This window comes from Tympanuchus pallidicinctus, unplaced genomic scaffold, assembly GCF_026119805.1.
Source record: "Tympanuchus pallidicinctus isolate F22 unplaced genomic scaffold, pur_lepc_1.0 scaffold20, whole genome shotgun sequence".
Classification (NCBI taxonomy): domain Eukaryota; kingdom Metazoa; phylum Chordata; class Aves; order Galliformes; family Phasianidae; genus Tympanuchus; species Tympanuchus pallidicinctus.
Window position 1 is genome coordinate 5999701 of NW_026294722.1, and position 140424 is coordinate 6140124.

The 140424-nt window shown below is 48.3% G+C and overlaps 4 protein-coding genes across 10 annotated transcripts in view; 2 read left to right on the forward strand and 2 right to left on the reverse strand.

Annotated features, from left to right (window-relative positions):
- The first annotated feature begins 4947 nt into the window (after positions 1-4947).
- On the forward strand, positions 4948-83998 carry LAMA5 (laminin subunit alpha 5). 3 transcript variants are annotated; one of them, XM_052683538.1, is made up of 80 exons: positions 4948-5300; positions 10509-10661; positions 36530-36647; positions 38661-38779; positions 39626-39796; positions 39942-40039; positions 44422-44537; positions 45369-45487; positions 46010-46100; positions 46520-46654; positions 46995-47057; positions 48219-48359; positions 48718-48855; positions 49255-49389; positions 50370-50504; positions 52013-52150; positions 52328-52380; positions 52602-52701; positions 53234-53286; positions 53683-53788; positions 54446-54545; positions 54785-54941; positions 56614-56752; positions 59560-59702; positions 59804-59910; positions 60572-60725; positions 61419-61579; positions 62127-62235; positions 62700-62797; positions 63316-63517; positions 63853-63979; positions 64185-64324; positions 64979-65094; positions 65348-65559; positions 65770-65974; positions 66186-66330; positions 66856-66996; positions 67366-67527; positions 67648-67749; positions 67833-67916; positions 68238-68468; positions 69004-69117; positions 69388-69515; positions 69697-69777; positions 70219-70433; positions 71011-71111; positions 71291-71471; positions 71744-71887; positions 71969-72120; positions 72199-72309; positions 72639-72750; positions 73493-73663; positions 74025-74221; positions 74315-74431; positions 74506-74660; positions 74866-75007; positions 75289-75391; positions 75483-75596; positions 75707-75886; positions 76236-76378; positions 76592-76768; positions 76897-77033; positions 77287-77440; positions 77553-77686; positions 77802-77964; positions 78405-78530; positions 78725-78876; positions 79199-79331; positions 79571-79711; positions 79927-80057; positions 80140-80310; positions 80407-80539; positions 80633-80784; positions 80893-81079; positions 81193-81345; positions 81454-81613; positions 81720-81850; positions 81949-82039; positions 82349-82468; positions 82603-83998. In XM_052683538.1, exons 1-80 carry the CDS (start codon positions 5013-5015, stop codon positions 82755-82757), a joined length of 11067 nt encoding a protein of 3688 aa, XP_052539498.1. In that variant the 5' UTR covers positions 4948-5012; the 3' UTR covers positions 82758-83998. The 3 variants fall into 3 exon arrangements, with proteins under 3 accessions (XP_052539498.1, XP_052539499.1, XP_052539500.1); XM_052683539.1 differs by having other exon boundaries at positions 63319-63517; XM_052683540.1 differs by lacking the exon at positions 56614-56752 and adding an exon at positions 57040-57169.
- A 175-nt stretch (positions 83999-84173) lies between these two features.
- Positions 84174-91098, reverse strand: ADRM1 (ADRM1 26S proteasome ubiquitin receptor). 2 transcript variants are annotated; one of them, XM_052683541.1, is made up of 10 exons: positions 91017-91098; positions 90313-90523; positions 89951-90067; positions 89748-89871; positions 89252-89338; positions 86970-87051; positions 86509-86738; positions 86048-86205; positions 85083-85185; positions 84174-84398 (listed from the first exon to the last, which is right to left on the reverse strand). In XM_052683541.1, exons 2-10 carry the CDS (start codon positions 90520-90522, stop codon positions 84292-84294), a joined length of 1218 nt encoding a protein of 405 aa, XP_052539501.1. In that variant the 5' UTR covers position 90523; positions 91017-91098; the 3' UTR covers positions 84174-84291. The 2 variants fall into 2 exon arrangements, with proteins under 2 accessions (XP_052539501.1, XP_052539502.1); XM_052683542.1 differs by lacking the exon at positions 89252-89338.
- A 564-nt stretch (positions 91099-91662) lies between these two features.
- On the reverse strand, positions 91663-121021 carry OSBPL2 (oxysterol binding protein like 2). 4 transcript variants are annotated; one of them, XM_052683846.1, is made up of 17 exons: positions 120902-121021; positions 120308-120408; positions 113612-113785; positions 113057-113171; positions 111576-111740; positions 106016-106163; positions 105675-105750; positions 104307-104441; positions 103494-103591; positions 102620-102802; positions 100740-100847; positions 99730-99819; positions 98967-99090; positions 97022-97150; positions 96172-96295; positions 95498-95588; positions 91663-94748 (listed from the first exon to the last, which is right to left on the reverse strand). In XM_052683846.1, exons 5-17 carry the CDS (start codon positions 111610-111612, stop codon positions 94646-94648), a joined length of 1446 nt encoding a protein of 481 aa, XP_052539806.1. In that variant the 5' UTR covers positions 111613-111740; positions 113057-113171; positions 113612-113785; positions 120308-120408; positions 120902-121021; the 3' UTR covers positions 91663-94645. The 4 variants fall into 4 exon arrangements, with proteins under 4 accessions (XP_052539806.1, XP_052539804.1, XP_052539805.1 ...); XM_052683844.1 differs by having other exon boundaries at positions 113057-113186; XM_052683845.1 differs by lacking the exon at positions 113057-113171.
- A 17934-nt stretch (positions 121022-138955) lies between these two features.
- Positions 138956-140424, forward strand: part of HRH3 (histamine receptor H3) — a 5542-nt gene continuing 4073 nt past the window's right edge. The window contains exons 1-3 of the mRNA XM_052684015.1: positions 138956-139133; positions 139771-139929; positions 140178-140344. Coding sequence (XP_052539975.1) covers positions 139031-139133; positions 139771-139929; positions 140178-140344 — 429 coding nt within the window. The 5' untranslated portion in view covers positions 138956-139030. The remainder of the gene's footprint in view (positions 139134-139770; positions 139930-140177; positions 140345-140424) is intronic.

Sequence of the window (140424 nt, forward strand, 5' to 3'; positions counted from 1 at the left end):
ACCAAACTCATCACACTGGTGCCGCTCACTGGGATGGCCATTCCAAGTCTTGGGATCAGGGAATGATGTTATTTCCCACGTTCAAAAACTGCTTTGTGAGGAATGAGGGCAGAAATCCTTCATTTTTATTTTTTATTTTTTATTTATTTTTTTCAGACTTTGCATCTAACTTCTTTAACAGCTGGCACTGTTTATAAGACCCACTGCTCTCATTTCGTCTAGGAAAACACATGAAACATATGCAGCACAATTAGAAAAGCTGTTGGGGAGGAGAAAATAGCAGAGCCTTATAGTCAGAATGTGGCTTCTCTGCTTCCTTCAGTTCCTTCCCATGGGGTGAGCTTGGTGCTTGTAATGCTGCTGGGATCTGTTGCTTGTTCCTAACTTTCATTAACCACCTATTATTTCTCATTAAGGAAATGGGACTTAATAGGAAAATGACAATACTGTGATCCAGTATGGCAGAGAAAGTCTCTTCATCAAGTCTATGTACTGGAACTTGATGTTGGTAGGGCTTTAAGGTATAATACAGGTCTCTCCCTGGTGTAGCTATGTTTGCATGAGCACTTCATTCCCTGCAGTGTGCTGGTTTGGGAGCACTATGGAGTCAGGGCATCCTTGGAGCTGAGCACACCTGCAGCTTTCAGGCTGGATGGACACACAGCTCAGGGCAGAGGCAGTGCAGCAATCACTGCTGTCTTGCCTTGCAGATCCAGATTAGTTCTGCAGTGTTAGCTGCTGACTTTGGGGCCTGTTGTTTTCAGAGTTATTTGTGACACCAGCAGCTCTCTTGGAGGGAAATACAGTGGATTGCAGTCAAGCAATTCTTGTAGCTGTTGAGCTGAACAAGCACAGGAGAGTGAACGTCCAGGCATTCCAAGAAGCTGGAGTGGCACAGTAGGACAAATCCTATTCTCTGAGTCAGGCTGGAGCCAGTCTCCAGTTAGCAGTGCTGGATGTGTCCCACCTCTGGATGTGCTGTCTGCCTGCACCCTGCTGCCCTCTCACACATGAATGCACGCATCAGCACTGCCCTCATTTCCATCCTGAGTGCATTTGCTCATCCCCCACTCTCTCCGTGTCTGTTGTGTGACACAGCTCCATGTCTTCCTGCAAGGATCTGCTCATGCTGCTGCCTGAGCTGCTGGCTGCTGACACCACGGGTTCCTCTGCAGCCTTCGAGCTGCAAGGAGAGCTGTGGTGTACATCTGAGCACTATGTGGCCCTGGGGCCACATTTGGGGCCCTGGGCAGCTTGATCTGGTATTAAATATGGAGGTTGGTGGCCCTGTATGTGACAGGAGAGTTGGAGATTCATGATCCTTGAGATCCCTTCCATTCTGTGATTCTGTGGCCATTAACATTAAAGCAGCTATGTTCTCATTTGATCTGTGCAAAGAAAAACATGTTGCTGATGGCGACTGAGCCTGGAGCATGGGGACAGCATGTGTGTGTTCAGTGCTCTCCGGAGCAACATGGAGCTCAGGCTGTTAAAGAAAAAGCCTTTGGGTCCCTGCCAGCTAGACAGGCAGCATGAATGGAACACCTGTTCTGGCTTTGGGGGGTTTGAAACCATCTGATGGCAGGGAAGGTACAGACTGACCTGAACGTGGGTTGAATTCTCTGGTGTAGAGTAACTCGTCCTGCTGGGCCATGGGACTGTGTGATCTCTTGTGGAAGTGTCCCTGCAGACAGAAGGCAGATGTGCTGTTGGAGTTTAAAAAGTGCTGCCTGGGCACAGCAAAACCAGCAGCCATGGGCCAGAGCAAACTATTCCAAATCTGAGAAGATGTGACACTGTAAAGGAAGTACAGACAAGATACATAGAAGCAATTCTACAAAGGGAAAAAAATAACAATACTAGATGTCTCCTAATCCTATTCTTGCTAATGCTTACTTGGAGCTGGTAGGCTTTGGGATTTTGCATTTTGCCTGATGTAGTTTAGTTCTGAGAAGACCCTTTCCTGGAGCTGCTCCGTGCTGCTGCACCCCATCACTCTGCTTTGGTCTGAACCACTTTTATCTTTATGTCTTTTAAAACACTGCAAAAACTGAAAGCAGAGCTGTGCTTGAAGCTGGCAGCTGAGCACTGAAGGTGACGGCTGTAGTGGTGTGACCAACCCTCCCCTCTGTGCACTCCAAGGAACAAAGCTGAGCAAGCAAAGCAGACCCTGGGTAAACCCCGTGCTTTCCAGAGAACTCTTCAGTCGTTTCTCACTGCAGATGCAAACAGAGCCCTGTCCCCATATACAGGAGAGTTCACTGCTCTGATTGAGCCGTCAGTGTGAAGCACAAACAGGCAGATGCACTCTGAGTCTCGGTGCTGTTTGCAGAGCTGACTGTGTGTGGATGGGATGTGCAAGCACACACACTCCTGTCTAGGAGACGGGAGACCTAAAACCTGCTTGTGGTTTTGTTTTGCTTTGTATTATTTTGCAGTTCTCAGGTACAGCCTGCAAAGTGTGTACAATTATAAAGCTGGAGATGAAGGCTGCTGCTTGTTCCTGCAGCTTGTGTTGGTTCCATTCCAGCTCAGGTGGGATCAATTCTGAGCACCCAGTAGCTGCTCTCGTGTCCTGCCCTGTGTCAGGAAGTGTACATGGAAATGGTGATCTCCGGGCAGTGCTCTTAGGTCAGCACAGAGGAAACACATTCCTTCACACTGCTTGCAGCAGAGCAGCAGAAAAGTAATTAAATCTTCCTTAAGATAACGAGTCCCTGACCCCACATAATGCGTGGTACAGAAACCATATGCTCTGCTGTTTCTCTAGTCTCAGACACTGACAGCTCTGAATGCAGAGGTACCTTGCTGGGAAACACCACAAGTAAGGCACAGCTCCTCTTCCATTGGACATGCATTGTTTTTCCCAGAGCGAAGAGCATCTGATTTCATTTCTCTATGTAATAAGCAATATAAAGCCGGGTAATTCCTTGGTATTACTGCTGAATTACTCAGCAGGCTTCCACTTTGTGGCACAGGTTAAGAGGGGATGTGGGTATGGGAAATGTTTTGCTTGTAATTTGCTGAATCTTTGCTCAGGTTTAAATGTTGGGTTCCCTAATTGAGGTAAGATTTAGGAGAAAGAGCCTGCTGTGTTTCCAATGGGGGCTTCTGGCAAGCTCCTTGTGGCCCTGCAACCTGTATGGAGGCAAAAATAACGACTTCAGTAAAGCTTGGATGCTGCAGCGGCTGCAACAGCATGCTCAGTATCTGAGCAGCATCACCAGAAGCTGAACTGTTCCTGTTCTGCCTACATTTGATGGTAGTGGGCCGGATTGGAATGGAAAAGTCTTTTCTGCTTCAGCACCTCCAGTGTGAGTGTGGGACTGTGGGCAGCAGCTCTGTGGAGCCCAGTGCAGGAGCGCTGACGCCACCCCTGCAGCCCCAATGTGCTCTCAGCCCTCTGCTCCCAGCGGCTGCGCGGTGCCCAGGGCTGTGGGGCGGCCTTTGATTCTGCTCCTGTGGCTGAATCCGTGCCACAAAGCCCACGTGCTCGCAGTGATCTCACTCTGGTTCACTTTCCTTAATTGCATTTTGGAAGGGTGATTAATTATGTGCCACAGCGTTACCACTAGAGGGATTACGGATATTAGAGCGGCCCCGGTGTTTTGCTTTGAAACTCTCTCGTGGGGGTGGGAGAAAATGATTTCCCTAATCTGTGCCCTGCTTTCCTGGTTAACTCTTCTGGTGTTTTCACAGATGCCACGGGGGATAAGCAGCTAATTAATATGGTGTTTGATAAAGTTGAAGGAAGTTTAACCCCAGCTCACTGAAGTGCTGGTTTCCTGTTCATAACCATGTTGGTTAACGATTACTGCACTCAGAGGCGGCTGTTCCACTCTCCCCAGAGCAAGCTGTCCATTGCAACATGCACTTTAAAGGGCAGAGACCGCCCATACTTTCTAAAAGAATTTATTTTCAAGGGTTCTGTTTAGCCTTTTAATTGTGTACTCATCTGCTGCATATTAAGACCTAGCAGGAAGGGGGTAAATGGGAAAAATCTCCCAAGAGACAGACAGCAGGAAGGGGTTAAAAGAGCCTGGATGCCGGTGGGGAGCCTTCCTGCCCCAATGGCTTTGGCAGCTGTGCTCAGTGCCTCACACCATGCTGTGTGCACTGGTATGACACCAGGGCCACCACGTGCCATGGCAGCACAGCTGGCACAGCTGGATGCGAGCTGCAGCCCTGCACCTCCCGCACTGCTGCTGGCATTTGGGTTCCTGCAATCTGACATTATATCACTGAGTCTTCATCCATGAGCTGCCTTCCCCCAGCAGTACAGGAGCACAGTGCTGACGGTGCTCCTTATGAGCCTTGGGGACACGAGGGATATTGGAAGCAGAGCGATGGGAAGGGTGGGTCAGTAGTGCTCCTTTCCTCTTAGCTAAGGAGGCAGAGCCAGTCCCCAAGGGGCCGGCCTGCCTCCCTGCCTGCCTCCCTGCCTGCCTTTGGGGTAAAGAAGGGCGATTTTTCACTGTCCACATTAAACAAACAGCAAACCTTGAGGAGAGTGAATGGGACTTGGGGGCCTTTTAACGTTCTGTTAATTAGTAATAGAGCTTTTCCCGGAGATAAACCAATCCATTGGTTAATGGAGTTTATTAATGCACTACAACACCGGCGAGCAGGAGGAGGGCAGCGCAGCCCCGCGGCTACAATAGACACATTGTTTCCGTGAAGATCCCGTCCCTTTCATATTTTTTTTTTCTTTCTTTCTTTTCTTAGGGAAAAAAAAAAAAAAAGGGAAAAAAAAATCCCTTCACCCCATTTAGCCTCTCCTCCCCACATCTCGGGGCGGTTCGCAGGGCGAGGCCGGTTTCGGGTTTGGGGAGGGGGGGGATGGACGGGACCGGGGCCCCCGGAGGCGGTGCGGGGCGGGCGGCTCCTCCCCGCCGCTGGGGCTGAAGTAGCGCGGGCGCGACGACGCGGAGCGCAGTGCGGGACGGGAGCGGGGAGAGACGCCGCTGCCTTCCCCCCCCCCAACCCCCCGCTACGAGGGCGGCTCGGGGAAGATGGCGAGGGCTGCGGAGCGGGGGCTGCGGCTCCTGGTGCTGCTGCTGGGACTCGGAGCGGGGCTGCCCACCGCCGCTCGCCCGCCCGCCTCCTTCCCCGGCGACGTGAACGGGCACAGCCTCCACCCGCCCTACTTCAACCTGGCCGAAGGCACCCGCATCTCCGCCTCCGCCACCTGCGGCGAGGAAGCGGCGGGGGCTGCCGGCAGCCGCCGTGCCGTGGAGGATCTGTACTGCAAGCTGGTGGGGGGGCCGCTGGCGGGGGGGGACCCCAACCAGACCATCCAGGTAGGGGGCCGAGGCCGGGGATGGTGGCGGGGGCTGAGGGCCGGGTCCCTTAGGTATCCTGTCCGGGTCGGTTTTGTGCTCCGTGCCCTCCGAGCCGTTCACGTGCTCCCCGCTGCCGGGCTGTGCACGTGAACGGGGCTCGCCGAGTTCCCATGGCGTGATTTATAAAGGACTCGGAGCTTCGCGTCGGTGCGATGCCGGGCGAGGCTCCCCGGCCCTCTGCCTGCACGAGGATCGCTGGGGCGCGCGTGGGGGACGGGTGGCCTCGTGGGTCCGAGTTCTGTTCCTTGGGGTCGGTGTGGGATTGCGATGAGCAGAAGGTGAAGAAGGCGCGTTTATCAGGTGACTGATCTCAGGGATCCCATTTTAAGCAGAGCAGAGGGGGCTCGCAGCCAGGAAAGGGGAGGGCAAAAGGTGCTGTACAGCTCTGGTCCTCTTCTAAGGAAAGTAGAACTGTAAACCAGTTGTAGACCACGAGCAGGGACTCCAGACCTGCTGCTGCCTCTTCCCTTGGAAAAGCTGCTGAGTTCCCACGTGCAGCCTGCAGCCTGACCACCAGCCCTGCCGTGTTGCTGTGAGACTCCGGGTGCCTGGCACCTGTTGCAGTGCAGCAGCGCAGTGTGATGGTGATGAAAAGCAAAGGAGATCTGCCGGCTTCTTAAGCAGAGCCTCTCCTGGTCCTTTTGTTAGGGCTGCCTTTGTTGTGGGATGAGCTCTTGAAGCATTTTTGTCATTCTGACTGCATTCTCCTGAGTCAGTGCTCTGCTAGGAATTTTCCTGCTGTTGTGTTTACGCCGTGGGATTTTGTCCTTTTTGTCATAGAAATTGTTGAAGTTGTTACTGGAAGGCAAACGCTGGCATAGTCTCCTCTGAGCCTTGCTGCTTTTTAAACTGATCTGTTTCATTCTGCTGTACTGTAAATTAGTGCAGCTTGAGCTCTGTTGGGAGACAGTAGGGACCTGAAATAATCCCCAGGAAAGTGAAATAGTTGTGCATATACATCATGCACGTGAGTTTTCATACTGGAAGGCAGTAAGGAAAAGTAAAGGATAACTGCTTCTATGTGCAGTTGAAAGAAAAAAAAAGTGAATAATGTGCCAATCAAAACTAGGAGGGTAAGATAAAGCTGGTAGATGTGAGCCTGCATTTATTGCTGTGCTGCAGCAACTTTAGCTGTCCAGCATGGCACTGGGGATGGATGCTGATGCTGGGATGCAGCACATGGGTTGCTCCACCCAGGAGCTGCAGCTCCTCCTGAGCACAGCCCATCCCTTGGTACCGTGGAGGTCACGTCCTCCTGCCTTCTGCCACCCAATGGGGCTCCTTGGCCACAGATCTGTTCCAGCCGCCTCTTCTGTCCCTGATGCAGCTCTGCACAAGTCCCTTTGATCCAGTGCTGCTTCTCAGGCTGTGGCTCTGGTTGGGCTGAGGGCTTTAGAAATATCCCTTTGTGGCAGCTTTCCGTGAGCACAGACAGACCTAGCTGGGAGGAGAGGAAGCAGGTGGCTGAAGCAGAGGTCAGAGCTCCTCATTCAACAACCTTAGGGAGCTCAGCACTCCTTGGTGACCAAAGCAACGGGGGTGTGGGAGGGAAGTGTTCTATTCAGGCAGGCTGAGGTGACAGTAAAGAGCTCTGTGTGTATGTCCTTGGTGCTTGCTTGTCCCACCGATCCCTTCCCTTACCCACCTGCCTGCTCTGCTGTCTGGGCATGGTGTGATTGTGATAAAAATGGACTCTCCATCAAGAAGAATGCCTCGTGGGACACCCCAGGGTCTGCCTGTTACTGTGGAGAAGGGGCATTTGCTTGAGTGAGGACCCAGTGTAGCATTATTGCAACCATCGGTTCAGTCCATCCTGTGTTCTGCTTGTTGTCACTTGACACTGCAGTAGACTTCCAGGAAAGAGTTTTCATTGACTTGAAAGCCTAATATTCTAAAAATGTCGATAATCAAACTTTCTAAAGTAATACTGCCCTAAAGGCACTTGCAGTGTTTTTGGCACAGCTTGTGGGAAGGCTCTGAACCTTTTCAGGGAGTTTCCTTTGCTTTATTCAGGGCTTTCTGGCAGAAGACAGCAGCTCTAGCTGCAGGAGGCTTTTCAGGCTGTGAGGGTGTGATGAAGAACGCTGCTGAGGTGTGCTGAGAGGAACTGCGTGGAGCTTTGCTGCCCTCATCCCAGTCACTGATCAGCATGGGCAATCCCACCTTAATGCAGAGTGAAGATGAGACAAAGAGGAGATATTATAGGCTCGTTATCCCCAGGGAGCTTCGCTGAGGGTGCCTGTAAGCTGTCTGTTCCAGGGTAGAGACAGTTCTGCTGCTTCCAGCAAATCAGGCTTATGGATGGTGGCTTGGTTTCAGCTTAATACAACAATAAGGCAGTTATTAACATTAATTGAGGCAATTACATACCTTAAAACTTAAAAACCTTGCTCATTTAAATCAATACTTCTGCCTTCCTTTGCAACTCATCTTCCCTCAAGCCCTGCTGCTGCAAAGGACTCCTTTGCTTCTTAAGTCATACAACAGAGCTGCACCTGCCTGAGCAACACATTGCTTACAGGAGGTCCTATCCAGGTGTTACAGCAGTTGAGATCTGGATCTCCTCAGTACCAACCTGCTCAGTACTCGGGTGGCTTCTGGTGGCAGCGCTCCTGGCCATGCTGTGCTCATCCACAGGCAGTGTCTGTCTAGCCCCATCTTTCTGCATCCCATGCACAGCAGAGGGAGATGGCTCAGCCCGGGGGTCTCTGCAGGTTGGAGGGCTGGCTGCTGTGGAGCCTCTGAGAGTCTCTTCTGTGCTTGTGTTTGAAAGGACTGGAGCTTTTTGGTCTAACTGCAGCTGGGTAATTGCCCGTGAAAGAGACAGCAGATGAGACAGCACCTGCTTGGCTGTGTGAGCTGTGTTGCTTGTCAGTAAAGATAGCCCTGGGAGCAGCTTGTGAACATACACTTTTATCTGGAATAGCACCTTCTGCTTCCCATTTCCTGCCCCATGTCTTTGCCCCAGCAGCCCTGTGATCACATCCCCGTGGTTTGGGGATGAGGCTGGGGCAGGGCTGTACCCCAGCACAAAGCTCTCCTGGGGGCAAGCATGCCTGCAGAGCACCAGGCAGCCTTTGTGTGTAAGGGAAATAGCTCCTATTGATGTGAGTGGAATGGGATCAGGCTTTGCAGGGCCCTGGAAGCTGCCCTTTATTCAGATGTTCCTCCTTATCTCCCTCCAGTTACAGTTTGCTTTGATAGTGGAGTGTTTGTGCCCTCTGAGCTGCCTTGCAGCCTCCTGGCATTGCTGGAGCTCTTCCCTCACGTACCTTGGTGATGTCTATGTCCCTGCTGCTCCATGAGCCTGCTGTCCCCCCTGAGCCTGCAGCTCACAATTTCTTTTTAATTAAAATCCTCTGCTGATGTCAGACACTCTCATCTCCCCGTAGAGACCTGGCATGCTGTGCAGGAGCGTGAGCTGCTTAAAAGTACAAATAGCTAGGAATGATTCACATGAGGATTAGGTCTGGGTCTAACAAAATAGCTAATGAGCAAGTGGTGCAGCAGAGGGGCCAGTGATGCTTTTATCAGCAAACCTGGCTCAGCTGCTGACACGTTACCCATGGGCAGCTAACCCTGCAGGCTGCCCAGCATGGGGAGGGATAACATCAGCATTACAAATGCATAACAGCTGATCCTAATTTTTAGTCCCCTCTTTGCTAAACTCGAGTTGGCTGTCACCTGTCCATGTGAACTTTGTGTTCAAAATGGCTTTCACATCTGTGGCAAGAATTTAAAGTATGAAAACACTTTATTTTTTGTTATTTATCCTCATTTTGTAACCTTGCCTTGCTTCTCCCCCCACCTTACTGTGCAGTAGAAATTTCCACACAACCTGTTGCACCGGTTCCCCTTGAAGGTTTGTGCTTCACAGTGGGTCAGTTTTATCTGGTCTGCATTCCCTCCTCCTTCCCTGCGTCCTGCAGCAGAGCTCCCCTCTGTACATCATGGCCACCCGGTGCTTCCATCTGCCCCATTCTTTGCCCTGGCACTTCTCCATTGGCTATTTTCATGTTTCCAGAAGAATTAATTAAAAGGCATGTTTATTTGACACAATTTGCATTGCATAATTGCCCGCAAATAGCATGGCTGTGGGGAAGAATGTGGGGAATTCTCCGTTTCTTGTGCAGTGCAATTCCTGCAGAGGTTGGGGCAGCTGGAGGATCACAGCCCCATGGCTCTGCCTTGGCAGGGGGCAGGCAGGAAGGAGCCTAACTGCCTTGAGAACTTGTACTGGATGTAACATTAAAGCAGGCAGCAGCTGGGAGAGGCAGCTTGCATGCCTGGGAATAGCTGCACCTTTTAAAGGAAGACTGCCTGGAACAGTTCCCTTCCGGGCTGTCTGTGGCAGCAATTCAAGCAACAGAAGTGATGCTCCATGAACCAAGTAACTCCCTGATGTACAGGGCTTCTTGCAGGGTTCCTTAAGAGTGAGTCAGATTCAGCTGCCTGTTCAAGGGGAAAGAAAGACTTGCCCTGAGCAGCTCAGGGCTTTATTTGATGCAGCTCAGCAGGGGCTGCTCAGGTTGTGGAGCTGTTTTCTCTGGCAGTGTGTCCAGGGGGCTGACAGCCACCACGCTGCCAAAGCAAGACAAGAGGGTCTGTGAGTGCAATGGCAGTCAGGTCCCTGGCTGGGTGACAGCATGGGCTGTCCCTTCCTGGCCTTGCATTGTGGCATCACCAGCATGAGGGTCTTGGCTGCAGCACTATTAAGCTTGAAAGTGGAGCTGAAAGACTATACTTGTGAAATGAATAGGTTGACAAGCAGCAGATTGCAGGGAGCTGGGCAGAAGAACTGGCAGCCTGGGTTCATAGTGACTGAATGGTGTGGGTTGGGATCTCTGGGTATTGCCAAGGCTGTGAGTGGCAGTTCAGCAGAGCAGCCCCTGTGTCACTGGAGCTCAGAATGGCAATGCACAGTGCTTATGTGAAATACAGAAAGGGTGCTTATTAGGGCAGTCAGAACTGTACACTGAGTTATTGTGGGTTTTCAGAGCTTTCTTACGTTCATTTTTCAGTCCCTGCTCTAAATTGGTGCATACCAAAAGTTTATATATTGATTCATACTGTATTCTGAACTGTTCTGGTACCTGCCTGCTTTGTGCCATGCTTTCCTGGCCACGGTTAAATGTTTGTTGTTTTATTTTTTGTGCTTTCCCTCAGGGCCAGTACTGTGACATTTGCTCCTCAGCAAACAGCAACAAGGCACATCCCATAACCAACGCCATCGATGGGACGGAGCGCTGGTGGCAGAGTCCCCCACTCTCCCGTGGGCTGGAGTTCAACCAGGTCAACGTCACTCTGGACCTTGGACAGGTAACCCAAGTCCTTCTCAGTCATGTTGTAGGTTGTGCTTTGCTGGCAAGGACCTGTCCTCCGTTCTTCTCAGGTTCATCAGCGGATGGGTGGAAGCTGGAAGGGTGAGATGTAACCTTATCTAATCCAGGGCAGGAGGCTTTGTTAAAACTGTGAAGTTATTTGAAAACATTAAGTCCAGGCTGAAAATCTTTCCCTAAAAGACAAAGAATGGCAGTGGATGCTTGGTCTCTAATTCTGGCAAGTCAGAGGGAATTAACATTGTAATGGCGATGGCTGCCAGCCCACAGCCCTCCTTTGCTGCTTCCATTCAGTCACAGAAGCATTCCTCTGGAAATGGGTTATTCTCTCAGACCTTCCTTGGCTTAGGAAAGATGTCAGCATCTGATGCTGCAGGAACTGGAGGGGTGACAGACTGGGGGCGCAAAGGTCTGAGGGATGAGGGCTGCTTGCTGCTATGTGGCATTACTACAGAGGGGGTGTTCTGTTCCCCAAGCATCTCTGAGGGGGCTGTCCTGTTTGAAGGGCAGTTTGGAGGGAGACAGCAGTAGGGAAGAGGGGAGGAATGGGCTGTGTCATATGCAGACCTGTGCTTTGAATAACAACCTTGTTTCAAATCACAAATCACCCTACAGTCAGGAGTTGAACTCAATGATCCTTATGTGTCCTTTCCAACTTGGGACATTCTGTATTAAATGGACCTAACAGTTGTGCTGCTTGGGATGGTTCATCTCTGGGGTGGGTAATGTGGCTGCTGTGATTGCTCAGGGGCTGAGTGCCCCTTAGTATAGGAACTTGCACTGATTGTGGTAATTTCAAGTCTTGTCAGGCACTGAAGCTTTGCACTGACTTTGCAGACAGCTTTTGACCACTTGAATGGAGTGAAAGCTCGTTTGTCATCATTCTCTGTCAGAGGTCTGACTCCAGCTCTGCAGCTGTCTGGAGCTGAGCTATACATGGCACCACCAAATGTCCTCTGGTGCCTGGGGCACTGTGTGTCACACAAGAGCTGGGTGGGCACAGCTTTCCCAGGCAGCACACAGCATGCCAATCCTCTTAGCCAATGTAGTATCTTGGCAGCATCTCAGGTGGCTTCCAGCAGGCAGGGAGTGCTGAGGGTGTGCTTGCAGTCTCTGCACGCTGTACCCTGGGATGGAGTTGCATGATTACTCCTATGAGGATGGTAGCACAGCTTGCATCTGGTGGGGAGTTCCTCTGGGGCTACAGCTCACTCAGTGACACTTCTGCCATTGCAAAATGAGCACTTGTTGCAGCAGGAGTATGAACCTAAAGGATCTGTGTTCAGTGGCTTTCTCTTAATGTATGCCCATGTTGCACATAATTGCTGTAATAGCCTGTTTGTACTCCTAGGGAGAATCAGTTCTTTGCTTTTCCCTCCTTTGTTTTGGTGGGACAGGCAACAGAAATGAAATGCTAGTAAATCACTAATTTCCTCTTCTTGAAGTTGAGACTGATGAAAAGAGAGCAAAAGAGGAATTCTTGGGACCAGCAAGGTCTGCAGGGCGAGAGCTGGAGCAGACTGCCTGGCAGCCAGGTTAGCAAATTCCTCAGATACCTGTGAAACAGTGCAGGTAACACCCTCACAGGCACGTCTGAATGCAGGCTTTTTTTTTTTTTTTTTTTTGGCTGGCAAACAAGTCCTCCCCTTGCTCCATATAACCCTCTGGGGAGCTCTTGCACCAATTAAGATTTAATTTAAGGAACTGATGGCTATGGAAACTTTTTTGTCCCTCTGGGGAATTGCTAGTGCCCAGAGTGCACACAGCATAGAGCTTCAATGGAGCATGGTGGGAGATGATGGTGTCAGCCCCCTCCCTTCCCTGTGTCCCTGCTCTTTGTCCCTCCTGTGCCATAAGTGCTTAATTACCGGTTGGAATCGAGTTTCTGCAGTGTTTGGCAAGGCTGTGGCAAGTAGGAGAGGGGCTGTTAATTAAGCAGCCTGTTGGGCTCTGCTTTTGCTGGCTGGGAACTTGTTCTCCTCACGGGGATGTTAAAATCAGATCAGAGCTCCTGCTACAACAAGGGGAGGTTGTGCCTGGTTATCTGTTGAGGGGCTGGGGTCTGATTTGCTTCTGCTGGTGCTGTTCTGGGGAGGGGTGATTTATCCTTGTAGGGTGAAAAACTGAAAGAGAAGTCAGTGATGGTTCCTACGTCAGGCCTGACTGGGAATCAGAAATAACACAGACTGCTCCAAGGAGCAAAGTGAAATGGGTTTTAGGAGCTACTGGGGGTAGAAGCTTGAATAGGGAATACTTGTTTTATTTTCCTGCTTTTAATCATGAGCTCATGCTTTGCTCTTTAATATGGTTAGGATGAATGGTCGGGTGACTGCATGGGTTTGTACGCAGCCAAATTCAGCACTGCAGCACCATGGTGGAGCACGGTTCTGGTTTCACGGGCTGGAACAATTGGAGGATGCCATGCTCAGGGAGAACACCATTGTACATTGTGGTACTGCTGTGCTCACAGAGGGACAAGAGACGGTGACTCACGGTCACTGTGGAGATGGTCCCCTGTGATCCTGCAGTGGGTGGAGGGGAGGAAAGGGTGTGATGGAAACTTATTATTTTTTTCTTCCCCCCAAGTAGGTCGCTTGAGTCAGAGCTGACAGAAATCAGGAGGCTCGCAGAGCCATGAATGGCTGGCGTCCTGCCAGGGCTGACATCTTCCTTGCGTGAAGGTGAACCCAGGCCAGCCCTTCCCTGAGATGTTTATGGATAGCCGGTGCTTTATGGTAAACTCCGGGGAGAGGAATGCTTGCGGTCGTGCAAGAGCAGGAGCTTCGTGCCAGTGCTTGCTGGAGGTTAATTACTGCTGTGAGACGGTGATGGGATTGCATCCCCCACCCCCAGAGCCTGGTGACACTGGGGAACAGCAGAGCCTCCGACTGAAGCTTTGCAGGGAGTTTTGATTTACACGCCTCAAGCTATTTAACGCTTGTTGTAGTCAGGAATGAGATTTATGTCTGAAAGCCTCGATGTCAGGGGTAAGCTTCTGGCAGGGCCCTGCTCCCCGGCAAGGAGCATCTGAAATGAAGGAAGGAAATGGCCCGGTGTCTCATTAATGAATATTAAGTTCTGGACTGGGTGAAAATGTCAATTGGCCTAATGCTGGAGGAACACTGCTGAATGAGAGCACAGCACCTGGCGTGTCACAGCGCTATAAAATCTTCTCTTTAGTTTCTGTCTTCATGTGGCTGTTCCATTCAGATGAAAATAAAGCAGGGCTACTCCAGGCTGCCTCTGGGATGGCAGCTGGAGGAAAGGGCTGAGCTGCCCTACCTGTCCCCAGTGAAAGCCTTCAGCACAGAGATGAATCTGTTTATTACTTGGCTTAGTTAATTCGGAACTTCTTGATGAATAAACGTGTTAAATCTCAGGAGAGAGCTTGTGGTTATTATAGCATGGAGCATTCCCTAGGTCTGGGGTGGGATGGGATGATGGCCATCAGAGAAGGTATTTCAGCTTAAAAACCTCTCTGTTCTCTCACTTTCTTCCATTTGCACCCTTATTTCAGTTGCTGTGAGATTTCTTATTGCAGCTGGGTGATATCACTAATGCCTGCTGCCCTCCATGGTATCCTGTTCTTTCTTGCTAGAAGCAGAGGGAAACTTAAAATGAATCTCTCCCTTTCCTTCCCCTTAGTGGGGATGTCTTCTGCATTCCTGTTGTCAGCACACACCTCCAGCAAATGCACAACTTCCTCTTGTCCCAGGACCATGCACTGCTGTATCTGCCTGGCATGTATTTCTCAAAAAGTGTTGCAAAAATGGATTGAGGATTTTTGTATGTAGTTCTCACTTAATTGTCATTGAATATTTTTTTTAACTGTAAGGACTCCTAGTTCATCATTGTGTTGGGGCACTGCTGTGGGAAAGGGGTAGGAGGGCTTAGCAGCATTTATGGTGGGGTTTTGCACCTTAAGTAAGGGGCTGGGGCGTAAAATCTCAAACAAAGGCCTTTTTTTTCTCCAAACAGTTCTTTGTGTCTTGGAGCAAAAGCAGTATTAAAAATAAAGCATGTTAAGCAGGCTGAGCAGAAATCCTTCTTGCTTTCAACAGCTGAAGCAACAGCCTCTTCTCCTGTGTGGAGTCCTCTGCAGTTGCCTGATCTCCAAAAGGAGACTGAAATCTCTATTCTCTTAGCAGCTTCTAAACTGCAGCTCCCCACCTGGAAGAGCTTGTGGCTCCCTTAGGAGCCTGCTGAGCACTGCTGTTCCCACATGTGCCCCGCTTGATGCTCGTGTTAGTGCTGCTTCCCTGGGGAAAGCTGGGAAGGTGTGAGTGTGAGAGCAGCCCTGGGGCTGGCGCTGAGCCCGCCTGCCTTGTTCTTCTCCCACTGTATTTCCTCCTTTATTGTTTTAAATACTTGCTTGTGAAGGCTGTTTTTCCAAAGTTCCAGTTCCCCTGACCCAGACCCAGCAGCTTCCCCCCCTCATCCCCCCCCCCCCCCCCGAGTGAGGGAGATTTTTGCCTTTTCTCAGCCCTTCCTGTGCTTGCTGCCAGCTCCCACAGGATTCCTGGCTCCAGTGGCTGTGCGAGAGCCACTCAGGTGAGCAGGGAGTGCCTGGCTGTTAGCCAAGCAGGGTGCTCTGCTCCAGCAGCAAGAGCAAACCCATCCTCGTCCCATTCATCACCCTTGCCAAGTCAGATGCCAAGTTCCCATTTCCAGGATCCAGAGCAGCCAAGACTGAGATCAGGTTTTTGTTTTTTTTTTTTTTTTCCTTTTCTTCTTTGTTACTGCTGTTGCTGTAGGGGAACAGATGTGCAGAATATCACTTTGAGGTAAATCATGGGTGGTATGAGTTAAAATTCTGTGTTATGCTTATTTCAGTTGTGAAGCAGTACTGCTTAAAATCACTTCTCCACATCTGAGTAATTGGTATTTCATTTGGACTATTTCACTTCCCCAAAAACTGCTGTGCCTGGCACATCTGCCATGCTGCTGGCACTGAGAATAGGGCAGCTGGTGGGGCAGGAGGCTCCTGAGCACATCACTCAGCGTTGTGGCACCTTTTGTGCTCTACAAGGAGGCTATTTCTGCCTGTCCTTTTTACATCTTGCACAAACGACCCTTGTACTTCTACTGCTTAATCTTCCCAAGGCTCTGCCCAGACCTGAACCAGCTATGGGAAACTCACGTGTTAAAATCCAGCCTCAGCCTACCCCTCCTACCCCCCCCACAGCTCCAGGTAGCAACTGATGAGAAGATAATTACTGTTTCTAAAGAAAAGAAACTCGTGCAATTCTTCCAGTGTAATTTCTTCCTAGGTATTGTTGCTTATTTTTAATTTCTTTGTGATGAGAAGCAAGGTGGCTCGTGCTCCCCTCCTGGCTGGGCTGCCTGTTCCTGCCCCGCTCCCTGGGATTCCTCAAAGATTAGGAGAAAGCCTCCAGGCGAGCTGGGGAGAGGTCAGGCAAGCTGTGAGCTGGCATATGGGAGGCTTTGCTTTGTAATGAATAGCTGGAAGGCAAGCCTTGTAATTTCTTGCTGTTCTCCTGGAAAGTGCCTGCTTGGCTGGCCTGGTAAACAAGCGTGTGCCTTGGGTCGGATGTGAGTGTGCTCTGAGGTTGGCTTTGCCCTGTTTGTGATTGCACCTGGCAAGTTAAAACCAACCAGAGCCATCTAGGTCAGCCTCTGATTACTGGAGAGCTGTGTTTTTCTGCTTCAGACAGAGCTGATTTGTAAAGGTCAGGGTACACTGTGGAAGCAGAGTTTCACCGCTTTGACACGGAGTGCAATGATGTCCAAGCACTTGGCTTTGTGTTTTCTGTAATTTTGCTTGTCCTATCTCCAAAAACAGGAATTATCTCTGCCACTCTGTGTGCAGCCTGTTGCCAACCTGGAGGCTGCAAAGCTCCAGACTGATGGGTACAAAGCTATTTGCCGAACACCCTCTTGGGTCTGTGCTGTGGCTGAGGCCTATGGATGCAGCCCAGACGTGTGCTGGGAAATGCACTCACCCTGTGGCATCACACACTTGATACCACTTGATCCAGACCACAATGAGAAGTCTCTCAAGTGAGCAGTTGCTGCTTCCTAGGAAAGCTTTCTGGGAGCTGTTTCTGCCCTCCGTAGCTCCATCATAGTCTTGATCTCTCTCAGACCCCACTGGCTAGTGTGGAAGCTGCTAAGTATGCATCTGCCCAGCCAACTCCTGCTCTTCCAAAGCTGTTTTGTTTACCTTGCCCCACACCTCTCTTTCCATGCTCCATCATGCCTGGCTCAGCCCTGCTTTCATCTCTGCCTCATCCTTTTATTACAGTCATAAACATGGGCCCCCAGGCTATGCCCAGCCTTGATCCTTCGTTTCCTGTTTTCTGGATTCAGTACTCCTCAAATTCCAGATCTCCCTTCCCCTGCGTGGTGCCAAGCAGTGCAATAAATAGTGCATTGTTGATGGGTGACAAAAGAGAGACCAGCAGGAAGGCACCAGGTGAGAGGCAGTGCCTGGCTGATGGGGCAGGAGAGTCTTTCTGAAGGCTTCTGAGCGGGCTGAGGACAAGCAGTAGCTAACTGGGGAGTTGTGGTCTAATCACAGAGAGCTGGTAATTGAGTAGGTGCTTCTGAGGAATGCTGAGGGGATGGATAGAGAGAAGAGGTAGGAAGAGGGATGTGTGATATGGGGAGATCTAGAGAGGAGGACAGGACCTGGCACATGGGTGACTGCACAAGGCAAGGGCAGTTTGGTGGCTTGAAGCTCCCTTGGATGAGATCACCAGAGACTTAACAAAGCCAGCAGGAATTACTTTGTTTTGAGCTCCATAGAAGGGGTTGCCAAGTGTGACTATAAAAAGGCTTTTGTTACTATGAGGTCTCTGGTAATGGAAGGTGGGTCTGCGTGATGCCAGCTTCTGTTGTGCAGCACAGGAAGCTAGGAAGCTTCCTCTGAGAGCTCTGGTCTTGCTTCACCAAGCCTGAAAGACAGCCATCCATGGATAGGGAAAGCAGTGAGGGGCTGTCAGTGTCATTTAGGGATTCTGCATCCCCTTCTCTTCTCTGTCCTCTTCGAGACCTCAGAGATGTGAGGATAGTAATTTGATTGTCCTGTCCTTCCATCCATTGACTAGCAGAGTGAAAGAGATGTTTGGCTTGGGGTGAACATTGGTTGTGGGAAAGGTGAGTGGCTCGTGGATGTGGCAGGAAGCATCGTGCCTCTTGTTCCAGCTGTGTCTACCTCAAGAAACTGCAGCTGTGCCAGCTGGGTTAAGTTAGCCAAGCTCTGGTTGCAGAGATGCATTTGTCTGCGTTGAGTGGTGTGCAGTTGGAATAGTTTGTCAAAACAAGGTGCCTTTATCCTGGAAGAGTTGCATACATTGATGGCTTTTACATTGTGCCTGTGTATGCTGAGAACAGTATTTCTGACGGAGCAGGTTTACTGGCAGAGCTTTTATGTAAGAACTGAGCTCTACTTGGTGTCCTCTGCATGAGGATAAATTTTGTATCTTCTGCTTGGCATGCTGACTCTTTTTAGCAATTGTTTGCCTGACTCATGCAGTGACAAGCAAACAGCCAAACCCTGGGAGCTGCCACATTTTTCACACATGTTTTTAGCTGCTTTCTCTCTCGTTTCTTTCTTTTCCTGCTTGGATAAAGAGCGCTGCTGAGCTCTCACACACGCAAATGCTCAGCTGAGCTCTATTTATGGGTTCCTATGAGTTTTCATCATTGTGGATTGAAGCGTGTCCTGTGACCAAAAAACTGTTAGCATGATGCTGCAGGCATCTCTTGGATCCAGTTAAATGCATATGATGCCAAGCCCTGATAGGAAGGAAAAAGAGTGGCTTTCCGGTATTTGCACACAGTTGTATGTCTGTGTTTATGGTTTGCAACTGCAAACAAATCTGTACCGCTGTCTTCATTGTGGCTTTGCTGTTGTTGTCCTGCCTGTTTGCTAAAGCTGCTGCTTAATCCTTTTTCAGCCTGTTGCAAAGTCTGCATCCACCCAGATACAGAGTGGGCATGAAGATTGTGGCTGAACTCCAGGACAGGGTTTTTTTTTGTTCTTTATTTAACAGTAATTGCTTTCTGCCTTGACATTAGCTTACTTCAACTTTCAGTAAATGATGCTGCAAATACAAGGAGGTTCTTGGGGCATGTGTGAGCACAAAGCCCACATTCTGATGAGCTTCGTATGTCCAAACAGCAGCAAGAACCGCTGTGCAAACGCTGTAGCTGCAGATCTCTGCTGGTGTTAGTGGCATTGGGAATGTTAATCCTGCTGTGGCCCTGGTATGTGCTGCTATTGGGTCAGCTAACCTGGCTCTGAATGGCAGTATCATGGTGAGGAAACTTGCTGACAAATGCTAACATAGTGCATGGCTCTAATGCAGATTTTTAAAAGAATAAACTTGCTTGCACGTGTCAGGTTTGACGTTGTTGAAATCTGCTAACAATTGAAGCTTTAAACACAGTGTTGCTGGGGCTTGCAGGAACCGTGCAGAGGAATTACAAAAAATACAGCCACTGATACTGCTGAAATGTCTGGAAGCTTGATTTAGTCTAGGCTTGGTGCACAGAGCTCATCCGTGGTGCAAGGAGTCAGTTTCTCTGAGACTTTATTAGCAAATCCCCATGGTCCAACCTGGGAGCCAGAGCTCTGGGGTGTAATCCCTGCCAGGATTCCTATTCTGGAGGGAGGATGAAAAAACTGCTGAGGCAATGTGATCTGTGATGGCAAGGCTGTGTGCTCGGAGGGACCCTGTGGAGCCAGGTTTTCTACCTTTGCAGGACCTAGAGATGCTGTGCCGGTGGCACTGAAAAGGACCTTCCGAAGTCACCGCCTGGCCCTGAAAATGGGCAGAAAGGAAATTGCTTTTGTGTCCTCACAGGGTTGGGATCATAAAGAGGCAGAAGTCAAATGTCAGAGCTGGAGCATCCGTATTCTCCTCCAAATCCAGCAGAGGAAAGATTTAGGTATATCGCTCTTAGCTGCCAGCAAGTTGGAACTCTTCTGAAGTTTGTGTGAGCCTTCAGCATTTGGCTATTTAAAACAGAATCCTTTCAGTGTCTTTGGTGGCATGCTGAGACCTCTCACTTGGTGCCAATTTTTAGCTTATCCATCATTTTCCCTTTCCTTCCCCTCCTTACCCTTCCCAAGTGCTCAGGTTTGTGACAGGATATCCACTTCATTCAAGAGAGTGGGGGAAATATTTGCTTGTAGTGTGGCCAGTTGCCAAGGCTGCTTTGTTCTCCCAGTTGCTGAAAGGACAGCCCAAGGAAACGTGCAGAGCTGGAGCTGGCATGCGACTTGGAGTGGATTTCCTGCAGCTCTGGAAGCATAAAGTGTGACACTGGAATTTTTCTTTTTTTTTTTTTTTTTTTTTGATCCCATAAATGCGAGGAAAGAGAAGGCTTGGGTGGGCTGCAGACAGGCTGGGTCTGAAATCCTCTTTGATGTGAAATTGCTGTGTCATAACTACACAAGTTGTGCCTTGCCAAGGTTAAATCAGGCTTTTTTTTTTCTTATTTATTGCTGAGCTTGTGGCAGACCAGTTTTCAGCTGTGTGGGTAGGAAAATGGTTACTCCTGAACCACTTGCCACACTACAGCTGGGTGGCATCCAAGCCCTGCTGTGAGTACAGAAAGCCTCTTTTGTAACAAATTCAAACCTGCAGTGGTGATGCCAAGAAAAGCAGTAAACTGCAGGGGCTGAGTTGTGGCTCCTTGGTGTGGTCCAAGTGCTAATGTCCATGGCTCTGAGTGCGCAGCAGTGGGCTGCACAGGGAGGATGAGAGCTCTCACATAGTGAAACAGGTGCCTGGCTATTGGGGCAGGCTAGAATCATGAGCAGATCCCAGAGACAAGTATTCTTTTGTCTGGCTTCTCCATTTTGGTTGTGCTCATGAGAACGATGACACTGTCTTGAGCAATGAATCTGAACTGCTGTTACTTACTGTAACTTAAACAGCATGTAGAAGATACAGTCAGGAACACGTTTGCTCTGGATGCTGGGAATGTCCTCTTGAAAATGTGCTGTGCTTTGGTAAGTGTTAATAGAGGGTTTTTTTCCACCCTTCCCCCTTCCAGGTTTCTGAAGGCCAAAGTCTTGAAACAACTTAGAAAGGCTGCTAAAGCTGTGCTGATAAGATAGGCAGCAAATGTGCTGGAGAGCCTAACGCAGGGACTGAAACATTTAAACTGTTTGCTTTTCCCTTAACAGTGTGAAAAATGAGTATGTCTCATTGAGAAACCTGGGGAATTGTGTACTTGGGGTAAGGGCTGCACCAAAGTGTTGTCCCTGCTTTATGTTGTCACTGGGACTGGCAGCTGGTGTGCTTGGTTTGGGTATACTGGGTAGGAGGCTGGAGCTGGTTTGGGCTCCGTGACCCAGTTATGATGGGCCCATTTACAGCAGTCTCTGTCCAGCCCTTTGAAGCATGGCACAGGCAGGGCTGCTTGGACATCACAAGCATCTGCACAGCACCTCTCTATGGAATGTGCTGGCTGGATGTGTGCCATTAGTCTGGGGTGCCATGAGAATAGCAATGCCATTGCTTAAAGGTTTGTTTTTAACCTGCCAGATGAAGGATTAGTTGTGTGATGTTCCCACCCTGGATACGTGCTGCTCACGTGCCCATGCGCAGCCTACATTTGCTGGTGGTCGTTCTTTCAGCACTTTGTGCTTACACACCCAGGCCTTTTATCTCTGCTAAATCATAGCTTTCTTAAGCCCTTGTGGTTTCTCTAGCACTCCCTTATCTCTGTTCCTTTCCAGGGCTGGGCAGTGGGAGCAGGGAAGCAGGAGGGGCTGAGCAAGCTGTAAATGTGTTTGCACTGCAGTGATGCTACATGACTTACCAAGAAAGGCAAGGCTGAGTGTGGTAGAGCACCCATAGGGTTTGTGGGTTTTTCTGGCCTGCTGGGCAGCTGAAGTTCTGCAAGGCAATTCTTGGTTTTAGGATTTGAGGAAGTAGGGTTTGAGCAGGTCCCTGCAGCAGAAGGCTGATGTGAGTTGAGCTGAAAATTGGCTTGAAGGCTGCTGTCAAGTGACTGTATGGCTTTATTCCTGCTACCATGTCCTTCTGGCCAATCATCAGAATAAGGATGCTGTGAAGTTTGGGAACGGCACTTTGGTATTCACAGGCAGACTGGGACCTGGTAAGCATCTGCACTTGTGGTCTTTTGATGGGATGGAGCTCTGCTGGCCATTCAGTTGGCGACTCCAAGCCCTGTCTGTAAGGTGGGTGCACCTGCTCTCATGAAGTCATGGTTTCTGATTAGAAGTGTTGTGGTTGTTGCTTTTGTTTTCTTTCCCTTTCCTACTGTAGGCATTCAGCAGAAGCTTTGCAGTGTGTGGTTACCTGGCAGCCCCTTGCTCTGGATCTCTGTGCCTATGGGTGTGCATATGGTGTTGCCCTGCGGTGGTTGAACCTGCAGAGGTGGGAAAAACAAAGGATTTTACTGCTGCTCCTTGCAAGGCTATATTTCTTGACTGCTGGAGTGAGGGAGCACAGAGGCTGAGCTTTGTTTCCTAAGAGGGCATATTTGCTGTAGAGAAACATCACCATCCACAGTGACAGGCAGCAGCTCCACAGCTCGCTACACCTTTGCCTTATTTTACATCCAGAATGGAAGGTTTGGGGCATGGTGCATCTTTGCACACTGTTGTACCCTGTGCAACAACCTGTGGTTGTGTTTGGATGCAATATGACTCCTGCTGTGATGCAGGCAGCAGCGTGGATGTGGATGTCCTTTGAATAACACGCAGATAGTTGTCTAGCAGTGTTGGTTTTGCTCAGTTTATAAGGCATCTGACCTTTCTTTTGCTGAGCCTTTCAACAAGCCAATTTACAGCCTTGGAAGAGACCACCCAGTGTCTGCTTTCATGGGCAGCCGAGGGGGAAGGGAGCGAGCTCTTCAAAGAGCAGAGGAGGTGAAATCTGTACCATGGCCCGTATATTGATTTCATGAACTGTCAGGCTTGGAGTCAGATGCCAGCCTGCTTTGCTCTGATCTTAGCAGAATGTCACCCCATCCCTCAGCAGCAGAGGCTCGCAGCGATCGCATTTCCATGGGCAGATCTGATTTCTAGAGGCTGCCAGGCAGTGCTCCCTGGGAGCAGTGCTGGGAGCAATGCAGGGACTGCACCTGGCAGCCACACCATTGGGTACCACTGCCCACTGCGTGGCTTTGGAGATGGGTGCCAAACAGCACAGATAGCTTGTAGCTACCCTGCTTGCATGGATGGTTTGCCTCCCTCCTTTGAAGATGATGACTCCTTGAAAGCAGATCAGGACTCGTGTCTGGGATAAGTTGAAAGATGTTGTTTACAAGTGTTTATCCTGGAAAATATTTATAAATCTCCCCCTGGGAGCAGAACTTTGCAGCGCAGCCCCTTGGCCTGTCAATACAGCTATGTAATGCCTGTGAGCCAAACCCTCTTGGGGCAGCGTGCATCCTGCTGCGTGCTGCCACTCGTCCCCATAGCCACTTATTGTCCCCACAGTGCTTATATTGCTGTTACATGCAGTGAATGCTAAATTATATTCCCAGCTTTTAGGAGATCTGCAATCATTCAGCGGAGAATGGAAGTTAAATGGCTGCTGTCTGCAGCTGCTGTAGAAATGTTTTGGGATATTCACACCAGGTCATTAAAAGCTTCTTGTTAATCTCATAGAAGCATGACATGTTACAACAGTGCTACTGCTGCTTCCAAAATAACAGCCTGGCTCCTTTGCTCCAGCTGTGTGGCTCAGAGGAGTGGTGTGGATGCGGTTGCTTTCTGTAGCAGTGCTGTGTATTCCCATCCCCACCTGCATCTGGGTGCTGCCCATTCCCATCCCGACAGCAGGTCTGGGGCAGGGAGGCTATGTGTCTGGCTATTGGAGGCACGCTGATTGTGTATCCTGCGTTTATGCTGGACCCACAAGTGCTGCTTGAATTGCCATTTTTCTTGTGTTGAGAGTATGGTAAATCTCCTCCCCAGTGATGCTATTCTCCAGGCAGAGAGTGGGGTTAGAGGCTTGGGTTTCTGTTCTGGCGGGACAGATCTCCTTCCACTTACAACACCACCAGGAAGGAAGAAATGTGAGATTGCTGCTGGGATGCTGCCTGTGATACCAGCTTTGGGGTTTATTTTACCTACATCCTAACGTCTGCATCTCACGTCAGCAGTGAAACCTGGTGTGGCTCAGCGTTCCCATCCCATGTGGCTCGGCGTCCCTGGGGCTGGGACAGGACGTGGGCACATTCACAGCATAGCTGCCCTGGGGTCAGGTTGCTGAAAGGGAGAGGGGAACAGGTGCACTGCTGGGCACATGGCTGGCATGGCACAGTGAATAGGAACTGCCAGGATCTGAATCTGGGTCATAGGCAGGTCCCCAAGCACACCGCTGCTCTGAGTGTTGGGGCTGGGGGAGGTTGGGCTGTGCCTCTTCCTCTGGTGCTGGGTACTGCCTGAGCAGAAGCTCTAACAAGAGTGATGTTCCTTCTAGTTGGCCTCTTTCTATGCTGATACATTTCTGAGCAGGATAGCTGGAGATGCATTGAAAGCATCAGCTAAGCAAAGCTGTTGCATTTGTACTGGACTTGTCAGCAGCTGGAGGTGCTGTCTGCAGTGAAAGGACCTGCAGGGCAGCCCTGGGGTGGGGTGGAGGAAAGCAAAGCTCTGCATGGAGCAAGGTGAAGTGTCTGCAGGTGGCTGAGCTGCAGGAGCGGAGTGACTGCACGCGTCCACAGCGTGCTTCATCTTAATGCATTGTTTATTTGATGTCCTGTTTGTTCTGGCACAGCCTGGTTGCCTGCTGAGATTGATAACTGAATGCTGGAAAACAGCATGAGTGAATTCTGCTTCCAAAAAAAAAAAAAAACCCTTCTATTTGCTTTTCTCCTAGTGGCTGGTAAGTTGCAGGCAGTGATGCAGTAAGGGAAGGGAGGCTTTTCACCCATCCCCAAGGCAGGGGAGATGGCACAGTTCATTTTGGAAGCACCTTTGGGGTCTTGGGTAGATAGGAGGCCTGAACAAAGGCTTTAAACTCGAGTTTCCTCACAGCTGCAGGAGATGGGGAGTTACAGGATGTGGCACAGGGGAAGGCTTTGCCCTGACTGTGCCCTCCCTCTTTCCTTTAGAGCTGGGCCCTCAGAGAAGTGCCTGGGGGCTGCTGAAAGCACAGCATAGGGCTGTGCTGGGGACAGTCAGCAGCCTGGCCCAGAGGGACTGCTGCAATCCCACCACATAGCGAGCCACCGATTTCCTGTTATTAGTTAAAATAACACAGCACATATTTAAAGAAAAACAACCCCGCGTTAGTCCTCCCTCTGAAAGAATTCGAACCTGTCATGAAATTTAGAAGAGGAACATTTTCCCAGGCAGCCCGGCAGAAGCAGAACAGTTCTGCCCTGGTCAGCTGCTCGCGCTTCTGGGAAAAGCAGGCATTGCATCTGGGAGCAGAGCTGCTCTGGGAGCACAAGGAGCAGGACCTGCTGCAGCCTCCGGGCAGAGCTGCCTCCAGCAGAGCCCCGTTTGGGCGGCCTGGCAGCAGCTTCAATGCGTTGTGGTTTGGAAATGATCAGCTCCAGGCCTTGGGGTGCGCTTAAGGAGTAAAGAGCAATAGGGGGACAACGTGTTTGGGATTTGGTTGAGATGTTTGGGCAGCTGGTGAGATATGGGGTAGGAATTAGAGTTCTCTGATACTTTAGTGGCTGACAGAAATAGTGCTGAAAATGTCTGCCTGGGGGAGTTGCTGGATTTCATTGAATGCAAGCAGCCTCTTTTCGCCCTACTGGAGCTGAGCTGCTGGGGGCAGACCGAAAACACGCAGTTGGTATCATGCTGATGATGCCATCTTATCAGCTCCTGCCTCTGAATTGTGCCCGAGTTTAATTGACACTTTCCCTGGGTCAATCTGTGAGTGTTTCTCTTCCCCAGCAAACAAGTTTTCCAGATGCTTACTTTAAAGGGAAAAAAAAAAAAAAAGGGATTTTCTTTGGCTACCTCTCCAGCTTCCAGCTGTTAAGTACTGGAAATGTGTTCCTCGTTATGTCCAAGAGAGAAATGCTTTTTTCTTCCGATTGGGGTGGCAGTAAATAATTCAAAACATAATGTGCTGCAGACAAGTGAGTTAGCAGCGTTTGTTTTCCGCTCAGCAGCGGGTTGGGAGCAGACACAGAGCAACAAACGGGGCTGGGAGTCGCTGAGCTCTTGTCGCAGTGCATCAGCTGTCCTTGGGCTGCACGCTGCCTGTGTTTGGCTATAGGTTTGATAACCAAGTGTCTGGTTCTTTGCATTAATAAAAAAATAAATACCCAAGGCAGAACTAATAGGCAATAGGATTTCCTTTTCCTTAACCTGAGCACTGCTGCTTTTGGGACATGCCTCTCGTTGCTGCCTGCATGGCACATCCAGCCCATGGCACTGCTCTCCTTGTCTGACCCTGCAGTGAGCTCCATGCAGCGCGGCTATTTTGGATGAGGAGGAGGAGGGGTAAATTCCAGCTTTGTTGGACTATTGCCTCCTCTGCCAGCTTTGGCTTTGCTCATAGTGTGGACGCTCCAGCCTGTGTGCTTCCAGTGGTGTTGGCCAGGCCAGTGCAGCCAGAGCACCCCCACTAATAGGAGGTCCCATGATGTCATACAAGTTTTTCTCCTAATCATAGGTAGTTGAGTCCCCAGAGTTCAGTGCATTGTTTCCCTCTATGGTCAAGGTGCCAGGGGTTGTGACAGCAGTGTCTGAGAGCACCAGATGCAGAAAAGTCATCAGTGCTTAAGTTGGCTCAGCTGAAAGTGATGTTGTAATTGGGATGTGAATGAGCCCTCAGAGCAGAACAGGGGAACACCAATGTGTTGCTTTGGATGATACTTCGACATAAGAGGAAAAAATACTGACGTTTTGATCCGAGCTAACTGAAATTCAAGGGAATGTGAGTCAGAATAAGTCCCAACTGGGAGATGAGGTCACTGAAACAGAAGGGCAGAGCTGGAAAATGCCACTGGAATATTTTTCAGTCAGGAAAGGATGAAATAACCCAATAGGGTGGGAAGGTGGCCCCTGAGCTGGGGTCTCTCCCAGCTCTCTTTTAAGACATCTCTGTTCTTGTCTCCCATTTTTCCTTAGCATAGCCCAAAGCTAATGGCTGTGAGAGGACTTCCCAGATGTCCAGGATCTTCATTCCCAATATGGGAAATACTTTAAAATATCTATTTTGTCCACAAGGACTGTAGCATATGTTTCCCTTTTAAATAATACTTAGTAAGAATATTTTTAAAAGCTGAGGTAGCAATAAAAGCAGGAGGGCATAAGCCAAACGTTAAGAAAAAACCCTTGAGGATAGAATGAGTTGGTGAGCAATTGAGTCTTGAACTCTGTGGGAATCGGATTAAATCTGTGAAGCCTTCCCAGATCTCTCTACGTCATTTGAAGCCCTGAAAACAACACAGGGCTTGAATAGCCCCAGTGACCCCAAAGCTGTTTTGTTAGAGACTTGAACACTTTGCTTTCAGACAGGCTTCAGAAACCCCCAAGGAGGGGATTGCTAATTGGTGGTTGTTCTTCATTAACATCAGGCTTTGAGGGATGAGTTTGCTTCCACGAGGACAGCTGCCTCCTTTCCAAGGGCTCTGCGGAGGAGATGCGAGTGCATGCACAAAGGTCCTGACAGCGGAGGTCCGGCCTGAAACAAAGCAGCCAATTTCCTTTCACCACAGACAAACCTTATCTGAGGAGATTACGTTTGTCTCGAATGGAGCCTCTGGTGTCATAACTGTGCTCTTCCTGGGCGGATGGAGGCTTGGGCAAAATTCCTGTGCGGGAGCCTGGGCTCTGATTGTGGCTGTGACTCACGAGCCTGGGCTGTTGTGGGGACAGCTGGCACAGGGCACTTGGGGCTTATTTTATTATGCACCTTAGCCAGTTTTATTTCTTTTTTTGTTATTATTATTTTCAAGCCAGCAGAGGAGAGGAGCTGTGGGCTTGTTCTCCCACTGCAGCACTCAGTGGGGCAGCACAGTCCTCCAGCCCCATTCAGGGCCACCACTCTGCCATGAATGGATGCTGTCCTTATAAATGATATTCTCCAGGAAATGGTCTCCTTGGACAGAGGGAGGAGGTTGTTCTCTTTAGCTCATGGGGAAACATTTTTACAACGTATTTTCAAAAATATAACTCTATGAATCAACTGCAGTTGCTGCCCAAAATGGGTTGGAACAGAGGCTGCAGATAGGCTGCTTAATTAGTTCACCGTACCCAAGAGCAGATTGCTTTTTATCATTCTGGTGCAATGTAGCTGAGATACTGACCTTTCTCTTCTCCTCCTGCCAATCCTCCTGTGTTGCCTAGCGTGAGGTCAGTGGGGGCCTACAGGTGGAAGATCCCCTGTTCTGGTTCATGGTGAGTTCACACTTATCCAAGAGGCTCCGAAGGTGTTGGAGGAATTCTGCAGTTATCCTGTCCCTGTTGGTCAGGGGAGGCTGCTGCTCATTTTCCATGCATCCAAAATCCCATCTCTGCAAGTGTTCTGCTGAATAGCCAGATTGCCAAAGAGTTTGGATTGGGGCCTGTGTGTATAAATATAAATATGTATATTTAGCTCATTTGTGCTTCTCTGTGATGTGAAATGTTCTTAAGGCTGGGGCAGGAAAGCAGCTGGTGATAAGGGAATAAAAGGCTCTGGAGTGAATTCTGCAGGCAGAGATAATGCAGTGAGCAACACCAGAAGTTCAAGGAAACTCAGATTGCCCTGCACAACCAGCTTGGCTTGTGACATACCTGAACCAGCTTCTAGGTTAATTTGCATTGTTGTTAGAGATGAGTTTGTGTTCAAAGCTGTGTGACATCATCTGTGTTGTTTCACTTCAGTGGTCCGTACCATTTCTATACAGGAATCGTGCAAAAATAGAAGGCAGTGGTGTACAGCATTGCTTTTTGGTTAGGGAGCAGAAGAACTGAAGCAGTATGAAAGGTCAAACTAGATTTCTGAGCAAGGAGCTGTTTGCTCTTTGGAGAAAATTGAGGAATTTTGGCCCACTGCAAGCTGAAATTCCTGCTTGGTTGTGTGGGAGCCTTTGGCTCAGGGGGAGGCAGCTCCACTTGCAGATCTTTTGAGGCTTCGCTTTGAATTTACTTGCAAGGACACACTTTGCATCGTAGAGGCCATATCATGGATGGCCTGAACTGGCTGCAGTTTGCAAGAGCAGAAATTAGAATCATGCAGAAGCACCCCAGTGCTGTCCCACAGCTCCAGCAAGGTTGCACAGGGAGCCAGGGGGATGCAGCCCTGTTAGATGGAGGCTCAGGGCTCTGCCCTGCTGGGCTGGGGACCTGGGCTTCCTCACAGCTGTGCCTGTGCTTCTGGAGCTGGAATGTGCCGTGTTTAATGACTTCTAGCACGGTTGCTGCCAAAGTCATGGTTTCCTTCTATATGTTTTAAAAAGCAAAACAATCCGTGACTGTGGACGGTTTATTCTCAGCATCCTGGCACGCATGCAGCTGGGTGAACAGTTAACTGAATTAACCAAGAGCTGTTAAATTAAAGTCAGAGGAGATTGAGAGAGACTGGGAGCAGTGCTGAGCTCTGACTGATAAACCTGAAGCCTTTTCATGGGGATGATGTCTTTAGCTGGTAGAGGGATGAACAAGATCTGAAATGGGATTTTCTTTTCCTTGTGCTCAAGATCATAGTGTCTATCCTATTATTCTGTATGTTGATTTACAGGAGGTACGAGGCAGGGCCATGGTTGTTAAAGGAAAACAGCTCTTGTCTTGAAGCCCATTTTTTCCTCTGTGTTAGGACTGGATGATTTGAGAGGTCTATGCATGCTGTGTGTACAGCCCCTAGGATAGTATGGCAATAGATGGGGGCTGGGCTGGGCTCTCCTCCAAGCAGTGCAGAGAAGTCAGTCACTAGAGGAGAAAAGAGGGACATGGTTTTTGTTAAAATTAGACCTTCTCCCTCCCCCACGGCCCTTTGAAAAATGCAAGAAAAATGCCTGTTTTGTCTCACTATATATCCCATGACTGCTTATGCCAAGGCTGCTTCTGTCAGTTGTGTTGAGGATGGTTGAATTGTCCCATAGCTCAGGAAGGCTGTTGTAGGATTACTGTCATAATCTCATCTTGAACGAGCCGTTGACAAGCTCCTCTAATGCAAAAAGTGATGGATTGGGTGTTGTAGACATGTAGGCAGAGGTTGGGGCAAAATACTGTGCAATTCTCCCCTTAATTACATGTCTTCCTTCCTACATTAAGCAGTTCATGTTCTTGGTGCAAGAGCGTTCCCTGAGCACAGGTGACATTTGGGAGCTCATCCGTGGAGATGAGGGCACTGCAGAGCAAACACATGAAGTGGGTTTGCTGGGTTTATTTGCAGCACAGTGCTGTGCTGGGGTTGCTGGGAGGCACTGAGTCCTTTGCTCACCGTGTCCGTCCAGGTCAGGGATATGCTCAGCATCAGAATTTGCTGCAGCAAGGTGGGACATTGAAGGAGATTTTGTTCCCAAAGTCCATCTGGCATTAAAAGCTGAGATACGTGGGGCACAAACAAAACTGCATCTGCCCGTGGGGTTCTGCAGTGTCTCTCTTTGCTTTGATTATAAACTGGTTTTGTCTTCCTGCTGTTGCCATCAGACAACCAGCAGTCTCTTTTTTTTCTATTAATAACCATTTTGAAGTAATAGCTCTAAAAAAACCCTTTCCTGTGGAGATCTCATCTTCTAGTGGGTTGTTTTCATTCATTTAATGCTTTGTGTTATGCAAAGTAAATGCCCTGAATGGAGGAGGTAACTTTATGTGCACAATGCTCTTTTGGAAACATGCTGAAATTCATAAAGAAAACTTCAAAGAATAACATCATAAAGAGAGAAAATAGCTCTGCAGTGTTAGCAAAGGAAAAAATAATGCTCTCCCTGCATGAGGGCTGACAGCTCCCTGAAGGTGCTGCTCTCAAGTAACTGCTGTCATATCGCATCCCTCAACTCGTCCTGCTGTTTAGCAGCTCCAGAGTCAGGATGCAAGCTCTCCAGTTAGTGCTAGCAAGCAAGAACTACCTGAGTTTTCTAGTCATGGAAAAGAGCTTTTTTTCCCACGTGTTTTTTGATGAGTTTTCTAGCATAGTTTTCTTTTTGCTGAAATCAGTAGCAAACTTGTGTTATTCCAAGGGGGCAGAATTGAGGCGATGCACAAAGAGCCTTTGAAAAAATCAGCCCTGGGAACAATGTGGTGTTTTTTCTCAAAGCCATCCCTGTGTAGGTGGCTGGCTTGGTTCAGCTGTCTGCATTTGGGTGACTTCCAGTTACATTCCTCTGCAGTCCTGGGGCACCTGCTCCTTGCCCACCTCCCTGCTCTGAGCTGCTTGCACATCAGGCAGTGCTGCACGAGCACACGCTGCTTGCAGCTGGGGTGACGTCTGCTCATCTGCTGGTGTGCCCAGAAACCAATGTTTTCCTCTTCTCCAATCACAGTCATTATTTCCTTCTCAAGTAATGCCATACTTTACTGGGAGGAACAGAACTCCCTGGAAGACCCCCGTGCAAATTGCCACTGATCCTGTCAGCAGCTAATTACAATGCAGATACTTTCCCAGAACACCTGATTCTAAAAAATAACCCATTCCCAGAAGCTTCCTAGAAGCATTTAGCAAAGACAATTAACACCTCAAGGTAAGCAGCCTGAGAACCTGAAATGCTGCATATAGCTACTGTCTTATCTCTGAATGATTAGGAAGGTTTAAGAGCATCTTTGCTGCTGTGCTAGGCTTGCAGTGGTGTTTGCAAGGGGATTAAAGCAGCAGGGAGGGTTTCAGCCCCTGTGCTTGGGGCACCCACTCCTCTCCACGCCCCATGGGCTGGCGGCTCTCTTGTTCACGATGCCCAAGGACATCTGCTCACTTAGCCCTTCCCCAGTGTTTGTGAGTTCAAGTTTGGGCTAAAAGGCAAATATTTGTCTTGTCTCTAAGGAGTGACTTTACACTTTTCCCCACATTGTAAAGGCCATTTCAGCTGAGTGCTGCTATCTCCTAATGCGCAGTGAAAACCAAGTGTGGGCAAAGCCCTTATCTGTGAGTGAAGCCTCATCTTGAGGAATTCCAGCCATCTCCCTCTGCCCTGAGTGCACTGTGCTCCACTGTGATGCCTTTGGCTACCCACGCTCGCCCTCAGCACATCTGGCTTCACTAAGGGATGCTCAGGTGGTTTCTGGGCAAGCACGGATGGGACATTTGTAAGCTTATGCATCAGTATTCCTGAAACACTGCAGGTGTAAGAGCATTGCACATGGTATTTGCAGCTCTAGTGCCTGGCTGGGATTATCCCTGCATCCCACCCGAGCTCCTCCAAGCCCCATCCTTCGCATCATGCAGCTGAAACACTGCACACTGGGCTCCTTTCCTGCCAGAAGTTATTTCCAAACTCAGCCATACAACCTTCAGTTCAGCATGGTGCAGGCTGCCAAACCGTGGCACTGCTTTGTCTTGGCTTATGCCTGGTGCTGTCAATTGGGTCCCCAGAGGGCTTTTGGCAGGAGGCTGCATGGTGCTGGCCAGGGAGGGACAGAGTGCATGGGAGGATGTGGCAGAGAAAAAGCAGTGCTGTGTGTGAACTTAGCCAACAAGCCAAATCCTTCTCAGAAGTGGCGTCTGAAGAAAAAATCCTTTGTGAAAAGTGCTCTATCAGCTGTTCACCTAAGCCAAGCCACTTAGAAAGGGAACAGGCACTGTTTAGAAAACAGCATCATAAAACATAGGGTTGCTGTTAACAGTGACAGCGAGCAAGTTTCATGTTGGCTGGTGTTTGCTGGTCTGCAGTTCCTGGGAGAGTGTTTTCTTTGGTCTCTCAATAAAACTTGAAAGTTTTAAGTGAGAAACTTGGAAACGGGTTGGTGCAGAGCTCTTTCCTTTTCTTCTGCCTAGCAGTGTTCAAATACCCACAACTTTGTATCAGGGCTTCTGCATGTTGTTAAATATGAGTGAGATAATAAGCTGTGCCTGCTTGGAGGGGAAGCACCTTTTTGCTGTCTGGAAGGGTTGAAATTGTTCTTGCCTGATCAGAAAGTAGGCACATACCTACCAGCAGCTGGATGGGAGGTAGTTTAATGAAGAGTTCTGAAGTCAGAGCGAGGAAGAAGTAATGCTGCTGTAGGACAGCTGGAGCTTGGTGTGGGTCAGCTGGGCAGTTAATGTGTAAATCTGCTGCTTGGGTGAGAATAAATGAGTACTGTCAGAAGATCCCAAAGGGACAGGTAGCTGGCTTAGAGAAATTCAAAGGTAAGTTAGAAGCTCTTTGGCTTTCCAGGGCTTCTTCACCTTCCATGTACTTGTTTGCATGGAGAGCACTGATGGCTAAGTAGCTATAGCTTCTGCTGCTGCAGGATAGGGCAGGCACAGTGCTGGCCTTGCCAGATCTTCCCATGCTCCTGAAGGCATGGAAGCAGAGGGGTTTGGAGGCAACAGAAGCATTGATTGCTTCTGAAAGCACCCTAAAAAAAAAATCCCACAAGAACACCTCACTTCTGTAGTCACGCTGCTGTGATGCATCTCTGAATTGTTTTGGCTTTTTTCTGCTTCAGTTTGTGTTCTGGGGATGACTGGAGCTGCTGCCCAGTGCTCCATGGGGCCCTGTGTGCCCAATGAGAGGGACTTGGTGGTATGCAGTGCACACACCTGCTCGCCTGCTCCATCCGATACTTCCAGGAAATCCCAGGCAGAGACACAGCAGTAATGCTATCCACACACGTGCTCTGCAGGGATACTTTGCAGCAGTTAGGAAGAGACGGATTGTTTTGCTTTTACTTGGTGCTATTTTAATAAGTCAACGCCAGAGGTAGTAAATCTGTCCTGTGGAGAGAGAGAGAGCCATTTGCCGTATAAACGCAGCGGCCAGTACAGCCTGCTCCTTCCTTCTTGCCATAGCACCAAAAATGGGTCTCTCTTGCTGTTTGTCAGCATGTAGCCAGGACTGCAGCAATGGGAAGGTTTGCTTTACTTATTAAATGTTGCTGCATGATGTTGTGGCACCTTGGAGGGAAATTAGTGAGACCTTGCCAAATAAACTTGGGATGTGTCTGCTTCTAGTTTGCTGCCTTGGATCAGCATCATATTTCCATGGCATTTTGGTGCTCAGTAAAGCTGTCCAATGTCCAAACACGCAAAGAGACAGGGTGGGATGGAAATGGAGGAAAAGCTCTCACCTCCATCCTCCCCTGCTGCCTCCGTCCCTCCTGGCAGTGGAACAGCTTCAGGTGATTGTTAATAAGGAAATATGCTCCAGAACCACTGACACCATGGAGGTGGTGTTATTTTCAGTGAAAGTTGGCTGCTAATTAAAGTGCCCATTTGAATTTCCTGGCTGAAGTCTGGCTTCATGTAGTGAAGGGAGTTAAGCTGGTGTACTTTGAGAGTGGCTGAGAACAAGGGACCTGCTTGCCATGGTGTCCCACATCCCTCCTCCATGGAGAAGGCAAAAAAAAATTGCCCAAGAATCTGGGAGCATGGAGGTTTTTATTCATCTGACCGATTATAGGAGCTAAATAAAGGCTTTGGAAGAAAACCAACCATTTTTCTTGTACTATTGGTTGGGCAGAACTGTACTGGAACTAAACACGGAATGAAAAGTCTGGCTTTTTTGCCAGCTCTATTTTTAGAGCTGCTGCTCCATCTTTGTGAGTTTTCTCAGCATATGTACTCGAAGCAGGCAATCTGCCTTTATTTTTTCCTCCAGGCTGTCATCCTCTGCAAGATAAGGACGTGGGATGGGGAGGCAAGGGACTTACCAGATTTGACTAGAAATCCCTCTGAATACCAGGATGTGTGTCCCATTCCAGGATGAGGTTCAGTGCGGTCACAGGCTCCCGAATGCTTTCTGTGCTCTAGTCAGGAATGTTCCTAACTCTTCAGTGCTGGAAAGAAACGTGTGTGCAACTTTGGCTGGCTTCTTTGTGTCCTCAAACTGCGGAATGAAAACCAGCCTAACGTTGTAGTACTAACAGCAGTTTGGGGAGTGGGACAGAGGAGCAGTGTTTGGCTTTGTGAGTGGAAGCAGGATAAGGATACCTGACTTGAGATCTGGTGGCTGTGCGGCCCAGGAGCCAGAGGTTCCTGTTAGTGTTACCCCTCTCACACCAAGCTGTGAGCAGTTCGTTGGCTCTCCCAGTGCCTGAGACCACAGCACCTGCAGGCACGCTGGAGCTGCAGCCAAGTCCATCCAGTGATGGCTCTGCCAGAATCCAGCAGGAGCATTGATTTACTCCCCATCGAATAAAGCTGGAGGAGGATTTTAGTGGAGGGAAGGTGTAACTGTGCTGGTTGGTGCTCAGCCCTGCTCCTGTGCCAAGAGGCAGATGTGGTGCTGTGAGAACTGGTCCAGCAGAGAAAGCAGCAGCCTGAGCAGAATCCTCTTGGGCTTCTCTAATGAAGAACGGCTCCAATGGGAGGGTGAGTGGGCAGAAAAAGCTGCTCCTCCAAAAAAGCTTCGTCTCATACACCTTGACAGCACGAAAGCAACAGAGGGGAATTTAAGGCAACATTTAGGTCTGTTTATCTTCATTTTTTAGCAAGTTGACAGAGATGTCTCATTCCTCTTTCTTGGGCTCATCAGGCTTTTGGCAGCCAGGAGCTGTGCTGGGTAACCACTTTGATTTCTTCGTTCTGGGTCACAGTAGTCTTTACAGTCCCTGAAAGTAGCAAGAAATCAGTAGATTTAAATGCCGCCTCCTCACCTCTTTTTTTTTCCCCTTAAAAATCTCCTGTGTTCAGTCAGGGCTATTTTGGAGGCTCGCTGTTATTAGTACTGCCCTCTGTCTTGGTGATGTGTGAGGCTCCTGCACATGGTCAAAGGGATGGGCACAAAGCTGGCCTTTTCTGTCCCTTGCAGAGGTGTCCCTTAGGGCACCTGCTAATCTCAGGGGGGTTCACACTCATACACTACCAGCTTTGTTTGAGGAGGGACTACTGAGCTGTAAATCTCTGCTTTTCAGGCACTTAAACTCCCTTTTGGGTTGGTTTTGATGTCAGGAATTTTCTCCGATAAGAGAACTTTATTTGCCTTTAAATATCACTTTGTGACAGGATGATGGAGTGGAGATTCTTGGAGCGAGCCTGTGTCAGCCGGGGAAGGGAGATTCTGCTGGGGCTTTTGTTTTTCTCTAGCGCTGACATTTTAGCTCTTTAAAGAGTACATTTATTTTATTCTTGGCAAGGGTGTGTGTGCACACATCGGCATCCAGACAGATGGGTGCAGCCTGGGATTAGAGCTGTGCTGAAGCCAAGTGGGTCTCCTGCTCTCCTGTGGCTGTGGCACCTGGGAGAGAGGAGCTGTGCTGGGCCTTCTTCATAGTCAGCTTCAAAATGTGGGTTGTGTGCCTGAAGCAGGGCTGCAAGAGCCTATAGATAAACAAATCTGTGGCGTGATGTGCGTGGTGCACAGAGGATGATGCTGGGCTTCTGGCATGTGTTAAAAGTTCAGTGCCAGTTGTTACCCCAAGAACAGCCTGAAAGCCTCCAGAACAGCTTTGCAGCACTTAGCATCTTTTTGTGACCACAGTGCAAAGCTTAGTGGGGACCAGGCCTTTGCCTTGCCAAGCCAGGATGGGTTCCCCTCTCAGAGCAATGAGTCTGTAGAGCTGAGGCTAAGCCTGAGGAGCCGCCCAGCCTCTGAGCAGGGCCTGCAGCCACAGAGTCTGTGCTTTGTTTGCATTCAGACCTGTGGGAGCTGAGCTCTGCAATCTGCTTCTCTCCAGCAGCCGGCCCATATCTCAGTCCATTTAGATAGGGAGGATTTTGCTCCACAGGCTGCTTGCAAGCAGCAGGCTCTGCAGAGCAGCAGCTCCTTCCCTTGGCTCAGACCCCTATCAGCAATCCTCGGTGTTTTCCCAAAGCTTCCTGAAAGTGGCGTTTCATCTAACTCCATATTCTTCTCTTTCAGCTTTTCCACGTGGCATACGTCCTGATCAAATTTGCAAATTCCCCTCGTCCTGACCTGTGGGTGCTGGAACGATCTACTGACTTTGGCCTCACCTATGAGCCCTGGCAGTACTTTGCCTGTGAGTATGGCCTGAGCTGAAGCTCAGCTGGGGGAAGTCATTGTGCTCCTCAGGGCAGGAGAACTATTTTGCTCTCCAGGTCTGCACGTATTTATTAAAGCACTGTCATCAGTGCCCACCCAAATCCCTGTGGATGCCAAAGCTGGCAGCATCATCACTGGTTGGGCATTACTGGTCTCTCCTCTTTGCTGTCCCGTCTCTCTTTGCCCTTTACCATATTGAGTGTTTCAGCTTCTCCAGAAACAAACCAGCAGCTCACAGGCAGTTGGTTGCTGTAAAATGAAGTCTGGAGGCACAAAGCAGTCCTCTTCCCCTCACCAGAGATGAGGGACAGCCCAGGCAGGGGGAAAGCTGCTGTCCTACTGCTGTGCAGGGTGGGAAGAGAGGATGCCAAAACCCAGTCTGTGAAATTCCTTCTTCCCAGTTCTCTGATTAAAACCTTCAGAACCAGCTGGTTCTCTGACTCTTCTGTCCCAGGGGGTCTATAAGACAGCCAGATTCTGCTACTGCTCCCCTCCCCAAACCAGCAGAACTAATTGGGAGAAGTTAAGATCTACAACCAGCATTTAAAACCTGGCATGGAAGGAACTGGAAATGCTCAGAGGCTGCCCCTCAGGGCTTGTATTTCTGACTTCTCTGTCAGCATGTGCTTCAGCTTCGCTGGAGTTTTCCCATGCAGGAAAGAGCTGCAGGCATTTTATGCACTGCGCTGCCTTATGGAAGTTTTCTCTTCTGCAGTGTGCTAGTGGGGGCTGCTGTCAAGTTGCCTGCTTTGCTTTTTTCTTCTGTACTGTGAATTTTCTTTTGGTCCTCCCCTGGGGCTTGCTGTAGTTATGTTATTGCATGATCTGGAGCAGAGCAGGGAGCTCTTGTCCTGCATGCTCATTCTTGCTTGTAGAGGCACCACTGCAGCATCTGGAGCTCTTCCCTCCTGCATCATTGAGCCCTGCCTAAGCCAGCCTCCCTTGGGAAGAGACATACAGTGACAGCTTGGTGGAAAATCCTTCTTGAAATAAGAAGGTGACTGGTCCAATCCTTACCAGGTTCACTAGCACAGCAAGTCCTTTGCAGGGGTCTATTTTTGGTTTGGAGAAGTCTGTAGGTAGTCTAAGAAAAACACTGGGATGGTTATGAGCAGTAACAGGAATGTAAGCACTCCCAATAGCTGCCTGTGAGCTGTGGCCCAAGTGCCACCAGCTCTGTGCTGCCTTGAGCCATGCTCCTGGTGGGGGGGTTCAGCTCCCTGGCCATCGTGCCCCTGCCAGCTGGGAGCTCGGGCTGAGCTCTGCCTGGGGAGGGAAGGAATGACTGTCATCAGAAATGTCTGCCAGAGCAGCTGTTGGGACCGTGGCAATGCAAATTCTCTGTGTCAGGGAAGCACTGTGCCTTCCATGGCCACCAAAGGAGAAATCAGAAGGGATTTATGGGAGTATTTGTCTGCTGGAAGGGTTCCCTGTGGAGCATTACAGATGGGGACAGGTCAAGAACTGTGCCCATTCTGGCACAGCCCTCCCTGCCCTAGCTCAGCATGCTGTGTGGGATCAGCACGTTTCATCTCACAGTGCTGGGCAGTGCCCTCATGGAGGGGAAGGCTCTGACCTCACCTCCACTTGGGATGGGCTTCCCCAGTCTGCTGTTTCCTCAAAGGAGCGCTGCCTTGGGGGCCAGACACCAGCACTGAAACATTCCCACGTTGCCTTCCTATGGGGATGGCTCAGCTCCTGTGTGGCCGAAGCAGCGTTTATGGAGCGGAGCTGCGATGCTGGGGATGAAGTCAAGGCAGAAGAGCCTTTGTTCCAGACTCTTCTGAAGATGCTTATTACTTTTAGAGTGCCTCCCTGCTTTCTTAGGACATGTGTTAGCAATGAGAGTTGATATAAAGCAGTCTTAACCTAGTAAATGCTTAATAAAGAATATATACCCATCTCTCTTGTTGGCCAGCATGGAGAAATCAATACAAGGTTCGGAATTGTTCCTTTTGTCTTACTGCTTTCATCTCTGGTTGATAAACAGCTTCAAAGAGGGACTGCATTGAAAAGTTTGGACTGCAGACTGTGGATCGCATCACCAAGGATGACCATGCTATCTGCACTACAGAGTACTCCCGAATTGTGCCCTTAGAAAATGGGGAGGTGAGCCGTTGCATTTTTCATCCTTTGGGGCTCCCAGGATTTCTGTGGCTGGAAATAATAATTAAAAAAAAACAGCTGGTTAGAAGACCGGGCGTTCAGAAGAGTCTCTTGGAAGACACTGGGCAGTTCTTCCCCGTATTCGTGCTTGGGTGGGCTGTGACTGTGGCTCCTGTTGCTTGTTTCCTTTCATACTTACGTTTAAGTGGGGCATTGCCCTCAGCACAGCTAACCCAGAGGAGCTCCGGATAGTGTCAGTGACCCATAAGCATTTCTCCTTAATGTAAGAAATGTAAGTCATGCGGGAGGTTTATGAGGAGAACAGCAAAGAGGAGGAGAAAATAGAAAGGGCTCAATAATACAAACTTTCAAACCGGGGAGAGCTGCAGTTAAAATCCATTCTGCTATGTAAGAGCAGGTAATAAGCAGGAACAGAAAGATGAGGGCAGGTGCTTGCACTGGACGGAGTTTAGAAATGCTCAGTGTTTCAGGGGGAGGGGAGCAGGCTCTGTATGATGACATGAGGGTCAGAGCCGTGCTATGTTCCATGCTGGAAGTTTGCTTAGGGAACAGACTTCTGGGGCTGACTTTTTGGCCACTGTTTTGATGCTTAAGAGGGCAACAGACTTCTAGTTGTGTTATTTTTTCAGTAACTGAAGGTGCTCTCATTAGAATGGTTCCCTCTTGACTTTTGCATGCTGCTTAAACTGCTCAGTTTTGTAAAGAATAAGGCTGGCAGGGAATTGATTCAGTTGTCTTGAAAGAAAGATTGGGCTCAGATGAGGGAGATACGATTTTCCTTCCTGTCAGAGGATGATGCTGATTTGTCTCCTCTCCTCGCATTCTCAGATTGTTGTCTCTCTGGTAAATGGGCGTCCAGGAGCCATGAACTTCTCCTACTCTCCTCTCCTACGGAATTTCACAAAGGCCACCAACATCAGACTGCGCTTCCTGCAGACAAACACTCTGCTTGGGCACCTGATGGGCAAAGCTTTGAGGGACCCTACAGTGACCAGGAGGGTAAGGCAGGCCTTAATAATGAGCTAGAAGTATTGGAGGGCTAATGCATTACTGTAGTGAATAAAGTCCTGATGAATCTTGAGTAGGGCAGTCATGGAGCTTACTTGTAATGGTACTAATGGACAACTTCTCTTGTGCTCACCAGTATTACTACAGCATCAAAGATATCAGCATTGGAGGGCGCTGTGTCTGCCACGGCCATGCAGATGTCTGTGATGCTAAAGACCCCAGTGACCCTTACAGGTATGTTTTTCAAAATACCAGCTCTGTATAAAAGCATTTGAATTGTTGTGCTAAGAATGGAACATACCAGTATGAGTTGAGTCCTATCCTGAGCTCCTGATTGTACTGAGCCAGTACTGTTGCTCTTGGCTCTGCCCTGGGAACAACCTAGAAACTAGTTCAGCCAAAATAGCAAAACTGAAACCTGTTTTGTCAGGCTATCTTTCAAACAGATCAGTTCCCTGGTGTGGTTTCCCTGTACACAACTCGTGCCTTCCCCACAGGGAAAGAGTGCTGCAATGGGAAGGTGGGCACACAAAGTCGGTGCTGTTGTTGAACCCATGTTCTTCAAAGCCCAAGACTGATTTCTGAACTTGTTCTGAGGAGTTTCTTGCTCCCCATGTGGCTTCTTAAGAAGTGGGGCAACGCTCCATAAATGGGTGGTCTCCCAGGAAACCAGAGGCTGCTGTCCAGTTCTTCTCATAAAAACCATAGATGGGTTATGTATGTAACTGAACAAATACTCTTTGCAAAAGAACAAGAGCATGCAAAACAGTTTTATATTTTGGCTCATGGGATTCTTCCCATCCGCCTCAGCAATTTGAAATACTGAAGAGCTACTTCAGACCATGAAAGTGTTGTTTCTTAGCCATCTGTTTGCATCCTGAATGTTGCCTTTATGAAAGGGATGGGTAGATTCAGCTGGACGAGAGAAGCTTGTATTACTTTCTCATAAGGATCACGTAGAGCTTTTGGATCTTCTAAAATAAAGTTTGCTGATGAATCCAAGCCAAGATTAAAAGCTACTAAGTGTTAAAACAAATATGTATTGAGAAGCAAGTCTGTGTGAGTGTGCTTAACTCCTTGACAAAGGAATTTCATAAATATTTGAGTGCACAGTTCTTGTTTTTCTTTTAGACTTTGGTGTGGGCAGCTGCGCTGTGTGCTCATGTACCAGCAAAAGGACTTTGTGGTGCAAAGTGATTTTTTTAGCCTAGAAATGCCCTGATGTTGATGCCTTCCAGGAAGGGAAGAGAAATTTGTTGGGAGCCTTTTCAGTGCCACTTGTGCTGATGACTCTCTGTGCCTCCCAGAATCTCCTCCACTTGGATCCATTTGGATGCATTTGGCATCTTCACTCTTGACCCCAAACTGTGCTGTAAAGTTGTAGCACACGTTTGTAAGCAGCTGTTGCATTTCACCCAGAGCAGATTGCATTTGCCTAGAGGAGAAAGCATCTCCTCGGGTGCTTTGTACGGTCAGCGTATAATGTCTGTAAGGCTTTTTGGGAGACATCAGGACAAAGATGCTGGTTAAACAGAAAAACTTCTCATGATGTTACTGCGACCTGTTAGCAAGACCAGAAGCACAGAGCCATCAGTGGAAGTGTGTGACAGCTGCCATAACCCTGCGTGATGAGGCATTGCAGAGGCAGCTGGGGCTCGGGACACATTGTCCCTTTGTGTTACTGACTTCAGCTGTCAGGACTGCGTCAGTCCTCCAGAACTCAGCGCAACCTGTCTGAGCAGGAGGTGCCACGTGTCCCCCCACATGCGTCCTGCCCCTTGAGACACAGTCATTACAGTAAAAGGACAAGGAAATGCAGAGGAAGACAAGGAATGTGAATTGGCCCAGCACTGTTAAAAACCCTAGTTATGTCTCAGTCTGTCTGGGAGGTCTCTGCCTCATTTTAACTTTACCCTTCAGCACATGCCTGGTTTTTGTGTTGCCCAGAGAAGCAGGACGAGCACTTTGGTGGAGGTGAGGTGAGTTAGAAATCTTGGCAAAGATTTTGGGACGTGATGGAGCACGTTCGTGAGCTGACTTCCTAGCCATAAATGATAATGTTTATCCAGCTTCTCTGAAGTGCCAAATTACGGAGGCTGTGCTTCCAGATGTTTTGTGTTGGCAGCACGTCTGGTCCCAATGTGTGTGTGTGCGTGTATGTGCAAGTACCAACGCTGTGGGGACAGCCAAAGACTCCTCTTAAGTCCTTTGTGCTTTTCACAGACATCTCTGCACTGAGCTCAAATGGGCTGAGTTTAGCAGAGGGAAATCAGGTTCTCTTGGGTTGAAGGTGAACACCCGCAGGATTGGGCACAGACCTTTCTGCTGGCAAACTCTGTGAGCAGTGAGATAAGCATCAGCAAGGACTTGGCGTGTTGCAGGGAGCCCAGGCAGGAGTTGCGCATTAGCGTGCGGCTGCTTTGGGAGTGCTTTCCCCCTATGGATCCTGAAGCTACAAAAATACTGGAAAGAGCAGTTTCCCATTTTGAAAGGGAAGCACCGGGTATGCTGGCACCTTTGTGTAGCCTGCGGGTCCCTTTGCAGATGGCAGGTACAATCAGAAGCACTAAGAGAATGAAGCATTTTTTCCTCATTGCACTATTCTGATGTCCTGGCCAAGTCCAGATCCTGCAGCACTCGTGCCACTCTCAGCTGTGACACAGTTACTAGAAAACCGTTTATACTGTCTGCTATTGAGCATCAATCCCAGGGGAAGACTGTGGTTTTATATTTATGGCAGGATGGCCAGGAAATACGTGTGCTATGTGAATGCAGCCGCTCCCTCTTCTTCCTTGTATATATTCCATCAATGAAACATGTAAATATTGTAGCTCGCGAACATTTGTCCATAATTCATTAGCAGCATGGACTCAGCACAAGGTGCAGTAAAGCTGCTGTGATAGATGAGCTCTCTGAGAGGTCATTGCTAACTCTGAACAGAAGAGACTAAATAAATGGTTCCTTCTGCATCTGAAGTGTGCATAGTCACTGAGGGCCATCTTTGTGCATTCTGGGAACTGAACCAATGCTTTTCAAACATCTCAGATGTTAAAGAGCTGGGGCGTGTGGCTGTAGCCATGTCTTCCAGCCGGGGAGATTAGTGCCATCTTTTTTAACACGTATGTATTGTGGGCTTATTCGTCATCTCCAGCTACTGCCATGGGGAAAAAAAAAAAAGCAAAACAACAAAACATAAGAAAAAGTTTCATTGGAGGTGTTGGGCTGTGGTCAGCCCAGTGAGGGGTGTGCGAGGGCTCTGTTACAGAGGCATGGCCAAGGTTGGTCTTCCAGTGACGCTCCTTGCAAAACAAGAGAAGAAGAAAGTGAATGCTTCGGAACTCATTTCTACCACATAGGCTCCAGCCAGCTCCCCAGGGTCTTGATTTGCAGCCTGGGCTCTCCATGCTGCAGTGCAGTGTATGGATGTGGGTAAGGACGGGGCATCATGAGACTGCAGCTGCACGTTTCATGGCATCTGCACGGGGAGGTCTGCCTGCGGGGCTGGGAGCAGAGCCAGGACCTCCTGCCTCAGCCTCTCAGGCTGAAGCAAATGTGCTGGAGTGTGGGTGCTGCCCACGTTTCCCAAACTTTCTTGTCATTCCATGTTTCATCAAAATGAATTCGTTTGTCCTGTGCCTCTGTCTGGCTGTTCACTGTATGCACACTTGCAGGTCTCAGTTCTTAAAAACACACGTGGAAAACAAGTCACTGCAGCCATCAAGAAGTGTGTCTGCACCTCTGCATTTCACCCAGAATGACTGCTCTGTTTGTGTCTAATGTTTAAAAAAAAATACTTTTATTTTTAAATGCTGCTTTTGAATTAGAGGAGGGAGAGATGGGAGTGGCAGGCAAGCCCGGAGGGGAAATGAGTAATTGCACAGATAAAAGCTGGAACATGCTGTATTATCCATAAGTCTAATACAACAGAAAGCATTTGTCTTGGATGGGGATTGCCTTCTGCTAAGTGGAAGTTTTTTGGATGATGTCACTGATGTTAATGAATCACCGCTGTGGTCGAGCAGGATGGGATTCATCGCTGTGCTGCTGCATTTTCTCACCGGGCACCAGGGGAGCCACTGTTTGTCCTGCACAGCCCTACCCACACTGCCCAGAGAGCAGGAGGTGCAGCTCACAGCAAACGTGCTAAAAGCCCCAGTGCACATTTCATGGGGGCCTTCCTCTCTTGCAAGCACAAGTACTACGCTTGGAGGAGCAGACAGGTTGCACATGGCCCTGTGTCCCTCTGCAGCTCAGGGCTGTTGTTTATCCCTTTCCCACCAGCCCTGCATGGTGGCACGGACATCTCTCTGTCCCTGCACCGTGCAGCTCCCTCATGTGCTGGTTTGCTTTAGCTCAGGTTCTTCCTGCCAATCCTCCAGCTGCCCCATGTTTGTCTATAGAGCAAATTCAGCAGTGGCACGCTGATGTGTTCTATTCCTCATCTACTACATAAAAGTGAAGCAATGAGGGAGGAGGTGGTGACACTGGAAGAGAAGTGGTGTTTGCTCAGGTGAAAAGAAAAAGAAAAAAAAGAAAATTAGGTAAGATGTTTTAGAAGCCTTTATTTCCAGAATGTTTGGAGAACAAACCCCGTGCCTTGTTCCTCTGCCCTGCAGGCTGCAGTGTGACTGCCAGCACAACACCTGTGGCGGGTCCTGTGACCGCTGCTGCCCTGGCTTCAACCAGTTCCCGTGGAAACCTGCCACTGCCGACAGTGCCAACGAATGCCAGCGTGAGTCAGGCTTGGGTTCGGCCGCCTTCTTGCCAGCTGTTTCACAGAGCACAGGCTGACCACACTTGACGTGCAGTGCAGTGAAGTCTTTCACCCAAGCGGCGTGCTGAGCGGTGCGCAGCGCCGGGTGACGTGCGGCTCGTTGGCGCAGCTGCAGCACAGCTTACACGGTGGTTAATTTTGTTTAGTCGAGGCTCGCCCTCAGATCTGTACAGGGCTATGATTCTAATCACGTTTCGGTTCCTCCTGCGTGTCCGAGGGTTCACACAGGCGAGTCCTGTTGCTCAATTCTGTCTCCAAGATGAATTGCACTTGGGTCTGTTTACATACAGGACATCTTTATTTGTCCGGAGAAACCTTTGGTAAATGCCGACGCTGGAATTTGTGCTGCTGTGGGAGTGCAGAGCACAGAGCATAGCTGCACTGCACCACCTCATAGAAAGGCAGGGCAGCACGGCAGGGCTGGGTCCTGCTGTACAGACAGCACCCCCACCTTGTGATGAAGCTCACAGGTGGGATAAAAGAAGCAAGAATGTTGCCCTCTAAACCAAACTACTGGAGGCCCCAAAGCTGGGTAATTTCTCTTTCTCGTCTCTACATGCCTGCACATACTTTTGTCCTGGTTTTGTGCCTGCTATGTTTTTTTCAGTTTTAAACACAGCCTTGTGGCAGAGCTGTTTCTTTCGGGCTCCAAAGCTTGGGTGATCCCCCAGATGCAACCTTCCTCATTGAAACCTAACCCATTTGGTATCAAACCCACTGGAAGGAGTTAATATCTTGAGATCCAGGACCCCCACTGGCTGGTGACTTAGCTAAAACCTGTGTTTTCAGCTTGCAATTGCAATGGCCATGCCTACGACTGCTACTACGACCCAGAAGTGGATCGTCACAAAGCCAGCAAAAGTCGTGAGGACAAGTATGAAGGAGGAGGTGTTTGCATTGACTGTCAGGTAGGACAGTGCTGAAAAAGGCTGCTGCAGATCCTTGTGATTGTTTCTGTAGTCACAGCAGGAGTTCAGCTTCACTGGCAGCTCTGTGCCCCCGCCCTCTGTTATCGTAATTAGGGTCTCTCCCTGGAAATTTGGTCTGTTTGCCATAGGTGAAAGGAGTATACTCTGGTAATAAGAAGAGCACACCTGGGCAGTAACATTTTAGCTGTACCATCTTGCTGGAGAAAGCTCATCACTCCCATTCTCCTAGCCCGAAGCTGTCAGGACGTTTTACCGACTGAAGCAAGTAGAATGGGCTTGAGATCAGATAGGAACATGGAACTCAAGCTGGAGTTATGCAAGGACTCAGAGTTTACACAGGAAACGCTTTGCTTTCAAATCAGTGTATGGAATTTTGATCAGATTTAGGTCTTCTGTGTGCTCCCAAGTCGCTCCCTCTGGACCCTGTTAGGAAATCTGACAGATGAGCATGAACCCATTCCTGCAGGCAGAGGAACTCATGCCCCTCTCGCTGTCTTTCAGCATCACACCACTGGCGTTAACTGTGAGAGATGTATCCCAGGATACTACCGCTCCCCTGACCACCCGATCGACTCTCCATACATTTGCTATCGTGAGTGTGATTTCCTCTGCAGTTTATAGACACCCTCCTGTGCTTGGTGACCCTGGGATGGATGTCTGTGATCTCCAGGCAGCAGTGGGTGATGTCTATCCCGATGGGGAGCCCAGCTTGGTCTGGTGGCTGTGACTGGTGTGACATCCTTCCCCTGAGCCTTCCACTGCCACCACTGCCTCTCCAGGGAACGTGGGGACGCCTGCAACAGCAAGTCAGGTTGTGCTGCTTTCCTTGGGACTGCACAGTGTGACAGGGACAGTGGTAGCAATTCCTCTAAGTCAGACTCGTTCTGAAGAGGCAAAATCACACTTCTTATTTTTGGAGAGAATTTGCAGAATTTGTGGAGCCTCTTTTGGAAACCACGTCGTAGCAGTGCCCCTTTTGTGCTTGTGATGACACTGCTGTCCCCTCTGTAGGCTGCAACTGCAAATCCGACTTCACCGATGGCACTTGTGAGGACCTCACTGGCCGCTGTTACTGCAAACCCAATTACACTGGGGAGCACTGCGATGCCTGCGCTGAGGGCTACCTGGACTTCCCCCACTGCTACCGTGAGTACACAGAGAGAGGCCATGCGTGGCCAAGTCCAGGATCTCTTAGACTCAACAGGTGTTGGAAGGGTCAGGGCCCTCTGTTAGGGGCTGCTCTCTCTATCCCATGCCACATTGGCACTCCTGTCCATCTGTTCCACAGATGTAAATTGGGCTGGACTTGATGTGGGTTGAGATGGAGCCAGAGGGTCAGTGGGAACTTCCTATTTGTCTAATGTTTGATCTCCCAATTTCTGTGCAGGAGGAAAAAAGGCATCATTCAGGAGCCTGCATTAAGAGTGGCTGTAATTGATTTTTGGTGTGGTATGATGACCTGTGCAATGTCTCTTTCTCCACACAGCTGTTCCAGCCTTTGCTTATAACGATACTGGAGAACAAGTGCTCCCTGCAGGACAGATAATAAGTAAGAACTGCAATTTTCCTTGTCTTTGGCAATCACCCTGCTATTATCATGTCCTCTAAAGCAAGATCAGGTCTTCAGCTTACAGAGCTTGTAGGTTGTAAGAGACAAGCCTGACACACAGTGGTTCCAAGAAAGCAGGCAGCTGAGGGGTAGGAGAAAGTGAGCTTTATGATCCCATTATCGTAGATAGGGAAACTCAGAGCATGGCTGTGTGTTTTTTTCTGAGGTTCAAACCATGAGGGTATGGCCTTTCTGGCCTCCCTATAAGCAGCACCCTAAGATCATAGAGGGACTGTGGCTGAGCTGGAATTCAAGCTGTGTTCGCCCTGATCTCAGCCTTTGGGTTTTGATACAGACCTGTCCTGCCATGCATGCTGTCGCTCTCTGTAGGCTGGAAGGCACGGTGGGTCTGTACTGTCTGTACTGCTGCAAGTGTCTGGGAAGTGTGTATGGACAGCTGCTTTCTCTGTTGTTTGGAATTCTCAGCCATGCCCCCCTGCACCTCCCTCCTCTCTCACAATCGCCCCTCTCAGCTGATCTCTTCCTTTGTCCTTTTTCTTCTCTTTTCCCACTGTGTCCTCCCCTGTCTCATGCTTCCCACTGTGCTGCAGATAACCTTTTCCTTCCTTCTGATACTCTAAACTCTGTATCTTCCAGGCAGGCTTTTCTTTTCTGAGATGGAATTTCTCACTTCCCTTCTCATTTCCCTGCCTCCCCCTGCCTCTGCTTGCTAGACAAGTTTTGCACTTCCCTCCCTCAGCCCATCACCCATACTGTTGCTGAGTTGGATGAGGGCCCTAACAGGGAGAAGGGCTTGAATTCAGCAGGGAAGGAGCCAATGCCTCACCCTTAGTAGCTGAAATCCATGGAAATTTGTGCACAGCTCTTTGGCAGTGCTTCGCCAAATCAGCCCTGAGTGACCTGTGCAGACAGCATTAGTCTGCTCTGTACATTGCCCTGCTGCCAGACCAGCACCTTGCACACTGTGTGATGATGAGATTTCCCAGCCATCTTGTGACCCCACGAGCCCGCCGTGCTGCTCACCTAAGCTGGCTTTAGTTAAAACATTTGCATCTGATACGAAGGTTATTAGGGGAAAACCTTGTGAGCTGTTTTCTTGCATTTTGTCCTCTTCATGTTGCCTGTTGTGCCCCCCTGCAGACTGTGACTGCTATGCCGGTGGGACAGAAGGCAATGCCTGCCGCAAGGACCCTCGGGTGGGGATGTGTGTGTGCAAACCCAACTTCCAGGGGACACACTGTGACCAGTGCACTCCAGGCCACTATGGACCCCTCTGCCAGCGTGAGTGACTCAGGGTTAGCAGCCCCGTGCCTTCCCCTGCTCACCTCCCTGCTTCTTCCCACCCTCCACTCACTCTGCAGAAAGGAATTCTCCAGCCTCACTTCCAAGTGACAAATTCCCAGGACTTTTGCTGGTATTTTCCACCCAACCGTGACCCTCTAGTGTCCTCCCAGCCCTGGGGTGCTGTTGAGAAATTCCATATGGATATGAGCTCTGGGCTGGGCATATTTGCTGTCAGCTCTGTCCCCTGTGGTTTCTCCAGTTTCCAGCCCAGAGGAAGCAGGAGTTTGGTTCCTTTCTTAGGAGGGGAAAACACTTAAGAAGCTGTTTATTAACTAGTGCCCTTTTTGCTTTCCAGCCTGCCAGTGCTCTGGCCCTGGTCAGTACGATGGCACCTGCGACAGTGAGACAGGACAGTGCCTGTGTCGAACAGGATTTGAAGGTCACTCGTGTGATCAGTGCGCCCCTGGCTACTTCAACTACCCCCTGTGCCAGTGTGAGTATCTGTGCTCCCCAGGCCTGGGTGGGTTCCATGAATGGACCGGTGTGCAGCAGATACCCTGAGGTGATCTCTGCCTTGCTTACTACAGATGTTTTACTGGAGAAAAGACGCCCAAAAATGAGCACAAGACAAGGGTGGCACAGAGGCAGTCAGTGTGAGAACAGCAGTTTGCCTTTGCCAGCTGTAGCATAGATGTTACAGCAAAGCCAGCGTCTTCTGGTAGTATTTTGGAGGAAGGCTAGAAAGTGTGTGGGCATTTTGGAGGACATGGAACAATGGGCAGAGATCAAACAGCTTGAATGCTTATGTGGCTGTTCGAGAGCCTCAGAAAATGCCCTGTTGTGCCACAAGCTTTGCTCCTGGAAATCAGAAGGTGTTTTCCCTCTGTTGCAGTGTGTGGCTGCAGTGCTGTTGGGACGCTGCCGGGAGGCTGCGACTCCTCCGGGAGATGTTTCTGCAAGGCTGAGTTCACAGGGCCACGGTGTGAGCAATGCAGCTCTGGGCACCACTCCTACCCCCACTGCTATGGTAAGGACCTGCGGCAGCAGCAAAGGGATGGGAATGGCCTCGAGTCAGGGCACTCTGTCTCCCCAAAGCATCTGTCAGGGGAGCTGTTTGCTCCAACTGAAGGAGAACGAGCTGGGGCCGTGCTGGCAAGGCAGCTGAGGACCACATCTGGTGGTTTCCTTGTGAGGATGTGCAGCTGAATGCGGAACAGAGAAGCCCACCCAGCTCCCTGCTCAAAGTGCATCAGCTATAAAAATTGCTAGAGTGTGCCTCAAGTTTGGGTTATTCACATGGGACATTTAAATGAGCATTAACACTCAGTTCCAGCTGGTCTGTCACGTTCCCCTTTCTTTGGAAATGAAAAAAGCATGCCTTTCTTTGGAGAATGTTGATGCTTCTCAACATCACCCATGTAATTTGCAGTAAGAATTTGGCGGGCTTGTTCTGGAGGTCATGGATCATGCCAAAGCCTGGAGGAGGAGCAATTGTTATTAGTCACACTTCCTCATCACAACTCAGCTGTGACCAAATGTCCCAGCTTACACCTTCTTGTCTCTCTTTAGTTCATGGGTCTACAACCTTTTGGCTTGCCTGGGCTGCACTGGGTGAAGAAATTGCATGAGACCATATATAATACATATAACATAGTTAATGTATATAAGTAGCAATTTTTATATATATATATATATATATATATATTTTAATTAAAATATTAAAAAAGAAGGCAACAAAAACATTAAACTCATGGGTTGGACACATGCTTTTGTGCATTAACTTGCTAAAAGGTGCATTGAATAGGCTGTAAAAACAAATTCACCACCTCTCAGGGTCATTTTCCTGGTATGGCTGTGATCTAGATGAAGGTATTCCCCATGTCTCTGCGGAATTAAGAAATGAACTCTTTTTATATAAATAACTAATCTGTGTGGGAGCGACTGACAGTTGAGAGCTGCAGTGCTTGGCCATGGCTCAGGCGTTTCATCAGAGTCCTGTTCTTCCAGCTTGCTCCTGCGACTCCCGGGGTGCTGTGGACAACAACTGCAGCCCAGCCGGCCAATGTCGATGCCATGTGAATTTTGCAGGGCACACCTGCAACCAGTGTGCCCTGGGCTTCTACGGGTACCCCAGCTGCACACGTGAGTAACCACCCTTGTGAGCGGATCTTAGGGGAGGGAAGGGAATAGCTGTTGTTACTGGCTTAGTAATGGTTTCCCTTTCTGAAATGCAGCTCCAAGGGTTATATATGAATATAACCGGTTCTTGCAGCAGAAATCAATTTTCTTGTGCACAGTTCACCTGGCTATCTCATCTGATAGGCATGCTATGTAGTGAGGAAACATCTCTAAGGAATGCTTCCCCAGAGGCTGTGCAGTTCTGTCACTAACAGCAAGAGCTCGGGTCTGTCTGGTTGGTTGGAAATAAAATTCAGTCTGGATATATGGCCTCTGAAACAGACCTACAGATAATGAATAGGTTCAGACTCCCTCTCTGAAAGATCAGAATTTGGGGTTTCATGTCAGCCCCAGATTCAAGGAGAGAGCTTTCCAGTGACTTCTCTGGGCACTGCATCACTCCTGCTGGTGCCAGGGCTGAGTTCTGGTTACTCTGAATGGCCCTCTCCAGCTCTGGGCAGTGTCCCCATCTCCCTCCTGTTGGCAGCCTGACTGGAAGCCAGATGTATTCTTATGTCTCCCAGCAAGAATTTACTGCTCATTAAAAAAATAATCTGTGATACCATTTCCCTGAAGCTACAAAAGAGCATCGTCACCCTCTTGCACCATACTAAATGTAGATGCCTGAGCTGCAGCCAGCTGGCAGAGCACTCCTTGCAACTGCTGATGCCGGCAATATGCCTTTGAAGAGGCTGAAGGCATGGCTGAAATGGTCTCATAGGAATTCAGTAGTCTTTTTTTTTTTTTTTCTCTTCTAAAGCAGTATCCAGATTGCAGGGGAGTAGAGGAATCATGGCAGGGAAAGAAGAGGAAAACCTGGCTTTTAAAAAATCTGTTGTTTAATTAACAGTGCTTTGCTGTACCATATCCCCCTTGGCATCAGAGCAGGGAAGGGAATTGAGGAGTGCTGGCTGTGCCAGGAGGGCAGGGGCAGCTCCCCAGCAGCTCGCTGACCTTTCATGTGATATGGCAGCAGGATTGCTGTGTGGTTTGCAGGAGGTTGTGCAGGAAGCACAGAGCCATCAGTCTGCCCTCGCCCCCAGCAGAGCCATGGCTGTTCGTGGTCCTGTGCTGGGGACCTGCTGCCCACATGCATCATGGCTGAGTATTGTGCTTTGGAGCCTGGGTGCAAATGAGCTTTTGCAGATCTGTCGTTGCTTGCTGATCGTTTTGGAAGGAGATCACACGTTCCCTTTTCTTTAACCAAAAGTTCTCTCCCCGACACTGAAAAACACATAGATGTACATGAATGGCTCTGATAAAAAATGTGAAAACATTGTTTTCCTTAAAAGATTTATTCTTTTTTTTTTTACTAGATGAAAGAATGAGTACATTTGTTATTTATAACCTGTTTTTGACTACTTCAGTGATGGTGAAGGTCAGGCAGACAAAAGAGGTTGCTGGAGGGAGGCCTTGAATGCAGGAGTCTTTGTGCCCTGCAAGCCCAGCAGTTCCTCTCCCCTCTTTTGCAGCATGCCAGTGCTCCAGGGAGGGCTCTCTGCACAGCACGTGTGACCAGGAGACGGGGCAGTGCAGCTGCCGGCCCAAAGTGACGGGGCTGCGCTGTGACAGCTGCGTGCCGGGCGCCTATGGATTTCCACACTGTGAAGGTAGGAGCTCCTTTCTCCTCCTGGGACAGGGACCCTGGGGTCCTGGACATGGTGTGGTGCTGGTAAATGGGATGTCGTTCCCTAACGGTTATGTCAGTGAAGAAATGACTGCTTTGAGGAGCAATCAGGATGTGAGTTGTCTCTTTATAAATCCCTTCTCGTGCCTCTCTTTTCTAGTGGGCTCCTGTAACCCAGCTGGGTTAGTGACTGCAGATCCCTCGCTGGCCCCAGTGAGTATCATCAGATGAACCTGCCCAACCTCTGCAGGCCATTTCATTCATTTATTTATTTGTTTGTTTGTTTAGCATGATCCCTCTTTTTCTCACTTGGGCCAAATCATTCCTAAAGCGCAGTTCTAGAAGCAGCCATTGCTCACTGTAGGGTAGCAGACACTATGTTCAGCCACTGTTACGTAAATTCTCACCTGCTCTTTTCTCCTCCATTTCTCCAGGGCTCCTGTGCATGTCGAGCATATGTTGAAGGTCCAGCTTGTGACAGATGCAAGCCCTTGTACTGGAACCTGACTCCAGATAACCCTTATGGCTGCACGAGTAAGGAAATGGCAACGCACAACCCCAAAAAGTCCTTTCCACATTGTAATGATACAAGATTCAAACCCAAGCCAGTGGGGGCCACCACTTTTGGATGGAAGGGATACCTTTCCTTCCTTCTTACCATGAGATATGTCAATGTTGGAGGTACCTGGGACACCTCCTGGAGAGGGAAAAGGCTAGAGCCTTTGCTTGGAGTGGAACACAGAGCTCGTGCAATGAGTTCTTGTCCCCCCTCTGAAGACCTTGCACACTTAGACTTTTGTGGCTCAATGTGAAGAAAAGTCAAATGTCTTTGACAGTTGTATCTGTAATAATAACTGTCCAAAATGAAAAGTGAACCCATGTGCAATGCTACCCTCTACTTGACCAGCTCCCAGTTCCTGTTCAATGCTACCCTCTACTTGACCAGCTCCCAGTTCCTGTTATCCCAGGCAGTGTCCTCTGGTATGGTGGGTAATGATTATCCATCAGGCTTCTTCTCAGATGCTGAATGCTGTTCTGAATTTCTTGTTCCTCTTCCCCTCTTCAGGCTGCAAGTGTGAGACCAAGGGCACCATCAGTGGAATTGCAGAGTGTCAGCAGGTGGGTTTGCTTTTCTGTGCCTCCAGGCACATCTGAAACTGTGCTGTCTTGGGTGTGTTTCAGCTCTCCCAACAGCTGCTGGAGACTCCCATCCTGACGCTGTACTCTCAAAGGTCACACCACAATCTGTGCTTGCATGACAACGTAGGATTAAGACCTGTCATAAATTAGGCACCTAAATATTTTTGGGTCTGGCCCAGGATGCCTGGATTTTTGTTTGCCTGAATTTTTGGGCAGTTGCACTTATCTGGCCCTTATCTGGCCCACCCACACACAGGAAGCATGAAACTCACAATGTTCCTCCAGCACCTCTGACTAGAACCCACGTAGCTGAGTAATGGCTCAGCCATGAGGAACAATGAGAGGGAATCAGCTCCCATCCCTGCTCTCTCCTAGGGCAATGGGCAGTGTTTCTGCAAACCGAACACCTGTGGCCAGTTCTGCTCAACGTGCAAAGATGGCTTCTTCAGTATGGAGAACGCAAATTACTTTGGCTGCCAAGGTGAGTTCCCTTCTGACATGTCAGGTGAAGGATGGGGGCACACGGGATGAACCTGGAGCAAGCGTCTGCATACCTCAACTGATTGGTGGCCTTGGAGAGAAGGAGCAGACGTCCCACCTCTTTCTTTTTGGCATACTATGACCTAGAACATGTGCTGGATCTTACTGGGTATCTGGAAACCCAAATTCATGCTTTTACCACTGATTAAGGTCCTTAAGGTTAGGGATGGGAGCCTGGTGGTCGTGTCCTCGCAGCTGTCCCCCTTCCTCCTGTTGGGAGCAGGTGGACCTGGACACGTGGGATTGGCTGCTCTCCATCGTGACCATGGGAAGAGGAGAAGGAGGAGATCTGGCCGCCGTCGGCTGGCCCACACAGTCCCGGAAGGGTTGGGAAGAGGGAACAAGGCCGCTGTGCTGCGGTGCCTGGCTGTGAGGGCTTGCAGACCTTGTTCCTCCCGCAGCCGTTGGATATCTGCAAATAGCTCGGCGCTGAGGTGGAAGAGGAGCTGATCCAAGCGGGGCTGGGGCCAATATGAAAACGGATACAATGGAATAAAAATAGTGGCCCGGCCTCCCCACCCGCTGGGGTGCGCCTTTGATTAGGGACCAGGAGCTCGTTAGCGTGGCGGGAATGTAAACAGGCGCTTCCTGCCCACAGGCTGCCGCTGCGACGTCGGTGGGTCGCTGGGGCCGTCCTGCGAGGAGCGGAGCGGAGCCTGCCGCTGCCGGCACAACACGCGTGGGCCCACCTGCACTCAGTAAGCTGCACCTCTGGGCCCTGCCTCGTGCCCATCCCTTGGTGCTGGTGTGTCCTGCATGGGGACCTGGTCGCCTGGATGGCAGCCACGCGTTGGCTGAGGTGTCCTCCTGCCTGCAGCGAAGGCGTGAAGCGTCTGAAACTAGCGGCTCAAGAGGCGAAAGGGGCTGGGGGGTGAGCTGGGTGAGTCCAGAGCCTTTCCCTGCAGATAAAAGTCACTGTGCTCCTTCTCTTCCCCAGACCCATGCGGGATCATTATTTCCCTGACCTTCACCACCTGAAATTTGAGCTGGAGGAAGGGACCACGCCGGACGGCCGGGCTGTGCGCTTCGGCTACAACCCGCTGGAGTTTGAGGGCTTCAGTTGGCGCGGATATGCACAGATGTCCTCCATCCAGGTACACTGGTCCCAGCCCAGCTCCCCCTGGGGAGGATGCAGCCAGCAGAAAGCTGACGTGTTTTTGGCACACGTCTGTTACTCCAAGCGCCTCTCAGAGCCACGTGGCAGCCAACATAAACAGCACAGTGTATATATAGCCTGTTTGTGGAGATATTTCCTGTAGTTCTGGGGACGGCATAGACTGATGAGGGGAAAGATCCTAAACTGGGAGTCCCCTGACATCCTAATCCGGTTAGACAGAGGTGGTCGCTTGGTGATTGCTTACAGGGATGTCTATAAACACTGTCTCGGGATTTCCTTGCGGCTGTTTCCTCTGACTCTGCTCTTTCTTGCATCTTTCCGCATAACCTTCTCACATTTTTCCAAAAATAAAGCAGATTCTTTGCTTCCATATTCAGCTCAGACCTCAGCTTCGGCTCTTGCTGACAGATGGTTTGCCATAAATATGATTTACACTAACCTGGAATTGTCTAAGCTCCAGAGATTAAGCTGTTTCATCTCTTGACTCTCTTATTTCTCATTGGATTCTTCTTCTGCATGGCACCTGCTGAAGTGTCACCTGTGTGTGTGTTTGGGGATAGAGTGCAGGGCAGTTGTTCTCCTACAGTCTTGTCCCTTTTAAGGTTCCTTATTCTGGTGTGTGTACTTTCAGTTTTCTTTACTTTTTTTCACACTTAAGTGAAATAACAGAGAGGCCAGAGGTGTTGACTCTTTTCCATTGAATTTGTACCTAGGAGCTGGGCAGCAACTACTGTAGGTTCCCTTGAGAAAATTCTAGCCTTTAAAGTTTAAGGATGATGCTCATGCTCAAGCTCTTGGCTTTGTTTTGCATCCAGTGTTGGCACCGAGATAGAAATAGGCCTTGATAGAAGGGCAAACTCATGGCTATCTGCTGGCAGTTCTCTCCTGTAGTTTGCATTCTGAAAGGTCTTTCCAGTTTGCTCTCCTGTGGGTGTATAACTGCAGCTCCCAGGAACACAACCCTCCTTAGGAGTCTCCCCAGGCATGCCCCCTGCTTTCCACCATAAGCAGAAGGGCTATTCAAGCAGGTGTTTAGGCCTCTTCAAAGTGAGTATTACCTAAGGCATCTGTTTAAATTAGGACTTCCCAAGCAGTATCCAGATAGGCAGAGGACTGATGCACGCTCAATGACGCATTTCCTTGGCACCGGTGGTTCTCAGCCTTGCAGTTTCCTGGGGATGAGGAATGAACTCCATTTGCAGTCTTCTCTGTTGGCATCTTATCAGAGATGTGGAAGCACAAGAGCAGTGGCTTCAGCATTTGCTACCTGCTGGCTGGTTATGTCACAAAGCCAAAAAGCATTACGTGCATAAGAAAAGCAAGGATTTCTTAAAACCTCTCCTCTGACTTGGCACGTGTACCAGCCTAGCTGAACAACCCTGCTGTGCCTGAGAACTTTCCAGACGCACTCAGAGGCTTCCCACCCCTTTCCGCTGTCAGCTCGCGTGCTCTGCAGGCAGCCCTGCAGGGGATGTCGTCGTGAGGTGCCTGTGCTGGGGCTGTAGGGCCAGGTGCTTGTCTTCTCCTTGCGCTGTGGCATGTCGCTTTGGGAGCAGTGAGCCAAGCGGCTGCGCTTGGGCTGGTGGCTGTCAGCGGTGGAGGTAATTGAAGGTGTGCTCTGCTTCTCTCCCCTTTCTCTCTCCCACCAGCCCAAGGTAGTGGTGACTCTCAATGTGACCTCCCCCGACCTCTTCCGCCTCGTCTTCCGCTACGTCAGCCGGGGGTCCGCCAGTGTTGAAGGGAGGGTCTCGGTCGTTGAGGAAGGAAAGTTTAATATTTGTGGCAACTGTAAGTGCATTTTTCACTTCTAGACTAACTCAGAGCATTCCACGCTGCGACACTGCTCCTCTGCCCCTTCTCCTGTCTGAGGTGTGACTGTCCCACGTGTGCCCATCCTGAGCGTGCCCATCCCAGGTGGCTGGCCAGTGCTGTGCCATGGGATGGTGGGGAGGGGGAAGAGAGGCAGGCAGGCAGGCAGGTAGGCAGGTGGGTGAGGCTCCCCTGCAGAGCAGGTGAGTGGCCAGGAGCTGGCCTCCCAGTGACGTGTGCCCCATGTGCTTTTTTGCTTTTTGCAGAATAAAATCAGAGTCACTGTAAACGTGAAGGAGGCAGAGCTCTATCTGTTCCATGTCATCCTGAGGTATATTAATTCAGGAGGGGCCACTGTATATGGCAAAATTACAGCTTATCAGCCACGAAGGAGAGGTAAGGATCCCAGACTGCTCTGCTTTCCTGCACCATCGCCACCTCCTCCCCATTCCAGGCAACCTTCTTCATCATCCTTTGCAGAAGACACTTCCATATGGCTTTACCTGTTAGATCTGCCCTTCCAACTCAGAGGCTGATTTGAGCCTATAGCCTCCTTTATTTAACACAGCATTAGAAAGCTGGTCTCCAGTTGTGGAGCTACTCGTTGAGGACTGTTATCAGTCAGACTGTTGGTGGATAAGGCTGTTGTACAACTAGATACAGTCTCTCCAGCAAGGGGCAGAGTCACCGCAGTGCCCCAGGCAGAACTGAGCTGAGTTTCCACAAAACCAGAATCTGCCAAGTGCTGGCAATGGGATCCAAACTTTGGCAGCTGGACATAGTCTTAGCAGCTACTCTGATGTGTGCAAGCTTGTCCTTGCTTTGTGCATCTCCTAAAACAGGCTGCTGGCATCACAGTGTTTGGAAGTCTTTGACTTGAAATTGCGTGTTACACAGGCAGTGCACTCCAGTGATTAGCTTCTTACCAAGACACAAGCTGCTGAAGAGGAAGAAGAGCCACAATAAGGTGGCTGAACAAGCCTAGAGACCTGGGCATCAGTTATTTTGGGAATCAGTGCGAGCAGAATTGTGTGGGTACAGACCTGAAGCCATGCAAGCACCCTAGGGCACAGCTGGCTGATTGATTTTGCCTCTCTGTGAAGTGTACAGCCTCATTATCCTGCTGTACTTGCACAGTACAAGGTTGCTGACATCAGCAAATTAATTTATTTGTATGTGAAGTTCTGTCCTCTTTCTTCAGTTGACATACAAGATGTTTTGCCTTTGATCTGATATACAAAGTTTGAAATGCCAAGATATTCTTTTTCTTTTTTTTTTTTTTTTTTTTTGGAGGGGAAAAATAGCTGGTAATTTTAAGGCCAGCCATATTACACAGCAGAAAGCTGAGAGGAGCATGAATGAAGCTCATGCTTGAGGATCCCACTGAAAGTCAGGAAGTATTTGAACTTTCCTGTCCAGCAGCAGAGCTTATTTGCCCCATGATGTGCTTCTCTCCTTGCTCAGAAGCAGCATTTGATTTTTTATAGTGTTGAAAGGCAAACTGCTGGACTGCTACACCAGCAAAGGGATCCAGGAGAGCAGCTTCCTTCATAGACCATTTGGCCTGAGAAATACTGGGCCACCTTCTGCCTGGGTGGAGTGGGCAAGTGGTAAAAGACAAGCAGCCGGAAAAGAAGATAAAAGGTCATATTTGACCATTTAATCTCTCTGCTTGAAGAAGATGCGCAAGATGTGGCTTGTGAAAAGGGAAGCCTTTTCCAAGCATATGGTCTACTGGCCAGTTCTTCCCTCTCCACCTCCACAACCCATCTGAGTTTGAGTTGTGTAAGCTCTCAAAGGAGTCCTCTCAAAGTTCAGCTTGTCAAGAAATCTGCCCCATGACCTATTCAGGGAAGTCTCTTCATTCCTCACATCCTCACCTTTGCTTCCCATCTGTGAAAGTGAGAGTTTGGCCCCAGCTGAAGCCAGGCTGTTGCAGCTCTAGCACACACGAGGAGAGTGTGACTCATCCCAGCAGCAGCAAAAGCCCTTGCTTTAGTTTCTGACCCTCTGCAATTTGCCTTGATGTCCATGTACAATACCAAGACAGTCAGCGTGTGGCATTCTCCACTTCTTCATGTCATCAGCTCCATATTCAGTGAATCCCCCTTAACCATGTCCTTAAAAACCCTCCTGAAACTGCTGGGCAGGCGGTCTGCTTCTAGGTGCTCTGCTGTTTTTTCATCCAAAGTTAATGAATAGAATGGTTACAGGAATGTGTCAGCTGAGCCAAGGAGCTATTCAGCTGCACTCCTGCAGGTTAAAATCATTATCTAAATCTCAGTCCATGGCAGACAAGGAGGATGGGAGCACAGACTGGGAGTCTGAGAGTTTGCGAGAAGACGGTTAACTTGCCGGTGGACTTGGGATCAGAATATCCCTAAGGAAGAATGTATCTGGACAATTCTTTTTGTCTGTCTCAGAATAAATTCTTCATAAATGAGTTCCTTCTCTAGCAGGAAGAATGCTCTTTGGTATGGAATACTCTGCGCTTTGCAGTCCAGGTATGCAGGGCACACTGTGAGAGCTGTGGATTAGCATTAAGGATTACAGTGATTTTAATATTTTTTTTCCTGTTAAGCTACTGAGTAGATTCAGAGCAGATGTCTCTGTTATGGGTCAACGTGGGATTGTGGGGCATCTTACAGCAGCACCAAGAGAGCAGCAGCCCAGGGCTCCCTGCTGCACTACAGAACTGCTCTTCTGAGCGCAGGCTCTGATTTGCAGCCCCAGACTTTCTATCCCCTCCCCAGTGCCTTCAAAGCCTCTTGTCCCTCCCACTCCAGGTACAGAGCAGAGCAAGCAGATTGTCTTTGCTCCCAGCACCGAGCCAGCCTTTGTCACTGTCCCCCAGAACAGCTTTGGGGAGCCCTTCGTACTCAACCCCAACACCTGGTCTCTGATTGTCGAAGCAGAGGGTGTGCTGCTGGTAAGGACCAGCCCCTGTGTTCCATCTACCACAAGGAGCTTCAGTGGCTCTACACGGACAGATATCCTACATGGAACTCACTTTCCTTTTTCTCTGCCTAGGACTATCTGGTCTTGCTACCCAGCTCATACTATGAAGCTCCAATACTGCAGCTAAAGGTCACGGATCCGTGTACATACCAGCCAGCCCCAGAACAAGCCACCCAGAAGTAAGAATCTCTGTATTTTTGTGCCATGTGGGACTCAGCTCTTGGTCTGGAGTTTAGAAAAATAGTGTACATCTGATGAGAGTCTGGATGCAGTAAAATTGTTTTGTGGAGTGCTTGCCATAGTTGATAAAGTCTGGTGAGCCTGCACTGGCCTAGAAGTCCAATGCACAGGTCGCCTCATCCATGGCACAGTCAATCTGTGTTCTTACAGGCCCTGGAGATCTAACACAGTAAGACCATAGCCCTTTCCTGTGCTGGGATACATTCCCAGTGTCGTATATGTCAGTCAGTAGTGCTGGAAAATGGCTACAAGTTAGTGCTTGCTGGACTATTTAAAAAGAATGGGCAGAGTCTGGTCAGTGCTTAGAGCATCTCAGTGCATCTGCTTGTGCTGCTCAGGACCCCTCTGTCCATGCAGGTAGGGAGGCTGGGTGGGTTCTGGACATCACCTATCTTCTCCACTATAGCAGCACTCCTCAGCATAAAGCACACTCCAAGGGGAGAAGTTTTTTGTTCTGACTGTTCTTGCTGGTCCTGTAACAAATGGTCTTGCACCACAATTACTCGAGATGCTTCTTTGGGCAGGGCAGTCTTCATGTGTGTCCTTGGCTCTTACAATTGTTATATAACAAAAGCTCTATTCAAATTCTTATACTTTTAGTTGCCTCTTGTATAAGTACCTGTCTCTGGATGGCTTCCCTGCTGTGGCAGGGGTGGATGCGGTGTGCAGGCTGGACAACAGGTTACCCAGAGGCTGTCCCATGGAGCAGCTCACCCCTTCCCATCCCTGGATGGCAATGTGCAGTGGCAATGATGTGAGTAGCACTTCTGCTTCATCTCTTGCATGGTGGCAGTCATCTCTGCACTGTCCGGTGCTTTGCATACACTTGGGCAGGTTATCAAAAGGATGTTGCACCCAAGTGCACCTCAGTTGCTCCATCAGTGTTGGGGCTGTGCTTGCATGCCCTGTTCCTCAAGACCAAAAACAATGCCTTGCATACAAACAACTTACAAAGGTTGCATGGTACTTGCATGGTACGTGGTAAGGGCTGTCGCATCCTCTCAGTCCCCTGCAGCCCTGGCTTGTACTCCTAGGGTATTCTCTGAGAGCCTACAGTATGCAGGTAACAGAGGTGAAGACACTCTGCAGGCAGCTGGACACAGGGGTACAAACCTGAGGGTGTAAAGCTGGAACAGATCACCCCAAGCAAACAAGTAGCATGTGCTTCTGAGTATGGCTTGATCTGCCCTGATTCACTCAGCAGCAACTGCTGCACAGGGACAAGGGGGAGATTGATTTGAGGACCAGAGCTGTGAACACCTTTTAATTCATGATCACTTGGAATGCCACAAATGCCATTGTGTGTCTTTTCCCATGAGGGGCACAAACAGCAGTGGGGTGCAAACTCCAGTGTTTGCTGCAGAGGATTTGTAACACAGGCATCACGTGTCCTCGCTATGGGAGGTGGGACAGGACCCCCTCCTCCAGCTGTGTCTCTGTTCTCCAGGTGGAAGTCCAGCTGTCGCTGCCTGTTGCCCAACCTGGAAAATACGTGTTGGTGGTGGAGTATGCCAACCCCAATGCTTTGCATCCTGTGGGTGTTGCCATCAGCTCACCGCACTTAGCCATGCAGCAGGGCACATTCACCTTCTACCCGTGTGTCTACAGGTATGGTGAGCTCTGAGATACTAAGTTCAGTCTTCCTGTGACCTGGCCAGGGCAGACTTCCTTGATTGAGCTTTTTCTGCCTTATGGCATAAGGAAAGCAATGCTGCAATGTTGTATATCTAAGCTGCATGTGTCCAAACTGATTCTAACTGGATGTGGATTTTACTGACTGGCTGACCCTGGGAACTGCGTGGCATCCCTGGCACATTATCGTGCCAGCAGAGTCCTGTAATACCTCTGCCAAGTGGCCTATTGCTCCTATTTGCAACTGGGTACATTGGTAGGGGCCCTGGTTTGGGGAATGGCCTACAGGCAGATTTGTTGGAGCCAGTGGTGAAGGTCAAACTATGCCCCTTACTATAGAAGTGTCTGACTTCAGGCTGCAAACTGTGCAGTGGGAAACAAATGTCTGAGGTGTCCTTGGGAAACTTGCCAGAAAAGGCATCAAAAGATTTACAGGGATTTTGTCTAAATGCCTCTGGGACATATAGCTGGCAAGACAAGAAATGTGTCACGACCCTGCTCAAAATCTATTTTCGTCTCACAGTTTCCTTTGTCGAGGAGTTGCTGTGGATTCCCAGAGCAGATTGGCAACTTTTGAACTTACTTCAGAGGCCACGATTCGGTTCATCGCTGACCTGGCTGACTTCTTCCTGGTGAGGCTCCCTCTCACAAGGTGCTGTTAACAGATTGCAAGGAGAGGTGGGAGCAGTACCTGGCTCTGGTTGGACTGGATGCTAGATCTCCATCCATGTCATGTGCAGTCCGAGGTGGAGAGAGTGTACAGCAGCATGTTTGGAAATAGATCACAGGACTTGGATTTGGGAGAAGATGCTGACAGGAAGCTGCTCTTTGCAGGAGCTGTGCAGCAACATGACAGTACTTCCCACTTTACCTGGAGACATTCATAGTTGCTTAGATGGAGATAGAAGTGGAGCTCCTAAACACCTTAGGAGCTGCTAAACACCAGAGAAGAAGAGGCAGGAAATAGGTGTGGTCTGCTGTATGTTAGCCAGAGTCTGATGAGGGGATGTTTGGTGCTCTGATGGTGGACTCAGAAGCCACTGTAGGCTCCCAGAGGCTGTTGTGTAACTGGGTGTCTCCTTTTCATGTGTGGCAGCACAAAGTGCACCTTGTTCCTGCTGAGCAGTTCACCATGGAGTTCGTCGAGCCGAAGGTGCATTGCATCAGTGTCCATGGCATGTTCTCATCCAATAGGTAAGAGTCTGAAGACTCTCAGGATTTTAGTGTGAATGTGGCTGTAACTCAAAAGAGTTGCTTCCCCATTCCCCTCAGCTTTGAAGCTTCTTAAGTTTTTGATATAGCTAAAAGAAATCGGTGGCATAGGAGACTGAGGTGAAGCACCTTGTCATCCACTAAGCAGGCAGTGCTGGAACAAGGGCTGGAAGCCAGGTGGCTGGCCCTGTCCCTGGGCTCCACACTGCCTCCTGTGGCAGGTATTGAGCAGTCACCATGAATAAGCTTGCTTTCTTGTCCTTGCTTGCATGCAGCAAGAGGTACTTGCTGAGTTCTTGACATGTATGTATAATATATGCACAGAAATAAGCCTTTGCAAGGTTTTTGTCCTTACTGCTAAGCATGTGTCACAGAACTGCAGGTCCCAGTAAGAAGCTCTCCCTCATCAGTCATGCTTCATCATCCGCCATGCCAAGGTTGTGCTTTTCCTGCCAGGATCCCCAAATCCTCTCTTTACATCCCATTGTCTCCTTTTGCAGCAGCTCCTGCATTCCCTCAAGATTCCTCAAGCTTTCCCAGTCAGTTGTTTTGGAGGGGGCCCAGGCTCTGCCTCTTGCCCCTGACGTCCCCCTGGCTCAAGCTGTCCTTGTGGCTCCAGCTGGAGTCCCACTGGAGCCTGCACCTCGGCCTCCTACAGCAATGGACTTCACCACAGAGCTCATCCTCTTGCAGCCACTGCAGGTAGCAGCATCAGCATAGGGTGGGCTGGATTTTTCCTTCTTTCTTCTATAGCTTTACCAATTCAGCAATGAGTAGTTTTGGAATTTAACGAGGACTTTAACCTTGTGCCTGAAGCTGTAATTCCCATGGGTTCCTCTGTCTTACCTCCATTCTACCCTGCTTGGTTCTCTGGGCTTCCAGGAGCAGCTTTGCAGGCAGTGCCATTAAGGGGGAAGAGTGGAGAGCTGGGAGGTGGATTCACCAAAAGTCTGACTGATAGGAGACAGTTGGGTAATTGGGGCAGAAATCACTGATGTGGGGTTTTTTTTTGACTCTGTTCTTGTGTTTGGGGCCAGGCTGCTGTTGTGTTTAACAGCCGGATTCAGAACTTGGGGCGCTACGCTTTTGTTCTGCACTACTACCAACCCAACCATCCCACTTTCCCTGTGGAAGTGTTGATCAACGGTGGGCGAATCTGGCAAGGTGAGATGGGCAAGGTTCCAGGGAAAAGCTGCTGGCAGAAGCCCTCAAAGAGGAGTCCCAGAAAGTTTTCCATGCCAAAAGCTAATAGTGGGTTCTCCAAGGATTGCAAATGTGAAGAAAGACTGACTCATCTCTTTGAAACCAGAACGGGGTGATGAGGATTCCAAGGGAAATGTGGGACCAATAGATTTGTTGTTCTTTTCAGGTCAGACCAATGCTACTTTCTGCCCACATGGCTATGGGTGCCGGAGCCTTGTAGTTGCTGAGGACCAGATTGTCCTGGATGTTACTGACAATGACCTGATGGTGGTTGTTCGAGTGCCAGAAGGCAAACAGCTGTGGCTGGTGAGCATTTCTCTGGGCAGCTCCTGGGGCACGCTGGACCAGGCTCCAGCCTCACGGCTCCAGCAGTGCTGGTCTTTGGGTTCCTTGGGGATTTCTGTGGCTGTGTCACCGTAAGAACATTTCCCATCATCACTCAGTTCTGAACCAGCTTAGAAAGGTGCAGTCTTCAGTATTAGTGTTGTAGAACTGAGAGCAGGACCAGTATGTGACAGTTATCCTTTGCTGTGTGGTTTTGACACCAAAGCAAGGCAGAAACCTTGGGCAGCAGGGCTGCACTGACCAAAATCTGGGTAAATAGCTGAAAGGCAGAACAGGAAAGCAGACATCTTCATGTCTGGGAGTTTAAGATGACATCAGGTGCCTGCTCTGTGTTGAAGCACAGCCAGTGCTCCCCTTTTAGGGTACTCTGCCAGTGCATTTGAGTCACTTCTCATGTGGAGCATTAGAGTAGAGGAAGCCTTATGGATAGACCACACCAGAGAGTCGGCCTCTGCTCTTTCCACTACTCAGGCACCTTTGTGTGTTATATTATGTCCCATGAGGGATGAGCTGATGAGAAATGAAAGGTGTAATTGGACTTTTGAGTGAGCTCCTTTTGGATTGCATCCATCAGCTCAGCTAAAGAGCCTGGCTCATCCATCTTGTCCTTTGCAGGATTACATCCTCGTGGTGCCAGAGGACAGCTACAGCTCTCAGTACCTGCAGGAGGAACCCCTGGACAAGTCCTATGACTTCATCAGCAGCTGCGGCTTTAACAGCTTCTACATCAAGTGAGGCACTTGGCTTTGGATGGGTGCTGTGTTGAATGGGGGCTGCACACTCCTCAGGGAGCAAAAACGTGTTCCCTTTATAGGGATTGTGGGGAGGTCTCTGTTTAATACTTCCTTATGTAGTGACCAAACCTGAGGGGGTTTGGGCATGCTCACCATCGCACCAATTTAGCACACGTTTATATAAGAAATCCTGCTGGATTTTGGGGTGGTGGGGAGGCTGCGTGACGATTCCTCCTGTCTTCCTCTGCAGTCCCAGCACGTCGTCGAGGTTTTGCCGTGACTCCGCCATCTCGCTGTCCCTCTTCTACAACAACGGGGCACAGCCCTGCCAGTGCCACGAGGCGGGGGCGCGGGGCAGCCAGTGCGAGCCCTTTGGTGGGCAGTGTCCCTGCAAGTCCAACGTCATCGGGCGGGAATGCTCCCGCTGCGCCACCGGCTACTGGGGCTTCCCCAACTGCAGGCGTAAGTTGTCCTGTCTCCTGCCCCGCTTTGTGCAGCACTGACTACTTGGCCCCTTTGGGGGCAAAGACAGAGTTGGAAACAGTTGCATTTTCTAGCCTTGAAACAGCTTCAGGAAAGCAGCCCAGCTCTCTGTTGAGATGCTGAGCTCTGCCTTCCTTGGGCTGCATGGCTCTTGCTGTTCCAAACACACCTCCTTTTTGTCTCTTGCAGCCTGTGACTGTGGGACACGTCTCTGCGATGAGGTGACGGGGCAGTGCATCTGCCCTCCTCACACCCTGAAGCCAGAATGTGTTGTCTGTGAGCCCCAGACCTTCGGTTGCCATCCCCTCGTCGGCTGTGAGGACTGCAATTGCTCTCAGCCTGGAGTGCAGGAGCTGACAGAGCTTGGCTGCGATGTGGACAGCGGGCAGTGCAAGTGAGGAAGCCCTGTCCCTGTGCAGGGCACAGCTGGCAGTATCTCTGAATGCTGCTGGGGTGATTGGAAACACTGGAAGGGTGCAGGGAAGAAACACGCGGGATAGAGAATTCTTTGTCAGCACCGTGTGCTTCCAGCATGGATGAAGCTTTGCAAATACAGCAGCATAAAGCATAGGTTTCTAATGCTGCATCTTTTGCATCCCGCCCAGGTGCAAGCCCAATATAATTGGGCGACGGTGTGACCTCTGTGCCCCTGGCTACTACCACTACCCCAGCTGTCGGCGGTGTGACTGCCATCCTGATGGCACTGAAGCAAGCGTGTGCGACCCGGTGACAGGGCAGTGTCACTGCAAGGTCAGTCCTCCAGTGCCTTCATGTGATGCATTTATGCTTGGTTCAAGTCTCCTTGCTCTGGCTGTACAGCTGGTTTAGCCCTGGGGCTGCGGGTGTTTGATTCCTGCTGGGTTGTGCGATTCAGAACACCCTGACAGGCTTCTCCCCATCTTTCCTGGCTGCCAGGACTTACTCACCAGGCTGTCCGTGGGCAGTTAGTCAGCCTGAACTCTGAGCCCTGTTGTCAGAGAATGATGCAGGTGAAGCTGTCAGCCCACTCGCTCCTGCTCCTGTGTGAGCGGAGTAACTCAAACTGCTGTTCAGCTGCCTTCTCCTGCTGCTTTGCAGGGCTTAAAGTGCTTAGTTCAAGAGAATTCAATGTTTGCTGTGTGGTGTGGTGGCAAACTTGTTTGGGAACTGCTTAATTGTCTTTCAGTGTCACATTGATGAGCCTTGTTGGGCTTGATCACTCCTAGAGCCATCTCTGCTCTCTGCTAAGACCCAGCAAGGAGCCTCTGACAATATTGAGCTTTGCATATCTTCCAGGAAAATGTGGAAGGCCCAAGGTGTGACCAGTGCCGCCTGGGGACGTTTTCTTTGGATGCCAGCAACCCCAAGGGGTGCACCAAGTGTTTCTGCTTTGGTGCCACCAATCGCTGCCGCAGTGCTGTGAAGTACCGAGCTGAGGTGAGGGACCAGCAGGACAGCTGAGCTGCTGTCTTGGGTCTTCATTGTACACTTGTCTTACCCTGGTGGAAGAGAAGGTGTGAGGAGTGTTATCCTTGTCCTGCTATGCCCATCTCCCATTTTCAGACCCTTTTCCTGGTCTCTGGAGTCTCATAGGGTAGAAAGTCATGGATGGCATTTGGGAATTATGTCAGGCAAGAGTGCTCAGTTTTCCAATGGCTTCATCAGGATGTGTGTGAGGTTGTGACCCTGTTGGCATCTTTTCAGCCAAACTGAGAATTGCTCTTCTAAGCATCAGCATCCAAATGCCTTCCATAGCTCCTCCAGGGCACAAGGGGAGAAACACGTATGCTTGATCTTCCCCTGCAGTTCATTGACATGAATGGCTGGCTCTTGATGAGCAGTGATCGCCAGGAGGTGCCAACAGCCCTGAGCCTGCGGGAGCAGCTCCTCCGTGCTGATCTCAGGAACCTCCTGGATGCCTATCAGGAGCTCTACTGGGTTGCACCCAGCTCCTACCTTGGGGATCGGGTAAGAGCACAGTGGCAGCTGGACCAGCAGTCTTGCACATCCCTAACCCCACTCTGTGGGGCATGGACAGCTCTGACTCAGGTTGCAGGTAGCAGCTGATGCAACTTGGCTCTTCCTTAGGTTTCCTCCTATGGTGGCCACCTGCGCTACGAGCTTCACTCTGACCCACGGAGGGGTGATGTCTTCATTCCCATGGAGTCCCGTCCAGATGTGATCCTGAAGGTGCAGCCCCAGCAATTCACCAGTGCCTCCTGCTAACGTGTGCAGGATGAGGTGATGACCAATGCCTTCCTTGCTTTTCTCAGGGAAATCAGATGAGCATCATGTTTCTGGAAGGCTCCTACCCTTCCCCGGGGGAGGTACATGAAGGCCGGCTGCAGTTGGTGGAGGTGAGTTAGCATCCTGTATGTACCAAGTGCTCAGATGCTACCAAAAGGAAATGACTGGCTTGTAGGCAGAAGAGAGCATTGCTTTGAGCTCAGTATTTTTTGGATGGTCCTGTGTGGAGCCAGGAGTTGGATTTGATGATCTTTATGGGTCCCTTCCAACTTGGGAAATTGTGTGATTTTTGATGGTGTCTTTTGCACCAGAACTGGCTGTGAAAATCCAAGAACTGCTTTACCTGTGAAAAGGGAGCTGAAGGTTGGACTGGATGCCGTAAAATAAGGGTTTGTTCTTCTTGTCAGTAACAGCAGTTCTTTTCCCTGCAGAGTAACTTCAGGCACACGGAGACACACAACCCTGTATCGAGAGAGGAGCTCATGATGGTGTTGGCAAACCTGGAGCAGCTGCAGATCCGGGCACTCTTCTCCCAGCTCTCCTCCTCTGTGTCCCTGCGTCGTGTGGTCCTGGAGATTGCAACGGATGCAGCTACAGGTGTCCCTGCCAGCAACGTGGAGTTGTGCCTTTGCCCAGCTAACTACCTGGGTGACTCCTGCCAGGTAGGGGCAAAGGAGCTTGCACTGTTCTACTTAGAGAGTGGTTGAACAGCTGCAGACAGACACCCCTCGTGCTTGGTGCAGGTGGCAGTCTGTGGGGTTTGGATCTCTGTGCAGAGCAGTGGTGCTGCACAGTCTGCTTCCAGGCCAACCCCTGAGGGTTTTAGCTTTGATTACAGATTAGACTGTGCCTGAAGAAGGAACAGCATCTCCCAAATTCCCCCACACTGACCTGCTTACAGCTTCCCTCCTGCCAAAGCACAGCACACCTGGGGGATGTGTGCCAGCTGCATCTGGCCTCTTGGTAGGGATGTGCTAGGAAAATTTGTTGAAGACCTAAATCAAGTTCGTGCAGTACCTTGGAGGAGATCCTCTGCCTGGCCAGTTATCTCTTACCAATGAGGAATAGAAGATCTTCCTCGTTGCTTTTAATCTCTTCTCCTTCAATACAGCCCAGTGGGAATTCTGTCATGGAAATTAAATGGGTCTGTTTGCTTTGCCTGAATGTTTTTCACATCTCCTTGTGCTCTCTCCTCAGGAATGCGCTCCAGGTTACTACAGGGACACCAAGGGGTTATTTTTGGGGAAATGCATCCCATGTCATTGCAATGGCCACTCAGACCAGTGCCTGCCAGGATCTGGGATATGCCTTGTAAGTAAACAGTGAGACAGCATGGCCTTTTGGAGCTGTAAAGCTGGAGTTTGGAATCGGTAGTTTGGGATTTAGAAAGCTTTTCACATGCGAACTGTGCCACATGCTTGAATTAGAGCTTTAGCTGCATGTGAGATTTTGGGGGTGTTCCCCACTCCGGGTCAGGTGGAAGATAGTTCTGGGAAAGAAAAGGGAGTGCAGCATCCAGATACCTGGTGGGGGGATTTCCTGCTGGCGGAGCTGAGCTTGCAGCATGACTTGTCCTTGCAGAACTGCCAGCACAACACAGAGGGAGATCACTGTGAGCAGTGCAAGGATGGCTATGTGGGCAGCCACAATGCTGACGGGAGCCTGCAGTGTGTCGGATGTCCGTGTCCTCTTTCCGTTGCCTCCAACAAGTGAGCACCCTAGAATGGGATTGTCCCCACGTCAGGGCACTGGTTTGGCCCTGGGGATGCTCCAGTGCCAGCCTTATCCCTGGACCCACACCTGCTCCCTAGCAGCCCACACCATGGGGTCAGTGCCTTGGCACCACCTCAGGTGATAGCTGCATTTCCCATTCACCCCTTCTCGTTTCAGTTTTGCCATTGGTTGTGTGCACAAGGGCTCCGGCACACAGTGCCTCTGCAAGCCTGGCTACGCTGGACCCAACTGTGAGCGGTAAGGAGGATGGCACCTCTGTTTCTTGGGCCATGGCGCCATGCTAGTCCCATGCAGCCACTGCTGTGGCAGAAGAGATGTCCTCATAGAGACTGCCTAGGAAATAGCTGGCTTTGCCTTGAGTGTGCTCTCCTCGAGCAGGATCTCTTTCCGTCCCTTTTAGATGCACATACTCCATTGCTGTCTCCACTGCTGATTTATTTTGTTAGTGTGGTTGCATTGCTTAGCCATGCTTTGCCTTGACTTGCAGTCTATGATAAAGGCATCTTTCTGGGTGTCATCACAGTGCCAAACACAAAGTGCTTTGAAATCTCAGAGTGTTGTATCAATTACAGTCCTCTTGGATGCCCTCAGTGCTGCAATTGCTCAAGACATAGGGGTGGTGCAGCTCTGGGATCCCCCAGAGCCCTGGCTGTGTTTTAACTCGCTGTGTTTTTCCAGGTGTGCCCCAGGATACTACGGCAATCCCCTGGTGATTGGCAGCTCGTGCCAGCCCTGCGACTGCAGCGGGAACACGGATCCCAACATGCTGTTCAGCAGCTGTGACTCCCTAACAGGCACCTGCACGGGCTGCATGCATCACACAGCCGGTGCACGGTGCGAGGTCTGCGCCCCTGGCTTCTATGGGGATGCAGTGGCAGCCAAGAACTGCACACGTGAGTGGGACCAGCAGCAAGCATGGGGGGAATAAGGACAGACTGACCGGGGACATGTCATGAGTTTTAGCAAGGTTGTATAGCATTCATTGGGCTGTGCATTGCACGGGTGAGTCATGCACTCGGTTGCATGCATGCCAGGACAGGCAGCCTCTGAAGATGATAATAGGAAAGAAAGCATCTCCAAAAACCTGCCCTCCAGCATCACAACTGCAGAGCTTCTGATCCAGCCCTGTTTGCAAGCTGCCAAGCCACACCTGGGTTGGAACGGCCTTGCTCCAAGCAGCTCCTGCAGCAGCGGTGCTGGCACTCCCTGGGAGCGTGGGTGTGCACAGCCCACTGCCAGCACTGCTCCTGTGTGTCTGAGGAACAGCCAAACTGCAGCTCACCAAAGGGGAACTGCCCTGGGCAACCGTGATGGAAATAAATTGCCAGCAGGAGCAAATCCAACCAGAGAAAAGTTCTGTATATGCTGTGATTAAGACAGGGGAGAAATGGGGATTCCAGGAGTAAGGAGGTCTGGCGTGGCTGATGGGTCTTTTGAATTTAACCTGTAACCGTGTGTTTTCCCTGGCAGAGTGCAACTGTTCACCCTGTGGGACTGATTCATGCCATCCACAAACCGGGCAGTGCTTCTGCAAGGCTGGAGTGACGGGGCAGCACTGCGACCACTGCGAGGTGAGGCTGCCTGTGTACCGTGCTGGTGCCTTTGCTTGTCGTGGGTGCTCAGCTGCAGCCTCAGCAGTGATGCAGTACCCTATGGGAAGCTGCAGCAAACCTCATTTCCCTGCATGTATTCAGCATGATAAGGGCAGCTTTGCCCTAAACAGTGCCCACACTGACCCACTTTTCCCTAGGAGGGGTACTACGGCTTCGAGGGATGCTCTGGCTGCCGGAGGTGTGACTGTGATGTTGGTGCCATGGGGAGCAGCTGCCAAGCACAGACAGGCCAATGCCGCTGCCTGCCCGGCGTCAGCGGATTGCACTGCCAGCAGTGTGCTCCGGGCTACTGGGGCTTCAGTGAGAGGGGCTGCAGAAGTGAGTCCAGCTTCCCAGCTGTTGGATCCCTCCTGTGAAGGAGCGGGACATGGTTTTGGTGGCACATGTGTTAGTCAAATCACTAGAGAAGGAAAACAACCAACCCTTGTTTGGGGTCCTGTGCGTGTTGCCGGTTTGCACAGAGAAACCCCCAGCAGTGCATGTAAATGGACAAAGATGCAATTGCACAGCTGGAGTAAAGCCACCCACTCCCTTCCCTTCAGTGTGGCAAAATGATGACGTGGCTGTTTCCTTGTTATTGAACTTGGCAGAGTGTGAGTGCAGAGGGGGCTCTTGTGACCCACGCACTGGGGAGTGCACCTGCTCCAACGGGCTGACAGGGAAGCAATGCGACGTCTGCATGCACAACTATGAGATCCCCGTGGCAAACGGCCCAGACAGCATGAGGTGTGAAGGTGTGTATGCTGCAGTCCTGGGGAAGGAGGTGAGGGAAGCTCTGGCAAAGGGCTCTGCTGACTGTTCCATTCTCTGGGCAGTGTGTGACAGCTGCGTCCTGCTCCTGCTGGAGGATCTGCAGAGCATTGAGATGTCCTTCCCCTCCATCCGGAGCCAGCTGGTCAACCTCAGCGCCAGCTCCATCGCCTGGGCTCGCCTCCATAGTCTCAACAGCACTATGGCAACTGTTGCTGTGCGTGGCAGGTTTGGTGCTGCTTTTTGCCTGTTTGTCCTGGCCTGCTGGCTTGATTTCAGCTCTCTTCTTTTCCAGAACCAACTGCGTGAGTATCACAGAGCCATGAACAAGGTCAGGCAAAGGGCTGATGAGCTGGAGGATGAGAACACGGACCTCACGCAGGATTTGAATGCGCTGCAGCACAGGGTAGGATATTTCTTCATCTTCCCATTGCCAGAGCAAGAGCTCCCCTTTTATCTAAATTGAGGGCTTTGAAGGCTGTGAGAAACCCAGCTCAGTCAGGCTGCGTCTCCTGCTCAACCCAGCACTGGGCTGTGGGTGCAGGCATGTCTTAGATGGCCGAGCTCTGTGAGCTGCATTGCTCCCTTGGAGGACTGTTAAACATGTTAAACATCAAGATACCTGGAAAAATGTCTGTATGTACATATATCCATGTTTTCAACAGCCCGACTGCAGAATGGTCACGTAAAACATGAACTTATGCTTCAGCTAATAGATAGTTCTATGTGTTTTAGATTATGATGACTCACAGAAAAGCAAGCCATTTAGAGCAGCATACAAGGGAGACTTACCAGAGAGGAGAGCAACTTCTGCTAATTATTCAGAGTATTCAGAAAAGCACTGGAGGTGAGTGAAGAGTTACTCTCCTGCTGGGAATGCCATGTTGTCACTTTGCAAACAGCACTGCATTGCTTAGAAAGGGCCATGGAAAAAAAGAAGGGGAAATAAAATTGTGATGGAGATCCACACAGACTTGTGACTGTATAGGTAGACGAGGGGATATTGAACCTCTGAGGAGGTTCCAGTTGTATATTAGGAAGCATTTCTTTTCCAAAAGAGCAGTGATGCAGTGGCACAGCTGCCCAGGGAGGTTGGGGGAGGGGGTCACCATCCCTGGAGGTGTTCCAGAGCTGTGGAGATGTGGCACTGAGGGACGTGGGCAGTGGGCACAGTGGGGTGGTCTGGGGTTGAACTTGGAGATCCTACAGGTCTTTTCCAACGTCAGTGATTCTGTGATTATGAGTCCCAGCTGTCAGGCTGAACACAGTGTTTGGAAAAATATGTCAACGTGGCACAAATATTATTAAAAAGCATAAAACTCATCTTTGAGGAGAGGTTTAGTAAAACAGAGAGGGACTTGGATCTAGGAGAGGAGGCAAAGCCACAGGAACGTGCTTGGGATGTAGCACACATTCCTGGTAAGGGCTCAGGGAACAGAAATGTGGCAGGGCCCTCAAGTGATGTCTCAGGCTGGGTGCCCAAGCACTGCACAGAGGCTGCCTGCATTGTGGTGAGAGAAAGAGATGGAAGGTCTCTGTTGCAAAGGGTCTGGTTTGAGGATGCTAATGAGACCTGCATTTCCCTGCAGACCTGGTGCGGCAGATGGCCACGTTTGGGGCAGCAAATGCCAGCACCACCTCCACCGAGGAGTTTCGGCAGAAGATGGCAGAGGTGGAGAGGATGCTGAGGGAGATGAAGGAGCGGAGCCTGGGTGGCCAGGAGGAGCTGGCGAGACGTGAGCACAAAGAAGCTCAAAAGTGTGAGTGCGGGTTAGCAGCACGGGGCAGAGCTGTGCTGGCCCTGCTTGGTCTGGTCATTGGCAGTCTGAATAAGTCACCCTGTGTTTCTTCATATTCATTGTCACGTGAGAGGGCACTGTTATTCAGAATAATAGGGCTTCAGATAAAGGTTCTTTGTATAGAGCCTTTCAGGTGTGGCTGGGCATCTTTCTGAAAGAGATCCCATCCTTGTCACTAGAGGTTTGTAGACAATATTGTATGAGATCCTGTGTCATCTAGACTGAAAGAGGAAGGGATACCTGGAAAGTGAGACCAGAATTAGGCGTTTCCACAGCCAAGTACAGAAAGATGAACACCAGTTCTCAACTCATCCACCCCCAGTGTTGCACCAGGTGAAGAGCGAGCTTCATGCCCACTGGGAGTCCAACCAGGCACTGATGAACAGCATCCAGGACTGGCTGGCACAGCACAGCTCCCAGCTGATGGATCTCCGTGATGCCCTCAATGAGGCTGTCAACAAAACCAGGCAGACAGAAGACTTGAACAGTTTGAACCGCAACAACCTGGAGGAGAGTCAGGTAGACCTGCACCAAATGAACCCGTACTGCCAAGCAGTGAGGGGGAACCTGCCCTGACCCCACTGGCTCCTAACTCCATGTCTTTGTGTCTAGCAAAAGAGCCGTGAACTCCAAAAGCAGTATGGGCTGGTGCAAGAGACCCTGAGGATGGCTGAGAATGCCCTGGCCAAGGTCTCCAACTTCCTACAGAAGATGGAGAGTGCAAAGGAGGTGTGTGATGGAGTTGTTTTGACAAGGGTAGAGCACAGTGGGGCGACCATTGGGAGTGACACATGTCCTTGCAGGCATATGAGAAGCTGGCAGCCCTTCTGGATGGGGCAAAGCTGCCTCTGACAGAACGAGTGAAGAAGTTCTCTCCAGCCAGCAGTAAAATCCCCATTGTGGAGCAGGCTGAGGAGCACGCCCGGCTCCTGGATGAGCTGGCAAGGAACTTGTCCAGGTGAGGCTTCTGCCCAGCTCCCTGGTTCTGTCATCCTGCTGGGGTTAGGGATGGGATGCCACAGCCCCAGCACTGCAGCAGATTTGCAGCAGGGTGTTTTCTCCAAGGCTTGAGGAACCTGAGGAAGCCAAGGTGCTTGTCCTTGGGGACAGGAGCCCAGCATGAGTGGTCTCTATGGCCCTGACGGCTTTGTCTTCCAACACAGCATTATCCAGGGCACAAACCAAGATGGCTTTATCCAGAGGGCGATCGATGCCTCCAACGTCTACGCCAGCATCATTGAAGCAGTGGGAAAAGCCGAGCGAGCTGCCCATGATGCCGACGAGGCTGCTGGCGAGGCTTTGATGGTATGTGCTGTGCAAATGAGAGAAAGCAAAATTCCATCTGCAGCTGTGCAGCTTTTCACACCCACACACAGTGGTCTGCTGCCTCTTCCCTTTGAGTCTGTAGCACTTTGTGCTGGAGAACAGAGCAACTGGTGAGGCTAGGGCTGGGCTTGGAAGCTTCACCCCATCGCACCCCTGCAGCCAACCCCACTGCAGTTGCCCATTGAGCATCTTTGTGTGGGCCAGGGACTTGAATTCCTTTTCCAGGCCCTGAGGCAGCACGGCAAATGTTTGTTTTACAGAACGTAATGTCAGAAAACCTTGGGGCCATCTCTAAAGAGCTGAAGAGGAACAGCAGCAACCTTGAGGAGGGCGTGAGGAGAGAGCAGACAAAACTCAATGGGGGTGAGAGGGGCTCCATCACAGGCTGGTGGCTTTGGGCTGGACAGAGACCCGACACGCAGAATACGTGTTGTTTTTGTTTTTTTAATTGCAGCTATTAAGGGCACTCTGCAGGCAGCAAAGGAGAAGCTGGCTGACCTCCGCAGGAAGAAGGAGCAGCTCTTGAGCCAGCTGCAGTCTGTGCAGGATACGCTGGGCAGGGACCAAGGTTTGTTCTGGGTGTTCTCTGCCCCCATCCTCACATCCAACTTGTGACCCAAGTCTGCTTCCTCCCCTCTCCTTTTGGAGATTTTGGAGATTTTCATCCTGTCTTTCCAGAGGACACTAAGGAGACAATTCAGAATGCCAAAGCAGCTGCCATAGAGGCCAACGAGACAGCTGCGAGAGTGGAAGATACCCTGAGCACCATGAAGAAGAATCTGGATGAGTGGAAAGACAAGTATGGAGGCCTTCGAAATGAAGACCTGAACCAGGCAGTCCAAGATGCCAGGAAATCTGGTGAGTGCTGATCCTGCTCAGCCTCCGGGGCTGAGAACTGTGCTTTCAGAAGCTGTGCTTTGCAGCTTCGAGTCAAGAGTTCAGGGAAGTGAGAGAGCCAACTCTGGGTGCTTCAAATCCTGTCCCTTTATTTTAAATCTCAGTCTGCAGTATGTATATCACCCATGGCTTTATTGCAAGAGGTTGCATGTGCTGGAGCATTTTCAAAACCCCGTATCAAGGCTGCTGTGCATGGGGAAACGGTCGTGTGATTCAGCTTCCACTGCTTTTGACTTGCATGTCTCAGACCTGCCTGAGCTTCACGTCTCCCTCACTAGTGCTTAAAACAACTGCCTCTCTCTCGTGCCAGTGTCCAGCCTGGAAAGCACCATCCCGCTGCTGCTGGGGAAGCTGAGCAGCCTGGAGAACAGGAGGAATAAGAATGCCACTGTGTCAGAGAACATTGTGCGCATCCGGCAGCTCATCACGCAGGCGAGGAACGCTGCCAGCAAGGTGGGATTGTGGGTGTCAGGGGAGTGGGGTGAATGGGGGCTTACTTGGGGGTGCTTTGTGATTGGGAGAGGTATCTGGAATAGCTCTGGGACTACCAAGCAGGGTTGCTTTCTCATGGGAAAACTCCCAAAAGTGCATTTGGAACAGCTGTCGGGCACATGAGGTGGCAGCAGTGGGTTTCAGCTCTTTAGAGTTGGATTTCTTTCCCTCCAGGTGAAAGTCCCCATGAAGTTCAATGGCAGCTCAGGAGTGCAGGTCCGGATGCCGAGCAACCTGCAGGATTTGGCAGCCTACACGTCCCTCAAATTCTACATCCAAAACCCTGAGCCCAGGAGCCAGCAGGATGGGGCAGAGGAGGGGCGGTTCATTCTGTACCTGGGCAGCCGTGAGGTGAGCTGGGACAGGAGGGAAGCTGTAGGTAGCTGCTCCCCAGCTCTGGTGCACCAGGGAGAGCAGTGCTGGGTGCTCTTGCCCTTTCTAATGTCAGTGTCCTGGCCCTGTCTCTCCCCCACGTTCAGGCCACTGGAGACTACCTGGGTATTGTACTGAAGGACCGCAAAGTGCAGTGGGTGTACAAACTGGGCAACGAGGAGCCAGCTTCCCTGACCATCGATGAGGAGATTGGAGAGCAGTTTGCTGCCATCAACATCAATAGGTTGGAGATGGGTGTGATACATTCTGAGGCAGCTTGCTGGGAGCCTGTCCCTGCAGTGCATGTGGGTAGTGCTGCGTCCAAAAGATCAGCACCGAAATACCTCAAAAAATTGTCAGGGAAATGGGGGCTGCCTTCAGGTTGAAAGATGATGCTCTTTGGCAGAGCTGTGTGGGGAGGCCTTTTACTCAAGGAGAGCAAAGTTGGCTCTTCTTTGGGCATCTCTACTTCACTTGACCATCCCTCCCTGCTACAGGATACTGCAGTATGGGCAGATGTCAGTGATAGTGGAAAGGCAGACGGTGCATGAGACCAAAGGAGACAGCGTGGCCAAGGGGGAGCAGGGGCTGCTCAACCTCGACCCACACAACGTGGTCTTCTACGTGGGCGGCTACCCACCCAGCTTCATGGTGAGATGGGTTTCCTAGGAGGTATCAGCAATATCTTTGAACCATATTGGCAGGAGAGGCCGTGATGTTTTCATGACAAAACCAAAATCAAACTGTTTGGTTACATTCCCAGCCCCCTCCCACTCTGCGTTATCCCAACTACCGCGGATGCCTGGAGCTGGACACGCTGAATGAGGAGGTGGTGAGTCTGTACAACTTCCAGCACACCTTCCAGTTGGATACCACTGCTGAGAAGCCCTGTGCAAGGTAAGGCCATGCAGTCAAGCAGGGCAGCACCTGTCCCACAGGCTCACCCTAACCTTTGTCTGCCCTGTTTGGGGGCAGTTGGCTTTGGAGTGATGTCTCTTCTTGTGTGTCTCAGGTCTAAGTCCACAGGAGATCCCTGGCTGACCGACGGCTCCTACTTTGATGGTACTGGTTATGCGGAGATCAAGTTTGAGAGTCAGTTTGGCACAACTAAGCGCTTTGAGCAAGAGATCCGGATTGTCTCTTACAATGGCATCCTCTTCTTTCTGGAGAATCAGGCAGGTGCCACTTCTGGGGAGCCTTCACCCTTCAGTCCGTGTGATGGGGGCAATCTCAGCCCTACCTGCAGGTACTCTCCATTCAGGGTTGTGAGGAGAAGATGGCTTTGGAGATTATAGCGCTGTTTAAAGCAGTACATCTGCACTATTGTTAAAAGCCACCAGAGGGCTGGACAAAGCCCTCTCAGCCAGGGCAATCTCTAGGCTGGTGCCAGAAGGACTGTCCTAAACTCCAGCACTCATGCACAGAGCTTTGAACTGGATCAGGGTTCACCGTGGCAGTGAGTGCTGCCTTGAACCTTTCCATTGCCCCCAACACAGGGTTGCTGCTCACACATGGGTCCCTCGTTGCTGTCAGTGACAGGTTGAGGCATCACCTGCAGGATCTGCTTCTGCCAGTGCTGAGCCCTGATGTTGAGCATCCAACCTGCCTCCCACAGGGACAGTTCCTGTGCCTGGCCATCCGGGATGGGAAGCTGGTGCTTTACTATGATTTCAACACGGGCCTGGAGATGGCAAAGCCCAGCAGCAACTCTTCCTCCATCAGCAGTGCCACGAACAAAGCGGTAAGGGGGGAGTGGGTGTCCACGCTGGGGCTGGCTCTTCATCCAGAGTCTGGAGCCTTGTTTCGGGGCAAGGTTTAACGCCTACAGGCTCTGGACCTCGTTTTTGAGTATGCTTTGCTTGGAGATGTGAATTGGACATTTCATGCTCTGTTCTCTAATGGATCCAGTTGCTCATTTTTCTTCTCTGTTTGCAGATCCAGATCTTCCTCCTCAAAATGAATAACAAGAAGCGCATCCTGGTGCGTCTGGAGCGCCTCACCATCTTCATGGTGGAGCAGGAGAACTCCTTGGAGAATGCTGTCTCCTACTACCTGGGCGGTGTGCCTCCAGCAGTGCTGCCCCCCAGGTGGGTCTGGCCCACATCTACATCTTCATCTTTGGGGCCCCCTGGCCTGGCTCTTCCTCAACCACATTCAGGACTGCTCGAACTCAGGGGGAGGCTTCCTCTTGCTGCCCATCACCGTGGGCTTGAGGATGGGACATCTCCAGGGTGGGGTGAGGTACCAGTGGGTGTTGCTGAGCCTCCTTAGCTAAGCTGGGTGCTGTGAAGCAGTGAAGCAATGACCACACCTGGTCATTGTGTGTCCTTCCCAAGTGCTCTGTCTGGGGGCTGCAGGGCCGGATCCTCAGTGGGGTTGTCCTGTTAACACTGCCTGTTTCTCCTGCAGCCTGAAGGCACTCTTCCCCACGGGTGGGCCCATTCGGGGCTGTATGAAGGGCTTGAAGGCTCTTGGCAAATATGTTGACCTGAAGCGCATGAACACTGTTGGTGTGAGCTACGGATGTACCTCAGACCTTCTGGTAAGTGCAGTGCTTCAGCAGCTGGGGATGGGGTCCAGCAGGGAAAGCAGCAGGGGACCCTAGGACAAATTCAATCTCCTCTTTGTGCAGAAGTATAAACCCCACAGCTCCTCAGTGCTGGGGGCCATGGTGAGGTGCCCCCCATGGTTGGCCATAGCACTGGCCAGACCAAGTGAGATTCTGGATGCCTACAACACCGGGGCTGACTCTCACCTTGCTTCCATGGTGCCTCCTTACAGGTGGCTCGCTCCATCAGTGTCCATGGCTATGGTTACCTGACCCTGGCCCTGAAGGATGTGCCTGCACTGCAGGACTTCTACAGTGGCTTCAGCTTCCAGACGAGCCAACGTGAGGGGCTGCTGTACTACCACAGTACACAGGTGGGCACCCACAGTCCTCCCCAATTGTCCCAGTAGTGGGACAACCATCAGTTTGTGCAGGAGAATCAGGTGAGGCTCCTGCTTGGGAAAGAGAGGGATTTTGTTGAAATGTGAGCAGGGATAAAAAGGTAAATCCAGTGAAATCTGGATAACGTGGATAAATGGGCCCTACCTTGGGACTTGGTTGCCCAGCAACGGCACGATGCTTTCTGCAGGAGGGGACGTGCCAGGTGTCCCTACAGAGGGGCCAGCTGGCCTTGAACCTGCTGGAAACCAAAGTCACCACTGAAAATACCTATGCAGATGACAGGACCCACTACGTGGCCTTCTACAGTGATGCCCAGGGGTATGTGTCTTGGTGATGCACAGGTGCTGAGGGGCCAGCAGCCCCAGGGCCCTGCTCATCCTGCCCCTCTCCTACCCCATAGGGTGCGGCTCTATGTGGACGATGAGCTGCAGGACACTGCAGCTGGGGCCAGGGCCAGTTGGAGGCAACGGAGGCAGCAGGATGACCGGGCACTCTTCCAGCTTGGAGGCTCACCAGAGCCCGGTGCCCTCAGCAACCTCACTGGCTGCATCGGGAACGTCTTCGTCAAGCGGTGAGCATCACTGTGCTGCTTCCCGGTGAGCAGGACTCAGCCCCATCCTGCCTTTCGCCTGGCTCAGTTATGGGAACCTCTTCCCCCTGTGTGTAGGAGGTCAGAGCCACAGATGGTGGTGGACCTGCAGCAGAATGTGGAGAGCATCAATGTCACCATGAGCTGTCCTTGGGGCGAGCGGCCGCAGCAACTCAGAGTTGCTCTGAAGAAGGACAGGAGGAAACCCAAGGTATCCCTGCTGACAGAACTCCCATCTTCTCCAGCCACCACCATAGCCCCTCAGTGCGGGACCCTCCTGTCACTCTCTTCCTACTCCATGTAGGTGTCCAGCAGGCCCAGCTCCAAGGACCGCCGCCACGACCAGACTGGGCTCTGCCGGCCGCAGCCCCGCACAGCCAGGGACACCTTCCGCTTTGGGGGATCCCCGAGCAGCCGCTGGGAGTTTGAGGAGATCCCGGCCTCCTTCAGCCAGAGGTGAGGCTCACTCTGTGCCCAAGCCATGTGGGCTCAGCCCTAGAAACCATCGCTTGCCCCTTGCAGTGATGGGAGGCAGGGTGCTCCTGTCATCCCCTGTCCCCGCAGGTTCCATTTCTCCCTGGAGGTGAGGCTGAACTCCTCTAACGGGCTGCTCTTCTACGTGGCGGGGAAGCGAAGCACCTTCATGGCTCTTTTTGTCTCCAACGGGCGCTTCATCTTCCTGGTGGCCATCGGTGGGCGGCGGCTGCGAGTTCGCAGCAAAGAAAAGTACCGTGACCAGCGGTGGCACACGGTGAGCAGAGCACTGGGGCTCAGCGAGGCCTCGCAGAGCCACTTTGCTCTTCCTTCTGGCTTCTCCCACTACACAAAGCCCATGGCCCTGCCACCCATCTTTGGTCCTTGCAGGTCTTCTTCAGCAGAGACCAGAGCCGAGTCCAGCTGGTCATCGATGGGCTGCGAGCCCAGAGTGCTACAGTGGCCACCGCAGATCTCTTTGTAGCCCGGACCCCCTTGTACATTGGGGGTGTCCCAGATGGAAGAGCCAAGGCTCACATGCTGGTAAGGACTTGTGGGGGTCCCCTGGCATCACCCCATCTCTACTGGCCCCTGGTCCCACACCACTGCCCCATGCCCCTCTACGCTCACTCCCAGGGCCTATCTCTGCAGGGCACATCGGTCTCCAGCTTTGACGGCTGCCTGAGGAACCCACAGCTGGATGGGAAGCCCCTTGGTACCCCCTCACACACCTTTGGGGTGACACCGTGTTATGAGGGTGCTCTGGAGCATGGGATTTTCTTCGCTGCAGACGGCGGGTCCGTCACCCTAGGTACCCCACAGCAGCCCGGGCTGGTTCCCATGGTCCTGGGACTGGAAAGGATGTGTCTGGTGGGAGGTCCCTTGTCCCCTTCTCACCAGTGGCACTTCATTTCCAGCTGATACACTGGCAACTGAGCAGGACTTGGAGGTGACACTGGACGTCCGTCCCCACAGTGCCTCTGGGCTCATCTTCCACATCGGGACAAGGAGAAGCCCCCATCTCGTGCTGTATATGGAGGAGACCAAGGTAGCGGGAGGGATGGCTTTCCCATAGGCCCATTAGAGGCCATCTCCTGCCCACCATGCTCAGCTCAGTGAGTTCTGATGGGTTTGTCTCTGTGCTAGGTCACCATGAGAGCCAACACTGGGGCTGATGAGTTCTCCGCGTCGGTGACGTGCCCATCTCTCTGTGACGGGCAGTGGCACTCCATCACAGGTGAGGGGACAGCACTTTGTCCCCAGGTATATTGCTCAGCCCACGTTTACTGGGGGCAGTCCATTGCCCTTCCTCAGATATTTAAACCCCAGCTCCCACCTGTTTGCATTTAATTTGGGAGACTGCAGCTGCCATTAAGTCATTTACTAATTAGAGTCCTCACCTAATCTTGTTAGTGCTGTCAGACCTGGCAAGCTGGATGTATGGGGTGGCTGCCAGGTCATGGAGCCACTAGCAAGGCTAAGGCTGCCCTGTGCTGCTGCTGGACTTCTGCAAGCAGCACTGTCTGACTCTTGATTTCTTTCTAAGCTATCAAAAGGAAGAACATAATCCAGGTTGAAGTGGACACAGAAAGAAACTATGCAGTGGGACCCAGCCTGCCTCCTGCACCCAATGCAAAGGCAATGTTCCACCTAGGAGGGCTGCCAGGTGAGTTGAGAAAAGATGCACTTCAGCTCAAAACACCCCAAAGCAAGAGTTGTTATTGCTGTTGCAAGCAAGATATGCTTAAGCCCTTACTCTGTTATTAGTCCAACACTTGGTTTTCTTTGTTCCTTTTGCAGAAGCAGACGAGGCCAGTACAGTGTCAGCACTACCTCCCCTCCCTCATTATGTGGGCTGCATAAGGAATCTGCTGGTTAACCAGAGCTATGTGAACCTGCTGCAAACAAGGACTGTCAGGGGCTCTGTTGGCCTGCAGGGTTGTCCCATGCTGTGAGTGCACCTCGGTGTACAGCCTGACACCAGGAAACTGCACTGCTCCCTGGATCCCAGCCATCAGCTGCGAGCTCTGGTCAGCCAGGCCATCTCCAGTGCCTGCAGCACGAGTCTGTGGCACATGGCTGGGGCCAACATCAGGGAGGGGCCACAAATCCACGGGGAAGGAGAGCAGGGGAGGAAGGTGGGGAGAAGGGAGCACTTCAGGGGCATCTTTTCACAAGTATAACCAAAAAGTTGGAGGAGGTTGTGGAAACAGGTCTGCCTCCTTCCCCAGCGGTCAAGCGTCTGCAGCGGGCCTCATGCTGGCACACAGCTTGTAGTATGGGCTGGAGCACACAGCAGCTGTGCCTCACATCCCAAATCCTGTTCCCTTTACCCCACGCTTACAATGCACGTAGGTTTAGTTCACTGAACACTTCAGGCTGTTAATGACAGTCGCAGAATGCCTTCTGCTAAAGGCGGTAGGCAGTTTGCTTGATAATGCAGTTAGGACAAACTGGATTAGTGCCATCACTTTTGGGTTTTTATATGCAAGGATGCATTTAACCCTTCCCCCTAAGGTCGGGCTCTGTTCACCTGCTGCTGCGGTGCAAGTACAGAGCTGTGCAAGGGGGGCCTTGGACAAAATTCTGCTCGCAGAATTAGCATCTGCCAATCAGATTAATTTATAAGAAGCTGATAATTAAAAAGGAATAAAGAACGCTGGAAGAACTGCTGAGGGAAAGCAGAAGCAGATGCCACTCTGCACTCTGTAGTTGCATTCAGCATAGATACACTGATACAAGTCCTGCTGTACGAAGCAAGAAACTGTTGCTTGAAAGGGAAGAAATAAAGGTTACCTCTGGCCAGATTTGCAGTGTCACTGCAGTCACCTGCCCTGCCCCCAGCTGCCTTCTGCCTGGCCCAGCTCACCCCTGCTGACAGTGCAGTCTTCACTTGAAAGACAAAAAACCCAACACATTCTGCTCCCAAAACACCTAGCTCACTTGTGCACTTACACATCATATATATATTTGTGTGTATATATATCTAGCCACGTGGGGACAAAATCTTGCTTCCGAAATGGACTTATAACTTATATATTGTTTTTTATGAGGGGTAAATATTGTAAAGTGGGTTTTTAACATGTCCATCTTCAATGTAATTATGACCTGTTTTTAAGTTGTAGTATTACAGATGGTCTTTGTAAATCACTGGTACATACTTTGGAGTCAAATAAAGCTTTATGTTATTCTCTTTCGCTGTAGTGGTGAAGAGCAAATCTGAGACAGTTTTTAATCCTCTGGCCTTTTATCACAAAGAAGACTGAATAATGGAGTTAGCTGCTATCAAAAGCATCAAAACCCAACTGCACTGAGCAGGAAGAGCAAGTACTGCTTAGGTTTATGTTGAATAGACTGAGAAAAAAACAGTATGGCAGATAAAGAAAATTCCTTTATTTGTAGATTTATATAAGCATAATATGAAGTTAGTAATCCTACTGCAGTTGCTTAAGTTAGTATCTAGGATATCTGTAAGGAAGAGCAAATAATTTAATCTAAACTCATATCTTCCTCTTCATCTTTCTTGTCCTTAGAGTCTCCTTCCTTTTGGTCTGACTTCACACTGTTCTGCATTGCTTTGGCAAATGCTTCTACATCTAAAAGTTAAAGAAATCAGTTATTTGCAGTAAAAATTTGGCAATTTCTGGGACAGAATGTATTGTGCATGAGGCTGTGTCACCAGTTGGAAAGCAAACAGTTGTTTCAGTAAAAACCTATTAGCAAAGAAGAAAATCTTGATGCTCATTCACTAGACAGCATTTGGATTTGTGCAGTTTCACCTTGTGCACAGCCAGCCTCAACACTGAATTGCTTTAATAATGGAACAGATTCCAAATGTCCATCAGGGATAACTGCTACCTTCCCCCTCTGCCAGGTAAGGCCCAAGCTGTGCACTCCTTTCAGCTGAACAGCTGATGACTAACAGTGAAAAGCATTCTGAACGAGGTGTCCAGCACCTCCACTCATTTGTAACTCCAACAAATCAACCACAAGGCTGCTCAGCACATCTCTGCAGACCCTCCAATTTCTAAATGTAATCCTGACACGAGTAGTGCAGGGTGGCTCCTGAGCCACTTGCCTTTTCATTTTAAAAAGAGCAGCACCAGAGTCACCTTTTGGCAGGTACTCACAAACTCATCATTGCCTTCTCCATTCAATGGCTATGTGCAGTGCCAAGAGAAACAAAACAAGCCAACAAAAAGACCAGAAGAACAACCACAGCAACAACTCAAACAGCAAATCCCACCAGTTCATCACATTCCAACAGCACTGGTACATACCTCCTTTATTTGCTGCATCTATGGCCTCTGCAGGTAAGCCAAACTGACTCATTAGCGGGCCAAGCTGTCCTGAAGCTAAGGCAGCACTGAACATGCTCAATGCCTGTGAATTGGAGTCAAGAGTGTCAAAAACAAAACAGTGTGCATTGGGTTTCTCCAGCACCACGTGGCTACAGTGCAATAACATGAGGCAGCAGTCTGAGGATGCTTCCACACCCTGTTGCAGCACGCTGACCAAGCGGCCTACCTGGAAGCAGCCTCTATCCCTTACAGAGCACAGACAGCACTGCACTTGGGCCAGGCTCAGACATGCCTCTACACCACAGGCACTGTGTTTTGTAATAAGGAAGTGTTTGCTCTTCATCAGCTGCCTGCCAGTGAGCACGAGGCAATAAGCTGTGCTACACTAAGCAACACAACGTCACCTCCTGCCAACTACAAACATTCTTAGCCAATGGGATTTTGCATATTGGGAAATTTCAGTCAGTATTAGTTGAAGTTGGCCCAGCAGATTTAATCTGACAAAGCGTGTTCAAATGGACAGGTCTGGAATTAAGTACTGGGTTTTACAGAATTAAAAAGGAATGCAGTGCTATAAACATTAGCATCTCTTCCCTTCTGTGTGTTCACTTTAGTAACTCAACTTTAAAGAGACTGCTCTCAGCCCATTCTATGACAGGCAGTAATGAATTTGCTGCTACTCTGCTGCCAATTGCCAGAAAGTGTTTTAAATAACGAGAAAGGTAAAGTCCAAATCCAAAAGTGGAAGTAAAACAACCTTTCTGGTCTGCCCTTGGCTGACCACAGGAAGGAAGAACTGGTGCTCCATGAACTCATGTCTCTCCTTCCCACTTCTAAGGATCAACTTCCTAGTCTGAGCAGGGGAGGGAATCTGAGAAAACAGGGCCATGTGGATCACAACACGTGGGGAAGGAGAGCAGCACTTTAGGATAGTGGGTAACTACCTGCTGGAACTGAGGAGACGTCAGGGTGTTCTGAATCTCTTCTGCAGTTTGTGGCAGAGACTCCCCTGAGGGAAGGTAAGGCATCAACCGCTCCTGAACTTCAGAGTTGGCCAGAATGGGAGCCATTATCTCGGGAGTCAGAACAGTTGCCAGGTCAACTAGGAAGATGAATAAATGGGTGGCTGTTAGACTATGCACAATAACCCACTTTTTGTCATGTAAATGAAGCATTCTAGTCAGTGGAGCACTGAATCATATTTAGCACTCTGCTGGCATCCTTTCTTCCCTTCTCAGTTTTGCAGCAAGAGTAAGATTCTCAAATCAGCCAAGCAAAGCAGCACATAAATGGACATAAAAAATAACATATTAGGACACCTCTCAAATTGGAGCAGGACAGGACAGCACAACAACTCCAAAGGACCCTCTCAGATCCAACTGCTGTCTGGTCAGAATAGTGTTACCTTGCTGTCCTCCTGCTCCAGATGGCACGTTCATAGTAGCTAAAATGTTCTGGAGGTCACTCAGTTGGATGGGCTGGGTTGGGCTGGTGGCTGAGCTGGTTCCATTACCAGAACTGGGCACAGGGCTCGGGCTGGTCACAGATGCAGCTGCAGGAACGGCCGGGGCAGGCGTGACACGGGTAGAAGAGGTTGTGGAAGATGGAGTCACAGCAGCTGATTGGCTGCGAGAGCTGGAAAGACATTGAGGGAATTAATTCAAAAGGCAAGAAGCTTTGCCTCTTCTTTCTAAGAAGTTTCTTTTCAAGCCCTTACAAAACAAAGGGCTAATAACCTCCGCTTAGAGAACCAAGCAGCCTTAATTCCCATTAAATTTTCTGTACAGTAGGCTATCATTTCTCCCATCTACGTGGCAACTTCACACTAGAAAAATAAAGCAGACTTGGACCAAATGGGTGCCCTACCTGGATGATGAACTGCTGGTCGGGGGTCCCCCGCTCCCAAGTAGGCTGGCCAAGCCAGGACCCGTCAGTGCACCCAGCCCACCTTCCATAAACATAAAAGAAGAACAGGTTTAGAAATGCATTCTTTTTCAGGTTTCCTGCACCTCCCTGGTCGAGAGAGGTCACTCTTGTACCTGAAAGGTTTTATTTGCTAAAACAAAGGAGGAGGGGGGTCAAAAGAGCCCAGACCAACCCTCCCCATCCCTCTCTGTAAATATACAGCTCTCATTGTCTGATTTCACATCCCTATTACAGAACTGTCTGAGAAGATAGCTGCACATTTTGGAAATACTCCATTTCCAGATGTGCACAAGGATGCAATTGACTTTGGTTCATGCTGTACTCACATGATCAGTGTAACAGAGCCCTTTCCCTTCATCTGCTAGTTTCCAAAATTCCAACTCTTCTCTAAAACCTAAAGCCAAGGCCCTCAGCAGAAGGGTGCAGGGGCAGCCTCTGAACCACACCCATACATCTGCATTAATTGCAGCTTCACATCTAATGCAGAGATGTAGCAGAAACAAGTGAGAGCCTTAAGCATGTCACAGACAGAACAAAGACCAAAACCGGCCCCGCACAGAACCAAAGCGCCACGGGGAGAACAGTGATCAAGAAACACAGCAGGAAACCAACACCTGGTCTTCCAGCAAACTGAAACAAACAAAAGAAATGAGATCAGAGCCTCCTTCATCCCCACTGCTATTTCTGGCCACCGAGAATTACTGCAGCATGGAGAACACCAGCTAAAAAGAACTGGGGAAAGGTTTGGCTCCTTGGTGTGCTGGAGCTGGCAGTGACTGATTGTCCCCCTACGACTCCTTTGAGCCACATTTGCCAGATGCTCCATTTACCACACGCTTCCTACTCAGTATTTTCTTTACTACATCTGATTAAACACACTTTCCAACCCAAGCATCTGTATTTATCATCCACCTTTTGGGAACTGATCTGCAGAGGACAGAAGCGCGCCATTAACAAACACAAAAACTGTCGAACACTGGAGTCAGAGAAGCACCAGCCATCTGCCCAGGACTCTCCTCTCTATAGGACCCAGTCGTGCAGTATGGAATCATGCCTGTAACACTGCTCATCCATCACAGAGCTTTCACAGCAGCAGGATGAAGCTAACCAGGCTGCATCGCGTGCTACTTTGTTCAGTTTGTCCTGGCTAGGAAAAGTTTACCCAGGAGCTGCAATAAAAGCAAAGACCTGAAAGAGATGCAAACCAGATGTAAAAGAATCAGATGCTACTCGGGGAAGAGATCCACAAGGATTCATCACAACCCATTTGCTGAGGCAAGCAGATGAGTTATTTGGCTTCACATATCAAGCCATCTTATAGCTAGGTGTAAAGGCAAAGAAAGAAGAGCTGTTGAACAATGTGCTCAGAGTATGAGGAAGCAAGTTTCAGGAGTCCTGAGAAGCTTCAAGAAGGAAGCAAGAAGGTCTTTACCAAACACATGTTAAGAAGCTGGAATCTTCCATCTGCACATCCCAACATCAAATCTGCACACAAAGCTTACAGAGACACTACTGCTAGATCAGCAAAAATGGACTTTAGTCACTGCCACCTGCTAAGCATTCCTTTGCCTACTTCCACACCATGGTCTGACTTCTCAGTAAATGCTCTACTGGCCTTGGAGCACAGACAGCATTAAGAACAGACTGCTGCAGTGACTCCAACACAGCTCACGTTCCCTTTAGAAAAAGCAGGGCAGTACTTCAAGCTCTCCCCAGTGTTGCCCAGAAGAGGAAGCCCTCACCTGAGCTTTCTTCTACTCACTACAGGTTTCTGCAGGGCAGGTGCACTCCAACCTTCCTCTTGAACTCCACTTTGCACACAAATAGTCACTGGATCAGAAATAGCATGAAAGTATCCCCAGATTGACAGCTGGGACATCCACCTGGGAACCCTTGGTTTCCTGCTCCAGTGAATATTTAGGAGGAAGAGGAGGGGACTTATTAGAAAAAAAAAAAAAAAAAAAAAAAAAAGGCCAATACTCCTTGCAGCCTGTGCTGTAAGATGAGTGTCATGTAGAACCTGGTACCCATTTCCTGCCTTTTTTTTTTTTTTTTTTTCCTTTTTTTTGGGCCCCTTAACTCATCTCTGAGGCAGAGCCTTGCTTTCTCACGTGACAGAAGTGCTATTCAAATCAATAGCACTACTTGGAAATATTGTCAGGTAGGATTTAACCTGGCAGGAGAAAATACCACTTTGGCATAAAGATATTAAAGCATTTTACCAAGTCCTCCTAAGCCCGTTGGTCCGATCAGCTGCATGAGCTGGTTATGGCTCATGTTTCCAAGAAGGCTTTGCAAGCCACCCTCACCTAAAAACAAAAACATTCTGAAACACAACATATTCACATAGGTTTTTTTTTCACAGCACTCCAGCTCAAACAGCAGGAGATTAATTGGCATCACATTCTGTATGGAAAAAACAGTTGCAAGTGTTTACTGATTCACGATGCTCATAACAGATAAATGCAACTTGGCTTCATAAAAGGTAAGACTCCAGAGAATCTACTGAAAATATACTTCATCTGGCAGTCTTAGCTTTCAGTCTGCACCTATTAGCACAACACAGTTTATCTTGCTAAAGGCATGTTTACACTTTTCCAGTATTAACACTGTCCCCAGCTCACCCTCCAAAGTCATCAGGAATTGCTCCCTAAGGAACTACAAGTGCTCATTCTAACACAAGGTCTCTCACGTGAAGGAGCAGAGAATGGACTGTACCTCCTAATGCTGAGAGCTCGTGGCCTCCACTCGCATTTCCACCCAAAGCACCAGGCATTGGGGGGTTGTTGAGATACTCATTCACTTTACGGCAATGTTCTTCATCCTTGTCTGTCTTTGGCTCCTGCAAAAAAGTTCTTCTTGGTACAAGGAGCACTGCAATCCATTTATTCCAATGCTTTTCTTATTTACTTCCCACAAACCTGCATCCAGAAGAAGAGTCGTTTTGATCCTGCCTTGAACTTCAATACATACACACGGCCAGTAGTACACTGAGGAACCCTTTTGAATTCACAATCATCAGGAAAAATAATCAAATCCTGGAAAACGTGACAGAACAAACAGATATTTCAGGAAAAACGTGAACATTACTGTTAGCCTCCCAGAGACCTCTGGTCCCCTCCCAACCATCTGTTCCAAAGGGGATTTAGAAGGGTAAGTCTGTCGAGTCATTGTAGCATTCACGTTCTAAACCACCTCAGAGCTCTTCCAGCAGGGCAGGAAACAAGGCCAAGGTGACACAGTGCCTCAACACCTCAGCATTGAAACACAAAGCCATACTCACATCTTCAACACTGCCCGAGGTCCTGTCCTTCCAGCAGAAATGGATGAGGGAATCATCGGTCTGCTGGATGTAAACAAGGCCTTTCCTCTTGTCCGGGGTCACAGTGCTGCCCTTCAGCGACATCTTTCCTGCCCGGAATTCCACCAGGTATTTACTCGAAGAGCCGCGGGAGCCTGGCACCAGGCTCGGAAAGAGCGCGCCTGAAGACATCCTGGGGACAGAAGGATGGGCTGACACGACGAGAAAGCTCTCACGTGCGCTGTTCTCAGCGTGACACCACGCAACGAGGCTCCTCAGCTCCAGAACCGAGGGTGCTGCGTCAAAGCTAAACGCAGAGCGAGGCGAAAGCAGGACGCTGCGCGCGGCCCCGTTCTCTACACGGAGCACAGCTGCTGCCGAATGAACTACATAGGATGAGATCGCATCCCCGCAGTTCCCCTTTTGGGCTGGCACCACGGCTCGGCAAGGCCGCTGGGTCGAGCAGCCCCCACCCAGCCGGCCCTGCCCCGCGCCCTCAGCCCGGCCCGGCCGCCTTCCCAACAGCAGACCGCCATCTGCAGCCCGTCCCGCGAGGCCGCCGGTTACGGCACCCCTCTGGGCCAGCCCTCCCTCCACGCCGCCCAGCTGCCCCAGCGAAGCACAGCAGCCCCGCATGGAACCGCGTGCCGGACCCCGGCCGGGCCCCTCCCTCCCCCCGCCGCTACCTGCCGCCTCGCCGCCCGCAGGCCCTGCGCCGCTCCCGCTTCCTGCCCCGCGCCCCGGAAGTCCGCCCGCCGCGGGGCGGGGCGAGCGCCCCCTCGGCCCTCCGCGATTGGGCGACGCTGTTGTCATTCGGTGGCAGAGCCCGCCCCCCCGCCCTGCTGTGTCATCACGGCGGAAAGATGGCGGCGCCCCCATCCCCCCTCCGCCAAGCAGAGGTCGCGACCCCCTCTCTTCTTCAAAATGAGCTTTATTCGGATTTACAGCTTTACAGTGTAACATTGACGTCCGCAGACCTGTACAGACTTCTCTAAAAAGCCAAAGATGGTTGTTAATAGAGACGGGCATCGACAGTTATTAAATATTACAAAAATAAATGCATTTCACTCAGCGGCTCGGCAGAGCCGGGCCTCATCGCAGGGCCGGGCCTCGCCGCCCCTTCCCCTCCCTCCCTCCGACCCCGCTCAGGAGCACGACACGAGCAGAGGCGCCGCAGGGCAGAGCCACGCTGAACCCTTTGTGACCATTTTGGGGGAAAGCTGTGGAGATTCTGGGAGTGCTTCAGCCAAAGAATTTCCACTGCTTGGTCTCAATTCACTGAGAAACAATTTTCAGTCATTACACAGCTGCAAATGCAGCCGTTTGGTTCTGTTTTGTTGTTGTTTTTTAATCTGACCAATTCAGGGCACACTCCTGTCCTTGTCGATCAGCACCAGCCATCCCACAAGCACCACTGAGGCAGCTGCCCCCAGCCCTCAGGCACAAAGCGCCCAGTGCCCACACAGCGCCCTCCCACAGAGCTCTCAGCAGCCACTCCATCCCTCCACCAAAACATCATTTTCACCTCACGCCCCCCCCCCTTCTCCCCCCGGCACTCAGAGCTCGGATTTAAATCACTTTTTGCACAACAAACATCGTGGTGACCATAAGCGACCTGGCCACCTCCAGCCGTATCCTCACAAGCTGCCCCTGCCTCCCTGTACACAAACCTCTCTCACCACCTAGAGGCCCGAAGGAAATTAAGCATTTATTATAATTTTCTTTCTAGATGGTTTCTCTACAGTATTAACATATACTAACACAGTTATCTTATATACAGTGCTTAATCAAGTTATAAAAGTGACATTCTTTTAAAAGGTGCAAAGTTATGTTCTGACATGTAAACTACTGAGGCGAGATCTGCATTTAAAATATATTTTTTTCCACTTCCAGAGCGATCACCGGGTGCCATCGGGCATCCTGGGGCTCGCCAGGCAGAGACTTTTCAGCAGCAATGAGAAAATATTTTGTAAATGTTTTCAGTGAAGAACAATAAATTAAAAGAACAGAGTTGGAACCCATTCGAGATATCCCTAAAAACCATTACACTAAAGAGAGGAGAGAACGGGCTAAAGACGGAGCTAACTCTGACTTTAGGAAACTTGCCAATTTATTTTTAAATTACATGAAATTCCTCAACTGAAGTTTCAAATAAACATGGTATAATTCTGTGTTTGCATAATGAAAACGGGGTTTAAATTAAAATTCTAATCCAAGAGAAGAGAGATGCTAACCTGTCCATTCCTTGTTAAAAACATAGTATTTACCAATTACTCTGCATTTTTTCCATTCTATTCACATGCTTTTAAAGAGCACTGACTCCAACCTTAATTATAATTTAGCTTAAGCAAGTTTTAATCTCCTGTGAGATGTTAAACTGGCTTAGCCTGTGAATCTTTACAATCCTCATCCAGTAGGAATGGTTCCACAGCGGGCAGAAAATCTGCAAGGAACATTCCAATGCCTGGAACAGCAATTCAAGTTGATTTTTACACAAAGACTCAGAAGTATTTCTATGCTATCCCATACTGACCAGCAGGGTCTTTTTAAAAGTCAAGCATCTGAGCGTTTATTAGAAACAAAATATAAATTTGTTCTCTGAGCCACATTACCACATTTAGTTTGAGTGTAAAGAACATCAGAAAGTGTGATTTCTGGCAACAGAACAACGTTGCCATGACCACATTTCAGGTTAGGCCTTTTTATTGCCTTGAATTTTTACCATTTGTCTCAGTTTTCCAACAAAGAAAACAACTAAATCCCCCAAATTAAAGTTAGTCCAATCACGTGGTGCATAATTTGATACAAAAATGTTTCTCCATGATCATGTTACCTTTTGCTTTCTAATCCTATCACTGGGATAGAAGCACAACCTGCTCTTCAGATGAAACCATCAATGTGTTTTGGCATCAGCTGGATCAATTCTTCCACAAATTCCTCAAGGTGCTGCTGTTTGCACCAGTGATCTCTGAACCACTGTAAGCCTAAATGCAATGCAGCCATTTTCCTTTTTTGCCCAGTTCCTCAAAAGTTTTCATTAAAAAACAAACAAAAAAAAAAAACCAAGCAACCTCAGGATTAGTTTTACTCACTAGGCCTAATTTTTCCTGACTCCTTTCCTCTCTCCTCACCAGAAGTGTATCACTTGGAAAGAAAATTAATGGATCAGTCCAGTAATTGATCTGTAGTTCAATTATTTCCATTATATGGCTTTGACGTTTCAATATGGAACGAAAAAATTCCACTTCTATGACATCACATGCTCACAGAAAACATGTAATAGGTAACTATGCCACAGCTTGAAATTGATTCTGCTCTTTTACAACATACAAAACAGACGTGACCTAATAATGAAAAACATGCAAACAAAAACATCCCAGAAATATGAGATCTGTGTGGATATACATACCAAGTGCTTCCAAATAAAACTTTAGTCTAGAAGCATATTTAGTGCCAAAGCTGCCAAAAGTAGTGCAGAAGATCTAAGCCTCCAAGTGGTAGCAAGCAATATATTTTACATTGTAACCACCTCTACATTCCTGCAATTGCTCCTGAAGTTCCCCATACTTTAAGAGCAGCACTGACTTCAGAAAAAGCAGGCATCATTTAATGCACCTTGCTCTTAACACGTGTTTTATGTAGTTTTATCACAGGTATACAGTTTAATGCTCACAGTGACCAGAAATTGTGAAGACTTTGTAACAGATGACTACAGTTTGAGAAGCTAAAGTTGTTTTTTTGTTTCTCAATGTCTTTGAATTACTGAATCATATTGAGAGAGGGGGGCCAGCAGCTCCAGTCCCCACATAGTGCTACATACTGTATGAAAGTTTCACATGCATCTCTTCGTGGGAAATAGCCACAGTACTAGATGTGATCATGTTCGTACCTTGTGAACTTTTCATCCCTGCTCCAAGTTCTGAAAACTTAGATTCCTCACTACTCTAAGTCAAGATGGTATTATCTCTATTTTCTTAAAGTTACATAGTTTTCAAGGATGTTACGAGCTCTACCAGATACAGCATACCTTCCTGACAAAAAACTAGGGAAAAAATGGAGAACCAAAGGTCCCTTTAAAAATTAGTGAAAATATGATGATTTCAGGTGTAGCCTTATGAAAAGAATGCAACAGTGTTTAAATATTTGGCAATCCAACATTAGTGACCATTAAATCCTTGACTGCTGACTGATAGATGTTTTGTTAGGATTTACTTAGAAAAGCTGAATTTTGTTATTCACAAAACCAGACTAACTGGCTTACAATGAAATCTAGTAACTAGATGTCCAGATGAGATGAGCTATTGGTTCCATTATTTCAATATATGTCCGGACAGTCTGAGAAATTTCTATCAAAATAGCCACCTGAGTACAGCCAGTCTGGAGTCCCGGTGTGTGGGTTGGTGCCTTGATGAAACCACCTGGAGAACAGAAAAAAAACAGGCAGTTAGGAGGGGGAACAAAAAGCCCAGAACTTTGCTTCTTTCCCAACAACATTATTGAAAGACACTGGTATTTCTTACTGGAGGAGCCTCTGCCAGTATTCTGAGCATGAAAAACAAGGCACTGAGCTTCCTGCACAGTGGTCACTGCCTTACCATTCATTCTCTTTTGCATGAAGTCAGGAAGGAGTACAAAATGGATTTTCAAATTGCTGTCTTATTCCAAATAATAGACACTGATATTTTTGATCATATATTGATAACATACCATTATTTTTTACTTTATAAGAGTTTTTTTAAAAGCAGTTTCTGAAGTAACCATCCAAAAAGTCCTAGAAGTTTGAAAGTAAGAGGCCTTAAAGGGCCACAACATGCTACTCAACTGCCAAAAGCTAGACAGGAATTGGCTATGGCACAAAATGGGACTTAATGTTTTATTCAGTCTATGAAAAAGATGAGTTCTGAGAGCTTAAAACAAAATCAAAACAGCATTACCAGTTATTTATGACAGATTTCAGCATTTATTATAATTTCCTAGCACAAAATTATCAGCAATTTGGTTTTCCAGCTCCATTATTTAAGAGATGACCAGCAAATTACTACAAAATAATACAAACTGTGCTGTCATGCAGGAAATCAAACACACGTTGTCTTCACTAAAAGCATTTCAGGCAGTAAACCAGCAGCATTCAGAGCATTACACAAGTGCCCAGCTTGCTGCTCCTTACCGTGTCCGCCACTCCACTTCGTCTCTCGCACGCTCCTTGCGAGCAGCTCTTTGTTTCTCCTCTAGTCTCTCTTTTTCTTTACTAGCCACATCTAGCAAACATTTCAATGAGAACAGTTGTTTAGCAAAATGGAAACAAAAAGGCAGAAAACAGGAAAAAGACTGCAAAGAAATAAAACATATTTCATTCGAATGAGAGAAAGTGTTTGCTGGACACAATCTGCTCAACAATGACAACTGCAGGTGACAAAACTAAAACTGTCGTATCAGAAATGTTGTGACTACAAACAGAGTACATGGTAAAATTACAGAGCATTATCCACCCAGACAGTGGGAAAGAATTTAGATTGAGTATAACAGTGGGTTTTTTTTCCCCCCCTACTATCTGATAAACACCAGAGCAAGAGAAGACGCCTGCCAGCATCCCCCAACAAACATGCAATGTCCTCCAACACAGGATTGCAGACTTGAGATCCACCTGGGACACACTTGCTCTCCCAGGCTATTCAAGGAGAAAACAGACATTATACTGTACAAAAGCATGATCATGATGAAATGATGTTAACATCGCTTTGAGAATAAGAAACTGAAGATATCATTCCACAGCAAACAACCCCCATTCAGTTACCCCTCTCAGATGTTACCAATGTGAAAACATGTTCTTCAAACACATACCCATGTTTCCATTTTCCATGTTTCTGATATCTGGCCGTAGCCGACAGTCAGTGGGAGCTAATATTGCTTCCATGCCCTTCTCCAGCTCATTGAGACTCACAGCAAAACTGGTGAAATTGTACATCTTGAAGGCAAATTGCAGACAAAACACACGTTATTTTGGCAAAGCAGCAATAGGCTTCCTGTATTGAATGGATACAACAAAGCTTCTAAGAGAAATTACTGAGTCAAACCCTATTCCATCTGCCTCCTTGAAAGCAAGACAGGTTCATTCCAAACTGACTTTTTTTTTTTAAAGAGGAGGGAGGAGCAGTATGGAGATCACAACAGTCTTTGCTTCAGAAAACAGAAACGTATTTCCTCTATATCGGATATTAAACACCATGATTTTTCTTTATAAGGAAAAAAGTAAACATCTAAAACTAAGAAAACAAGTCATTTGTCCCAGGAAAGCATGCACGTTTTCATTCATTAATTTCAGAGAACATTAACTTGGGTTAATATCCAGATGCCCAGTTACTGCATTTTTGGAAGCCTGCCTTCCAACAGCAGGTGAGCAGTGGGGAGCACACATCCATATTTCAGCCACTCCCTGCACAAAGATCTCACAGATCGCACAGTGAAGCAGCTGCAGTCAGATCACACATTCTACCAACTCTGCTGCTCTCAGCACAGGAATGAAGCAGACAGCTTGCTTCAGTTTAATTTTGCTGCTGAAGCAAGAACTGCCAGAACCTGCCAAGAAGCACACTAAGGACAGACACTTTCAATAGGGCTTCCTTTAAACATTACTCATGTTCCCTAGGATGTCACTAGTGACAGGAACACACACATTGATTGAAACAGTTACCTGTGATGAGTTGGGTGGCCTACAATTTATTCTCCAAAGCAATTTACTGCCTGGTATAAACTGCACGGTGTCTTGAACTTCTGGCATATCGTCAGCCTCATCATTTTCCGATTTTATAACATCCTCACTCTGAAACAAAGACAACACCATTACTCCCTCAGGTTCAAATGAGTCCAGACTGCAGTTCAAACTAGTTTCTGTAATGGCAGAAGAAGGATAATTTATCACGCTTGCCTTTTGGATCCCGACTGCTTTGCTTGCAAAAGTACCTTGTTTATTTAATTAATAAGGAATGAATTAGTGTATGAGTTCATCAATTTTACTTTAGCTAAAACATGCCACCTTTTCACACTGAGAATCAAGCTCCACATCAGTTTATATACATCAATGCACATTCTGTTTAAGTTGCAGTAAGAATTCAACAACTACTCTTAGAAGAAACTAGTATTTCCCATTCCCAGAGAAGGCTCTGGCCTGCACTCCCACTCTCAATGCCGTGGTATGTGCTAGCAGTGGCAATCTCACAGAGCTGGACTATCATTTCTGAATTCTACCTGAGGGCAGAAAACAGGATGAAGATTTTTATTTCATCACCTCACTATTTTTATTCCACCGTTCACGGACCTCAATCACTTTTGTCCTGGCTATCTATTCTAGGAATAAAATACAATCTGGTTCTGCAAGCAGTTAGAGGAAAGAAAGAGGCTGCACACAGCACAAACACAGCAGAAAACATCTTCCTCATACGACTGAAAGGCAAGCAGAGCACAAACATATCAAGCATTATCTCTACACAGGATCAGACCAAACAACACCAGCTATAGTGTTTAATCCACTTGAGCTGCACAGACCCAGATCCCCTGACAGCTTCCCTTGACTACCTGAAGACCTGCTTTTGCATGCTTGGTCCCTATCATCAGACTGAACCACAGGAGAATGTGCCTCAGAACACAGCTGCACTGTAAAAGTTCAGAGGATCTCAACACGAGAAATCACCTGAAAGCACAGCCATCAGAATGGAAGAGGCAATATCTACTGTTAGAGTGTCACAGTTCTCCTATTTTCCTTCTGCCTCCTCTGATGTGTCTCATTTGCTCTCTTCAAAACAGTTCCTCCTCTAAATATAAATTCCACAGGAAGGAAGGAAGGAAGGAGTTGACTTTCTTAGGGTGAACAAAATCTTATTATTTAAAAATAAGTCAAAATACAAGCCTGCACCATGACAGAATCCAGAGGCAAAAAACAAGGCCTATTCTTGCTCTGGATCCCCGTCATGTGAGTATTTAAAAGACAGACTGAGTCTAGCAAGCAGAAGCTAATCACTCTCCACTTTAGCTCATCATTTGCATTTCATACAAGCAACCAGAGCCCATGAGACTTTTGTTGACACTGGAAAACACAACAGTCCTCTGCATCACACTACATTTTGCATTTTCCATATAACCCTGAGGCTTTGGCAGTAACTTATCTGATCCGGACACGTGATGAAAAAAATCCACAAATTCCCAGACCCTTCTGCTTTAAAGGATGTCTGCACCAGAAATTCAAAAAGGCTGCATCACCCAAAAAGGCATAAATGACTTAAACATGGTACTTAGGGAATTTTCTTTTCAAATGCCCACATTCAGATATTTTCACATCTAGCAGCAGCAGTACAGACACTTTCTTTGTTGAAGAAAAGGCTTGGGAGCTGATAAATGACAACTCTGACAAGTCTCTAGCAATCACCATTTCTGTAAGTTCTCAAATACCAGCAGCTCTCACAAAGCCAACACAATTCCAAAGTGCAACGCCTTCTCACAAAGCTGCATCCCTCAGACCCCTACCACAAGATGAACAATTATAACCCTCCACGTACCACCAACCCAACCATTTCTGAGAAGATGATTTCCTCTCATTTTATATATTTTGGTATTTTTACTCCCTATAGGATCCTTAATCTTACCGGCTTCAATTTCTTTTGCTCACCACCTCTCTTCTCATTCTTTTTGTAAGTCTCATACGTGGTGGGATCAGTGCACCACAAGCATTCTGTCCACTTGCCATAGATGATGCACAGCTTCTTTCTGCTGCAGAGAGAGAAAAGGAGAGTTAGCTTTAGCTTCCCATAAGGCCTTCTAAGCCAAGTCATACAGATCCTGGTCTGCATTAAGCACACAGCTTCCTACTCTGCTGTCTTTTGTTTCTTTGCAGATTTCTTAGAATCCAGATACTAGATTAATGCAAAGAAAATGATTCACCTTCAACTAGTCTTTTTGGCATTCAGTCCTGCAGAACACATCCTCATGACTTAGTCACACACCTTTTGCTATTGTTAAATGAGCGTGGGTGCAGCAAAGCCAACAGCTTGCAGTACAGACCCCAAGAATCACACAACAGCCTTGGGCTTGATTAAATACTTTCAATAACTTCATTCTCATTATTTTTAGCTCAAGAATGAAATTGCAACTGTGCAACAGTGAAATCAGCTTCAACTATTCTGCTTTCCCTGGCCACTGTGCAAGTGGCCAGACTGGAGAGTTTCCTAGTACTGCTGGAAATCCTCATCCCAACTGAGGAATCTTAATCCCAACACTGAGAATGCAAAAGGTTATAAACTGCACTGCTAACAACTCTGCACTCACAGCAGTCAAGGTCACCACGTCAGCACTAAAGCAGTATCTATCACAGTGCACAGAAACAGAGAGGCCAACAGACATAGCACTTACTTTTTGTCCTGGATGTATCCCTCTACTCTGTGAAGCTCTTTTCCAAACAGCCCACACGGTTTAAAATTAAGGACACATTTATCTCCAGTACTGCAGAGAAAATTTCAAGTACACACTTCAGAAGCAAGCCCCTAAACACATTAACAAGACCATTTCCCCTTACCCCCACCCACCTGCACTTTATTTTAGCTTTTTTTCATGTCATAATGAGAGGTAATTATTGATATCATAATTTAACTCATTCAGATAATAAACCATAGTTATCACAGTGAGGTATGTGGCCAAGTTTCTATATTAAGCACAGAGAGACCATCTTGGGTTGCAGGTGTGAATTTAAGAGACAGCTGCAGATTTGATGAGGTGGAAGTACCAGCACAGCAGCCTGTTGGAATAAAGCTTCAATCTATTCACACAAAAAACAGGTGCTGTATTACAGGTGCTGCATTCTTCTGCAATAAAGAAGTTTTCCAAAAAAATCTCCTATTTTACAGGAGATTATTCTCTCCTTCATTTTACGTAAAGTCAAAAGCTTTTTTTATAGGCAGTTGGCAGAGCAATTGACATGCTCTATGTTCACATTATACTACTACTCTACAGTCATTTATCTGTGCTGCACTCTTAATTGAATACATTTTCTATTATCAAAATTAAAAGAGAGCCAAATGAAAATCAAGCTGATGGAGGTCTACAGCACGCTTCCAGCAATTATTCCATTTAATGGTTCTGGAGTTATATTTAATTTCTGTTCTCTGTCAGTAAGGCTGAATTTGAATAGGTAACTCACAAATGCAAAAGCTTTGTAGCCCATAAGCCATCTATCTATTCATTTGCCTTTTCATTTACATTACGATGATACAAAGCTCAGCCCAATGAATAGTTTGCATTTGTCAGAAAATGGGGAAAAAAAACCACTCTGGGCCTACAAATACTGAAGGTGTGCATCCCAGGGCAGTGCCTGCTTTGTAACACAAGTGAAAAGGACCACACACCACCCCTAGGATTGGCCTTACCTGTGATTCACGATTTCTACCGTTCCATATTGTTCTAGCCACAGTTTACCAATAATTACATTATGTACACAACAGGTTGGATTTGTCCATGTGTAAGCTTCACTATGTCTGCAAAGAAAACAGAAAAATAAATCCGTTTCTTGAGCTTGCAGTGGAATGTAAGCCTGTTGGAGCTCTATTTGCAGCAGGGCAAAATATTTACTGCTCCCATGAACAGCCAGCAGCAAACTTCAAAACAGAGAAGAAACAGACTTTCCTTTGTAAGCCAACCATGCTGCGTGTAAACACGAGGGCGAGTTAACAGTGCAATATGCCCTCTCCTTTTCTTCCTTATTAAAGAGTTGAATTAGCAAGTTTTACAGTTGCTGTGCTTTCGAATACAGATTCCAGCTCCATAAAGTGAGCTTTTAAAGTTGCCTGTGATAGAAAATAAGGCTCGGATGAGAACTGGACTGACAAAGCCTAACACTGCCTGCTACTCAGCTGCTGCAGCAGCACTGCAGACTTCTTCCTAAAGCACTTTCTTGTAAACCTGTATCATAGCCCAGAGAGTTTGGTTAGGTTTTCTTATAACTCAAAGTGGTCCTCTGAGTTTTCCAGCAAAAGTTAGCCTCCATCAGATTAGCAATCAATCTGGTTAGCAATCAACCCATGTTAGAAAAGCATGCAAACTCTACTTTAATACAAAAAAAAAATTAAAAAAGCAGAAATAAGCAGCATCCTCTGTAACAAATGCCTTGGGCTCCTAGTTCCATTAAGCATGGAGCAAACAAACATACTTAATATTTCCAATTGTCAGAGAAAAAAAACAGATCAACAAAGTCTGACAGTCTTCTACAGCAAACTATATTCAGGTGTACTTCAGAATAACGACTACTCTTCAAGTGGGGGAAAAAACAAAATCATCCCCCTCAGCCTTAGTGTATGCTTTTATTCATGAACTTATTGACAGCAAAATCCGTGGAGCATAAAATATAACAGAAGACATTCATGCCCTGTGAAGATGAATTGAGATGTTTATTTGTGCCGGAAAAGCGGGGAAGAATTGTGCTTTGTAACACAGAAAACACAGTCAGAGTCAACATAAACACAGTGCTTCAGCCTGATTGATGATGTTCCCTAAACTTAAGTCTGGCCCAGAATAACTTCAGGCTTCTCAAACCAACAGACTGGTATGAATCACAACATTAAGGAGCTCAAAATCTGAGCTCAGCTTCTGCTGCTAACTTGATGCAAATATTTAAACCAAATGCTTTAGACATTTACACTGCAATTTAAATCTGTACGGTGATTTGATTAGGCAGAACAAGAATCCTAATCCTACATAAAGGCTCTCTCCCCACCAGCACATATTTTTGTCAAATCTGCATCTACTGTTCACAGTCATTTCTACATCCAGAGGAGATTTCCTCTATTTACATCAATATTTATATCCAAGACCAAGTTTTAAAAGATCAGATGCCAGCAGCTCGACAAACAAAAGAACTTTCTAAAGAAACTACAGGAAGAGTCAATGCTTTATATGGCAGTCAAGTTGCCTCTTTATTAAGACCAAATGTCTACTTCCTTTCTACGTGAATGCCTATCTTCAGAAGATATTTTAAAGCAACCTCAAAGTTAGGCCTGAGGAAAGCTTTTGGAAAAGCATTTTTGAGTATTCACTTGCAGAATGCCTGGCACAAACCAGCTTGTGGACAGCCACACGATTTGAGACATAACTGATCAGGAGGAAGAGGGAAAGGCACTGATGATTTCACTGGAAGCTGACAGAAATCCTGAGGAGCTTCTTGCACTCCGCCATCACACAGGCGGTCACTCTGAAGCAGCAGCACTGTTCACACACACACACGAGGTTCAAGGCATTTGCTTCTCATACTCACTTTAGAAGCTCCAAAGTAATCGTCCCCCGTGGCTCCGCTTCTATGCTCTTTCCCCAGAATTTCAATTTGGGGTAGATTGAGCCGTGAAAAATAAAGTCCTTATTGAGGCCTTCAGAATAAAATGCACTAATAGGTGGGTGGTGGCTGACTTGCTCAGATATAAACCTAAATCCTAAATCCTCCCTATCAACACAAGAAAGAGCATCACACACTTAGTCAACATACGGGAAAAGATAACAGAACTTGATACTTCCATGTTTTTTAAAAAGGATCTTTAAATTACTCTGAAGGTGATGCTTCCCAGCCCCACGACACATTTGAAATTAATAAAACGAAAGCAATAATCTTCTGAATACTTTTTAAACTGCTGTTTATACCCAGAATCAATCCCCACTGAAATACCCAAGTGACTTCCTACCTAGAAAAGCACCTGAAGAAGTTTGTCTGGAATAACTCTCAAAAACTCTGCAATTCCTTGGGCAGCAGTAGGAGGTCTGACTGGAGGTTTTTCTCTATAACTGATGTATCTCCCATTTCAGCAAGCTGAAAGCCTCTCTAACTAACTTATCTGATAGCAGTAAGCACAACACTCTTTAAAATTAGTTAATATTCTCTGTTCAGGTGTCTTCAGCAGAACTTCAACTATTTATTCTCTGAACAATTCTAAGAATACTCTGCATTGACACAGAAATAACACTACTTCTATAAAAACCTCTCAAACATTTTGTATTAGTTAGGGAAAATAATTTTAGTTAAACTCAGAAAAGTATTAAACATATTTTAATAGTTTTTTATTTACTTTGGTGAATAAACAACCAAGCCAGTGTGACTGCCTGCTCACACAGCCAGCCTCAGATCCCAATTCAATTATTACCTTGTTAATTCATAGGTTTCTCCTAACAGGGGGTTAAATGGTTTGCCAGTTCTCTCCCACTGAGAAGCTACAGCAGAAACTGCAAAAGCAGCTACAGCCTGTAAGAAAATAAGAACACAGTTATATTAACAGTTCATTAAAACTGTTTTGTTTGTTTGTTTGTTTTTGTTTCTTAGTTTTTGGCATAGTACAATATTTTATTATTCTTCCAAAAAGAAAGCTCTATATGTTGCTTAAGGCCAAAATGCTGGCAATCCGTGGGATATAATATAGAAGTAGGGAAATAGAAGCAGTTAACAAGCCTATCATTCCAAAAGGAGTCATTTTCTGTAGTACATTTTGCCAGGCTGTACTCTGTTCCATGCTCCTCTCTTACCTCTAGAAATCATGGAGCCATTCAACAATTCAAATTAATGCTTGTGACCTATTTTGGAAAGCTCAGGAGCCTCTGTGGCACCAGGGCACAATACAACTTCATTTTAAGGTGATTTAAAGCCAAGATCTCATCTTTATAACACATAAATACCAAAGAGTCACAGCTAAAACAGCCCTGAACAGGCTGAGGGCCTTGGGAAGGGTCAGTTGTTGCACTGCCCTGCTGAAGACCTTTGCGCAAAGTATCAAGTAGGAAAGCATCACACATAACTCATGTCAACCACTGCATAACAGGAAATTGCTCTAGACAGACAAACATGGGTATTCTTACAACAGCACTGGAGAAGGAGATGCACTCAAAAGAAGAGTTAATACAAAAAACCCTTGAGAAAGAGAAACCACTTCTGAACTAACAACAAGCTGGTAGCTGGGACTTGCCTGCATTCTTTCCAAGGGATCTGCATGACTACAAGCCTTATTAATGAGGTATATGTGTTCCATATATTCAGTTATCCGCTGAAGGAAACTCAATGGCTCATTGAAGACAATGGGCATCGTAATCTTAGACAACTCCTAGGTAACAAAAGGACAAGTTAATTTCTTTGAGCATTACGTTATCAACTGACAACACTAAGAATACTGAAAGTAAGCTGTGGGTTAGTTGAGTCGTCAAGTGTGTTTGCAAGAACACAAGTCAGCAGCAGAACTGGAACTGTTAGAGCTGAAAGGGAGTAGAAGCACTGCAGAACTCTACTAGAGATCAGAAAGAATGAAAAAAACTTTAAAAGTTGATCCAACTAACCCAGTAAATTCAAGAAAAATGCTACCTTCTACCTTCTAGTGTATGTTCTACACAAAAGAGGTTAAGATTTCTGTAGCTAGTGGAAATGATGCACCACCCAGCTCATTACAGGTATCCAGGTACCACACACTTCTTTGAAAACCTCACATATCTGTATGCATAAAATCTAACTATTCTACTGCAGGAATCACAAATTATTTGTTAGGAGGAACAGTTATATAACAATATCTGAATTGCTCTAACATATTTTAGTGGCTTTATTAAAACAATCTGTTATTTCCATCAGTATGTCTCTCATTTCCCATGTGGATACAAGACACACAAAGCTCACACAGATTTCCAGCTCCCCAGGTCTTTTACTATTTGCCATCAAATCTAGATGTTTATTAAAACAGCTGCACTAATACTGGGCACTTCCATCTTTCACATGCTTACAATTTAGTGGAGCAGAAAATGCCATCAGATAGTTAACACAACAGTTGCTTTCCATTGTCACAGGCAGTAAGGAAAAGTCACTCCTGGCTAACCTGATTTGGTCAGGCAAATCGTTCTGATAGAATGTCATCCATCCCAACCAAAGGAGTTTTGATGGTACTTTTCTCTCTCCTAGATGACATAAGCTAAGCTGGCAAAGCAACTCACTGACTTGCCTGTTGCATTCCCTAAGTACTGTGCTGGCAGATCTAGAGTAGATACGAATGTCTGAAACCAGCAGCAAAAAAAAACAATAACAAAGAAGAGAATGCTGTGTTAATCAAAGCATAATTAACTATATTGTTAAGGACTTTAGCATAGCTCTTACAGGACTGTGTTAGAAACACCAACTTACGTGCTCCAACGGCTAAAGTGAGAAAGGCAGCAGAGTTGGCAGTTTAAGATTATGTTCCTTGCAGGAAAAATACAAAATGCAGCAGGTATATTCTGCATGCAGGTTTTAAGGAATACAATTAATGAGTCAAAGTCAGAAAACTTAATATCAGCATACTTAATCTAGGCTAACTTACCAGTCCAATGCACTTTTTTAATATGCTCCACACACTAAAATCACTTCTAGAAAACATTGGGGCAGGCAATGACGTCCTATAATTGGAAAAAAAAGAACAGCAACAAGTCTGTCACTACAAGTTCCTTAAAAAAAAAAAATAATAAAAAAATAATTTACAGGTACTAAAGTACTTAATAAAGGAAATGAAGCATTAATTACCACTTGACATTGGAAGCAGACAAGTGGAATGCGTTTCAGTTTCAGAGAAACAACCTCTTTCTTGGTGAGAACAGTAATACCCCCCACAACCATGATCCAGCACGGTCATTTCTCATTTCCTGCACAGTGCTGTGCATTTACCTGTGCCTCTTAATTCCATTTTCCTGAATCTCCGTCTCTCCGTTATGCTTTCCAGTCCTATTGCTTTGGTGTGGATCTAGATCAAGCATTTCTGCAACTTTATGATTTGCTTCTGAAAACTCTCCTGAAGAATTGTCAGAATCAAAGCCTATATGGAAAAAACACACAAAGCAATAACTTCTTGAGGGACCTTATGATGCCACAGAGCATCACTCACATTTTACAACTCTCACAGCATAAGCACACTTACACAGGGTCATTTTATTCTAAAAAGCATCAGAGGGAAGAACTTTTATCAAGTGACCAAATTCCCAAGAATTTAGAGCCAAGTGCTGCATTAGAATCAGGCATTCTCATCTGTTTTTTTTCATGCTGCCAAATATAAAACCAATTTAGAATCTTACAAGCTCTTCAATAGCTCCTAATCAGCTCCATTGCCTCTTCATCAGAGCTGTGATGTGATTATAATAATTTTGTTTAGCTACGTAGTTTTCCTTAAAGACCTTAGAAAAAATTAATTTAGCCTACTCACACTATCAGATACAAAGCATTTAAGGAGGAAAAAAGCCCATTTCACAACCTAGTGGCAAACATCCATATTACTCCAGCAACAGAAATATAGGATATCTAACTTGTTTGCCATCCGCGTGTGCAAACTTCACACATAAGAACCCAAACACATCAGAACAAATTCTTCAACTGCTGAACCTGCAGTGCTGAAGCACACAAAACATACAGGCATCACTCCAGACAAAAACAACGTGGTAAGATGACAGCATTAGGTCATAGCTACTCCTCCCCTGATCTCCCTTTAAAACTACTGAAAGCCTACACTGTAAGAAAGGCTGCATGCAATTCAACCTCATCCTTTAAGAGATTAACGTGAGATTAGGTAAGGACAGCATCACCAAGAACAGACTTCCCTTTTGGTTCTGCACTCAGCAGAGCTACTTGGAGGAAAGTTCTGCAAAGATTTCAATACGTGTAAGGACAAACAGAAGCCTCAAAGTAGTTTGAACATTCCATAGAAGTGTTAGAAAAACAAAACACTGGTGAGGGATTGGTCTAGAAAGGAGAAAAACGCCAAAATATTTTGAGGGAGATGTTTGTTAGACTTGGAGATTAATGAAGGATTTTTTAATTGTTTTTCCATTTATGTTCGTATTCCTTTCATTCCAGTTATCACAATCCAGGCAAGCACTTTCCTGTGCTGACAGTCACTATCACAACTAGGTGCAGCCAATTCTGAAGCCCAGCTGTGGATGCAGAAAGAATCCCAGGTGTTACAAAGCATGTAAGTACCCTCACAGAGTAAGGAAATTAGTTTTGACCAAGATTATTTCAGTTTCAGAGCAAGAAAAACAATGATTTTGGGGCATTAACTTCATTAAAAATGCAGATGTAAAGGGTGATGTCGCATATCAAACCCTCTCCTACATTTTGATGTTACAAGTGTGTAATTATACAGCAATAATGACACCTTAGCAGCTCTTAGTACTTCACTGGAAAATACGATAGTTGTATGTAACCAGGCAATGGAAATGAAGACTAATCTGAAACACCTGCCTTCAAAGAAAAGCAACACCTGTCCATCTTCAGTCAACCCGCAACAGAAGAATAGTTGTCATTTTTAAGGGCATTCCTAATCACAAATTAGCTTTTTAAGGGGCCCATTATGGTACAAGGAGATGGAGAAAGCAAATACCGTAGAGTATAAGGAAATAGCTTTGACTAATGAAGTGGGGAAAAACATGTGGGCTTGCAGGCAAACGTGCCCTCAGCCAGAAAGCTGATCAGGCCCACACAGCATATGGACCGTCATCACATTTAATGGGCATTCTGATCAGTTAAAGCACAGGCTTTCCCCTATGCTTTCCATCTTCTGTAACAGCTGGCTCATCTGCTCCAAGCCCAAACAGAAGTTTTAAAAGCTGCTTCTCAATGAAATTCCAAATGTTATAGTTCTGAGGAGAACTATCAGATGATGTTCTTCACAGAGGAAATACTGACTGGAATATTTACTGAAATGCTCTGTTACAGTTTTTCTAAGTTCCAAGTCTTTCAAGCTACCATTAAAGCCTTGAACTTGCAAAACTGAGTATCTGAGCTTCAATACAGGCCAGCTTTTGTACTGAAATAAAGCTTCAAAAACTAACAGAGTCAAAAATTAACTTAATCAAAAAGTCCCAAACTCTATGTGTCCAAGCTTTTAAAGTCTTCAGTTATCAAAGTCAGATGAACTGGTTACCAATGCTAATCCATTTCAAGAACTTAAAGAAAAAGTACTTGCCAGCAGCTCTAGTTCTCACAGTCCTCTTCTTCCCCATCCTGCAGATGAAACAAGCCCACTAAGCCATGTTACACATCCAGCTACGAGGGAGCAGAGTGGCACAGCGCTGCGTACACTGCACACACCAGGACACAAGACTGCCCTTTCATACACTCACCAGCTTCCTCAAATACTAATTAAGGTTTGTCACTCAAGACAGAAAGAGAATCAAAATAGCAAAGTGGTGAGAACCTTCATACCTAAAAAGGTTCCTTCAGACTGGATAAAAATGCTGTAAGTGCGCACAGTGAGTAAAATAAGAGGTCACTTTTTCTCAGCCAGAAATTACTGTTTCTCCCCCTTCCAAACAAGTCAGTCTCACACTGCATGGCCGTATCGTGCTGCTTCCAACAGGAGGCAGGCTGGGCTTTCACAACATCTGCAGTACTTCAATCCTGGGGCACAATCTGCTGATTGAATCCAAACACGATGGAAATATATACATCTGGCAGCAGGTAGCACACTTGCTCCTCCCTAGGAGGAAGCAACAGTTTACAGCAAACAAGAGCCAAGCAGTAGGAACAGCAGGGCAACCTTCTCTCAAACACACTGCACCAGATTGACCTCACAGATGCTGAACAGGCTTCCATGGAACCGCAGGTTAATATGTAAAAAAAAGTACAACAAAAGCTACTCAAGCTTATAAAAAATAAATTATTACCCTGTGACCAACTTACTGTAGTAAGCATTCTGCTGTTCTGTGCCAATCCTTCCACAAACCACTTTGGCAAAAAGATATCTGACAGAATTAATGAAAGGTCTGACACAACAAAAGTCAACAGCACAGCCTTTAACAAATTCAAAATGAGGTTAATAATCCCAAGGTGATGCAGGCCAGAGCGAAATGATCAAAGCCATGTGCTGACATAAGATTTTGAAGAATCTGAATTCATCAATGAATTTACCAGCTTTCCTGATCCAATCTCAGAGAAGTCTTCCTCCTGCATTTGAGAAAAATCAAATGCTGCACTGCCAAGAAATGACAGGCATTACACACAACATCTCTGAGATGCTCACAGTAATACTCAGTCCTGAAGTAAGGATGTCATGTGTCCAGCTAATCAGCAGTGACAATCACCTCTGATCACAAAGCAACTTCACTCTGGAAACTCTTCCCCAGCCAAAGTGACTCATCAGCTACACAGCACAGTCCATCCTGGACATTTACAGGTGTACTCATCATCAAACATCATTGGGTCAAATCACCTGCCAGCAGGATGACTCCCAACCACACAGCATGCAATGCCATCACATGAACATGACTTCTGGATGCGATGGGGACAGTGTCAGAAGCAGGAAACTTCACAACCTAAGAGATTAAATCCATCACAACAAAACCCAAGGGTCCACAGGGCAGATCTCTATTTGAGAAGTGGATGTCATCAAGTAATAACTACAGAAATGTTGAGGCCTTCTCAAGGAGTGATCTCACATTTTATAAGGGAGAACACATCACACAGGCTAAGATTGCTGCAGAATTCTAAAGCACAACTTCCCAAGGAGTTTCACTCCCCTGCTAAGCCTTGTTTGCAATTTGTAGGGCAGAAACAACAGCATCCAAACTACTAAAATCAAGGAAACTGTGGGAACACACTGCAAGCCCCACCGAGGAATGCAGAGCCCAGGACAACTGGGGAAGCAAGTGGAAAAGAGCCTGGGGTACATACTGTGTTCATATCAGCAGGGAAATGAGACACAGCTGGAGAATGAGCTTGTTCCTGGTAGCCACATCCCAGTCACAGACTTAAGGGAAAACCAGCACGTGTCTCAAGTTGGCTTCTGCCCATCTACTGCTCCGACTTAAGGAATGGAGAGTATGCTCAGAAAAAACAAGCTGAGGAGTCTGCCAAGGGCAATTTGCTTTTTTAATCAAAATTGAGAATCCCGAATCCTGAAGTTCTTAGTGTGGAATGCAAAAGCTTACTATGACTCAGAAAGGACCTCAATTCTGAGCTTAATCTCCTGGGGATACAGAGCATACACCTGGCTGCTTCAGAAACCAGCAGAAGAATGCAGACAGACCTATTAATAATTGTTCTTAGCATCACATTTATGTATGACCTGAAGAAGTCATAGATACAAAGAACTAGGCCTAGACTTTACTAGGCTTGTGCAAGTAATCCAACAAATGGACAGTAAGGTCTAAAGCATCCAGCTGGAACAAGAAATGGAACATCTGTCTTTAGAGGTACTCTCAAGGGAGAAAGACTGAAACAACTGTGACAAGTCCTGCACAGCCTGCTGTCAGTCACACTGTTCCAAACAGCTCTGTTTGCTCCTCACAGGAATCTCCAACCATGTCTAAGTCCATCTCACCTACCTGCATCTACCACACTACTTCCATTCTTTGGCTTTCATGATCGCCATCATTCTCCTTCATTCCCCTGATTTCACATCAAGTACCCTACACTCACCATTGCCAGTATTTCTCATTTCACCTCGAATTTCTAAGGAAAAATTTACATGCAAAACTCTGAACTACTTTGGGATTTTTGAAACTACTTTTTGTTTTGCTTTTTCTTTTCTTTTCTTTTCTTTTCTTTTCTTTTCTTTTCTTTTCTTTTCTTTTCTTTTCTTTTCTTTTCTTTTTAATGAAAATACTTAAAAGTATTTCATTTTGTCACTAAAACCACATAAGGATCTTACCAGTAATCACTCATCTTTATTACTTCAGAGAAATGCACTATTTGATGCACTGCTCCAGGGCGATGCAATTCCTGTTTGCTCTTCTAGAAACAGCACTGGATTGCCAAGCCTTTCAGTTCCCTATCCAGAAAGCATGCTTTTACAGCAATTTGTACAGATATAGAGGAATATTTCTCTATTTCAATTCTTTGGAATAAGTTTTCCATCAAAATAAATCGAATAACAGTGAAAATAACCTACAGGAGATATTTTCACCTTTCAAAGGGCCTTAAAAGCATTACTTCTCAAGCTGCTATACAATTACCTGCATCTCATGGAAAAATGAAAGCAAGACTGGCCCTAAAGAACTACTACAGTGGTAAAATAATAGCCAGCACTGAGCTTTAAAGAATAAAAATAAGATGAAATAAATTCATATTTCCAAGCCCAAACGTTTCTTCTTTTCAGAACACGGTACTACAAGTTTCACAAGCACTTTTCATTCTTTATTCCCTAGCAGTAATACATCTCTCGTACCTTACAGACACAATGCAGTTCAGAGCTTCTTTTTTCCCCTCCTCCTTTTCAGCACTGCCCCCCACTCACCCGTAACGGCATCATAGAACTCTTCTTCACTGTTCATCCTTCAGCGTGAAATCTCCGTACAGCCAGCTCAGCTTCCTCTAATGCATCATTCAACTTGATTTAGAGCTTAAGTGTCTGTACGCTTTTGAAGTCTTCTTTTGCAAGTTCCCAGCCGCTTTAGATGATCTATTTGACAAGACAGGGAAGAAGAATTAGCAACTCGCAAACTTCTTGCAAGCACAAACACACACACTTGACAGACACTCATTTTCCTATTTCTTCCCACGACAAAAGAAAGCCTTGGATTCTTGCATTCATGGAACAGTCACTAGGACTCTGAAGTCCTGCTGAAGATCAGTGCTGCTTACCACAAGAACAACCAAGATGTTATGTCACACTTGTTCTCTCTACATAAAAACATTATGGACACTATTATAAAATATACACTACTTACTGCAAGTTACATTTCAGACAAGGACAGCGAGAAGGAGAAGGAAGAAAAAGACAGCTGGCAAAACAGAAATCCCTTCTCAGCCAAAAGATAAACCTTACTGCATTCTTAACCAAGAAAGCTGGGAACAAGTAAAAGAACTTTACCTCATTGTTACATAAAAATGCAGGGCCTTGCTGCACACTGTGCACTCAGCAACTATTAGGTAAGTTCTGTCAGCTACTGCTCTGAACGTCTGAACGCACCACAGGAGGTTGTGCTCTCCAGATAGAAAATGTAAAGAAACAAACCTTTTTCTCACTAAAGTCAAACACGCTACAAATCACTTACAGATTCATGAAGCATTCCAGCTCTGCTTTATGGACAGACTACATTAGATTTATTCCAGATGGTTGGCAATGATGTAACATAAACATTTTATTTCACTCATCTTTAGTCAAAGCAAAAGAATCAGAAAATTTCGATTCCACCCCTGCTAACCCTCACCAGGTACCAGTGCTGAGCCAGGCACACAGCAATGCTCCAGCTCCCCCAAAACAACCTCAATGTGTCAGCCTCAATTTTTTTTCTGATCCTTGAAGATTCCACTGCTTTTGTGAGAGTGGCTTTTCCAGAGTAATTATAACATGCACAGTTCCATTCCAATTAAGGGAAACAAAGCCAGAAGCACACTCTATTCCTAGTAGAGGAGCTTGCCATGTTTAGAGCCAGTTCCCTCTCTCCTCTCTGCAAGACACCAAACTGCACGACGCCCCCTGAACTTCAACTCTTTTCACCTCACTGCTCAGCACAAAGCTATGTGAACGCCTCACACACTGTCCTTCCAACTCTGTTCAGAAGGAGCAGCTGAAATGGCCTATTTTACAGCTCCTTGCAGTTAATGAACACAGTGTTGAAGCATCACACTTCTCAATGCCAGGTTCCTGACTGTCACCTTTTCTCTAGGAATAACCTCTTTTGCCCACCATCACAAGATTTTCATCAATCTCTGTATCGTTAACATCTCAGCTTCCATATAATCTTCAGCAGCTTTTCCTTTACAAGTCCTCACCTCCGTAAGGACAGAACTTCACACAGCTGCTTCTTTTGTGTGTTGCAACACTCCTGTTGCAACTGCTTTCAGCTGAACAGTTTCCTTCCCTCTTCCTCGTGCTCCAGTCACAGACCTTGAAGCAAGAAAGCTGAAAAAGGCTTATCAGCAACAGATTTCCGACTCAGGTTAGTCAAACTGCCTCGATCTCCCAGGGAAGGATGCAAGAGCTCAAAATACTGACACACTACAGACAGGGATGAATGAAGACTTCCAGTGCAAGGCTACCAGTAAGTGCTCTGCTTGCAGAAGGGAAAGGAGCAGCAGCTTTGCTTCAAAAAGATGCAGTGCAGGCTGCTGGCAGACAACCAGAAAAAGGCAGAAACCCTTTAGTAACTGGTAGCAGCAGCTAGCCTAGATTTCAGGGTGAACCAAACAGGATGCTGTGCTTCTTCTCTAAACAGCAGCAGAATTAATTACATTGCTCTAAATGTCTACCTCTAACACGAAATGCACTGCCACAGCTCACAGCAGACAGCAGGGGAAGCTGTGCTCCAGCACAGGTCTGGCTGTTACCTGGCCTAGCAGAAGGCAGGTGCTGACTGCAGGAGATGCTCACACTGAAGCTGCAGTCAGAGTCCCTGTGAGCCTTCCAGCCCCACCAGGGAAGTATCTCTTCTAGGTCTCCAGCTCTATCATACCTCTGATGAAAACCTGTTCTTGAGGACGTAACTGCATACACTTTTCAGCCTGGGAGGGAGGAGAAGAGGGAAAGCACTAGTTTTCTTAGGATTCAACTGCCTATAAGTGCTGCACCCTTCTAGAAAACCAGCAGCCAAGATTTCCAAAAAGAGATGTGCATGTGCCCAGCATGCAGTTGTCTCATGACAAGCACTAAAATTCCTGAGTTTTCTCCAGGCATTCCCTCATGTCCCATCTCCCAGCCTTTGCTGCTCTGGCAGCAGGACTCCCCCACCAGTGCATACAGCTCATAGTAGGATTCCATTCCGAAGCAGTTCTACCCACCTGCAACATATGTATACCAGCTGCTAACCCACCTCTGTTTAATTATCACACCAAGAGCACACTGCCCCTATCCAAACACATCCTGGCAGGAATGCCAGCATGCCACAGTCACTAAGGAATAAGAACTCTGAATTACTGATAATAAAGGCACTGACTACAAAGCTAACGAAGCTTTTCTATGAAAACAACCACCAAATAGAAGTGTGGTGACTGCAAGGAAAGACCTGAATGAACCAGAAGCCCACATTACACTCTGTCCTTGTGCACCTCACACCTCACCCCGAGCTGATCCTTATTGGAGAATGAGGGTTTGGTCATATGCTGTAAGTTATAGACAAGTACTGCAGCTCTCACCTAAAGAACAAAATATTCATGGAAGTTACTTTAAGTAATAGTCATAAATTGTTTTAAGGCGTTAGGAGAATTTTAAAAAGGATAAAGCAATGTATTTTGCACCAGAGTCACACCAGGAATAACTTAGCACTCATATTACTTCTTTTAAATTCAGTTATTTAACTTAGCAGAGATTAACATGAATTTGCACACACACGAACACAGGATGGTATCAGCATTTAGCTCTCATGAGTCAAGAAGCAAGGACTGCTAAAAGCAACAGCAGAAAGTTACTCTCAACCAGGCTGAAGACAAAAACATCCTGTTTGCTTCATGTTCAGCATCTGTAATCTGTATTTCCTCCACAATGCTCATTTCCACACCAAGAACTGCAGTCAGCAGCTTCCATCCAAAGTGCAGCAGAGCTGTGCAAGGAAAGGTGCCACACACAGGGAGACCCATCGAGGCTTAGGTCTGATTCCAATCCCAGCAAGTCTTTCATAAAGCACGAACATCACGTTCACCTTGTTGGTACTGAACATAGGTGAAATACAAAGCGTGTGCTTACATATGAAACCAGAGGTGTGAGACCCACAGCCAGGTGAGATGCACTGCCTGCTCTCTGCCGTTTGCACGCTCCAAAGCTACACTCCAGGGAAGGAAAAAAAAACAACCACCAACCAAATACCAACAGATCCACCAGTGACTGTCTCACTAAGACCTAAGGTTTGGATTCTAACCACTTGTGTGCAGATTAAGAGCAACAACAAAAAAAAAGCACAACAAAATACCAGGACCTGTCCAAAAATAAACCTGCAAGAGCTAAACATGCCATCACAGTGATTTTGCTCACCTCACAGAACTAGTTACTCCATACTAACTCGTTCTTCTAGGTCAGCCTTCCACAAAGCCCCTGCTGGTTGACCAGAAGTTACTCCTCCTTAAAGAAACATTTACATTGCTGTAGGAAGTTGAGCTTCCACTGCTGGAGCAGCTCATGCTGCTGGAATGCTGCTCAGCAAGCAGGAGGCTGGCTGGTGCAGGGCTGCACCTGCGCTGTCCTGCTCCTCCTGGCCTGACATCCCAGTCTCACATCGTGCAGCACTCCTGGAAAGCAAATGTGTTGCTGACACCACTCTGCTTCCTTTACAAATCCTGCTTTTTCTCTCCAATAGCACACGTTTAACACTGTGAGAAGCACAGCACCAGGTCGCAGCCATCACCCAGCCACCCCATCCACCAGCAGAGCCAGGAGCGCTTAAGCAAAACCACACATGGAAACAGTGAGCAGTTCTGAAAACAAACTGAGGCTGGCCAGCGTGAGGCTGGGCGTTGAGTTCAGCCCACTGGCATTAGAGAGCCACCAAAGAATTAATGAAGCAGCACATCCAGGAGTTTTTTCACATGTCTAGCAAGTTTTGTTGGTTGTGTGCTTCCGTAGCAAATTTTAAAACAAATTCAGTTTATTAACTTGAAAGGAGAACACTTGTAAGCAATACGGGGGAAAAAAAAAGTTAAAAAGCGTGAAAAAGGAAAAATCAAGCGAGGCTTTCATTGCAAAAAAGTAATGACAATTTTCTATCAAGTCTCACAATGAAAACACCACACAAATACTGCCTGAGGGGTGGAACAGAAGAGGAAAAAACCTGTGAGCTCTGAAAGGACCCTCTGTTTTCAGATGTTTGCACGTCCTTAATGGGTCAGAAGGACACAAGCTCAACTTAACAGAAACCAGCTTGGTCAGAATGTAAAGTCAGCCTGGTGCAAAGGAAAGTTAATTCCATGGCCTGTTTAATCCATCTAACAACATATGTAAATAAAAGCAGCATTTCCATTAGCACATCTCCTGAGCTCGGGATGCAGCTTCTGTCCAGCAATGGGTTCCTAAGGAGCCACTGGCAGATCAAATACACACAGCCGTCACACCGACGCTACAAACAAACAAGCTCACAACCCTCCCAAAACATGACTGGTGAAGTAAGAGCTGAGCCCACATCTTCTCAAGTTGCCAGCTGAAATAAAACATAGCTGCTGTACTTCAAGGGACAGAAATAAATAGCTTGAACCAGAAGATAAATATTCATGTGCTTTTGCTCTGTATATATCTCCCGAAAGCATCAGACTGCACTGTTTCATCTCTGAATGAAAGCTTCAGCAAGGATGAATCTTAATTGACTCGTGAAATTAGGTTACCGACAACAGTGGATCTAAAACATCTACAAAAAATTGCCAAGAAGTTGTTTTAATTGGCAATTTAGATGCCTGCTGTAATTATTATGCACTTGAGATCTCTTCAACCAGCAAACAGCTACACAGACGGCAGAATCCAGAAGTGGATTTTATTTACCAAGCTAGAATTGTTTTTTACTTCAACGTAATGCAATAGCAACTTCCACCAAAGGGTCCTGGCCTAACGAGACTCACCCAGCATCCCCACTAAGAGGAGGGCAGCTTGCTTCTCAGCTCTGTGCAACGCTGAGCAGAGGGGCTTGGGGTGAGGGAAAGCCTGGCCTGCTGCCCCTGCACAGCTTCTTTGCAGACTGCAGCTGTTCCTGCTGTGGGCCTTAATGCAGCTGGGAGCTATTAAATGCCCCGAGGACAGATGTGTACCTGCGCCAGCTCTGATGGGATGGAGCTCATTTTGTTCGTAGCAGCCGTTATTGCACTATGGTTTGGATCTGCTACTGGAATCTCCATGCTGTGAGCATCTGCAGTTAGAGAAGAGGTTGGGAAGGAACACTGCTAACCCAAATTAATTCCAAGCTCAGCTTTAATAAAGAATCCACGTTGCGATCTGCTAGGTGACATGAAGCCTCCTAGATAGCAAGAAGGTTGCACAGCACTCAGAACTACGTTCAAGACAAAATAAAGCAGCGTGTATGCAGTTATTTGTACCTCTACTATAAATAAAGTATTTCTTTTACTATTAAGCATCTCTCAACAGCTTTATTAATGTTCTGCAAAGCTTAGCAAGCACATGCGCACGGGGAAGAAGCTCTGCTCTAACAAACCTAGCAAACAAGCACGCTGCTGAGCTGACCGTTACGAAGGGGCTGGTGAGCTAAGCTCTCAGTAGCTTTAGAGCATGCAAGTTTTTTAATTGGGAGTTATTAAAAGGATTCTGGTTCTCACTTGGTCGCACTGGCACACTGCAGGGAGCAGAGCCCCTGTTGCCTCACGGCCAGAGCACACACACATCCCAGCACTCACACACTTGCCTTTGTTACACTCCCATACTATAATTAGTTCTGACTATCATGAGTAGCAAAGCACAGCGTGCTATACTAATAGATTTTGGAAGCCCTAAAAACCAGCTTAAGAGGATGCCAGTGAGATGCAATGAAGTCACCAGTCCACGAGCATGCAGACACCTCAAAGCTTCACAACATCCCAACAGCCCTTATCTAAAGCTGTGCAACAGAGCAGAGAAACTGCAGTGGGACGGGAGCCCCACAGCTCCAGGCTCACACTAAATCCCATGCTAAGCATGGATGTACACATCCAGCAGTTTGGGACCATAAGACCAAGAGGTTCAGATGCAGTTCTGCAGCTGCAGGAATAATTTGTCCCCTGTGCACACTCCTGTCAGATTTACAGATAATTACAGGAAGAAAACATTATCCAGCCCCTGCATTTTCTGAATGGAGGGCAGCTGTAATTCACTGAAAATCTGTCTGATTCAATTATGTGCATAATAAGATGTACTGACAGAATCTGAAGGATCTGTCTAGACAAGCAAATGAATTTCCAATTGTAACTGTATATATTAAAAAAAGCAAATTTAAGTCAACTTAGTCTATTCTTATATCTTATTGATCCTGAAAATTAAGACATCTTTGTGCACTGAGTTGTTTGAGTAGAACCAAAAGCAGTCCAAGTCACATTTGACACATTCTAATTGCTTACTCTTTCCATGCATGGAGGCTTTAAGACTGCAAAGTAAATAATTACATCATCATTCACTCTTTCACACAGTACATTGTTAGGAAATAGAGGTCTGAGATCAAGTATTCTTAATTGCACATTACATAGTCGTCTATTCCATAAACTAAAAAACATAAAGGAATCCGTATCCCATGTAACCTCTATTTTTTATAACAGGAAGCATATGAACATCGCCTTATCTTTCAGAGCAGCAGATAAACATTGCCCAACTTTCTCATGGGTCTCACTTCCCCATTTATTCAGCTAGATGTTGCCCCTGTGAGCAGCTGGATTCAAACTCGGCTAAAACATTCACACTGAGCACTTCATATTTAACACACATTCTTTGTGGGCTTGATTTGCTCCCCCCCCCCCCAAACCAAAAAAAACATCTTAGATATTTCACAGCAAACAGACTAACCAGGAAGCATTTAGGAACACCATGTTCTTGACAAGGACAGACAGTTCTTTTCAGGTGTCTTTGTGACTCAAGCGACAGTATTTGATGCTGAGTGAAGGACCACAAGAAAGCCAACTTGTAAATGGGAGCCCTGGTTACAAGCAGTCTGATGCAACATTGCACTGTCCAAGAACACGTTATTTCAAATAGCAAAGATAATTAATTATCTGCTTCAAAACAAAACAAATCCGTGTACTTGCACGCGAATCTCACTTTTGAACAAAAAAATTGCCTGGTTGGCAATGCAAACAGTTATTTAAAAATACAGTCTTATCAAAGCAGAAAAGCCTGCTGGTCTATTTTCCAGCCAACACGAAAATAACAGAAAGCTAAGCTTTCCACCTTTGTTCTAGGTCAGCGTGTGTGAAGTTCACACAGTAGAATTCACAAGAAGAAAGACTCAAAGCATTAACAGTTTCAATCATAAGATCTGTCAGCTTAAGCAGGAGCGTATCATAGAAATCCCTAACAGTTTTAAAGCTGATTTAAAGAAAACACCCAACAGTGAAAATTACCCTCCGTGAGCAGCTACCAAACCAAAACACTTACACAGATGTTAGCAAACAACTACTTGTACCTCACTCAATGCCTTTAACCCATTATGTCTTCAACTGCTTTTCAAGCTATTTAAACATCATTTTCTCTCTTGAACTTTCATCTTCTGTTTACGCTGACGTGGCCGAAGAGTTTGTTTTGGAAAAAACAGCACATTTATTCCTGGACAGCAGATGTCTCAGTGCTTCCTTCTGAGCACTGCCTGACTTTGAGTTCACTAAGAGGTGCAGTTGGTTCAGGAAAGCAGCATCAAGGACTGCTCCCAGTCTCATCCCAGACTGCCTTCAACTTTCTGCACGCCTTGACAAGTATTTTAAGACAAGCTGTGTTTACAGTAACTGAAACCCAGGGGATTACTGAGGGATAAATCTCTGCTCGGAACGTCTTGCTTCCGTGCTAGTTTAGCCAGTTCTCCTGCTTCCAACCCATAGTGCAGGGCTGTAGGTTTGGAAGTTACGCAAGTGACTGCTTCCAGAAATTGCCCTGAGGTTTTAGGAGTTCCGAAGTGTACTGATACAGAGTTTGTAGGACCACTTATCTGTGGTTGTACACTGCTGTCAACATGAGTGCAGAGTTACTGAATTTTTGAAGGATAAGTTGCAAATGAATGGAATCGACTCAAAAAAAAGACTATGAGAGAAATAGCATGGTGCTGCTAACTCACACTGCAGATCCTGTAACTCACACTGCAGATCCTGTCTCTTTCTTTTTGAAAGTTTAAGTGAAGGCCACGTATTTTAACCGAGAAAATTCATGGCAAATGAAGATTTCTGCTTGCATTGAACGTGCTTTGGTGGGAAATGCAAGACTGTGGCCAACAAAAACCAGAGGATGATTTCAAACACAGGTTCTGGCCCGCAAGCAGAACAGAGCTGCTTCAGAAAGGAGCCCCGAGTCCGAACACACAAATGGCACACCACCACTCACACCCAAATCAAATCCCAAATCAAAGTGGCAACGTAATTAACGTATACCTCTGTCACCATGCAGAAGTTCTGGTGGCATGTTATTTAAAGGGAGGTCTTTTCTCCGTCTGTTTTGCTCATCTTGCTCTCTCGTCTCCCTCTCAGGAGCTCTGTAAGATAAACACGGAGCCGGGATCTGCAGCACACAACTCCAGCAAAGCTCCCGCTGCGTGGTACGGCCCCGGAGCTCCCGAGCGGCACGGAGGCCGAGCCCAGCGCTGGGAACGGAGCCGCAGGGCCGCGCGCTGCCCGGATCCCAAAGCCGCGGACAAAGCGGCGCGCAGCGCTCCCCGCGCAGGAGCCGGGCGCTGCCCTTCAGCCCCTTTCCCGCCGCCGCTCGGGTCCGCCGAGCTCCGCCAGCTTCGTTTAACACAGAAAGGCGCCGTCACCGCTCCCGCCGGCTGCGCGACCCGCGGCTTCGTGACGGGGAAGGCGGGGCCGGGCCGTCCGCGCTCCGACACCCGCGGCCTCCGCTCCCCGCGGACAGGACGGCCTCGGGCCGGGCTGACGGCCCCGCAGGGCAGCAGGCACGGCTCGCCTCGCCACAGGGAGGCGCGGGGCGGCAGAGGGGAGCTGGGCCCGGGGCAGAGCCGCCGGCATTACCTGGCACCGCGCTCCCGCGACGGCCCCGGCGCAGCACCCCCCACTCCGCACCGCTGACACCCAGGCGGAAGTGCGGCCCTCGAAGCGGCGGAGTGACGAAGCGCTCCGCCAATCGCGACGCGAGGCCGCGCCCCGCCGGAGGCGGACAAACGAATCGGCGGCCTCGCCCTCCCGTCAGGAGGCGGGGAGAATGCTAATCAGGCGCCGAGCTCCGCGGCCCCGGGCTGCGCCGCAGCGCTGGGGAGACAGCTAGCCAATGGCAGGTGAGGGGGCGGGGGTATGTAGATGAGGACGGCTTCCATGAGGCCCCGCGGCGCTGAGATGCCTCCTAGGGCGCGTTGCAGATGGACTGTGACGCCTCCGAGTGCTGTGGTGCTGCGGCGAGTTCGTTAAGGGGCTGGTTTGACTCGTTGGTGCCTCGTGCATTCCGTTTTTAGCGCTGTGAGGGTTCAAGCAGTGTGCACGTTTCAGTTTAGCAGGCACATAATAGCAGTTATAATGTCTGTGTCCCCGGTTCCGTACAGCATTAGGGTGCTGCTGCTCATGCTTGCTGGGTGCTGTGTGCATTTCTCTTAGATGGCACCACGCTGCTTTTCTTTGCCTTCCCGTTTCCAAGTCTGCAAGGTGCTTTGCCTTTGTGTGCTCTTGAATTTCCTCTGGGATCAAAGTGACTCAAAACTTTTCTTCCCAGCTGGTATCATTCCAAATCCTTTAATAACATCTTCCTAATTGGCCCTGGATTTCCAGGTCCATTCAGCAATCCGTCAGCCTTTGGGCTCAGTGCTCAGTACATAACAATCCCTACTGCAGCCTTGAAGCCGGGACACACGGGGGTAAAGCATGAACTGAAATCACCTCCTGACCGAGCTGGCCATGCTCACGAGCGAGCAGCTGATCAGGAAGAGCCTCCAAAACCAGCATGGAAGGAGAAACCCGCCAAGAGATGATTAAAGGGCACTGATTTCTTTGTAGCTTTTCTGATCTTAATTAAATATACATTCTAAGCTTACCACAAAAAAGTCCCTCTCCCAGGCACTTTGTGGGCTTTGGAGTTAGGTGCCCATGCCTAGCAAAAGCACAGCTAATGGTGCATTACTTCTGTTGTTCAATACTGAGGGGTTGGTCTCTAGCAGTCTAGGATCACTGATAGTAATAGGAGGGGGACAAGACTCCAGATCCTTTCTGGATCTGGAGATCCAGTAAGGGGAGAGAATAATTACCTTATAAAGGAGATGGCACAGAAGATTTTGCCTGTTGCCAGAAGTTTTGCAATGTTAGAATTAATTAAAACGGGGTTTTTCGATGGAAAGTATTGAGCAACTGCCTCGTACATCAGTGTAGCTGTCAGCTCCACCTGCAATCAAGCCAACTGTTCACCTGTGATGGAGCAACACAATCCGCTTAAAAACTGTTCCAAGAAAATCTCATCACTGCAGCAGGGTTACAGATCAGGAATTGCAACAGAATAAGGGAAGGCAAAATGGAAAAACTAAACACATTGATGGAGAGATTTAGAGATATTCCCTCTCTGGTGGGAACGCTGTCTTTCAACAGTGGCGTGTGAGCAGACACAAACACCTCTCCTCTCCTCCTTCCAAGGGAGCCCGTCTGCAAAGGCATCACCTCAGTGATGTGTGCGGGCAAGTGCTCACGTCTGCACCGTGCCTGGCTCTGTGCAGTCGTGTTGGATGTTAATTGTGACTCTTTGGGCAATAACGTGGCACACCTGTGTCACACTGTGCTGGAGGCTGTGCAAGCATGGAAGAAATGTTCTGCTGCCCACAGCTTGCAGCTGAAGGCGCTGCCACGTCCTGAAGGACAGAGGGCTGCAGCGGGCACCAGTGAGGCAGACATGACTTTGCTGAGTGTGGAACATCCGAATGTTTCCCAATCTGAAGAATAAAGTTTTTCTCATACAGCTTGTCCCCATCTGGCAAGACAGGTATTATAAATCCTATTCACTGCAATACTGTATTTCATGCTGCTGGCACTGAAAAAAGGAAGGTATTGTGACAAACATAGCATCACGTTAATTTGTTTCATATAGAAAAGGCATAGAAAAGGCAGACATTGGTAATACTGATAAGGTTTAATGAAAGACACGGTAATGCTGAAACCACATGAATTTTAACCAGAATCTCAAAGTTAAAGCAATTCAAGAGAAAAAGGAACCCATCAATAATGAGGGACGTGGCAAAAGCTGAATAAGTAGAAATAACCGGTCTGGTATAAAGCTGAATGAGCATTTTCTCTGCTATCGGAGGGGAAGGAAAGGCATGGCAACCTGCATCCTTCACTCCAGTGGTAACATCACTGGGAGCTGCATGTTCAGCTGAGGGCAGCATGGGATCAGAGCCACTTCTCATCACTATGAACTGCAGTTTGGAAAATCCGCACAGGCTGAGTTATGAAAGCTCAAAGGCCAAGTGCTGAGTGCACAGGGGCTTTCTGCAGCCAGAAGTTTCCTAAGATACATGCTTTCTCACCATGTCCCAGGGTTACCCTGCAGAATCCTGAACTCTTCTCACTCCACAGACAACTTTTGGCACTGGAAACTTCCACTTCCAGAGCTGAGCAGAGCCAAGCAGGAGCTGTGCTTGGAATTAAAGCAGCTGTGCACAACAAGGTCAGCTCCACGTCCCGGCTCACCTTCTGGGGATGAGGCTCCATGCTTTTTTGGCACCTCCCCAGAAGGGATCACTGAGACAGATCACATTGACTCCCAGCTTTACTCACCCCACGTTGGTACGGCCTTTGTGAAGCACCACAACAACCTCTGTAGTGCTGGGCTTTGGGAAACCCACTCCAACGTGCTCCTGCTCTTTCTGTTCCAGCAGCAAATCCGGGCCAGCTCCATTTTCCCAGAGCCCGTGTGCCATCGCAATGCCTCCAGGTTATCTGCCAGCAATCAGTGGTGCTTTATGTCCTAATAGAGGTTTATTTGTCAAACTTGTCCACAAGAGTGCCTTATTTCGATTTAATTACAGGGTCTGCTTTTAGCTACATGCTCAGCAGCATGGCAAGCCATCGCTGTACTCTCCGCACCAAATTTCTATTGATGGATGGCAGTGCTTGCATCAGAGATTAATTCAACAATATGATGCTTTCTTTCTGGAAATGTAAGTCAATGGAAGCTAATTATGCCTATTGATGCAATACCAGAATTGATGTGTGAGTAATATCCAACCTGACTGAGTGCTGCTGTGGTAACTTCTCTCTGTCCCCAGGATCTCCTCCATCACAAGCGGCCGATGGAGAGGTTTGCACACAGCAGGGCAAAGGGATGCAGCCCACAGCTAAAGGGGTGCTTTCCTGGGGGCACCAGCAAACAGAAAAAAAAAAGAAAATGTGGATATTGGAGAACTCAGGCTTTTCTATTGACAAAGCCATAGGCCGTTCCAAATCAGTTCAGTGTGTAATTTTCTTTATTTTTGTAAGATTACCATTGCTGATCCAGCAAATAACCTGGATATGTTCAGCCTGGGGAAGAGAAGACCAAGGGGGGATCTGATTCATGTTTATAAATATCTAAAGGGAGGTGGGAGGCAAATGGATGAGGCCAGGCTCTTCTTTTTGGTGTGTAGCAGTAGGACAAGGAGTACTGGCCTGAACTTGAACATAGGAAGTCCCATACAAATGTGCAGAACTTCTTTACAGTAATGGTGATGGAGCACTGGAACAGGTTGTCCAGGGAGGAGTCTCCTTCTGTGGGGATATTCATGACCCACAAGGACACCAACCTGTGCGACCTGTTGTAGGGTTCCTGCTTTAGCAGGGGGCTGGACTTGAGGACTTCTTGAGATCCTTCCAATGCCTGCAATTCAGACTGTGTGATTACTTGCTGGGACAGTTTTTGTACTGAATGGAATAAAGTCCTGCTCACTGGTCCCTAGGCAACTACTAGAACAAATCACTAACCACTAATTCACTCACATCCATCAAAATAAGATCCACATTCATGTTATCCTTCAGTATCTTTTGTGCTTGAAGATCAGCACCTTCACTTTCCAGAAACAAATGATATTAATCTGCAGATTTGTTTAAAAAAGACAAGTGTTAAAAGGGTTTCGTTATAAAATTCCACAAAAGCAAGCAGTAAAATAGGTGGAATTTGAGCATGAGCAACAAAGAAAACAGCTGCTGTCCCCAGTGGAGTTGGAAAGCTGGGCTACAGATTCAGCTGTGCAGTAGCAGTGATCATGACAGGTCAGCACGGTGCCTCCCCCATCAGCTCCCATGTCAGCCACTGCTGGCTGCCTGCTTTTAGCCCAGAGCAGGAACTGGGAGCAGAAGGAAAAGAAAAACCTTCATTGATATTCACAATGATGTCTTACATGTTCAGCATTGTTTTTGTCTGAGGGAGCTCTTTTAGAAAATGTGAGAAAACAAGTTATTAGGTGGAAGAATGGTCATCAGAAGTGAAGAAAGGGTTCTGCTGGGAAGGAAGGGACTGTACTGCTCTGTGTATTGAAGTACCATGAATGCTTTTGATTATCATTTTGATTACTGTGTGCGTATGTTCGGTAAGATGGATTCAGATTGGGAACTGTAGAAAAAAAACAAATTCATGACCTTAACTAAGCTAAACACCAGATTAGAAGCCTCTAATGATCAAGGCACATGAGTTGAATTTGCAGTTGACAAGTAATTGTTCCCTTGCACTGCCGGCATCAGAATGGTAGCATCCCTCCTTGTCCCCATTGCCTTGCAGCAGCATCCTGAATCCAGCGCCAGACCCAGCACCGTCCCAGGGCTGTGCTGCCAGTGGGGACCTTCAGCTGGGGACCCGGCAGCTGCTGGGCTCTGCAGGAGCACCACCAGAGTCCTGCCTGTTGGTTCCCAAGCACAGAGCACAAACCCCATTTTCCAGCCATCCGGCCCCAGTGCGGAGCAGGCAGGAAGGAGCCTTGCCAGCTGGCTGCTAGCTGAGGGCTCCAGCAGGAAGAAGCCTGGATAAGGAGTCCTGCACACTGCCAGCATCGCTGCCCAGGGCTCACTTCACATTTGGAATGGTTCCTGGCCTCCAGCTCCACTCAGGGCAGGAGCTGGCTGCAGGCAGGAGGAGAAGCTGCCCACTTCTGCCAGCTCTCCTCAGCCCGGACACTGTGTTTGCAGAGCACACTGAGTTTTCAGTCCCTGCCATTTGGAATCAGATCTTGCAGGTACTGTCGCCTCACACGCACGAAGGAAAGGTTTTGGTTCAAAGCACAGCATTAATACTGGCGTGAGACAAACCCAAAAAGTTTCTCAGGAAACTTCTCATTGACCGAGATGTGATTTGTTACCAGGTTTGCACAGTGCATTAAAACAGCATTACAAAAAAAAACCACCCAACCACTGAACCCGCAGGCGAGCAAATGCCCCAGTAACTCTGCCATGCTGGTGGGGGCTTCTGGTGCTGAGTTGGGCTCTGCCCACGGTGCCTTCAAGCAGGTCTTCACATGGACCAGAAATAGCCCTGATCCAGGAGACCAGGAGCTGAAGTAATGCAGGGACAGAGGGAGAAGGAAGGAAATGGATCCAGTAGCCTCTCATTTCCTCAGTGTTTTGGTTGTCATGAACACAGACCATCCATTCCAGAAGTGCAGAGGAGAGATCAGGGAGGATTTCAAGCAACAAACAGATGGACCTTAAAGGAAACCCCAACTCCTGCCTGCAAACTAAAGGCTGAAGCAAGGCTTGCCATCACCGACTGCCATCTCTGCCTGTTCTCCAGCTGGTCCACAATCAGCTGCAACATGCATTGCTTTCCCAAAGCAGGGGGGAGCACCAAGAGGACCAGAAGCATTGGAGAGCAAAGCTCTGTGCTCCCACCCCTGTCCTCCCCTGCACACATCTCCTGTGTAGAAGGAGCCTAGGTTGGCTCTGTGTGTCCTCTCTGCACAGCCCCATCCTTGTCCTATGTGTTGGAGCAGCATCCCAGCCCTTCCTGCTGGGTCCTGAGCTCAGCTCCAGCCTCATCCCACAGCCACTTTGGGTCTGGGGCTCTCCAGCAGCTGCAGCCCAACTCATGCCAGCGCTGCTTCACTCATCAGCTCACAGCAGCAGCCTTAGTGGAGAGAAGTCCCCATGGAGAAACCTTTGCTGCTTCACTCTAGATGGTTCCATAAGCAAGAAAACCATTCTGAAGAACAAGAGCAAGTGTTCAGCTGTGCCATACATGGGCCACCTGATGAAGCTGAACCCTCTTTCCAATTGTAGAGGATCAGGGAAGGGACATTCCCAGGCAGAGGGATGCTGTGACATTGGGTTTCCTGGATTGGAAGACGCTGAGGTGACAAAATGCAATAGGTGGAAATGAGACAAATAGCAGCACCCTGTTTTCCAGTGAGAAAAACAAATTGTGTGTTCACAACTGCAGCCTTGGACAGCACATGTTCTCACTACTTCAGGTGAATAGGACTAGAAGAGCTTTTTCCTGCTTTTTGTATGCGCAGCTGCTATTTAATGTAAATGAACTTACCAGAAATTGAATAACTCCCACACAGGTAATTTTACACCCATCCAGCATTTAAATTCTGAATGCAATAATTTGCAGCAAGGCTAGAATTCCCAAAGCAAGTGGTCTATTTTTAAACCTTTCAAGCTCCCTTTTTTTTTTCTTTTTTAACGAGGTGTAGAAATTTACCTCCTTCTGTTGTTTCAGAGTCGTTTTGCATTGAAAGTTTCAGGGATGTTTCGGTCTGTCGGGGGCCACCTGGTCAAACAGCAGCAGAACAAAGCTGCTTTCTGCTGCCCATCATGTACAAGGAGGAGCCTGCAGCCTGCCCACTGTCCTGCTGCTGGTGCCTGGCTCACCTCTGCCTGATGGGGTTGCTCTGAGAGCATGAGGAAATGCAGAAACGCCGTGTTTCCCTGATGCCATCCTCCAGCTGGGGTGCGATGCAGCTCCAAGCTGTGTGCCTGGCTCAATAAGGAGCTGTGCAAACTCTCGCTGAGTTGTTCCAGTGTTGGTCAGCATTACCAATAGCAGTTGTACAGTGCTGCAGAGAGATGCTCGTGGCTCTCCTTTGCAAACAGTGTTTAAATTCATGGCTTATTTTCTTCTCTGTGTTTTGATGGCTTGGACTCAATGTTTTACTTGCCAGTCTTTTTCTGTGTGTGATAAGAGACCCAAACACAGCACAAACCTCTGCTTGTGCGTTGCAGAAAATAAAGGAGAGCAAGAAAAGGGTCTGAGACAGCACAAAACCCAGAAGACCTTTTTCTGGTCCCCGTAAGGTGTCTGTGTCATCCAGAGCAAGGAACAGCTCTGGAACGGGCAGCTGGAGGGGGGATCACTTTGCTCTGCAGAAAGCCCGTTGTCTCGGAAGAGGCAGCAGCAGGGCTGGTGGTAATCGGCCGCTGAGATGCAATGCCCTTCCCAAATGAGGACTGCCAAGAAGTATCTCCTTCACAAATCTTGGTTTGGAATTTCAGTGGAGTGAGAAATCTGAACCTTGGCCCTATCACTGGATGAATCACTTTGTCACCACTTCTGAATCAAATGCTTCCAAAGCAGGAATGCTGGTATTGCAGTGCCCAGCGCTGTGCTGGCCAGCCCCAAACACAGCCGTGGCAAGAGCTGAGCATCATTCCTGAGCACCTGAATGTCACGCGTGGAGCGTGCACAAAAACAGAAGTCAGGTCTGTGTGGGAGCCTGGGCTGCCCAGTACACCTCAACAGGCTCTGGCAGAGGAGGCAGACCCAAACTTCTTTCCCTCTGCAGTGAGATGCATTGCCTTCCCTCATGCTGTTGGGCTTTGCCTCCACTTGAGAAAGAAAGAAAGAAAAAAAAACGTTTGTGGCAAATGGAGTTGCAATTATTTTAAAACGTTGCTTTTTCTGAGATGTAGCAGCAACAAAAATTACACACAGATCAAAGAGGAAGGAGGCTGTGTTCAGAGACAACTCAAAAATAATACGGGGCAGTTGCTGAGCAACTTTCCAGTGCAAAGTCTTGTTTTTTTCTGGTTCCTCCCCCATCTGTACGAGAGGGATGGTGTCTCGTGTTAGTCAAAGGAAAGTCTGTGTGATTGCCTGAGTACAATTAGATCTAAGGTCTTTGCAAACAGCTCCTGTCAATCAACCCCGAGCCATTGATCTTACATCTCAAGCACTTATTGAAAAATAAATTATGCTTTTTTGATCTAATCAACTGTTGAGGATCCTTTTCTTCCTTTTAGAGGCTGAGTAAATAAAATTCTTCCATCAGAACTTGCTTAATAATTATTCTGGACACACGGTGGACAGAATCCTAAGTGCAAAGCGCAGCTATGACTCAGAAACCAAAGGCTGATTTCTTTTTCCTCCGGTCCTCTGTTTTGTTGGAGTATCTATTCTTCCAACAGGCGTTCACACAATTTGGTGCACAATGCTAAATGCAGTCCCATAATCAGGGCATTGTTTGTTATCTGCACGTGTGCTGTGGGGATCTGCGTGCTCCAGAACGGTGCCCAAGGATTTCACCTTCCTCTCCTGCTGCAGTTTGTCCCTCTCCCGCTTTTGTGCCACGTCCGTCACAGATGCAAAAATGCTTTTGTGCTCTGAGGAGGGACAGTGAGTTTCCATCCATGGAGATCCTCCGGCATCAGGAGTGCAGTAACATTGGCTGCTGGCAGGGCTGTGGAGGCAGTTGCCATGATAAACACAGGGCTGGGATGAGCCAGTGTGAGCAGGGCACTGGTCAGGTGGTTGCCATCCATCTGGGGTCCCTGAGGAGGAGATGTTTAGATTCCTGATAGCCATAAAAATGGGATGCTTCCTTTCGTTTTGTCACGGAAGTGAATAAACTTGACACTCCAAAAAGAGAATTTAGCAGGCCTGCCTTGGGGCTGGTGCAGGTCAGATGGGCAGGGAAGATAATCTGTGTGTTCAGCTGTCTGCCAAAGCACATCTGAGCACAGCACAGTGACCCTGCAGCCCCTGTGTCACACCTGGGGGGACACAGGACACAGAGCCCACAGCTCCATTGCTCTGCCCCAGCCTGCAGACATGGGGAACCCTGCTTTGCATTGGGATGGGATGGAGAAGCAGCGCTCGGGAAGGGTCCCTGTGAGCACATTCAGAGCAGTGTCACACACCGGATCAGAGACTGCCCAGCACCTCCAGTGGGCCAAACCTGAGGCAGAACTGATGCCTGACCCACACCGGCACTGACACAGCACGGCTTGCCCTGATATTTTCCAGCATTTCTCAAAAATACCCCTTTAAAAGCAGCAGAGCTGGCACAGCTCTGCCTCTTGGATGCTGGCACGCTGCCATCCTTTAATTAAGTCTGCTGCTCTGTCTGGTGTTGACGGCAGCGCTTCAGGTCGGCGGCAGGCAGGCTGTGGGAAGCACACAGTGATCAGGAGGCTGCAGGGCTCCTGTGGGATGGCTGAGGTGTTCAAGCGAACATGCCAGAGTAATCGTGTCAGTATTACCACACTCATTGATCAGATTAATGGAGAGCACAGACCCAGTCAGGGCACGGCTGCAGGGAAGAGGTTGGCTGGGAGCAGAGAGCAATCGTTTGAAACCCAAATCCTCACCTGATGGCACAAGCCATGGAGAAACTGCTGCCATGAGGCTCTCTGACATCCCCGGCACCAAAGTGCAAGATGAACCATTTCTAGTACAGGTTTCCAGCAGCCACTGGCAGTACCTGTGGTCAGCTGCATCCTGCAGATAGCCTAAAACTTGAATTGGGTACTTTGGAAAGTCATTGCAAAGTGCTTTGGGATCTTGACCAGGAAGTGAGACTGCCTTCATCAAGTGATGAGCAGAAAGAAGAGAACACCTGCTTGGGGCTGCCCTTCTGCCAGTGCAGTGGTGGGCAGCAGTGATTTGGATTCTGCCTCTCGATTTTCATCAGCTGTACCCTGCTGCCCCAGAGAAGCTGATCTCTGCCTCACCCCCACAGGGCAGCCTGATTTGGTCTTCTCTGCTTGCAGATAGTGCCATATACAGAACAGTATTGCAATTAAACATTTTCTCTGCTCTATGCTAATGAGAAACAGAAAGAGCTAACAGAATACACAATGGCAGATAATTACAGCCAAGCAATTACTGACACAATCCTCCCTCCTTGTCTTCATGTTGCTTTTTCCACTGCTCAGCGCTTGCCATGAGCCTGACATGGTGAGCGGAGCTGTGACCGTGGTGAGCAGGGCCATGGAGAGGCCATTGGAAGCACGACCCTAAAGGAGCACATAAACACATTTGTATACATGCAAGCTCAGACAGAATCACTTCAAAACAATGCCATCGTATTCTCATATGCGGAGTGTCACATGAAATGTTACCCACAGCGCCCTCCTCTCACTCCCAACCCACTTGCATACCAGCAGGGTCTGCGAAGCCCCTCTCTGGGCACTGCAAACAGCACTGGCTGTGTGTGATGCATTGTTAACTAGTGGAATCATGAACTCAATTTCAGAAAAATCTGCCTAGAACCGACCCCACGGCCTCTGCACACCATTATTAACAAAACGATGGCGATTGGAGTTGGACAGTTCATCTCTTACCTGAGCAAACAACATTTATTTATCGCTGTGCTCTGCATCACCTCCCTTTTTCCATCTCACACCATGCTGTTAGACCATGCAGAAATACAGCACAAAACAAAGAATAGGAGAATACAGCATCATACTATGATATTATGGGTGATACTTCCCTGCAAACTGCTGAACTCAAAGAGCTGGTGCTCCTCCCCGAGCTGCAGGTCTGCAGCACTTAGAAAGTATGTTGTTCTTCTCCGTTTACCAAGCAAAGTGCCAAGGAATCCTTCACTTGCTGAGCAGTAAGACAGCCTGCATTAGCTAACAGTACCTGCACAAGTGGCACATCACGGACTTTGGTCTGTTTGACAGTAATTTTCAAGCTCTCCAGTGTCTCTTGTGTCCTGTGAAAGAAAGGACAGGAAAGCAAGAGAGCCAAGTAGGGAATTATCTCTCACTTCTCGCTTCCTGCTGGTAGGCAATGTTCCACAGCCTCAGCTCACTGAGACATGCGGAAGTGACAGAGCTAACAGGCTTTCTGTGGCTTGGGATAATCAAGTATGGGGTTCTCAGGCAGTCATAAAGGAGAGCTGACTTCAAGTATCCCTAAATTCTGTCTTGTATAGCATGCAGGAAAGTAACTGACTGATTGCCATCCGTTGGAGGCACAGGTATCAGCTCAGTGACCTGTGCTTTACTGGCCAGGCTGAGACAGAGAATGACAAGGACAGAAGTGCTCCTGATGGAAAACCTGGCTCCCACACAGTGCAGCTTCTTACCTCTCGTGTGATTCACTTCCTTAGTTTACACTGGAGGTACCTAACTTCATTTCTCATCCTTGGCTTCTCCCAGTTCACAGCATCCTACTTGCAGAGCAGCTTCACCCTGCCTGGGGGGGGGTCACCCTGATTTCTTATTGAGGACAGGAAAATGTTCAGTCTTTCAGTTTTGCTTTTTTCCCCATGTTCCAGCATGTTCTGAACTCAGTGACATCTCAGTGACTATTGTGTTCAGCAGCAGCTTTGTCACACTGGAGTTCTCTGAGATGGCTGAGCTGAATGGTTTCACAAGAAGAGGAGCATCATAACTGCTAAGGAAAATGAGGATCCTGTTACGGACTGCAGCAGCAAACTCCCTGTTGTTGCAGAGGAACGGATGTAGCAAACAGGCCAGGAACCTTGGCATGCACCAGGCTGGCTGGTAGAGCAGCTCTTGTTGCTGAAATGCTATTCATTGCAAGCTAACCCCGTAAATGGAACTGCTTCAGGTTACAGCTCCTCTCAGGACCCAGGGGAGCCCTAGTTTCTTTGTCCTCTACTATTTCTCTGTACCAGTCTGACTCCAAATTACCAGCTTGTCTGGAAGCCAAAGCAGCCCAGGAATGTGTATTTTTTCCTGTAAGAGGGAGGGCAGGTAAAAACATCCTGGGCACTGTTGTTCCTTCTCCTACAGAGAGCTGATGCTTCCTAAACGCTTTGCTTTCCTCCCATCACTGAAACCCTTTTAATCCCCCCTTGCCATGTTTTTATACTCTGATGCCTGACATATTTCCTATTAGTCTCTGCTGATTTGTAGCAGACATCAAAAGGAAGCCTGAAAAAATGAGGAATCAGAGACCGTGAAGCATAGTTCAGAGTCTGGGAGGAAACAGGGAGGCAGATGAGGAGCTTCTGGCCATCTTCTGGCCTGTTCAAGACAGAAAGGGGGGGCAGAGGAGCCAAGGATGACCATGACTCATGAGGGTGGGTCAAGGAATCCAGCAGAGCTGATGAGGGCTGAAAGGACAGATGGCTGTATTCCCCTCTGAAGGGCATCTTCCTTTGAAAGAAAAGTGCTTTGATAACTGACTACAGTGCTGCTGGACTTTACAGTGCAATGCCTTTCACAGATTGCCCTTGAAAAGATGCTTAAAGTTCCTGCAGACCTGCTAGGAACAATATCAGCAGCATCTCCAGTGATTTCTGCCTGCTCCTCATCCTCAAGAGATGGGTGTGTGGGCTGAGCCCTTCTGATGAAGCTGTCAGTCACCACCCAGGACTGTATGTTGACATTTCAGACAGTGGGCTGAAGGCAGCCTCAGTCCAGCCAAGCCAATTCTGTCTGCATCTTCACTTGCACCTTGCTGGCGTCTCCTTCTGGTCCTCCTGGGCAGCAGAGTGGAGGTTTTGATGCGATAGAATCACAGAATGGCTCAGACCTTAAAGCTCATACAGTTCCAGACTCCCGCGATGGGCTGGCTGCACCCCCAGCTCACACAGCCCAGGGCCCCATCCCAAAAGGCTTTGAACACCTCATCCTGTCCTCTCCTCATAACAGATCCACACACTTCAGATAAAGTCTTCATCCACCATGGAGGTCTCTGGTGACAAGCCAGCTTTGTGTTTCTGCTTGGAAAGCAGAAGAAAGGGAGCTACCCTTTCCTTCCTGTTGCACCCAATGAACCAATATGGTTATATCTTCATAAGAGAGAATTGGGCCTACATTGAGTGGCAGTAATGAATTAAACCGAATTAAACTTTGGTACATATGAGAGATATGTTAGTTACTATATAAAGTATTATAATTAATTGGTCCAGGAAATCTCTTAAATATTACATAAGGTCACCAATGAGTTTCCTGCCTGTGGGCCCCCACAGACCAGCAGGGAGCTGACATTTGCAGATCTTCTCCCTCAAGAACCTCATGGCAGCTCTGAAGAAAACCATGGGCGCCATAAGTGGGCTTAAACTCTGCTCCTCTAATTGCTTAGAGCCATTAAGTTTTACAAAATTTGATTAAGCATTAAGCAGCTCACTGCTCTGCAGCTTGCACCAAAGCCCAGAGAAGCCCAGATCGTTTCTCTACAGCTGCTCCATTTTTATGCCCACCTGAGAACAACATCAGCATCAACTAGGAACTGTTGGAATGTCCTGCTCAGCTCCACACCTGCACTACTTACTGCCATCAGAAGTGTTTGGAGTGAAGTCCAGCCCAGCTTTTTTAAAGCCATCTCCTAACAGAGCACCAAATTTAATTGATATTTTTTCAACAGAACTGTAATGTTTGCTCTTCCACATGGCAAAACGCTTCCACCACTGATTACAGCTGCTTATGGATATCATGTCTCATTAATCAGACCCTGCTGTCTCTCTCTGAAAACATCTATGGGCTTTAACAGCTGCTGCCAATTGAGTCCAAGCTGACAGATGCAGGATGACTTTAGGTTTTATTCCCCTTGTGCTCTGAAATTTTCATTTCAAAACTCAATATTGAATTGGCCTTGACAAGAACCAGGTGCTAATTCTGATCAGTTACTGCATTACTCATTGTGCTGTACCTGTTTCCCTCCCCCACAGCAGCAAAACTCAGCATTTTGACGCTCACAGCAGTGCTGTTGGTTCCACAGAACTAGAAATGGGGCTCATATCCAACTCAAAGCTTGCTCTGTTCAGTCTCTTGCAGTGTGACACTGCTTTTTTTTTTTACCAGTAGAAATCATTTTGCCACCTGCCTTAGCAGCCCAGCTGCTCATTTCATGATGTTCCATCCAGGTTCAGCTTGCCATGCTGTTTTTCAGTCCTAACAGCTCCCCAGGTTTGACAGACAAGTTGTTGATGGTCTCTACTGTGGGAAATGGCATTTTCTGTATCTCATCTTCTGACGCTACCTATATGAAACTCCTGTTAGACTTTGGCTTCCCTGTTTGTGCATCAGCTGGGCTCTGGCAAAGCAGGAGCTCAAATTCTCCTCTGGAAATTTCATCCTCAGCCACTCTGGGCTCTCTTCTCTGCACTGTGCCGTCCTTATCCTCACCAGGCACTGCTACCTCTGAGGGGATCTCAGAAAAGGAAATTTTCCAAACTGAATAAACATGTCCTACAATGAAAGACAGAAGAAAAAGAAGTAAAACAAAGGGATGGGCTTCATAGCACAGATACTTGTGTGAATGCCAGAGCACTTTCAACCCTCATCAGTAAAGGCATGAATACAAAGCGGTTATTAAATCATCTCTTTCTTTAAAGTTTGTTCCACAGACAAGCTGGCTCCACGGGGCAGAAATAAGCAGAGGAAGAAAAGGCAATCATGCAGAGCAGTAACAGCATCTGGCAGAGGTTTGGGGCTTGCTGTGCCCCAGCCTGCACTTCTCCCTTCTCTGGGGAAGAGCAGAGCCCTCGCTGTGAAACTCTCACTTGTGAGAGCACAAAGGCAGGCATGCATCAAAGTGAAGGTGTCATGACAGCTCTCATTTCCCCTTCAAGCATTCCTGGTGTTGTCTCTTCTGATGTCCTTATCTCTCCCGTTTCAGGACACAGCTGTCCTTTTACTTTGTAATTGCAATGATACCTATCTGAACCTGCACTGACGTGCAATTCTTCTATGGGAGGCTGACCAGCATCCCGGGGACACCTATCCATGTGGATTACGAATAACTCCTTCATCATTAGCACCCTATAAACTGGCTTTTGTTAGGTCTGTTCCAGGAAAAATGGGAGCTTCCATCTCTCCCCTTCACGAAGCATCCAGCAGGAGCAGCACACAGACTGCACAGGCCTGTGGTCCTGCACAGCTGAGCTCATAAGATGGTGAGGTATTTTGCCCCACAACAGAGGCACTTGTACTGATGTAAAAGCACAGTGTGACTCTGGAGCTGCAGCCAAGAAGGTCAGAGCAAGCACTGGACGATAGCTGTGCCTGAAATAGAGAAGCAGTGAATTTGTGAACCTTTCCAGCACCAGCTGCTGCACGGAGGTAGTGGTTATTTGTATGTAGAATGGGGCTGTCACCACCTCTACTGGTTTTGACTGGGAAACGTGTGGAAGATTTCAGGTCATGTATACTCCATGGCAAATTGAGAGACAGTGCATTTTTGTTTTAGTGATTTGGTCCTGATTATCACCTTGTCATTTGTAAAAGGTCACAGTCCCTAAAGGTGGGAGATGTTATCAATTACATGATTAAGCAGCCAGCTGCAAAGGAATATCCTCCCATCTCCAGGTTTATTACACTGGGAAGTTATCTATGGGCCAAGAACTTCAGTATACACCTCAGAGCTACAAAGGCACTTCAGAGAATCAAACCTAAGTGATAAAAGGTAACAATGCCAAAGTAAGCCAACAGAGTTGGCTTCACAGACGTATTGACAGGCATCCCAGAGAAGGGAACAACCCAATCCTCACATCTGGATTTCGTGGTTCATTAGATGCTGAGCATCCAAGAAAATCTAAGACAAGAACAAGCATCTAACAAAATAGCACCGTCTCTACAACTCTTCCAAAGCAACTGAGAGCAGATTTTGTAGCATGGATGATCTTGGAGGTCATTTCCAACCTTGGAAGTTCTCTGATTCTGAGTCTAACTGTGCGTTCAACAAAACCACAATCATTTTATATGAAAGGGATTACAGGAATTTAATAAAACTAGAGGAGTAGAAACAAGAATTATGCCTGGCCTGCAGAGGAAGGAGCTCCACAGAGAAGAACAGATCCCAGCTCTGCGTCTTTAGCACTCAGCACAGTCCCACATGGAAGCTCCAGTTGTTTGCACACAAGTTCTTGGGAAGGCAGAACTTCTCCGTACCTCTCTGTGTGGCTCATAAATCTCTGTGCAATTCTGCAAGTCACGAGAGACAAGGTAAATGAGATGCTGAACGGGGGAAATAGAACTGAGCAAAAGCAACTCCAAATTGGTCCCTGTAGGACGGCCAAACTAAAATAATAAGCAAGGGAAAGAGAAGCCAGTGTCAGCAAGCCAGATGCATACAAAGCACATCCACAACAGTCCCTGAGTGCTTCCTATTGTAAGCAGCAGTGAGCAGAGCAAGCTGGGCCAGCCAGGCTCAGCCAAAGATCCCGGGGCACCACTCTGAGATGTGGCAGTGCTCAACTCTGCAGTGCCAAAGTTCGGATAGACCCCACTCTAGAATTACACCCGAAGATTTCTGAATACCAGAAAGCTGCAGAAGTTGTCTCTTAGTCTGAAGGTTTCATGTTGTAGAGAAACTGCCTAGAACAGCCATCTTTACAAGATTATTCACTTCTTATTCACTCAGTGCTTGAATCTGAAAGAATGCTCAAGTGCAGGCATTGCTTTCAGTATGAAGTTGCTACAAGAGAGACACATATTGCCCTTGTTTGTTTTAAAAGGCATAGAACACCTGTGGAATTCATGTCCAAGCTCAACGCTTTTTAAAAATGAAATGGGGAAGGAAGGAAGCAGAAGAGATGAGAACCCCCAGGACTGGAACTGCTTACCAACAGCAGCAGCAGGGCTGCCCCCACTCTCCTCACTTCTGCCCTTACCTGAAAGCTTCCAGCACAGCTGCACCACAAGCTCACAAAGCATTACTTGAGCACATTGGCTGCTCTCCGAGGCTCCTCAGTTGCCTCACTGCACTCAGCTGAGACATCCCAGAAGCCCTTAGGAATTGGGTTGAATAGGGAGCTCTGGGCTGGGATCTCTACACTGGCTATCCGCTTTTTGTCTGAGGACTAAGTGGTGCAGAGCTCTGAGGCCAAGAAGAGAACCCTGGCAGGTGACAACACACTAACTGATAACCCCAATGAACACATATAAGCACATATGAGCACATGACGTCTACATATGTACTGCATAGGCCAGGTCAAAACATTAGCCATCGTACCGTCTGACCACATATCCACGTGTAATCTGCTAATCAGCCCTTCTAGGCTGGGTGATTTCCTTTGTTTCATTAACAACACGATTCCAGAAATACATTAGATAGATAGATGTCCTCCTGAAGCAAAAAAGAAACATTCAGAGCAGGAAAACTCTATTCTGCTCAGCTCTGCTGTCCCTTATTGGCTCAAGGTGCCAGGCAAATCACTCTGGTTAAACACTGATTGAGAGCTGTGCACGTAACATGTTGAAATCCCTTTGTAAATTATCTTCAGGCGTCTTGAGCTGGTCTCCGTCACAGTCCAAAGCGTGATTTCTGCTTTCTGTTCTGATGGAGCAAACTGAATAATGACTGACAGCTAACGAGCAGCTCGCAGTGATAGTGCCGCCGTATGCACGCAGTCATTCGGAATTCACAGACGTCTTAATGAATACTAACGACTGGCTGAATAGCTGAAGATTACAAACCACACGAGATCGCCAGCAGCCGCGGGATGAAAGTGTTGGCTGTTAGAAATCGCCCCACCAACAACTCGACGCAAAGCCCCGCTCTCTGTCCCCTGCAGCGCTGCCGTGTGCGGCTCCGCGGGCGCACAGTGACCTCCTCTGTTGGGACGCGGCGGCGGTGCGGACAGAGCCGCGGTTCCGTGCGGGCGCAGCGATTCCTGCCAGCCCGGACCGAAAGCGGAGAGATGGAACGAGGCGCCACCGAATGCCATCCCTGCACGGAAATGCTGCCTGCTGCTGCTGCTGGCTGCCGCGATGCTGGAGCTTCTTCAGCCTCTGCTCGAGCCTCTGATAGCTCCTGGTGTGAAGATGGCTTCTGAAGTAATGAGGAAGAGGCACAGCTCCCCGGGCTTCGGCTTCATGGTGTTTCTGGGCTTGCAAAATTTCATTGCTTTGTTTTTTGTTCGCTGCTCTTCAAAGACGGACAAAACGTATCAGACTTCTCCAGATTAAAAAAAAAAAGGCTCTGGGGCAGATTCTGCAGCACTGGTTTCCGGTGCTGCCCTGCACACCCCACACCTTCCTCCCTCACTCCCAGGTGAGCTGATGGGACTCGGAAGGCATTTTCAGTGCTGCATGCAGAGCATGCACTGCACACGTGGGTTTTACCGTGGCCGGAGCTTCGTCCTGGAGTACTGCCGGCAGAAAAGTACGTTCAGGCAAAAGTTATTCCCTTCACTATGAAAAGCCAAGCAAGAGGAGGGAGGAGGAGGCATGAATCGACTCCCTGCAGCTAGAAGTGGAGGGCAGTGAGTCGCCGGTTTGCAGGTCGTGGGTTGGACAGGGTGAGATCTGCAGCAGGGCAGCTCCCGGGCAGCTGTACCTTTCCCCTGCTACCCGTGGGGGGCGTGGGCATCGCTGCCTTCCTCCACCAGCCCGGGGGCTCTCGGGGCTGACTTCTAGTTGGGCGTTTAGCTCCACGTCTTGACACTGGGGCAGAGACCGTCAGCACTCCCCACGGCCTCTGTCTCTGGGGGGATGCTTTGCGGGAGATGCAGAGACGTTCCTAGCGGGACACGTGGGGATACTCCGGAGAAATCGAGGGACTGAGGGGAAAAGGGAACGAGTGGATGGCAGCATTCTGTGCGAGTGGTGCGGGACGCACCGAGGCTCGGAGCGGCGGCGGCGGGGAGCGCGGGGCTGCAGAGCAGCGGGGCGGGAGGCGGGGCCGGACCGGGAGGGGAGGGGAGCGAAGGACCGGCAGCCCCGCGGCTGCGGAGAGGCGCGGGCCATGGAGAGCGGCGGGGCGCTGAACGGCTCCGCCGCCGCCTCCGGGCGCTTCGCAGCCGTCGGCACCGCGGCGCTGGGCGCCCTCATGGCTTTGCTGATCGCCGTCACCGTGGCCGGCAACGCGCTGGTGATGCTGGCTTTCGTGGCGGACTCCAGCTTGCGCACCCAGAACAACTTCTTCCTCCTCAACCTGGCCATCTCGGATTTCCTAGTAGGTAAAGTGCCGCCCGTCGCGGAGCAACGCGCCCGAAACTTCGTGGCGAGGGCAGCGCCGTGCCGCTCTCCCGGCCGCAGCCCCGGGGTTCCGTTCCGCAGCGCGCCGCCTCTCCCCGACCCCACAGCCCCGCAGCGCCCGCCCGCATCCCGCGCCCTGCGGAGCAGAGCCCTGCGGAGCGCAAGGGCGGCGGCGCTGCTGCAGGTCACGGCCTCGCGTGTCCGAACAAACGGAGCCCTCTGGTTGCAGGTGCCTTCTGCATTCCTTTGTACGTGCCCTACGTGCTGACAGGGAGATGGATCTTCGGGAGAAGCCTCTGCAAACTCTGGCTGGTAGTTGATTACCTGCTCTGCACCTCTTCGGTCTTCAACATCGTGCTGATCAGCTATGACAGATTTCTCTCGGTGACAAGAGCGGTGAGTCCTGGCACGGCAGCTGAGAGGGGAATAAGTCCTTCTGCTTTGTTCTTTGTTAATTAAAAGCTTTCTGAATCGTC

Bases quoted from the DNA above. Each gene is read 5' to 3' on its own strand.
- LAMA5 (XM_052683538.1), top strand. From the start codon at position 5,013: ATGGCGAGGGCTGCGGAGCGGGGGCTGCGGCTCCTGGTGCTGCTGCTG. The intron at 59,911-60,571 runs GTAAGAATCTCT...TTATACTTTTAG, and splicing joins CCAGAACAAGCCACCCAGAA to TTGCCTCTTGTATAAGTACC. The intron at 77,034-77,286 runs GTTGGAGATGGG...TCCCTGCTACAG, and splicing joins GCTGCCATCAACATCAATAG to GATACTGCAGTATGGGCAGA.
- ADRM1 (XM_052683541.1), bottom strand. From the start codon at position 90,522: ATGTCTTCAGGCGCGCTCTTTCCGAGCCTGGTGCCAGGCTCCCGCGGC. The intron at 89,872-89,950 runs GTTTGTGGGAAG...ACTTTTTTGCAG, and splicing joins GACTCTTCTTCTGGATGCAG to GAGCCAAAGACAGACAAGGA. The intron at 87,052-89,251 runs GTAAAATGCTTT...TGTTTATGGAAG, and splicing joins AACGGGCTTAGGAGGACTTG to GTGGGCTGGGTGCACTGACG.
- OSBPL2 (XM_052683843.1), bottom strand. From the start codon at position 111,612: ATGAACAGTGAAGAAGAGTTCTATGATGCCGTTACGG. The intron at 96,296-97,021 runs GTAACTGTTTCA...TTTGCCTTCAAG, and splicing joins GGCCACCCAACTCATCACAG to ATGTACAATTTCACCAGTTT. The intron at 94,749-95,497 runs GTAAGGAGCAGC...TCTGTTCTCCAG, and splicing joins GAAGTGGAGTGGCGGACACG to GTGGTTTCATCAAGGCACCA.